We start from the raw sequence: 121,896 nt of genomic DNA, 5'->3' as shown, positions 1-121,896 counted from the left end.
AATGCTGAACTGAACAAAACTCGCATATTTTGCTGATTATTGCTGCTGAAAATAGTCAATTATTGTCATGTTTTGTGCTGTAATAATTGGTAACAAATCAAGCAGAAGAGTGCAAAAAACCTTTTGAGGAACAAAAGGCGTTGACACATTTGTGTTTGTTCTTTGTTATCATTTCCAGTCAGGTAGGTGAAATATTAGGCTAATATCTTAATTATTACTTAATTATTATAATCGTTACCATCAATTAACTTTAGCATGTCAAAATATAAGCCCTTTCTTGCTTACTAAGTCCTTCTCTATATGATTTAGCAGCTTCCACACGTTTTCCATGGTTTAAACCGCATAAATTAGCAGAACAACGAATTCAGTAGTACATTAGTCGTGCAATCCATGCTGTTGTTTACATCCGAGTATGACAATAAGGCCGCGCGCATCCGGGTATCTGACCAAATCATCTATTCAGAAATGCTTCTTATTTTTTATTTATTTTATATGAATCGTGAGTTTTTTGTAACACTGTTACCAAATTTTGGGACATGCAAAATACAGTTTAAGATTATGTGATTATGTTCTAAGAATAAACATTAAACATAAGGATTAAATAGACAACATTTATTAAATAAGAGACATGCTAGGTTAATTTTACGTTAGATAATGTTTTTTCTAACATAACGTCTCATAAAAATAATAAATAAATAAACATACCAGCTTTGTTTTTTCCCCTCACAATCAAGCTTCAGCTTTTCTAGCACTGTTGTCTTTTTGGAAAGACGATTAAATATAATATTGACTTGAATAATCACAATATTACAGTAATTACGGTAGTCTGTCAGCTTGAGACCGTTAATTTGTCTTAAGTATTTAGTTTGATAGACATGGACAAGGCATACATTTTCTTTGCATGACCATATCTCTTTAAGGAAAAAACGGTTTTACCGTTAGAGAAACTTTGTGAACGCAATCGCTTTTATTTTGAAATATATGGCTGGGTAGTGGATTACTATGATCAAGGTTGTTTAAATATTCTTATTTCAAGCCTTCGCCATTGGAAGGGAAGAACGTAACGTCCGCCTTTTAAAATTAATATTCATGACAACGACTTTGCTATTGGATAGTTAAGGAAGAACTTTAGCACGGCCTACTTAATATTCATAAGCCCCGCCTTTACCGTAGTAGGGAAGAGATGCGCTATCACATGATTATAAACACATGATCACATGACAGAGAATCTGTTCCATTTCAAAATGGCTTTAGGTTGTAATAGGTTTCTGAAATATTCTGCTGGTCTAGTAATAGTTTTGGCGTGTGTTTTATTTACGCCATGTGATGCTCGCTACAGGAGATCCCACAGATATGGAGCGCAGCTGAAGTCTGATGTGGAGGAGCAGTGGTTCATCCAGAAACTCGATCACTTCAACGGGGCCGATACTCGAGTCTGGAAACAGGTACTTCACTGCAGGATTAATTTACTTGACAAAAACTACTGCTGGAAATGGTATAAGCGTGCACAATGACATTTAAACATCACTCCAAAGTACTTCAAAGAATACTATGGTATCACTCTCTCTTTCTCTTTCTCTCCCTCTCTAACTAAAACCTGTTGAAATAAAATAAACTTCAACTAAATAAAATAAAATGTTTAAAAAACCCTTACATTTATTTTATTTTAGATATATGCTAACAATTCTCATTTTTATTTAGGTTATCTTGAACTGAACTAAAACTGAAATAAAATAAATAGAATGAAAAGAAATTTCATTTTATTTATAAAAATAGATCTAAAGAAAATGACAAAAACACATTACAAGATTGCTAAAACTCATACTTAACTAAAATTAAAATTAAAAAATATTTTTTTTACAAAAAATAAAAAATATAAATATTAAAATCTAAAAAACACAGAAACTTAAATAAAATAAAACAAAATCCAGAAAATATAAAAATAATTTAGAATATTAATAAAAATCATTATATTATCTTATTGCTAAAATAATCCTTTATATATAGTTCTGATCAAAAGTTTGGAATAATAATACTTATTATTTATTTATTTATTTTTTTAAGATGCTCACTTATGCACCAAGGATGCACCATTTATTTGATCAAAAATTAAATGAAATAAAAAACAGTAATATTTTGATTATATTATTAGACTTTAAATCTTATGTGCACCACCTATCAAAAGTTTTGGACAGTAAGATTTTTAATATGTGGTTTTTGTTTGTGGTTTTGTTTTTTTGTTTGTTAATAAGTCTCTTCTGCTCACCAAACCTGCATTTATTTGATCCAAAGTACAGCGAAAACAATACAAGTTTGACTTGTATACATGACCCTTCAGAAATCATTCTAATATTCTGATTTGCTGCTCAAAAAACATGTAGCATTATTATTATGTTGAAAACAACTGAGTAGAATTTTTGTCCGGTTTCTTTGATGAACAGAAAGTTCAGAAGAACAGCGTTTTCATGAAATGAAAGTCTTTTATTATCACTTTTGAAAAATATAAAGCATCCTTGCTAAATAAAAGTATTCATTTCTATAATTTCTTTCCCAAAATAAATGAAGAAATAAATAAATAAATGTTCTTTGAACAGCAAATCACCATATTAGAATGATTTCTGAAGGATCATGTGACCCCTTAAGACTGGAGTAATGATGCTGAAAATGTATCTTTGATCACAGGAATAAATTAAATTTTAAAATATATTCTGATAGAAAGAAGTTATTTTAAATAATAAAAATATTTCACAATATTACTGCTTTTGTTGTATTTTGAATCAATTAAATGCAGGCTTGGTGAGCAGAAGAGACTTTTTTAAAAAACATTAAAAATCTTATGTCAAAAAACCTTTGACCGGTAGTGAATGTTTCTTAATATATTATAAAATGTATTTCATCTGATGTCAAACCTAGTTTTTCACATATATATATATTAGTATTACTATGGTACACGTCCAAAGAATGTCCAAAAATGTCATTACTTACTCTGATGTGTTTGTGCATATACATATTTCAAAGTTCACATGACACTAAAGGTTCAACAACCTTTTCCTCCTTTAGAGGTATTTTGTAAATGACACCTTCTATAGACCTGGTGGTCCGGTCTTCCTCATGATTGGAGGAGAAGGTCCAGCAAACCCCGCCTGGATGCAATATGGAACCTGGCAGCTTTATGCACAGAAACTGGGCGCCTTGTGCTTGTTGCTGGAGCACCGATTTTATGGGAAGAGTCACCCGACTGAGTGAGTAAAAGAGCGAAAGAGCACTTAACACGGTGATTCAGATTTATGAACACAAGATGGCACTACAAGACAGTCACTACACAGCTGTTGTTCTGTTATTGATTGTTCTGTTTTATGTTATCAGGGATCTGAGCACTGCGAATCTGCGTTTCCTCAGCAGTCGTCAGGCATTGGCTGATCTCGCTCACTTCCGTACAGTTACTGCAGAGTCTCGAGGCCTGACCAATAGCAAGTGGGTTGCGTTTGGGGGCTCCTACCCAGGATCCCTTGCTGCCTGGTTCCGTCTGAAGTACCCGCAGCTGGTGCACGCCTCTGTAGCGACCAGTGCGCCCGTTCACGCCACAGTCAACTTCCCAGGTGCGTCTCTCATATGCATTATGAGCAGTGTTCGAATTGTGTCAAAGCTCTCGGGGGGTCCCCCTAACCAGACCACCCCCCCACCCAAATTCTATAAATAGGATTCATATTTTTGTCTAGTCCTTGTTATCATTTAGAAAACCCAATTCTAAGATAAAAGCTTATTTTACGATGATCAGTGAATTAGGTGTACCAAACAATCACTAAGCAAAGAACAATTAAATATCTAGCCGAGTAAATTAATATTTTCAAACAAGTTTAAAGTGATTTTTACCTTTTGAGGGCATTTTTTAAAGCCATTCTTTTGTTCTGAAAGTGTGCATTATCTTTTCCGTCAAATTCTTATATTTAATCAATAAAGTCACTTAGAATAATAAGACATTTTAGGCTGTTATCACACAAATAAAGTCATTATCAACAAAATTCATCTTTTCAATATAGAGAAAACAAAAGCTGCATCTAAATTGGCATTTAGATGTATTTATCCACTGTTTAATGCAGGACGTGAATGCATTTAATCTACAGTTACAAATACATGAAATATGTTTTAATATTTTAATCCTAAAACATTGAATGCTGAACTTATTTTAAAAAATGAAAAGGTACTTTAAACGTGGAATTACAACCGTCAGTAGGTGTCAGTAAGTCACAGTTAATAAGTGAGTCATTGCGATTGAACCGAATCATTTAAACGGTTGATTCATTCAGGAACGAAACACCGTCATGTTGTTTAGAGATGCAAAAAAGTGCTTGGAATGATTTTTGTTGCCGAAATAGGTCAAAAATAGGCAATATGGTGTTTTTTAATGTAAGCCTCTTAATAATATCTTCTGGTTTATTGAACTGTTGTATAAAATCAATATTTATGAACATTTGTGATTTTTGCAAAAAAACAAACAAACAAAAAAAAGCACTCTTCGTGTGATATTAACTATATGAAATGATATAAATATACATTTTCTGCCGCCATATCCTGAATTTTGGGAAAATGCATTTTATTAGACTGAATTACGCAGTGAAAGAACGACTCTAAGTGAGCACAGTCAGTCTAGCTAATGTTTAAGCACTCATAACTCCTCTTATAATCAATGAAGCTGTCCATACACTGTATGATAAATAAATCTCTTACTTACATTGTTTGTACAGCTGCACTTTGTTGCTTATGATGAGGGAATTCACGAGCTCAATCTAAAAAAAAAAACTCCAGGTTTCAGCAATGACTGTTCTAAACGCATCTGATTGGCCTGCATTCTAAACTCAACAGAGTCGTGTGTGATTGGTTATAATGCTCAACGCTGTAAAAAAAAAAACCTCAATTCGAACACTGATTATGAGGATAAAGCAGTGAGTTATAGTCTTTTAACATGGTTGAAATCAACATGAAATCATAATTGACTCGATTTACTTTCTGAATTTATGCTTATGCAAGATACATTTAAAACTAAGTTTTATTTTTATTTTTTTATCTTACTTCACTTTCTGAATCTTTTCAACCATCTGTTATCTAAAGATACTTTTCAGCATTCAGTCAGTTCTTAAGTACAGCAATAGGCAAAATGCATTGTATGGGTCAAAATTATTGATTTTTCTTTTATGTCAAAAATCATTAGGATATTAAATAAAGATCATGTTCCATGAAGATATTTTGTACATTTCCAAACGACAATATATCAAAACTTAAGTTTTAATTAGTAATATGCATTGCTAAAAACTTCATTTGGACAACTTTAAAGATGATTTTCTCAATATTTAGATTTTTTTTTGCACTCTCAGATTCCAGATTTTCAAATAGTTGCATCTTGGCCAAATATTGTCCTATCCTAACAAATCATACATCAATGGAAAGCTTATTTATTTCAGATTATGTAAAATGACCCTTATGACTGGTTTTGTGGTCCAGGGTCACAGTTGAGAAAACAACTTCTAAATTCCGTCTCAACAATTTTGTTTCTTGACAATTTCGGTTTTAGGCTTTTAACTATGAAGAATCACTGCAACATGCTGCCTTGATTTATATTATGGCAGAAATATAAAATTATTTACACTACTGTTAAATAAGACTTTTTAAATGTTTCTAAAAGAAGTCTATATTTATTTTAATATATTTTAAACTGTAATTTATTCCTTTGATTTAAAGCTGAATTATTTCAGCATCATTACTCCAGACTTCAGTTTCACATGATTGTTCAGAAATCATTCTAATATGCTGATTTGCTGCTCAAGAAATATTTATGAATATTATCAATGTTGAAAACAGTTGTGCCACTTTATATTTTCATATTTTCATATTTTATTTTTATTTTTTTTTGACGAATAGAATTTTTAAAAGAACAGCATTTATTAAAAATAGAAACCTGTTGTAATATTAGAAATGTCGCTTTTGGTCAAATTAATGCAAAATCATTGCTAGTTTTAAAAAAAATCTAGACTTAGTTACAACTACTTTTTACTAAATAAACACATTTAAAATCATAATTACTTGAAGGTACCAATATAACAGCATGAAATATAAAAAATATGACCATTATTCAAAAAGTGCAATCTTCCTATGAAAAGTTTTGTTTTTGTAGATTATTGCAACAACAAAGAAACATACTAGAATAAGAAGTGGCAGTTCAAAAGAACTGAATTTACTCCGAAATAGAAATAATTTCTAACGTTTTAAATGTCTTCACTGTCACTTTTGATCAATTTAATGCATCCTTATTGAATAAAAGCATTCATTCCTTTCTTACTGACCCCAGACTCGTAATGTACACTACCAGTCAAAAGTTTTTGAACAGTACGATTTTTAGTTTTTGTTGTTTTTTTTTTTATAAAGAAGTCTCTTCTGCTCACCAAACCTGCATTTATTTAATCTAAAATACAGCAAAAATAGTAATATTGTGAAATATTTTTACTATTTAAAATAACTGCTTTCTAAATCTAAATTATACTGTTTTTGCTTTATTTGCTGTAAACGACTGCTTTAAAAAAAACAATAAAAATCCAACTGTCCAAAAACTTTTGACTGGTAGTGTAAATATTACAAAAAAGATGAATTAGTGTGCTGTAGTCTTGTCATCGTCGTTCTAGTCTGCTGCTCTTGTCTTGTTTGCTCTTTCCCTCTGTTCCTCAACCCCCCGTCTCATTCCTCTATGTTTCCAACAGCTGGATGTCACCATGACATCCGAACAGCTTTTTAGCAAGACCTTTCATTGACCTGCAGCTACACACACACATTATTCAGCAGTCATCATGACCGCGGTCTGCCGAGGGTGTTTATTATGTCTTGTTGGGTCATATTTAAAGCAACGCCTCCGTACAGTCGTTAAAATTAAAAATAAATCGAGGGTTAATTATGGCGATGAGCAACTGTCTCTGCAGTGGAGACACGAGATGCATGCGTTTGGCCTGTAAGAAGAATCCCGTCTCTCTCCGTCTGTGTGGTTAGATGACAGCGTATGACTGCATGTCTGTCAGCGCAGACGTCAAACTCTGTGATTGTGGTCTTGTCCTGCAGTGATGTCTTGAAGCATCGCTCCTCAGGATAGTGATGTCGCACTGGCCGCTTTCACAGAGCTTTTCATTGTGAGCGGCTCTTAGATCATTGCAGCGCTAGAACAATAGCTTCTCATATTGTGTCCTCTCGTCTCACATTGTTTAGCATGTGCTTTTTGTCCAGTCTGTTGCCTGAAACGATGCTTTTTGGTTTGCGTTGGTCATTTCTGAGAGACGTGCGTGATTATGTTTTATCATTTATCATGCAATTATACACTTGTTTACCAATAGTAGCGAATGGGTGCCGTCAGAATGAGAGTCCAGACAGCTGATAAAAACATCACAATAATTCAAGTAATCTACACCACTCCAGTACATCAATTAACAGCTTGCAATAAACAAGTCTATCATTAAGACGTTTTACATTTCTGTTTGGACTCTCATTCTGACGGCACCCATTCACAGCAGTGGTGAGCAAGTGATGCAATGCTTAATTTCTCAGAATTTGATGAAGAAACAAACTCATCTACATCTTGGATTGCTTAAGAATGAGTAAATTTAAAGCATTTAGGAGCAAGTCAACTAGATATAAAGTCCATATGAAACAGTTGACAACATAATCATGCTTTTTGATGAATGCTTTTGTTTCTCTTTTGTAAGTCGCTTTTTACCAGAAAATTGTTTGGTGAATGCAGAAGTGTAATTTTATTGTGTAATTGGTGTTGTGTCATTTTATTCTGTGGTTGTAGAATATTTAGAGGTTGTGTGGCGATCGCTGGCGGCGGAAAACCCAGAGTGCCCTCTGTTGGTGAAGAAAGCATCGGACACGTTGGTAGAGCGACTCAAGGACCCGAAAACCTATGATAACATCACAAAGGACTTTAGGTAACTCATGCACATACTGGTTTTAAGAAATGAATACATTTATTCAGTAAGGATGCATTAAATGAATCAAAAGTGACAGCAAAGACATTTATAATTCTATTGCTTTCCAACATTGATATAATCAGAAATGTTTTTGAACAGCAAATCAGCGCATTAGAATGATTTCTGAAAGACCATGTGACACTGAAGACTGAAAATTCAGCTTTGCCGAACAGGAATAGATTTTACATTTTACAGTATATTTACATAGAATACACTTATTTCAGTAGTTTTACTTATTTTTAATCATATAAATGCAGTCAGCACAAGAGGCTTCTCTCAGAAACATTAAAAAATCTTACCAACCCCAGTAGTTTATAGTGTGAGAACTTAATTGCATTTATTTGAGATTTATTTAACTTATTTCCAAGTGAAACAGAATACTCAGCTATTTGCAGGACTTGATTTCATCTATATGGATTTAATTGGAAATGAGCTGTTATTGTTTAATGATTCCTCCCTGAGGTTGAGAATTATTCACAAAGTTAGATTTTAATGTCATTTTGGTTTATAAGGGCAATAAAGAGTGAATTTTTAATTGCAGAGTTCATACAGGGAACTTGAAGTACTTAAATATGACTTTTTGAAATTTAACGCTTGGAAAACCCTTAAAACTAGCAATAGAAAGTGAAAAGTGAAGTGAAAGTGACAACGTACTGTCAACTATGGTGACCCATAGTCGAAATTGGTCCTCTGCATTTAACCCATCACGAGTGCACACACACAGCAGTGAGAAGTGAACACACACGCGCACACACACACACTGTGAACACATACCCGGAGCAGTGGGCAGCCATTGCTCCAGCGCCCGGGGAGCAATTGGGGGTTCAGTGCCTTGCTCAAGGGCACTTCAGTCATGGTATTGAAGGCGGAAAGAGCGCTGTTTATTCACAATCCCCACCTTCAATTACTGCTGGTGCGGGAATCGTTTGGTTCATTTTTTTTTTTTGTTAAACAGTAGACAACAACAAACCATTAAGGCAGTGCAGTTATAAAAAAAAAAACAAAGAAAGAAAGTATACACAAATGCAAATCCCTCAAGAAAATTAACCATGGTTTTACTACAGTAAAAGCGTAGTAACCATGTTTCTTTATATAACCAGTTTTACTTTATGACAAATACCATATTTAAACAGTGGTTAGTGTAGAAAAACCATGATTAATTTGTGGTTACCATGATTTAACTATAGTAACCATGTGTGTGTTTTTTCTGTCTCAAAAGGGTGACAAAAATAGCAAGTCTGTTCATTGTCTGCCTTGTAGGCCTATTATAATTACATCCATAGTTTTTTTGTGAAATTTAGATGAACTCATTAATCTGTTGTTTGACCTCTTCATATTTAACTAGAGAACTACAGTTTCCAACGTGTTATGATTTTCAATAATTCATACTTTGCATGTGCCATTTTGTTTTATTAGTATATTTTTATTTACCTATTTATCTTTTTTTTTTTTTTAGAATTGCTTGGTAAGTGAGATTCATTTTATTTCATTTGTATGAACTCATGTTAATTCGTGTTGACTTAAAATCACTTTTGCAAGGGTGTATTATTTTAAATTACCTGAAGTGGGGATTGTATAGGTTTTTCGTGGCATAGGAACATGAGACAATGTATAATACATGTGTTTTGCAAGGACTGAAAAGGCCTTTCTGTTGCAGTTGAAGCCGCTGGACTGTGACTATCCTGGTTTTTGGTGTCCCGACTTAGTTCCGTTCGACTTAGGCTGTGTGTGTATGTGTGTATATGTGTGTGTGAGTCTGAGATCCTGGAATGCCGTCTGTGCTCCGTAGCTCAGATATGAACCAGGGTCAGTCGTCTCAGCACGACCCACAGAAAGAAAACACTCAATCTAAAACATCCCTCATCTTTCTTTTCCTTCCGGCCCACAGACTTTCTGCTGTCATGCCTCTAAACTGTGTTAGGAGGGGAGTACAAGTGAACCACATACAGTACTATTCTGTACATTAGTATGGTACAAACAAGCAAAAAAATCTGAATTTTTATAATGCAAAGTCTGTTTTAGAGCAAGTTTACTGAATATTTTTATGCATTATTTTTCAGAACATGTTTTTAATTAGAATTAAGCATGTTTTCCCCCCAAAATAGTAATTTTTATCATTGTGAAATGGAAAAAAAAATACACAAAACCATAGGACAATATTTGGTCGAGATACAACTATTTGAAAATCTGAAATCTGAGGGTGCAAAAAATAAAAATATTGAGAACATCGCTTTTAAAGTTGTTAAAATGAATATCTTAGCAATGCATATTACTTATCAAAAATTAAGTACTGATATATTTATGGTAGGAAATTTACAAAATGTCTTAATGGAACATGAAATTGATCATTTTGGCCCATACAATGATTTTTGGCTATAGCTACAAATATAGCCGTGCTACCTAAGACTGGTTTTGTATATATATATACTATATATATACTATATTACAATATTTTATCATGTACTTTTTTGGGATGCTTTTTATTATAATTGAGCATGATTTACCCCTAAAGTCAAATTTACATCACTGTAATTTGGTTTTTACAAAAGTCTGGAATAAAAAATGTAAAATATCTAAAATATATAAATAGTAGCATTTAATCAAACTAAATATAAATATAGTAATATTGATATTATTTAAGATATCATGGTAGAATTTGTTAGAATGAACATAATTTAAATAAAATTATTTATATTAAAGTATAGTGGATCTGGATGCATAACGATAATGAGAATTCTGGGGAAAAAAGGTCATTGGTTGTCCTGAAATGCCAATGCCACGATGCAAAACCACTTCATAGTCCTAAAATAAGCTTCATTTTCTTTATTTCGGGGTTGAAATGTGAGCCGAACGCGTTTTCCTGTGATTCACCCACACAGTGACCTTATGCTTTCCCAAATATACAAACTGTTCCCTGTTCTGCTCAGTTGTGCGGGATGCCAGATTTAATGATGTCTTTGAGTGTGGGCGGAGCCTCGTGGTTGAGTGTTTCAAGAGTGTGTTCCTCCACAAATTATTTGGTGTCCAAATGACGCATTTGTGTTTGAATAGTCTGGATAAGCCTTGAAGTAATTTCTCTGTCTCTCAGGTTGTGCTCCAAGCCCCAGATCCAATCCGAGACGGATTCTGCGTATCTTTTGGAGTCCTTGGCTGAGAATTTCATGGATGTAGTGCAATACAACGAGGACAACCGGGCGTTTGAGGTGTGTGAGGTGATTGTGCGTGTTACAGACGCACGTTTTGACCACAAGCACGAAAATGACATGATCAAGTGAATTCAAGTCGAAGAGTCAGGAAAGCTCAAGTCAGAAACCAGTTTAGTCATTTGTTGAGTGTGTGTGTATGAGAGAGATAAGAGGCTGTATATTGTCAGGAGCTCTTGAGTCAGATTACCAATAAACCACTGCGCTTCAGAACAGCAGGAGCTTTTAGAGCTGCAGGATTGAGTTACAGAGAGAGAGGAACCGAGTGAATGAGAGGATGAAAGACGGGAAAACATTTCTGAAGACAACCGACATTTATAATAGGACATTTTTGGATTGGCCATGTATTTTAATTCTTAGTTTTGACTCGTAAAGCATAAAATTAGCTAAATTTAGTTTATTATAAAAATACTGCATTTGCATAATTCTACTCCTGATATGGGGAAGTATATACTTTCAAGGGTGTAGTAAGACAGTAGGCCAATAATGTGACATACAAACACAGACTTCAAAAAATTACTTTTTTTTTTTTTTTTTTTAATGTTTACTTAAATAAGATATTAAAGGAGAAGTCCACTTCCAAAACAAAAATTGACAGATAATGTACTCACCCCCTTGTCATCCAAGATGTTCATGTCTTTCTTTCATCAGCTGTAAAGAAATAGTTTTTTGAGGGAAACATTTCAGCATTTTTCTTCATATAATGGACTGATATGGTGCCCCGAGTTTGAACTTCCAAAATGCAGTTTAAATGCGCCTTCAAACGATCCCAAATGTGGTTGTAAACTATTTTCCCAGCCGAGGATGTCAGTCAGCACCATATTAGTCCGTTATAGGGAGAAAAATCCTGAAATGTTTCCCTTAAAAAACATAATTTCTTTATGACTGAAGAAAGAAAGACATGAACATCTTGGATGACAAGATGATACATTTTTGTTCTGGAAGTGAACAACTCCTTTAAAATCTGCCAAAGACAAAATATATTTATATTCACAAAAAGTTCAATGAAAATAAATCCCAAAAATGAAAATCTGCTGAAAAAGTACTCACCCTCAGGTCATTCAAGACATAGATGAGTTTGTTTCTTCATCATCAGATTTGGACAATTGTAGCATTCCATCATATGTTCACCAGTGGATGTGAATGGGTGCCGTCGGAATGAAAGTCCAAACAGCTGATCTTAACATTACAATAATCCACAAGTAACCCACACCACTCCAGTCCATCAGTCAACATCTTGAGAAACCAAAATCTGTGTGTTTGTAAGAAACGAATCCATCATTAAGACATTTTTAGAATCAGTCCGTTGCTTCCAGGCCCATAATCCATAATAACACTTTCTCCAGTGGAAAAGTCTGTTGTCCTATTGTCTCTCACATCAAAATCCAACCACATATTTGTTTAGAGCACTTTTGGACTGTTTTGGCTTGTAAATGGTGCATGATCTGTTCAGATTTCTCTCCTGATTCAGACAAGATGACTTTGTCACTGGAGGAAGTGTTATTATGGATTACAAACTCATATTTTGGCCAGACACAACACTTAAAAGTTAAAAACGTCTTAATGATGGGTTTGTTTCTTACAAACACACAGCTTTTGGCTTCTCAGGACGTTATCTGATGTACTGGTGTGGTGTGGATTACTTATGGATTATTGTTTTTATCAGCTGTTTGGACTCTCATTCTGACGGCACCCATTCACTGCAGAGGATCCATTGGTGAGCAAGTGATGCAATGCTGCATTTCTCCAAATTTGATGAAGAAACAAACTCACCTACATCTCGGATGACCTGAGGATGAGTACATTTTGAGCAAAATTAAATTTTTAGGTGAGTTACTGCTTTAAAGCAGATGTGGTTTGTGAACACAAGCCAAGGAGCTCTCTCCATCTCACACACACACACACAGATTCCCTGGCGTCATCCATGCAGTGATTGAGTGTTTAAGTGGAATTTGGATTAAGAGGTGTGTCTCTGTAATCAGAGTCCAATCTCGGAATGTTCTCGCAATTTTGGTTCTAGTTCTGATAGATTACGACTCACATCCTGATTACGTGAGGCTCTGAGACTTTTGTCCTGAAATGCCTTTTCTGAATGTGTAGGGCTTTTTAAATAAAATTCTGACAAAAGTCTTTCAGTGAGGACAAAAAGTCTTTATGGACGAAAATGATTTCAAGGATGAGTTCAATTCCAGAATAATAATTTCCTGACAATTTACTCACCCCCACGTCATCCAAGATGTTCCTGTCTGTCTTTTTTTCAGTCAAAAAATAAATAACATTTTTTGAGTTTCTTTCTCCGTATAGAAAAGAGTTTTATTTTTTCCCTTTTTCCATTTTAATTTTTATTAACTCCTTTTTAATGGTTAAATTACATTTTATTCATCAAAGAGCATGTCTAATTAATTAAAATCATGAAACTCATACAATTTCACAGCAATTTAATAAAGGTTTAACAAAAATGACATGTTTAGGGCCTTATGAAATGTTTTATTTTTTCTCACCATATGTTTTGTTGTTATCAGATTCTGTGTTTGAGCATGTCTAATTATTTAAATGCATACTTAATTTATTCAAATTTATTCTTAAAATAGCCTTATGAAGACTGAAAAAATGAAGATTGTTTGACTATATGAGACCCTTATTTCTCAGCTGGGATGGCATAGAGCCCTTTGAAGCTGCACTGAAACTGCAATTTAGACCTTCAATCCATTGATCCCCATTGAAGTCTACTATATGGAGAAAAATCCTGAAATGTTTTCCTCATAAACTTTACTTTTTGGTTTCAACTATAGAAAGAAAGACATGAACATCTAAATTATCAGGATGATTTTTTCTGTAAGTGAACTAATCCTGTATTTTTAAGATTTATTTATTTATTTATATTTTGTAATTTACAAAAAAATGTTTTTAATGGTTTTATTAAAGTGTAACAATAAGAAAACAAACATCAACAGCAAAACAAAACAAAAAAATGCAAAACAACAATAGATACAAATACAGAATGTATTTTAAATTTTCAAAAAATTAAACATAAATACATTTAAAATAAATAAAGATAACTACACTAATAAATAAAAAAAAATCAGAGTAGAAGCACATTGATTACTCACCCTTACAAATTAAAAAAAATAATAAATGTGTTTATTTCAGTGGAAAAAAAAAACTAACATTTTAATGGCACAATATATAAGATTTTTTTTTATTAAAATATCCAAAAACACTAAAACAGTCTCATTCTAAATATTATATCTAAATATTTCGAAGAATGTTTAAATCCAGAGAAAAAAACAGTTTTAACAAATGAAACGGATCGTGTCCTTGCGTTGCCTGCCAATGACATCATACACCCTCAATTTTCCGGTTTTATTTTGTAGAAAACATGGAAACCCCAAAGACACTTTTATATGTTATGCATTTTATTAGACAGGTGACGAACGCACAGTGTAGCATTATAACAGAACTTTCAACACACTCAAATGTATCTAGTATGATAAAACCGCTCTGTTTTACCTCACGTGTATCACACTCGTCCTTTATTAACGATTGGTTCACTGAACGCCTTTGATTCTCTGTTTGTTTTGAATATGCACCCTCTAGTGGCGACAACTTACACATCGTGCCTTTAATCAGTCTTAAAAACAAACAAACACAAAAAAACACACAAATCTTGCCCGTTTCATTACCTAATGCAAAATGTTTTCTAGTAGGTTTGGTTTAGTCATTGACATTTGTTTTAGATTTTAGAAAAAAATATGGTCTGTCCTCATTTCTAGCTAAGTAAATGTGTGTGTGTGTTTTTTCAGGGCGCTGTAGGAACTAACATCACCATAAAGGTGTTGTGCAGCGTGATGCTGGACTCTTCGTTAGGCGAGCCGTACGATCGATACGCCGCTGTGGTTCGATTGATGCTGAACACATTCTCTCAGCCGTGCCTGAACACCCAGTACAAGAGCTACATCCAGGACATGAGCAACACCAGCTGGAGCGGCCCTGAGGCCGGAGGAGGTGCGTGTGTGTTTGTGTGCTCTTACATGTTGATTTGTGTGTGCTGCGTTTAAGTCACACTGATGAGTGTGTTTACATGTGTATGTAATGTCCTTAGTTGTTTTCCAGCTTGCTGCTTTATATTACAGGATGTGCGGTCTGGGCCTCTCATTTGTCCTTTTTTTTTTATCCTTGAATGAGAACCAGTGCCTTTATATGTGATTTCAACAAGAAATGTCCAAGAAAATAGATTTAGCATGAAGATAATGAAGCCTAATAGTATATTTTGTTTATTTGGTACTATTGCTGTGCAAAGAAGCGATTTCACGTTTTTAGAAATCAATTTGGCACATTTTATTTGATTACAATCTTGAATTCAAAATTTGTATGCAATATTAAATAATTTGATGTTTTTTTTCTTGATGTCCAAATTATTGTCTATAGCATGAAAAAAGTCTAATGAATTTATTTTAGGTTTATTTGTTTTGAATTTATTTCATTTATTTAGTTATATATTTTGTAATTTAAATTTATTTAGATATTTCATTTTATTTTATTTATTGATTCATATTATTGACTTAGTTCATTTGTTTCATTAAATTTATGATTTAATATATTTTTTGAGAAGCAATATATTTTAATTTAATTTATGAAGAAATTTGAAATTGTTTATTGATTTTTGTTTTATTTTTTTATTTAATTTTATATTGTTTGGGATGCAATATCTTGTAATTATTTTGTATTTATTTAGTATTTGGTTCTATTTTATAATTTTATTTTGATTTATTTAGAAATGTGGTTTTATTTATTGCTTATTTATTCATTATTTGTTTTGTGTTTTAGTTTTTGTTTTACATTTTTAAATTATTTTATTTAGAAATTTGAATTTATTTATTGATTTTTAGTTTTATTTGTTTATTTATTTATTTATTTAATTTTGCATTTTGGGATGCAATATCTTATTTTATTTAATTGTTTTGTATTTATTTAGTTTTTTGTTTTTAGTTTATTTTGAGTTATTTAAAAATCTGGTTTTATTTATTTGCTTTGTATTTCAGTTTTTTGTTTTATATTTTAATTTAATTTATTTAGAAATTTGAATATATTTATTGATTTTATTTTAGATTTTTTTGGATGCAATATCTTATTTATATTTAATTGTTTTGTGTTTATTTATGTGGTTTTATTTATTGATTTTTATTTATTTGTTTAGTATTTTTAGTTTTATATTTTAATTTAATTTTTAGATTTTTTAATGTATTGATTTTTTTGGGGGGGATGGTGCAGTATCTTATTTTGTTTAATTGTTTTGTATTTATTTACTTTTTGTTTATATATATATATATATATATATATATATTATATTTAATTTTATTTTTGAGGGGATGAAATATTTAATTTATTTGCTTTGCACTTATTTTATTTATATTTTTTTTAATGAAATTTGAGAAAATTCGCAAGATTTACCCCACATCTTCTGATTCATCAAATAAGTCATTATTCCATTATGAAGCTGAAAATGAAGCTGAATTTGTGTGTTTAGGGCGGCAGTGGGTATATCAGACCTGCACTGAATTTGGTTTTTATCAGAGCACCGATTCACCAAACCAGCCCTTCAGTGGATTTCCCTTACCGTGAGTGTTTTAAAGTGATTTTAGTGTCCATCTATCGTCGGTATGTTTGTTTGGAGTTGCATTAAGGGTTTAGGGTTTTTCTTTGCATGCATAAAAACAAACATATTGAACTTTTTTTCTGACCAGCTTTCTTCTGTTTTGCTCTGTCTTCCTTCAGTTATTACCTGAAGCAGTGCGCTGACATATATAATCTCAGCACCTCACTGGACGAAGTTGTTCAGCAGACCAATGAGGAATACGGAGGATATGACATCAAGAGCACTCGCATCGTCTTCCCTAACGGTTCCATTGACCCATGGCACGCCCTCGGAGTGACCCAGGACATCACAAGCGACCTTCCGGCTGTCTTCATCAAAGGTCTGTCCCGTCGTCTTTAGTTTTCATTTATCCATTTTGCGTTGAATCTAACTGGCTCTGTTCTCTGTCAGGTACGGCCCACTGCGCTAACATGTACCCGGCCCGAGCGGAAGACCTTCCTCAGCTAGGTTTGGCATGGGATCACATCTTCATCCTGCTTCAGAAGTGGCTGGCTGAGTGATTGACAGCAGCAGCAGCCAATCAGGTGCACAGACAGGCGTAATGGCCAATCACAATGTTTAATGGTACTACAATGCAAAGAAGGAATTTTCTTTCTTTAGAAATTGATTTTGACTGTGTTTTTATAACTTGATTTCAAAGTCTTGATTTCAAAATTTGTTTTTGTATGCAATACGTTTATGTAAGTTTGAATGAATGTCTTTTTTCTTGATGTAAATCACTTGTGTATATTTTGCAGCAGAGGTTTCTGAATAAAATCTGAAATTTTATAATGTCGCAAACCTTTTTGATTGATTTCATGTTGAGTTTGGATGTGTGTTTGAGTGGCAATTGTGTGTTCTTGCTGGAAAATTAAACAAAAAATCTATTTTAAAAAAGGTAATTGCGACTTGCAACGTTTTATTAACAATTTTGACCTATCTCACAATTCAAAGCTTAAATCTCTCACTTCTGAATTTATATCTCGCAATTCTACTGTTGTTTTTTCCCCTCTGAATTACGGCATATAAACTGTGTTTATATTGTGAATTGTGAGATAAACTTTTTTTTTTTTTATAGTTTACATATCACAATTGTTTTTTTTCCCACCATGGAATAAAAAATAAAAGACAAAACACATTTTAAAAAATAAATTAAAAAAAAGAATTGTTTATATCTTGCAATTCTGAATTTATATCTTGAAATTCTAACTTTTTTCTCAAAATTGCTGAAAAAACAAACAAAAAAACCCCAAACAAACTCAGAACTGCAAGATAAACTCACAGTTCTGGCTTATTTTCTGCAATTTTGAGTTTACATCTCACAATTCTGTTTTTTTTCCTGCCATATTTAACTATTCTGAATTATTTTCTTGCAATTTTGAGTTAATATCTAGCAATTCTGAGTTTATATCTTGAAGTTATCACTTTTTCTCACAACTATGAGCTTATATCTCACAATTCTGACTTTTCTTCTTAGAATTGTTTATACTTCGCAATTTATATCCCAAATCTGAATTTATATATTGCAATTCTAACTTCTTTTCTCAGAATTGCTGAAAGAAAAATCAGAATAGCGAGATATAAACTCACAATTTTGAGTTTACATCTCACAATTCTGTTTTTTTCCAACACAAAATAAAAAAAAAAAAAAGTGAGTTTATATTTTACATTTCTAAGTTTATATTTTGCAGTTATAACTTTTTCTCATAACTATAAGTTCATACATCACAATTCTGACTTTGCTTCTCAGAATTGTTTATATCTTGCAATTCTGTTTATATCCCGATTCTAAGTTTATATCTTGCAATTCTAACTTCTTTTCTCAGAATTGCAAGATATAAATTCACAATTCTGTCTTCTGAGTCAAACTCAATTTTGAGTTTACATCTCGCAAATCAGTTTTTTTCCCAGTCATGAAAAAAAAAGGTAATTACAACTTTTTATCTAACCTTTTTGACTTATTTTCTTGCAATTTTAAGTTAATATCTAGCAATTTAGAATTTATATTTTGCATTTCTGAGTTTATATCTTGCAGTTGTGACTTGTTTTCATCTCCGAGTTTATGTCTCACAATTCAGATTTTTTTTTTTTCTGAATTGTTTATATCTTGCAATTCTGAATTTAAATCTTGCAATTCTAACTTATTTTTTTTCAGAATTGGCAGGAAAAAAACTCAAAATTGCGAGATATAAACTGAGAATTGTAAGACAAACTTACAATTCTCAGTTTACAAACTTACAATTCTGACTTATTTTCTTGCAATTGTGATGTAATATCTAACAATTCTGAGTTTATATTTTGCATTTCTGAGTTTATATCTCACAATTCTGACTTTTTTCCTGAATTGTTTATATCTTGCAATTCTGGGTTTACATTGCAATTTTGAATTTATGTCTTGCAATTTTAACTTTTTTTTTTTTTTTTTCTTTTTTTTTTTCAGAATTGGTGGGAAGAAAACTCAAAATTGCAAGATATAAACTGAGAACTGTGAGACAAACTTACAATTCTGACTTATTTTCTTGCAATTTTGAGTTAATATCTAACAATTCTGAGTTTATATTTTGCATTTCTGACTCTTTTTTTTTTTAATTGCTTATGTCTTGCAATTCTGGGTTTATATCGCAATTTTGAAATTATATCTTGCTATTCTAACTTTTTTTTGCAGGGAAAAAAGAATTGCGAGATATAAACTCAGAATTGTGATATAATCATACATTTATGACTTATTTTCTTGCAATTTTGAGTTTACATCTCACAATTCAGTTTTTCTTCCCGTCACGAAATAAAACAGGCAATTGCAACTTTTTATCTAACCTTTCTGACTTATTTTCTTGCAATTTTAAGTTAATATCTAGCAATTCTGAGTTTATATTTTGCATTTCTGAGTTTATATCTTGCAATTGTGACTTTTTTCCTGAATTGTTTATATCTTGCAATTCTGAGTTTATATCGCAATTTTGAAATTATATCTTGCAATTCTAACTTACTTTTTTCAGAATTGGTGGGAAAAAACTCAGAATTGTGAGATATAAACTGAGAATTATGAGACAAACTTACAATTCTTACTTATTTTCTTGCAATTTTGAGTTTACGTCTTACAATTCCGTTTTTTTCTCCGTCATGAAATAAAAGAGATAACTGCAACTTTTTATCTGACCTTTTTGACTTATTTTCTTGCAATTTTAAGTTAATATCTAGCAATTTTGAGTTTATATTTTGCATTTCTGAGTTTATATCTCACAATTCTGAGAGTTTCTATCACAATTGTGAATTTTTTTCTTGCAAATCTAGACTTTTCTCAGAATTGTGAGGAAAAAAATAGATATAAACTTGCAATTCTGCAATTTTGAGTTTACTTCTCACAATATATATATATATTTGCTACAAAATAAAAAATTTAAAGAATAATTGTAGCTTTTTATCTATTCCAACTATTTTTTCTTGCAATTCTGAGTTTATATCTTGCAATTCCAACTTTTTTCCCTCACAACTGAGTTTATGTCTCACAGAATTGTGAGAAAATAAGCCAGAATTGCAAGTTAAAAAGTTAGAATTACTTTGTTTCCACTATGGTATAAAAAAAGAAAAAAAAAAGCAACCATCCCATACCTATATACAGGTATACTGAATAATTGCCATATTCAAATTTTATGCTATAGTCCTGTGCATTAGTATTGGTATATGGTATTACCAATATACAGTGTAAAAAACCCTCTAAAATAATCCATACTCATTTACCACTGCACCCAAGAATACTACCAAGGTAATGATAGCGTAATACTGTGGTACAAGTGCAAAACATTGCATTACCACAGTAATTTTTGTTAGTCACGTGCTCAGATTCCAGTTGCACAACAGTTAATGGCCATGTTTCATTGTTTTGTCCCAGCATGTAATTATCCGCCTCACTAATCATCCTATTCTTCCGCGTGTGTCATCATTTCCTGTTTACATGCATAAGTGTTTAATCAAAATTTCGCTGAAGGGTTTTTTGCGCCCCTTCCCCGAATTCTACAAAGGCGAGGTTCGGCTCATGAATATTAATTACGTAACAGAACGTTCGGCGACCGTTGGTATAGCGTGGTTGGACGTCAACCAAATGACGTCAGGGCTACCTGATTAATATTTAAAAAGTCTTTAACGGCGTAGCGTTTGTATTTATAAAAAGGCGGAGTCCGGCGCTCAGGACAGAAAGAAATAAACGGAGGCGCGGCAGCGTGAGGAGGAACACGGACAGTCACGGAAGACACGCGCTCTTTACCTGCGTATCTGAAGAATTAGAGGTTCTTGTCCAGCTCAGTGGTGCGTATTGCATCTTATTTTTCACCTCATAGACTGTACAGGTTGTTTTGAGCCTGAATCAGGCGTTAGTCACAGTTGTTTCAATTCCCAGTTGTTTGTCATCGGGGTTTTTATTGATCTAACGTGTGAGGGATGTGAAGGATGATTTGTTTTTGAGTTGTTGACTTTCAGTTCCGGACCCCCGCTTCTATTTGTGCTCTCAGACTGAGTTTTTAAGCCTATAATTAAACACAGTTGCTGAAGCTGCTATAAAAAGTTGACTGCGGTCATCGGAAGACAACGCTTCACTCATGCAGCTCGCAGAAAACTCTGTTTAGCTGACATAACTAACATCACTGTCATTAGCAGACCAGATCAGATAAGTTAAACCGTCTTAAGACCAACATCAAAATAGACAAGGAGGGGCAGGTTGCATAAACCTAGGCTTTATGTTAAAACTAGTTGCAGCTAGCAGTTAAACAAGTGGTAATCAGTCTGTTTTTCTGGATACAATTTAAACCAATCTATCTTTTTATGCAACTGACTTTACAAAGTTATGGCCAGTCTTGATGGCTAAGTATAAGCAGTTCAAATTGCACCTGTTTAACGGTCTAATATTGGACGTTCTCTCAAAGTTATATTAACGTTAATAGAATGTTTGTTTAAAGTACTGGTCTTTAATAATGTTCTCAAAACACTAGCAGAAAATCATTATTTATACTTCGTTCATAGAACTTTGGAACATGTAACATTTTTTTTTAAAATGTTTTGGAATGTTTAGGTAACATTTAAAAGTAACATTCCAGTAATGTTTGAAAATGATAAAATGGAATGTTCGTGTAACTACACACAACACTAAAAAAGCTTTGAAATGATTTAATGTTTTCATAACGTAATGAGAATGTTAGTAAATCATTCTTAAATTCGTTTTGTAATCTTTTAAAACAAACATCAGTCTACATCAGTCTACATCAGTTTTGTTTTGAAGGTTTATGAGGGATTGATTGTTTAAAATGTTTTAACGGTGGTAATATCTGTCAGGAATGATAGCTGTTCCAAGCACTCATAGCTGTGAAATGAACTAATGAATGATTTATCACAACAGTCTGTTGACACAATGTGTCAGTTGAGTAATATTACAGAGTAATTTTAAACAATTTTAAGCACTCACATTTTCTGTTCCTTTCTTAATTGCACAGGAGATATTTTCTGCAGATGACTGTCCTGATTGTTCAAACACATGTACTTAGCTGTCTAAATGAGGGCGTTGCATGGATTTCTGTTGTTTAAAAAAGTCATAATTATGAGATAAAATGTTGCAATTTAATTTAATTTTTATTTCATGGCAGAGGCAAAAAAATGTGGTATATATATATATATATATATGTGTGTGTGTGTGTGTGTGTGTGTGTATATAATTACATATGAGAGACAGAGAGAGATGTTTTTTTTTATTATTATTTTTTATATACATATATTTCCCCAAAAGAAGGTTCTGAGAGGTTTTATGAGCATTTTGTACTTCTGGGTACAAATTTGTCCCCAAAATATGGCTAAGTAGGCACGCTCTCTCTCTCTCTCTCTCTCTCTCTCACACACACACACACACAAACACACACACACTCACTATCCTTAATCAAATAAATTCCTGAGCCGCAGGGCTGTGTGACGGGAAACAGAATAGCTTAGGAGTGTGTAAGTGTGTGTGCACAGATCCAAGAGACCCAAGGGTTGTGGAAATGTGTGTTGCTTGGAGCCGTTCTTTACTCAAGAAATGCTTGTGCAAAGAGAGAGAGAGAGAAAAGAGCATGTCCCGGAAAATCAGTGTGCTTTGGAGAATACTGATTAGATTGAGATCTCCGAGAAACTCTGAGATGTCAGAGAGAAGCAAGTATTTGTGTTGTGCTTTGTGTAAGTCAGTGTCAGACGTCTGGACAGGTTTAAACGTGGAATTACCTTGAGTCATTTTACTATGATTCCCATTAAAGGATTCATTTGTTTTGAAGATGTTGTATTGTCTCTCATAAAGGTGCTATTTATGCAACACTAGCGGCACCAAATAGATCTGCAACAATAGTATACAGTTTCCAATGATTTGGAAATCCATTTGTTGTAAAAGCTATAAGCCGGTTGGTTAAAGTGTTTTTATAATGTTGTTTTTTGGATCAGTGCTAAACTCACTTAATGGTAAAGTGAGACTATATGTGTGTTGATTGTCATTTGAAGTGTGCATTTTAAAATTGTTTTTATTTTTCTAAAGTGAAATCTAGAGTGAAATCAAATATTCAGTTCAAAGTCAAAAATATAGATATATAAAATTTTATAAATTATAAAAATCTACTTAGAATTGTATATTTTACTTTTTAAAGTAAATCATAGAATTCACAAGTTTAAATCATAAGTTTTTATAAAAAAACAATAAAAAAAATATTTTATTTATTATATATATATATATTATTTTATAAATATAATTTTTAAAAAAAAAAACAACCTTTTTTATATTTATCTCCCTATTTATAGATTTTTATCATTTATAGTATTTATAAAAACAAATTCTGAACTCTTATGTATAAAAGTAATTTCAAAGGTGCAGCACAGTATTTAATTTATTTTTATTCTTTTTTTGTTGTAAAATATTAGGGCAAAGCATTTTTTTCCCTTTGGAATAACATGCTCTGTTGAATCATCAACAATAAAAATTTATATTTTACCTTGTAAATAATAATTGTAAAATTTCATGTTATAGATTTTATTTAAATTATAAAAATGTAAAATGATAAAAAATGTATAAATTAAAAAAAAATATTATAAAAATCTGCTTAAATGTATATTTTACCTTGTAAATATTAAAAACTTTTTTTTACAAAAATAATTTATAAGAATGATCTGTCCATATTTGTAGATTTTTATCATTTATAATATTTATAAAAATTAAAGTAAATGTAAACAATTTAATCTAGACACTTTTATATATAAAATTCATTTCAAAGGTGCAGAACAATATTTGATTTATTTATTTATTTTTTTGTTAAAAAATATTAGGGCAAAACATTTTTCTTTGGAGTAACAGGCCCTGTTGAATTGTCAACAAAAAGATTGTCAACAATAATTATTAAAATGTGTTCAAAAAGTAAATGCACCATTCTGATTTTGTTTTGCTTTCAGTTTTATCATCAAGCAGTTTAAGGACTTTTGTTTGTAATCCATAAGCAACGAAATGTATAAAAATACTGAAACATGTATTGATAAAGAGAATAAAATCAGTTGTTATGAGGATTAGTTTTACTTCATCACCCTCTCTCTGTTCTTCAGGTGAGCTGCCTGTGTGTTCCTCACGATGTTTGTGGTGTTGCAAGCGTGTTTGTTGGTGGTGGTTTGTTCTTTGAGCATTTCTGCCTCTCAGTCCTCGTCTTACGGAGAGCGAGGCTCTGATCTCGGCCTGCAGGTGTTTTTGCGTGTGGTCCAGGACAAACCGCAGGAGAATGTGGTCATGTCGCCTCACGGCGTGGCCTCCATCCTGGGCATGCTGCTCCCAGGGGCCCACGGGGACACTCGCCGACAGCTGCTCACGGGCCTCAAATACAAGAAGACGGGTGTGTGTTTGCTCTGGTTTCATATGCGTTGATAATAATGCATGATAATTTAGTTTGCAATTCAGATATGAATGTTGTCTCAAACCCAACAGCATGTTGACACAACTCATTTTGTGTTGATTCTGCTCTCAGGTCCATATAAGATGCTACGAAAGTTGCATAAGGCCCTGACGACCAAATCCAACGCTGATATTGTGACGATCGCCAATGCGCTGTTCCCCAATAAGGGCTTCAGCATGAAGGAAGACTTCCTGACAGCCAACAGGGAGAACTTCATGTGCGAGAGTCAAACTGTTGACTACAGCGATCCAGACAAGGCTGCAGAAACCATTAATGAATGGGTGAAGAACAGCACCAAAGGTAAACCTTGCTTTAACCTCGCTTTTATTTTGAGGAAGTAGTTTACCACTGACAAACAAACATAAATAAACAAAAAAAGACCAAAAACAAAACAAAACAAACTATATATATATATATATATATATATATATATATATATTTATTTATTTATTTATATATATATATATATATATATATATATATATATATATATATATATATATAGTTTGTTTTGTTTTGTTTTTGGTCTTTTTTTGTTTATTTATGAATTACTTTTTAATTCTTAACTATTATATATAATAACTATAATTATTAATGACTTTTATTGTTTTATTGTTGTTTTATTAATATACTTTTTTTTGTTACTGATAAACTTACTAATCTCAAAAGTATTTCCATTTCTATTTTTATTTATATAAGTAGAAGTTTATCAATAAATAAAAAACAACATTGGGTCCGGTATACAAAAGGTATTTGTTTATATGTTTAATTATCTATGAATTAATTAATTTTTAATTCATTAAAGTTAATAACTTAAAATTATTATTCTTAATAATATTTTCCAAGTGATATAAGATAAATTATACAAAAAATGATTTTGAAACTAACGTATTTATTTACTTTTAATTTATTTCAAAGCCACACAAGTCAATTTTAAGCTTTATTTAAATAATAATCTTAAAACTGTTTTCCAAGTTATATAAGAGTAATTATTGGAAGTTTGTCAATAATTGAAAACCAGTTTATTTATTATATATATTTTTTAAAACCACACAAATCAGGATTTTAAGCTTTATTTACATGTCCCAAAAATAGCACATATAATGGACACAAATAGAAAATAGCTCATATAATATTTTTAATCTTTTTTACTGACAGCTTGTTGGAAAAGAAGAAGAAAAAAACTTTATTATAGCCCTATTTAGCACTGAATTTGTGTGAAGTGGCAATTAATTATAATATTTATTCTGCTCTGTTTATTTCTTCATCAGGCCATATTCCCAGTCTTGTCAATGCAGATATGTTTGATCCAGCTATGACTCGATTGGTGGCTGTAAATTCCATTTACTTCAAAGGCCTTTGGAAGTCCCGTTTCCAAGCCCAGAACACCAAACCCAGGAACTTTAATGCAGGAGACGGAAAGACGTACAAAGTTCCCATGATGTCCCAACTCTCTGTCTTTAACATAGGTGAGATTTGACTTTCTCGCAGATTGCATCAGATATTACTCTCACATGCATTCAGAACGGTTGAGTAATAAAAGATTTTCCCACCACGTGATTTAAGCAATTGTCTGGCTATGCGTGAAGATGTTTTCCAGAGACGGTGGTGCAATAAAAACGTGGCTACTTTTTAAATCGCTGGGAACGCTGGAGTGTTTTAACTTTACAATTTCTCATAACGCAACAGATGGGAATGAAAATGGTGTAAAATGTGAATTAATTGAATTCTTATGCAAATGCCAAGAGCGTGTGGCCATTGACAGAAGGATTTAATCCATGAGAACACCAATAAACTTTTGCTAGTTTTGATATAAGCACTTTACAAGCAGAATAAAGTGTTTTATAGACCGTACGAGAGGACTGCTTTATAACGTTCACAAGGGTGACTGGGATATGAGCCATACATGGGTTGGATATTGGTTTTTGAGGAACATTCATATACATTTAATAGTTAAGTGTGTCGTTCGACTCTGTCTAGCAGCATGAATCTATTTATTTGTTTTCGTTCTCTCTGCAGGTCAAGCAAGCACTCCAGAAGGTTTGAAGTATACAGTGATCGAGCTGCCGTATCACGGCAACAGCATGAGCATGTTTATTGCATTGCCGTCAGAAGAGGCCACGCCCCTCTCATCCGTCTTGCCACACATCTCTACAGCGACTGTACAAAGCTGGACCAAACAGCTGGTTCAGAGGAGGATGCGCCTCCTGATGCCAAAGTGAGTTTTTCCTTTTATGCCAAAAATGATTAGGATATTAAGTAAAGATGTTCCATGAAGATATTTTGTGAACTTCCCAACGTAAATATATCAAAACTTAATTTTTGATTAGTAATATTCATTGCTGAGTACTTCATTGGGACAACTTTTTTTTTTTTTTGCACCCTCAGATTCCAGATTTTTTAAATAGTTGCATCTCGGCCAAATATTGTCCTAACAAACCATACATCAATGGAAAGCTTATTTATTCAGCTTTCAGAAGATGCAGAAGTCTCATGACTGGTTTTGTGTTCCAGGGTCCATAAAGAGATAATTAATATAGAATTTCAAAACTGTTGTGGTATTTATTAATATTTAGTCAATAATAAATATGAATATTTACTAATACTAATATTTATATGACTATACTTTTCATTGAATATTAAAAGTCAAGTTGAAAGTTGAAATAAAGTAGATATTATGAGATGCTTGGTCATAATAAGATTAAAAAATAATCACTTTTTTTGGTTATAATTATGACTTTTTATCAAATCTTTATCTCGTTTTTGACATCAATTTTGACTAATTATAGTTATGGCTTAGTTTGTCACTATTTTGACTTTGTCATAATTGTGACTTTTTTTGTGACATTTAGTTTAGTATGTCAAAATTAACAAATTATTGTCAAAATTAAAACTTTATAGCATAATTATGAATTAGTACATCCTCATTTTGACTTTTTATATTATATTTTATATATTATATATTTTATATTACTTTTTATATTATTATTTATATGGCTTTTGTATCTCATAATTATGACTCAGTAGGTCATAATTATGACCGTTTTACCTCATATTTATAACTTAGTATGTCAACATTTTGACTTTGTCATAATTGTGACTTTATCTCATAATTGATTTATATCATAATTATACCTTTTCTATCTCAGAATTATGACTTTGTTATAATTATGAGAATCTCATAATGACTTTTGTATCTCATAATTATTACTTAGTATCTCATTTTTTTATATTGTTGTCATAATTATGAGATTATCTCAGAATTATGACTCAGTATTTCATAACTGACTTTTTATCTCAGAATTATGACACTTATCTCATAATTTAGATTTTTTGTCATAATGATGAGAATCTTATAATTATGACTCAGTATATCATAATCATGAGTTTTATCTCAGAATAATGACTTATCTCATAATTTGAACTTTTTGTTATAATTATGAGAATTTTATATAATTATAGAATTATTATATAATTATGAGAATTATTATATAATTATGAGAATGTCATAATTATAACTTGAATATATCATCGACTTTCTGTCATAATGGCTTTTGTATCTCATAATTATGACTTAGTATGTCATGATCATGACTTTTTATCTCAGAATTATGACTTAAAAATATATTAATGACATAATATCTCATAATTATGACTTGTCTCATAATTTAGATAGTTATAGCTTGAATGTATCATCATTTCGACTTTTTTTGTCAATACATTTTTGCATCTCAGTTATGACTTAGTTTCTCCTCATTTTGAATCATTGTCATAATTATGAGATTATGACTCAGTATGTCACAATCATGGCCTTTTATTTCAGAATTATGACTTATCTCAGAATTTAGATTTTTTTTTTTTGTCATAATTATGAGAATCTTATAATTATAACTCGGTATGTTATAATCGTGACTTTATCTCAGAATTATGACTTATAAAAATTATAATAATGACATACTATCTCAGAATTATGACTTATCATAATTTTTAATTTTTTTTTATAATTATGAGAATCTTGTAATTATAACTCAGTATGTAATTATAACTTGAATATATCATCATTTTGACTTTGGCATGACTTTTGTATCTCATAATTATGACTTAGTATCTCATAATTTTAAATTGTTGTCATAATTATGAGATTATCTCATTATGACTCAGTATGTCACAATCATGGCTTTTTGTCTCAGAATTATGACTTAGAAAAATTATAATTATGACATTTGTATCTCAGAATTATGACTTATCTCAATTTATTTTTTTGTTATAATTATGAGAATCTCGTAATTATAACTCAGTATGTCATAATTTTAACTTGAATATATCATCATTTTGACTTTGTCGTAATGACTTTTGTATCTTATAATTATGACTGTAATTCAAAATTATGAGATACTAAGCCATAATTATGAGACTCTTATAATTATGACTTAGTATGTCATAATTACAACTTTTCTATCTCGTAATTTTGACTTTTTGTTCAAATTGAGATATTGTAATTGTAACTCAGTATTTCATTATTATAACTTGAATATATCATCATTTTGACTTTTCATCATAATGACTTTTCTCATATCTCATAATTATGAAATGATCTTATAATTGTGACTCAGTATGTCATAATTTTGACTTTTTAATTACATTATTATGACTTTTTATCAATTATTTATATTCTGTTTAATTTTCGCTGTATTTCAGTTACCAAAAATGATTTTTAATCATTTCAGTTTTATTTAACAATGACAATTAATAAACTTCTGTGGACTTTGCCGATCACCGTCATTATCATTTCCAAGCGCAACTCATGGTTTCTGTCCGTCTCCTCTTCTTCGAATAGATTCACAGCCGAGGAAGAGGTGGATTTGGAGGCTCCTCTCACAGCGATGGGAATCAAAGACATCTTCAGTCAGACCAAAGCTGACTTCAGACACCTGAGTGAGTGACGGCTCTCAGTCACGCGCAGCATTTTCTTCATAAGTTCATTTTGCTTATGTTTGTGTTTGACTGAATGATATCGTTGGCTGTTGACTGTGAACTTCAGCCGCATGAATCACGTCTCTCAATGGAGTGTGAAAATGAGTCAGAGTGACTCTGTTATTGCTCCGGTCACCATCCAGAGACGCTCCCAGCGCCGCACGGCTCCAGGCGATCTCTAAAGAGATAATACGCCTCAAAGCCTGTGCTTTATTACCATAATTCATGCTGTTAAACCACCAACTTTAACCTGAATTGCAGTGTGCAGTGATTCACTGTGACTTTTCACTCTAAACTGTAAAGAAATGTCATTGTTCATCCACAAATGAAATCTATCATCATTTACGCAACCACATGTTGTTATCTTTTCGGTGAAACACAAAAGGAGAATTTTTTTCCATACAAAAACTGTCTGTCAGGCTGCAGACAGGATCAAAAAGTATCATAAAAGCTCTATTTCGAGCTTGACAGACATGTTCAGTATGAATTGTCATTAGATAGAGAACGGAAGAGAGTCATAGGGGTTTGGAATTAAAGGAAATGATGACAGAATGTTTGTTTTTTGGTGAATGATCACTTTTACAGGATTTAAAGCCCTTCACATTCTTCCACCTTGACTTTTGGTCTTTAGAAAAGCTGAATTCGTTTAACAAAGGCACAAATTGGGTGTTACGGAAGCCTATGCCGCCACATAAGAAAAAATTATGGTTTGATAAATCATAATTATGACATTAAAAATCAACATTATGAGATACAAAGTCAAAATTATGTATTGTAAATATTAATTTCTGACATAATGACAATTTTGACTTTTATAATTATGACTCATGTCATTATTTTAACTTTATATATCATAATTATGGCTTTTTATTAATTGTATCATTATAAATATGACAGTATCATAGTCTTGCCTGTATCATAATTGAACTTCAAAATTTTGACTTTTTATGTCCTAATTAGTTTTATCACATAATTATGACATTCTCGTAATTATAAATTAGTATGTAATCTTTGTAACTTGTCATAATTATGACTTTATCTCATTAGTATGACCTAGTATGATGTAAATTAGACTTTTTATCTCATATTTATGACTTAGTAATTCATAATTTTGACTTTTTGACATAATTGTGATGTTTTATCTCATAATTATGACTCCATTTTATCTCATAATTTTAGTATGTCATTATTTTGACTTTTTATGTCAAAAGTATGACTTTATCTCATAATTATGACTTAGTATGTCATCATTTTGACTTATGTTATTTTTAAACCTCATAACTAGGACTGCCATATTGTAATATTGACTATCTCATAATTATAATAATCATAATTATATATTATTGGCTGTTCAAAAAAAAGAACAAAGGTTTGATAAATCATAATTACAACATGAGATGCAAAGTCATAATTATGTATTATAAATATACATTTTTGACATAATTATGACAATTTTGACTTATCTCACTGTCATTATTTTAAGTTTATATGTCATAGTTGACTTTTTATTACTGATACTTATTATTATTATTATAAATATGACTTAGTATCATAGTCTTGCCTTTATCATAATTTATTTACTTCATAATTTTGACTTTTTATGCCATAATTAGTTTGATCTCATAATTGACTTTTGTCTCATAATTATGAATTAGCATGTCATCATTTTGACTTGATTATTTGACTTTTTATCCCATATTTATGACTTAATATTTCGTAATTTAATCAAAATCAGAACTAGTTTAAGTTCGTCATTTTAATTGTCATCATTTTGACTTTTTATGTCAAAAGTGTGAGTTTTAACTCATAATTATGACTTAATATTACATTTTAATTATGACTTTGTGTGCCATCATTTTGACTTATTTTTAAACCTCATAACTAGGACTTATATTGTATATTGTCTCATAATTATTATTTTCATTTTTATCTTATAATTATGATTTAGTAGGACATAATTGTGATTGCCATAAATGTGACTTTAGATATTGTAATTATGATTTATCAAAACGTGATTTATGGGCTTCCATACAGTGTTGCATGAATCAACGTGGAAAATCGGAAAGTGCCAAAAGGATGACCATCTGTGGAAAAATGTTAGAAATCAATGAAACGGGCAAATATGAGGACATAGAGTTTAGAGAGAAAATCTACACTATAAATGAAGATTCAGATCAGCTAAAGAAGGAAGGAAGAGGTTTTGCAAGCAATGTAGACCATAGTGTGAGAAATACTACCACAAAGCTGCGGCTCTGGCAGTCTGAAGTGTTTTGTTCTGTTGCCCTCATGTGGCAGTCTGATGTAATGACATGCATTTAGTGTATGAATGAAGTCCGCTTTGCGTACTTCTGTGTGCTAAAGCAATGTGCTGTACGTAAAGACCTCTGTGTTTGTGTGGGTTAACAGGTTCAGAGTCTGTCTATGTGTCCAAAGCACTTCAGAAAGCCAAGATAGAAGTCAATGAGGATGGAACTAAAGCCTCTGCAGCCACCAGTAAGTTACTGTCACTCAATATGCTCTATTTTTAAGTTAGTAATTCAAAATCTCAATCTGTGATCCTAATATGCATGTACTCTCTTATTTTAGCTGCAATCTTGCACGCCCGATCTTCTCCTCCATGGGTGACTGTGGACAGACCGTTCCTGTTTCTCATCAGACACAATCCTACAGGTACACACACATCCAGTGTATAGGCTTTTTATTTGTTCATGAAACTGCAATATTAAAATGTTCCTGATGTGAAATGCATCTCAAATCTGATCTCGTTTTCTTCTCAGGAACTATTTTGTTTGCTGGCCAGATCAACAAACCTTGAGCCAGAGATGAGAGGAGATTCAACACACACACACACACAAACAAGCAAACACACACACACACAGATGAATATATTAAACTTTTGTCTTGGACTGCGTGTTCTTTATTCACTCCATTTCTCAAGTGTCTTTTTACCCTAATTTTGACTTTGTCTTTGTATTAAGTCTCTGTTATCTTTATATTCTCGAGGAGCCTTTTATAAGATTTTATACACCGTTTATAATTTGTCTAATGCCAACTTTATCACAGAATGTGTGCAACTTTTTGTTTGACTTTACCGGAGATAACTCTTTTGTCCTTAATGTCAGTTTATTTTCCTGCATTGAGTCTTATTTTATTAAATAAGGTACTTAAACTCGTTTACCTGTTTATTTGTTTTGTTTTGTTATTTTCAAACTATTTAATAAAATATATTCAAGTTAGTTGCTTTGGCAGTTTTGTTTTTAATCTTGATTTTATTACTATAAGACCAATACGACAAGAATAATTTATTTCTTTTGACTTTTTATGTCATAATTAGTTTTATGTCATATTTATTATGTCATTATTTTAACTTTATATGCCAAAATTTTGACTTTTTATTAATTATATTATAAATATGACTTAGTATCATAGTCTTGCCTTTATCATAACGGATTTACCCCATAATTTTGACTTTGCCATAATTGGTTTTATCTCATAATCGACTTGTAATCTCATATTTAAAATAAAATATTAATTAAATAGTTATTATAAAAATAAAAACAGATAAAAATACTAGTACTAGATACTGCTAATGGTAATTCAAAATGGAAATGATTTTTAAAAAACTGATAAAAAGATATATATATATATATATATAAAGAAAAATACACAGTACATATACATATATAAAGAAAAACTTTATTTTGGATGCGATTAATCATGATTAATCGTTGCCCAGTACTATATCTATATCTATCTATCTATCTATCTGTAGATTACAATTTATATTTAGGTTAATTATATTCATAATTATATGTAATTATCTAAGAATTATTTAAATGTAAATGTAACTTGTATTACATTTGTACTATATGTTATATTTATACTAATGCTAGGTTATTTTATATTTACAAGTATGTATAATTATGTAAGAATAATGTGAATGTAAATAATTGAACTTAAAATAATAATTTAACCTGGATGTAATGCACAATGTTGATAAATTATTAACCAAATATGTAGTAGTCATTGATACTTACAGTATTGTTATGAATACTTATTACTCTTAGAGGCGAAGTCTATTTAAAAAAATTAAATAAATAATTTAAAAAAGTATTTTTATATAATAATATAGGATGTAAAAGACGTTTATAGCAACTAAACATTATATTTATGTTTTATTTGTATTAAAATATTTTACATAAATGTATAATATACTAATGTTAGCCTAAATGTATTTACAATTACGTATAATTATAAGAATAATATAAATGTATATCATTTAATTTAAAATAATTTAATTCACAATAGCGATTAACTTTGATATATTATTACGAATACTTATTAATAATTATTATATGCAAGTTATACATTAAAATATTCATATATAATACTCTAGAAAGTATTAAACATTTATTTTACACAATATTAAAATTATACAGCGTGGTTTGGTAGCAAAAGTGAACCGTGGCCTTTATGCAGTGTTTATGTTTTTTTACGTTTGCGTTTTCACGCGATGACAGAATGTTTATTTTTTGGTGAATGATCACTTTTACACGATTTAAAGCCCTTCACATTCTTAAACCTTGACTTTTGGTCTTTAGAAAAGCTGAATTCGTTTAACAAAGGCACAAATTGGGTGTTACGGAAGCCTATGCCGCCACATAAGAAAAAATTATGGTTTGATAAATCATAATTATGACATTAAAAATCAACATTATGAGATACAAAGTCATAATTATGTATTGTAAATATTAATTTCTGACATAATGACTATTTTGACTTTTATAATTATGACTCATGTCATTATTTTAACTTTATATATCATAATTATGACTTTTTATTAATTGTATTATTATAAATATGACAGTATCATAGTCTTGCCTGTATTATAATTGATTTACTTCAAAATTTTGACTTTTTATGTCCTAATTAGTTTTATCACATAATTATGACATTCTCGTAATTATAAATTAGTATGTAATCTTTGTAACTTGTCATAATTATGACTTTATCTCATTAGTATGACCTAGTTTGATGTAAATTAGACTTTTTATCTCATAATTTTAGTATGTCATTATTTTGACTTTTTATGTCAAAAGAATGACTTTATCTCATAATTATGACTTAGTATGTCATCATTTTGACTTATGTTATTTTTAAACCTCATAACTAGGACTGCCATATTGTAATATTGACTTTATCTCATAATTATAATAATCATAATTATATATATATATATATATATATATAACTACCGTTCAAAAGTTTCGGGTCAGTACATTTTTATTGTTTTTTTTCTTTTTTTTTTTTTTTTTTTTTTTTTTTAAGAAATTAACACTTTTATTCACCAAGGATGTATTAAGTTAATAATTAAAAGTTTATTAAAAGTTAATAATAAATAATTTACATTGTTATAAAATATTTATATTTTGAATAAACACTGTACTTTTTAAACTTGTTATTCATGAAAGAATCCTGAAAAAAAAAAAAAAAATCACAGGTTCCAAAAAATATTTGGCAGCACAACTGTTGATATTATCCAACATTGATCATTGTAATAATAAATCCGCATATTAGAATGATTTCTGAAGGATCATGTGACACTTAAGACTGGAGTAACAGCTGATAAAAATTCAGCTTTTCATCACAGGAATAAATTCTATTTTAAAATATGTTAAAATAAAAAAAAACATTATTTTATATTGTAAAAACATTTTGCAATATTACTGTTTTTTTTGTATATTTTTAATCAAATAAATGCAGCCTTGATGAGCATAAGAGACTACTTTAAAGACTATTACAAGTCTTACGGACCCCAAACTTTTGAACGGTAGTGTATATACTTTGATATATTATTACGAATACTTATTAATAATTATTATATGCAAGTTATACATTAAAATATTCATATATAATACTCTAGAAAGTATTAAACATTTATTTTACACAATATTAAAATTATACAGCGTGGTTTGGTAGCAAAAATGAACCGCGGCCTTTATGCAGTTTATGTTTTTTTACGTTCGCGTTTTCACGGAGCGTTACGGTATTCGGCGCTGTTGTGGTTGAAGTTCCTGAGCGCTCAGCTGACACGAGAGGAGGAATCATCGCACAAGGAATCAAGGGGAAACAGCCATGGCGGCGGAGATCCATTCGAGGCCTCAGAGCTCCAGACCCGTCTTGCTGAACAAAATCGAGGGCCACAGCGACGGCGTGAACGCTGCTGTGCTCATCCCGAAGGAGGATGGAGTCATTACGGTCAGCGAGGACAGGTACACCCGCGCCGGACAGTCACTGGACACATAAACATACCATGACAATTAACGCGCTCTGAACACTCAAATCAACAATTAGCTGATTAATTAATTCAGCTGTTTATTATTTAAGGAACCTACGTGTTTATTCTCTCGCAAAAAGTACAATGGCGATACCGCGCTTCATGGTAATACCACAATACTGTGATATACCATAGTACTTAAGGATTACCATGTTTACATAGGCTGCTGTTTGTTTTTTAGTGTTTTGGACGGAAGCACTTGAACTTGACACACTTACTGTTGCTTAAAAACTATGTTTTGGTTTCAGATTTGAACTATTGAAATGAATTATTATGAATTACCATGGTAATCATAGTTTCCAGTCAAGTAGAAAACCACATGCAGTTATCGTTATTACAGTAAAATTGTGGTTTGTGTTGGGCACAGATGTCAGAATGTGACCACAAATCAAAATCGGACTGATTTGTAAAACTTTCCAGTGTTTGAATGAGATCTGGTGTTAATTCCTTTAGATTTGACACCAACAGTATCTACAGTGACTATGGTGTTTTGTCACAAACTCGGACTGTGATATCAGTTTACAGGCCAGAATGTTATACGTTTATTTATTACTACTAGGGATTATTATAGTTGTGTTGTTTTAGCTTGATATTAACCAAGTTATCATCAAAAATAAACTTAAAATTATTTAGTTACTTATATTTGCTTACACTAATTGGAGGAGCTCACAATAACTCATTCACATTTGTTAAAAACTGGTATTTTTTTGGCCTAAAATGTGGTATCACACTAAATTAGACTTGTTTTACAACTGTATGTTTTTATTTCCGTGGAGCACAGAATGAGATGTTTAGCGGAATGTTCACGTTGCTCTTTTTCCCATACATATTTTTGAATATGATACCAAGGCTGAATTTTTTAGATCAAAAATACAGAAAAAATGTTAAATATTTTTACAATTTAGATTAAACATTTTTTATTTAAATGTACCCTGAAATAAATTTTATTCCAGTGATGTAAAGCTGAATTTTCAGCATCATTACTCCAGTTTTCAGTGTCACATGATCCTTCAGAAATCACTCTAATATGCTGATTTGCTGTTTAAGAAACATTTCTAAATTATCAGTTTTGAAAACAATTGTGCTGCTGGATATTTTACTTGTTTTACATAAACATTGTGTCTTTTTTGAATAATATTTGTAGCGTTTCTCTGTTGTTCATGTGGTTTTTATGTGGAAAGTCTGCTTAGGAATGTAACTTAAATGGTAACTTAAGTGGTTTTGGGCATTCATCAGCTTAAAAAGTTCAGTAAAGCACCTTTCAGCAGGGATGTTGGTTAAGTTCCTCTCAGGATGAAGACATAAGTGTTTTGTTTGTTTCTTCAAGGCTTGAAATCACATCTGATGTCGTCACGCATTTTAACGGACTCGTCTTTATGCTTCAAAAGACATGATTTAAACATCTTTTAAAATGCTAAACGGGAGAAACGAACTCGGGCAGCTTGTGTTTTTTTCAGTCAGCCATTAAGTGCAGCTTAAAGATTAGACAAGTAGATCTAAAATAGATGGTTTTGTCCAGAACAGAGTTTCTTTTCAGAGCATCTTATTTATGCTATCAGATTCAATCTTATAGTTGGAGGGAGTGTCTGTAAATGAACAGGCTTTGCTTCTAGGGACAGCATTTTTTTTGGTATCTAAATGTTGTTTACATTTGAAACATTCTGGTTTTGGCAAGACTGTTGAAAACGGCTCTGAGCAAGGCAAAACCGTGTTATTGGAGATGCGTATGTGGTCGTGTGCTAATTGCCTGCATGTTTGACACATGAGAGCAGATACACAAAATATAAAACTTTGCAAAATATGATACGCTTGAGATTTTTAGGTGGAACTGAAACTGAAGGAACAGAGATTTCAGTTGCTTTTAGAACACGTGTGTTTCTGTGCATGACCGTCACACTGCAGAGGGTTATTTATGTTCTTTTTTTTTTAAATATTGTATTATTATTTTTATTTTTTTCATTCTTTTTTATTCATTTATAATAGGAAAACATTTTCTTGTTTTAATATATTATATTATATTATATTATATATTGTTAATATACATAAAACATCTCTGGGGGCAATAATATATAAAAATATATATATTGTGTTATTATTTTTTATTTATTTAATTTATTTTAAATAATTTATCATATTACCAGTTGTTTTAATATTATATTTATATGTATTATATGTATTTATTATATGTATTCTATTACATAATATTATGTACATTATAAATTGATATCTATTAATTGTTTTGTGCGTATTATATATATATTTTATATATATTGTTAATATACATAAAACATCTCTGGGGACAGTTGTGTGTTTCTGTGCATGACCATCACACTTCAGAGGGTTATTTTTGGTCATTTTGTTTTTTAAAAATATTGTATTATTATTATTTATTTATTTCATTATATATATTTTTTAATTAATTTATTTTTTTTCTTGTTTATATATATATTTTATATTTGTTCTATTATATAATATTACATACATTGTAAATTTATATTTAATTTTTTATGTGTGCATATTATATATATTTAATATATATTTAATATACATAAATAATATAATTAATATACATAAAACATCTTATTTGTGTGTTTCTGTGCATGACCATAATTTTAACATTTTTGTCATATTTATGTTTTAATAAGTTATATAAAATTCAATTTAATAATTATGATATAGTAGTTATAATAAATTCAAATAATTTAAACTATTAATTTTATGATGCATATTTTATAATACAATACATATATATTTGTATTTCTTGTTTTTGTTTCTTTTAGGACGATTCGAGTTTGGCTGAAGCGGGACAGTGGACAGTACTGGCCCAGCATCTACCACACTGTGTCCTGTGAGTATCATTTGACCCTTTTACATCTCAAATATAATGAGAGCAGGTTGAATGATGCTTTGAATGTCATCAGCTGCAGGTAAATGAACCAAAGTAAAAATAATTCATTCTTACTACATAGTGTTCACATGCAGTGGTATCAGTAACTCTGTTACCATAGTGACCATATCACCTCTTCGTATCTCACATATATTCCCCAGTGTCATCAGTAGGTGTGTAAATTTTTAATACACCATTGCTCTTTGTTTGAGCAGCTTGTCATGTCATATTCCAGTTGGAGCTGTGTTTGAGAGAAATACATTGAAAAAATGTTATGTGTGTTGGAGGAAAAATTGTTCGAAAACTGTTATTTATATAATACAGTATTATTTATTAGTTTTTTGAATGTGCTTTTATTTTTATATTTTCAGTTATTTAAATTTTAGTTTAAGATTTCATGTGCTTTTAACATTTTTATTAGTTATTCATTTTTATATTTATATTTTTTTTAATTTAGTTTTAATTAATTATTATTATAATTATTTTTTTGTTTGTTTTAGTGATTTAGTAGAATTTCAACTTTATTATTTTAGATAGTTGTTCAGGCAACATTTCTGATTTTAAAATTAATTTAATTAATAAGTTAGTTTCGTGCTTTTTTTATGTATATTTCTGTTTAGTTTTAGTTAATTAATTACTTAATTATTATTATTATTATTTTTTTTTTTTAGTAATTTTAGAATTTCAGCTTATTTATTTTAGTCAGTTGTCCAGGCAGCATTTCAAATTTTCTCTTAAGTTTTTTTTTAATGTAATATTTGTTATTTTATATATTAGCTTTATTTTTTTTTTAAGTTTTAAAATGTATTTTTAGTTATTTGGTTTTTGTTTCTAGTTTATAAAACAAAAAAAAAATCAACATTTCTAGTTTTCATTTTTAATTTTTAGTTAAGTTTAGGTTTTCATCTAATATTTATTTTATTTTAGTTTTATTTATTAGTTTTTAGTGTTTATTAGTTTTTAGGCAACATTTTCATTATTTTAATTTATTTTAAGTTTTTGTTTTGTGTTTTTGTCATTTTAAGTAGTGTTTTATATATATATATATATATATATATATATATATATATATATATACATTTCTGTTTAGTTTAATTTTTTTAGTTTTAGTAATTGTAGAATTTTAACTTATTTACTTCAGTTAGTTGTGCAGGCAACATTTCTAATTATAAGTTTGTTTTTCCTTCTAATATTTATTTAATATATTAGCTTTAATTAATAAAAAAAAATCATTTTATATTAAAAAAGTTTTCTTTTTTGATTTTTAGTTACATTTAGGTTTTCGTCTAATGTTTATTTTATTTTAGTTTTACTTACTAGTTTTTAGTATTTGAAAGTAAAAAGGCAACATTTTCATTACATTTTTGTCTAATATTTATTTTATTTTAGCTTTTATTCAAATTTCAATTTGTTAATAATTTGTTTTAGTTTTATTTTAACAGTAACAACATTAGGCGGACACAGATGTTATTTTTGGTGCCGTTAATAGAACAGATTGACACACTTCACCTTAAAGCAGCAGAAATGTGTGATGAAGTAGGTCAAGTCTTTCTGTTTTCGTCCAGCTCCATGCTCCAGTGTGTCCTATCACCATGAGAGCAGGCGGATCTTCATAGGCCAGGACAATGGAGCTATTGTGGTGAGTATCACTATATCGCCCCCCCTGAGGTCCAAAGTGTTCAAATCTTACATTTTTTGTCTCTATCTAGTCTCTTCATATGCTCATAGCCAGGTCAGCTGTGCATATGTGTATTAAAGCAATAGTTAAAAAAATGTAACTGACTTGCCCTCACGTTGTTCTCCAACTGTATGTTTTTATTTCTGTGGAGCACAAAATGAGATGTTTAGGAGAATGTTCATGCTGCTCTTTTTCCATGTATGTTTTTAAAATACACATTTGTTAAAAATTTGTTAAAAATACAGTAAAATTGTGAAATATTATTACAATTTAAAATACCTGTTTTCTATTTGAATATATTGTAAAGTGTAATTTATTTTTGTGATCAAATCTGAATTTTCACCATCATTACTCTAGTCTTCAATGTCACATGATCATTCAGAAATCATTCTAATATGCTGATCTGCTTCTCAAGAAACATTTCTGATTATTATATATACGTTAACAGTTGTCCTGCTTAATATTTTTGTGGAAACTGTCATGTATTTTATTTTTGAGGATTCTTTGATGAATAGAAAGTTCAGAATTTGCTTGAAATGGAAGTCTTTTGTCACTTTATAAATATCTTTACTTTCACTTTTGATTAATTTAATGCATCCCTGCTGAATAAAAATATGAATTTATTTTTAAAACATCATACCGACTCTTATATAGGAACTATAGAGGGTGAAAAATTGTACTTTTTTGTTAGGAAAGAGTACTGTGAATGCTATGTCTCATTTTGTGTTTCATAAAGGATGAAAGTCTGAGTTTGTGGCCACGTGAGTGTGAGTAAGTGGATCAACTAAGCCATTGTGTCATTTTTCTGTAATGTTCTTTGTTTGTGTCTTTCAGGAGTTCCTCATCTCAGAAGACTTCAACAAAATGAACCATGTCAAAACATACCCAGGTAAAACCAGAGCCTTCTGCAAAGTGAATCAGGCTTCATTTCCATTAGCGTAATGGCACACTTTAGACGACAGCTTGGATTTCTTTCCAGCAGAGCTGAAGTGTGTTTGTACGACACATGTGCTCTATGTCCCCTGGGCGTGTGTGTGTGTGTACGTGTTTATTTCCTTGAGAGAGAAACACACACACGCTACTCTACTTACTTAGGCCACACCCGATCACTTGAGGAGCATTTGTTCTTTCCCAGCATGCCCTGGGGCTCAGAGTCCCATGTGAGCTTTGACTGGACACACTCACACACAAGATGATTACAAGTGGATGAGTCAGAGCAGCTCTGGAAAGTGTGTCTGGAGAAAACCAGACAATGCCAGGAAAGTGTGTGTGTGTGAGACAGACCGTATTCTGACCTATGAATACTGAAAAACATTGCAGTTTGCTTCATGTGTATGAATTATTAATCTAAATTGCATGTAGCATTGTTTCTTTCCGGATATAATACGGTTATATGGTTAGTTGCCCTATTAGGACACACAGTGACTCATCATCAGATCATCATGACATCATCCCACAAATATCTCAATGCTCAAAACTCTGCCTAGAGGACATGAAGCAAATCACAAAAGTGTGTGTTTGTGTGGTGAATCGTAATGATCCACATAATGTGCAGTACAACAGAGCGTGCTCATGTAATACGGTACCCCACAATGCAATGTGCTTGAATGGATATTCTATTTCAGTGTAGCAAATGAACCAGAGGAAAGAATTAAAAATAAATAAATAAATAAATAAATAAATAAATAGACTTCAATAGGTTCGGATGTTTCACGCAAGTGGATCAAAAAAAAGTGCTGTCAAACAATTAATCACACACAAAATAAAAGTTTTTGTTTACATAAAATGTGTGTGTGTACTGTGTATATTTATTATGTGTATATATAAATACACACACATGTATGGATATATTTAAGAAGAATGTTATGTTTATATATTAAATATATATTTATATATAATATTAGTTATATGATTAAAAATATATACTGTATGTGTGTGTGTATGTATATATACATAATAAATGTACACAGTACAAATATATTATGTAAACAAAAACTTGTGATCAATTGTGATTAATTGTTTGACAGTACTAATTAAAATGAATGAAAATTAATTAAAATGCTTAATAACAATGTATTTTTTAATGAAGCGTGCATGCAAATACTATTTTGTTACTTTTTATTAATATTTCAAAATAGATTTTATTTTTAGATTTTAAAGTTTGTTTTCAGTTTTTGCTACATTTTGGCATTTTTTTATTTTGTTTTGTGCTGTTTTTTTAATAACACTTTGGAATAAGTTTACATTAAAGCTATGTTAGTTAACGCAAACATAAACTAAATACTTAATACTTATAAAGTATTCATTTTAGTTTCTATTAATTTTAACATTTACTACTTAAAATCAAAAGCTGTTTCTGATAATATTATATGAAATAAAAAAACAATGAACAGTTGTATTTTTTTTTATTAACAAATACAAATGAGGATTAATAAATACTGTAACTGATGTTTTGTTAGTTAATGTTAGTTAATTCTCTGACTGATGTTAATTAATGGGACCTGATTGTAAATTGTTACTATTTTTGTATATTTCAGTTTTAGTTTAATTTACATTTTGTGTAATTTGAATTTAATTTTATGTAATTTTAGTTTGTAATGTAATGTAATGTAACTAATGTAATTATTTTTTTTTAATAGATAATATTTTATTTGATATCAGCTCCATATTAATTATCAAAAATTATATTTTATGTAATTTAATTTTAGGTAATTTTAGTTTGTAACATAATGAAATAATGTAATTAATTTGTTTCAGTTAGTTGCCAAGCCTTTTTTGAAATAATTATATGTAATTTGATATCAGCTTCATATCAATTATCAAAACTGTTTTAATAGTTTTAGTTCATGATAATAATCCCCGATACAAAGAAGGTCATGTGGCAACAATGTAGCACGCTACTTTTTATCATACATATTGCATAAAGATTCACATACTTTTTAAAAGAAAACCAAGTATGCAGTGTATGCTTTTTTTTATACTTATGAACCTTGATCTTCATTATCTGTGTGTGTGCAGCTCATCAGAACCGTGTGTCGGAGCTCATCTTCTCTCTGGAGAGTCAGTGGGTGATCAGTACGGGTCATGATAAAAGCATCAGCTGGATGAGCACTCAGAGCGGCTCTATGCTGGGACGCCACAGCTTCGGCTCATGGGCTTCCTGTTTACAGTATCCTTCACTTCAGTGTCTCTCAGAAACTTTAAATGCATTTTTTACATTTTATGTATGCTTATATTGCTTTCTGTGCATCTCAGTGGTGTGTGCAGCATGTATTTGATCAAAAATACAGTGAAAACAGTAATATTGTAAAATAATATTATTATTTAAAATAACTGTTTCTGTCTAAAAATACTGTAAAATGTAACTTCCTGTGATCAAATCTGAATTGTACTCCAGTCTTCAGTGTTACATGATCCTTCAGAAATCATTCTAATATGCTGATTTGCTGCTCAAGGAACATGTTTGTAATATTATAAATGTCTTTAATTTTTGATTAGTTTAACATATCTTTTTGCGGAAGAGAAGTATTATTTCTTTCAAACCTTTGAAAGGTAGTGTAACTCTGGAAAATAAATTTTAAAATGTACAGTTCTGCTCATAAATGTCTAGTTAACAAATCCCAGAATGCCTTTCAAAGATTTGATACCAGTAGCCCTGCAAAATTGGATTAAATGCATTTGTTGTAAACTTTAATGGACTGGCAGATGATTTAGTGTTTTAAACTGTCTTAAGGTTTTTGTTATTAGGATTATTTCCTATTTTCTGTGTTGTTTTCTTGACTGCACATGTAGATATGACAACGATACCCAGCATGCCTTTGTGGGAGATTATTCAGGGCAGATCACTCTACTGAAACTGGATGAACAGACGTGTTCTGTCATTACCACGCTAAAGGGACATGAAGGTAACACAGCTACAAATACACACATTTACCATGCTATTCTGAGCTATGCTGATCATATTGCACTTCCATGCCAGTGAAATATATTAAAATTGCTGTTGTGACACCATCACTGTACGCTCCAGTGAATCCAGTGGTGTCCAGTGGTGTCACGATAGCCATTCTGATATCATGTTTTACTGGATATCATAGGTATGATATAAACATGATATCAGAATGGTTGTCATGACACCATCACTGCACACTCCAGTGATTCAGTGGTGCACAAGAGCTATTCTGACATCACATTTCACGTCATCACTGCATTTCAATGGATCACTGCATTTAACTGGATACCTCTGGATTCACTGGAGTGTACAGTGATGGTGTCACAATAGCCGTTCTATTTCCCTGGATATCATAGGTAAGATATACACATTATCTAAGAATGTCTATTTCGACACAATCACTGCACAGTCCAGTGAAATGCAGTGACCAAGTGAAATGTATTATCAGAATAGCTGCTGTGACATCCTCATTGCATTTCACTGGATATCACTGGTGATGTAGTGAATTATGATTAGCATAGCTCTTCTGACACCATCACTGCATTTCACTGGATTCACTGGAGTGTGTAGTGGTGGTATCCCAATGGCCTTTCCAATATTACATTTTACATAGGTAAAATATATACATTGACAAATGGCTTTTGTGACACTATAACTGCACATTCCAGTGATTCCAGTGAAATCCAGTGAATTGCAGTGATGAAGTGCAGTATAACCAGCTCTTGTGACACCATCACTGCACACTTAAATGCAGTGATGGTGTCACAAGAGCTATACTGATCATATTTTACTACATCACTGCATTTCACTGGATAACACTGGAGTGTACAGTGGTGGTGTCATGACAGCAATACTGATATCATATATTTCACTGGAGGTCATAGATAGGATATAAACATGACATCGGAATGGCTTTTGTGACACCCTCACTGCACACTGCAGTGAATCCAATGGGATGCAGTGATGCAGTGAACCGTGAATTAGAATGGCTTTTGTGACACTATCACTGCACACTCCAGTGAATCCAGTGGTATCCAGTGAATGTCACAACAGCTAATCTGATAACACATTTCACTTCCTTGTGCATTTCACTGGATACCACTGGCATCACTGGAGTGTACAGTGGTGGTGTTATGACAGCAATACTGATATCATATATTTCACTGGATGTCATAGGTAGGATATAAACATGACATCAGAATGGCTATTGTGACACCACTGCACACTGCAGTGAATCCAGTGGTATCCAGTGAAATGCAGTGAGGATGTCACAGCAGCTATTCTGATAACACATTTCACTTCCTCACTGCATTCACTGGATACCACTGGCATCACTGGTGTGTGCAGTGGTGGTGTCAAAGCAGCCATTTCAAAATTACATTTCACTGGATATCATAGATAAGATATAAACATGTTAAATAAACAAAAGTTTTTAAATTTGAAGATTAGGGTAAATTTAACTTTTGTCATCTGGGAAACATGTAAGTATCTGCAGCCTCTGAAGGGCAGTACTAAATGAAAAACTATGATATTTAGGCAAAATAAGAAAAATGTACACATCTCCATTCTGTTCAAAAGTTTTCACCCCCTCTTAATGCATGTTTTTTTTTTTTTTCCCCCTTCTGAAGAACCTTCTGTAATAGTTGCATATGAGTCCCTCAGTTGTCCTCATTGTGAAAATATGGATCTCTTTTTCTCTCTGTGTGTAGGTAGTGTTGGTGCGTTATATTGGGATCCGGTTCAGAGGTGGCTGTTTTCCGGAGCGTCTGATCACAGTGTGATCATGTGGGACATTGGTGGCAGACAGGGACGCACTTTACTACTGCAGGGACACCAGTGAGAAAATACACACGCGCACACACACACAAACACATGCTCGCAAGTAATGACCTGGTGAAGCACTGCCACATGCGCTGCAAGGCTTTAAATGGCATAGAAACCAAGAATGAGAACTATTTGTCTATTTTCAGTGATGTCAGATTTTCGTGATGTTCGTTTCATTATTGGTCGTTGAGATTATTAATGTAATAGATAGAACACACTCAGACTTCTTTCAAAACTTCTTACATAAAATCTTATGACCCCAAACTTTTGCCTATATATAGGAAGTCAGTTGTCTGGGATAGTCAGTCAGAAACTCTTTGTTTCTCTCTCTCTGTCTGACTCAGTGAGAAGGTCCAGGCTTTGCGGTATCTGCCGCTGACCCATCAGCTGGTGTCCTGCTCTGCTGATGGAGGAATAACAGTGTGGAACATGGAGACAACACGAGAAGAGGTGCTTAATGATTATAAATTTTCTATAAATACTGATATAGTACAAGCTCAGATACACTCACTGGTCAAAAGGGAAGTTTTCACACACACCCCAATATTAGAACGTATGATTGAACGAGTCAATGGACAAATTGTCTCATCATGAAGCAGTGACGAAGTTTCTTGCCGTCGCCATGGCAACCTCTGCGTCAGTCATCAAAGTCACATCCATCTCTATGGTGACCAGAAAGCGACTCATACTCAAAATGTCATGGAGACTTACGTTATCTCTCTCTTTGTAACTCTTTCAGGCTCCTCAGTGGCAGGACAGCGATTCCTGTCAGAAATGTGGACAGCCGTTTTTTTGGAATATAAAGCAGATGTGGGACACTAAGACCTTGGGGCTTAGACAGGTACTGAGCACAACAGGAGGGTTAAAAATATAAACATCCGATTCTGTTTCTCCCCCTCTGACATCATATTGCTCTTTTGGTCTTATTAGGTTGGCTTGAGAAATCTGCTTTTTTTATTTAATGATTTAGTGTGCCTTATCTTTTCTAACTGATCAGACTTACAGTTTTCCTAAAAATGGCAAATAAAACTTGGAAAAATCCCATAGACTTACACTGACGAAATGTTAAATGAGCCAAGGTTATTCAAACTCCAACTTTCAAAATTTAAACTCCCAGAACCCTGGTGAAAAATCCAGCATATGCTGGTTAGGTAGGTTTTGATGCTGGTTTATGCTGGTCCTTGACCAGCAACATGACCAGCAAAAACCAGCAAAGGACCATCTTAAACCAGCATCAAAATATACCTACCAGCATATGCTGGATTTTTCACCAGGGAATCCCTTGAGACAGTCAAACTTCCCTTATACGTTCTATTTCTATCTAGAATCATGCTAGTAACTTGTTAATCATGCTAACAGCATGCTAGTAACACGTTAGTCATGCTAGAATCATGCTAGTAACTTGCTAATCATGCTGAAAACATGCTAGCAACATGCTAGTAACATCCTAATCATGTTAGAAAAATCAGAGTAACTTGTTAATCATGGTAACAACATGCTAGAAACACATTCATGATAGAATCATGTTAGTAACTTGCTAATATTGCTAAAAACATGCCAGTAACTCGCTAATCATGCTGTAAACATGCTAGTAGTCTCGCGTAGCCAGACCTTCAGACTGACGGCTGAAGGTCTGGAATTCATAGCAGCTTTCTTTGGCCAAGGCCCGCCCATAAGGCCGTTTGACCGACATGTCAAAAAACCAATCACAGTTCGTTTCGTTCAGCGTTACGTTTCGGGGCGTGGAAATGTCCCCACAACAACAGACCGGCGTGCAACAAGTCAGTCAGCATAGAAAATCAAAGAAGGAGAAGAAAACAAGCAGTAAGTCATTGATCTGTTCGTGCACGTATAACACAGTCTATGCCATGAAGCTCGCATACTTTTGAGAATCCTACGTTTCGCTGATCTTGATAAATGCTCATTGTCACTCATGTAAACACGACAGTTTTTCTTCTGCAATCACACGTCTGCGCTTTGTTTCCCGGCGGACCGAAAATAAACGCGACACTCGCGTCCCCCTGGAAATCCGATAAAATTCAACCAATCAGATGACGACTTCGACATTCCTGAAGTGTTTCCAGTTAAGTGTACCATATGCATCAGACGTTTAGCCAACGTTCCATGGGCGTGACGTCTGAGGCTGAGACTAACATGCTAGCAACATGCTAATTATGCTAACAACATGCTAGTAACACAATCATGTTAAAAGCATGCTAATAACTTGTTAATGTTAACCACATGACAGTAATTTGCCAGTCATGCTAGTAACTTCCTAATCATGCTAACAACATGTTAGTAACATGTTAATCATGCTAGAAACATGCTAGCGACTTGCTAATCATGCTAACAACATGCTAGTAACACATAATCATGCTGGAATCATGCTAGTAACGTCCTAACCATGCTAACAACATGTTAGTAACATGCTAATCATGTTAGAAACATGCTAGTAAAATGCTAAACATGCTAGTAACTTAATCTTGCTAACAACATGCTAGTAACACATAATCATGCTAGAATCATGTTAGTAACACAGAATCATGCTAGAATAATGCTAGTAACTAGCTAAACATATTAACAACATGCGCGGAACATGCTAGTATCTTGTTAATCATGCCAACAACACGTTAGTAACATGCTTATCATGCTAGCAACATACTAGTAACTTGCTAATCATACTAACAACATGCTAGTAACACATAATCATGCTAGAATCATGCTAGTAACGTCCTAACCATGCTAACAACATGTTAGTAACATGCTAATCATGTTAGAAACATGCTAGTAAAATGCTAAACATGCTAGTAACTTAATCTTGCTAACAACATGCTAGTAACACATAATCATGCTAGAATCATGTTAGTAACAGAATCATGCTAGAATAATGCTAGTAACTAGCTAAACATATTAACAACATGCGCGGAACATGCTAGTATCTTGTTAATCATGCCAACAACACGTTAGTAACATGCTTATCATGCTAGCAACATACTAGTAACTTGCTAATCATACTAACAACATGCTAACAACATGCTAATCATGCTAGCAACATGCTAACTACATGTTAATATCTAGCAACATATAGCAAGATGCTAACTACATGTTAATCATGTTAACATGTTATAAACATGCTAACTACGTTAATTATGATAGCAACATGTTAATCATTTAATCTATCGACCTACATTTTCAAACTTTTATAAAGGTTTTATAACTGCTTTAAACTTTTTAAGCTAGGCTTTCTCAAGTCAACCTAAAGTTTGTCTTGACAAACTTTTTTTTTTAAATCTAGTTTAAGTCTGTTATGTGTCTTTTAAGTTCTAAAGGTATAGTTCCCTCAAAAATGAAGATTGGCTAGAAATTGTTCATCCTCAGGCCATTCAAGATGTAGATGAGTTTGTTTCTTCCTCAGATTTGGAGACATTTAGAATTTCATCACTTGCTCACAAATGGATCCTCTGCAGTGAATGGGTGCCGTCAGTATGAGAGCCCAAACAGGTGATTAAAAACATCACAATAATCCACAAGTAATCCACACCACTCCAGTGCATCAGTTAACATCTTGAGAAGCCAAAAGCTGCGTGTTTGTAAGAAACAAACGCATTATTAAGACATTTTAATATTAAACCTTAACTTAGAGTTAAGAAGGTTAGAGATATTGTATTGTAGTCTTTATAATGAATGTATTTCTTACAAACAAGATGTTAACTGATGGACTGGAGTGGTGTGGATTATTTTGATGTTTTTATCAGCTGTTTGGACTCTCATTCTGACGGCACCCATTCACTCCATTGGTAAGTAAGTAATATAACGCTACATTTCTCCAAATCTGATAAAGAAACCAACTCATCTACATCTTGGATGGTCTGCGGTTGAGCACATTCCCAGCAAAGTTTCAATTTTGGGGTGAACTATCATCTCAGTGCTTCATGATGTAACGCCCGTGTCATTTCCTGTCCCCAGCATCACTGCAGGAAGTGTGGTAAGGCGATTTGTGGGAAGTGTAGTTCTAAACGCTCCACGTACCCCATCATGGGCTTTGAGTTCCAGGTGCGCATGTGTGACGACTGCTACGACACAATCAAAGAGGAAGAGTGAGTAATTTTGTCGGTTTTGTTTTTCTGTTTGATTCTGATAATACGTCAGATGAATTTTCTTATTCTTGTGTATTTGCGTGTCGCAGTCGGACTCCTCTGGCAACGTTTCATGAAGGGAAACACAACATCGCTTACATGGACATGGACCCGAGCCGAGGGCTGATGGTCACGTGTGGGAGTGATCGAGTTGTTAAGGTCACACACTCATCTCTTTCGTTCTAGTGTTTTAGTGATTATATTTGGAGTAGCATACTATTGTACAACTTGTGTTATTTCTGTAGTATACAGTATCTATACTTACAGAGTTTGTGCAAATTTATATGCATAGACTGTCCAAATGATCTGTATATAAACTAGTATATGACCAGTATATAAACAGATCATTCAACGTTTAATTTTCCACTGTGACAAATGACACAAAAATAATATCAACCATATATATATATATATATATATATATATATATGTATGTGTGTGTGTGTGTGTGTATGTATATATATATACATACACACACACACACACACATACATATATATATATATATATATATATATATGTGTTAACCATAAATTATTGAACCATTTTAATAATACAATTATTACTTTAATAATAATTATTTGATGATTTTATTTTGTTATTTAATATTGTATTATTTTAGTATTTAAAATTTAATTTAGTTTTTAACATTTCATTTTTACTGTGACAAATGACACAGAAATAATATCAGCCATGATTTGTAGCATCTTATTCCTGACCTTTTGATTGAACACCCGTTTTAGTCAATTTGACAAAAAAAAAAAAAATATATATATATATATATATATTAATAATAATAATAACATGTAGAATATTCTACAGAATATTTCAAACAATTAAAATAATTAAAATGACAAAAGCACATAACAAAATTACTAAAAGTTTAACTAAAATTGAAGCTGGAAATATAAATTAAAAAGCTAATTTAAAATTAGTTATTAATAAACACAATAGTATATAAATAATACCAAAATAGCACTGCTAGTAAGTCATTATAGTCAAATAAAATATTACTGTTATACAAAATGCTTAAAAAAAAAAAAAAAACAAAAACAAAAATGAGAAATGTTGACTTGGCAACTAGCTGAAATAACTGTTTAAAAAGTACTATAATTACTAAAACTAAGATTTAAAACTTCATTAATGCTATACAGAAATGAAAAACAGCTGATGTAAATATGAACTAAAATTAAAACTTACAATGAATAAAATTTAAAGCTAATTTAAAAAATTAGCAAGTACTAAAATTAGTAAATATATACTATGCAATATATAATAGGTGATTTATATGACCTTATTCATGAAACATGCAGAACAAATTTCTTCTGCAGATTTGTTCTGATTGGTCTAGAAGTCTTCTCCCTGCTGATGTTCTGATTGGTCTGTGCGCAGATCTGGGACATGACGCAGGTGGTGGGCAGCAGTGTAGCGGCTGGATTCTCTCCTCGCTGATTGGCTGTTTCTGAAGGCACCGCCCACACTCCGCTAACAGATATCATGAAAACGCTCACCTACCTGTCTAACTCTCTCGTCCTTCAGCTGTGGAGTCTGCGCAAAACGGACACTTCAACACGGTCTATGTGAATATGTGTGTCGTTGGGATGCTCCTTGATTTTATGAACCAGGCGTTCATGTCTCTTATGAGGTGTGATGACCTGGATCTGAGTGAACATGAACTCAAGGTACTTCTGAAAGCACAATATTTGCGCTCTTTCTGTGTGTGTGCGCGTGGCTTTGTCACAGGCTGAAGGTTTCTGGTATTTTGTACTTATCGTTTTCCCTCTATCCAGAAGTACCACTCAAACACAGGAAGTATTTCTTCATCACATCCTGTTTCTTCTTCATCCATCTTTCTTGGTTATCTTTTCTCCCGTTTTTAAATTTGAATGTTACTACTGGTCATAGTAACCAGCACTCCAGTGTTACCATGGAGATTAGTGTTCCATAGTAACCATGGAACATTCCAATACTAACTTGTCACTGCAAACCTGATATTAAAGTAAAGGTAGAGTTTAAACTGAGAGACAGATGGGTTCAAGTCAGGTAGGTGAGGATTATTAAATGTAGCATAAAATCCATGGAGCATTTTATGATTAAACACATTAAGTTAGTACAGTAGTGTTCAACTGTAAAACACTATTTATAGCACTAATCATCCTTCTCTGTAATTTAGGGATAAATTAAAAAATGGTTGCTTGTTTCTGTCGTGGGATAAAAAAAGAAATTAAAAAGTAATCACAACTTTTTATCTTACAATTTTGCTTTTTTCTTGCAGTTGTGAGTTTATATCTCACAATTCTGACCTTTTTCTTCTCAGATTTTTACGTTTACGTTTCAGAATTCTCTTCTTTTTTTTTTTTTTTATCTCCCCCAAAATTAAAAAATTGCACAAATCTGGCTTTTTTTCTTGCAATTGCGAGTTTATATCTTACAATTTTGACTTTTTTTTTTGCCTCAGATTTGAGTTTACATCTCGGAATTCAGTTTTTTTCTGCCCCAAATAATGAAATGATTAATTATTATAACGTTTTATCTCACAATTCTGCCTTTTTTCTTACAATCTCAAGTTTATATCTCAGAAATCTAAGGGGAAAAAAAGTCAGAATTTTGCGATTGCAAGTAAAAAGGAGGAATTGTAAGATAATATATTTTTTTATCATTATTATTATTTTGGGGCAAAAAAAAAAAAAAAAAATGAAATCCAAGATGTAAACTTAGAAATCTGAGGAAAAAAAGTCAGAATATTATGTTATGTTTAGGAATTCAGGTTTTTTTTCTGCTCCTCAAAAATCATTATTATATATATATATATATATTTATATATCACAATTCTGACTTTGTTTCCCTCAGATTTTTAGGTTTCATCTTGGAATTCAGTTTTTCAGTTTTTTTCTTCCCCAAAATAAAAAAAAAATCATTATTATACCATTTTATCTCACAATTCTGCCTTGTCTCACAATTCTGCTATGTCTTACAATTCTGACTTTTTTTCCCTCAGATTTCTGAGTTCACATTTACCAATTTAGCTTTTTTTTTATACCCCAAAATAAAAAAAAATAATTATAACTTTTTTTTTCTCTGAATTTCGCCTTTTTTCTTGCAATTGCGAGTTTGTTACAATTCTGACTTTTTTTCCCCCTCAGATTCAGTTTTTTTTCTGACCCAATTAAAAAAAACATTATATCTCACAATTCAGATTTTTTCCCCACAATTGTAAGTTATAAACTTTTATAACTTTTATGACTTTTATCCCAGAATTGTTTACATCTCACAATTCTGTTTTTTTTTCCCCCGCCATGGAATAAAAATGGCAATTACGACTTTTTATCTCACAATTCTGACTTTTCCCTCAGAATTGCAAGAAAAAAGTCAGAATTGTGAGATATAAATTCTGAATTGTGAGGGGAAAAGTCCAAATTGAGAAATATAAACACAGAATTGAGATAAAACATCGCTATTACCTTTTTTTTTTATCCCGCAGTTGAAACAAACTTTAATATTAAAGTGATGTTTATTCCCCAAATTGTCAGCATTTACAACATTTACTCATGTCTTTCCCAAGCTATATCAATTTCTTTCCTCTGTGGAACAGAAAATGAGATGTTTAGCAGGCTTTGCACTATATTACAACTCTTCTAAATCCATATAATAGCTTCAAAAACCAAAAATGAATAATAAAAGTAGTCTATTAGACCTATGCGTGATATTAATAATGCTATATTCCAACACAATTAAGTTGTTTCGTATAATATAACTCGCCAGTTTGCAGTTGTTTACGCGACAAACGTTGATGTTATTCACTGAGGTCAAACCTTAGTCAAGCTAGTGCCATATTTAATTTGAATTTTTAACAGGAATGAAACAACATACCAACTGTTCAGCTGAAGAAAGGTTTTTGAAGAAAGGAAAAAAAAAACTTTCTGAAGAGAAAACTCTATAAAGTTGTGAAAATTACGATTTAGTGGGTAAGTCTATCCATCACAGCCTTGTGGCGCCAATATGGCGGTATATGCAAATGAGATTCGAGAGATGCGTTGGATGGCGTGAGTTTTAGCATTTCGGTTTGTTCCTGACACAAAGCTATGGTATGGCTTAACAAGACTTATATAGTAACTTTATATGTTCAACAGGTTGGCACGACGTGAGTAAATGATGACAGAATTGTCGTTTTGGGTGCACTGCTTCTTTAAATGGTTATATTTCTTTCAAAAAGGCTGATTCAAGCTGTGGCGCGTAAAGCTGAAGCTAGAAGTTTTAAACTGACGCACAGCTCACAACTAACGTCACATTGGCCAATGAGAAGAGAGAATTCTAACCTGTTTACAAACGTTATAACTGACCAGCGCTGTTTATGTTTTACTTCAGTACTTTGTTTTCTCTCGGCCGTTCTCCCTCGTTCATTGTCTCTCTGTTCCTTGCACTGAATTGCACAGTCTGTGTGTGTTCATGATCTGACGGTACAAACGGCGTCTATGCGAGTGTTTGCATTAAGTGGCTGATTTGTGCCTGTGTAAAGCGCTTGCTAGTTTTGATATGCGTCTCATTCCGCGCTTTGTAAATAATGTCATTCCCCATTCATAATTTCTTTTTAGCTGATTTGCCTCATTTAATGTAAAAATCAAACAGGATGTGAATGTAAAAGCTGTTGAATGCGGTGATGTCACGGAAAGCAGGTTTTGTATGACATCGTTGTGTCACTGAATTGGAAAGATGCTGACGACGATTGTAATTTCTCATCAGGGAACTGAGGGAGTTTTTTTCTTTCCCTTGTAAATTCATTTTCCTCCATTTACCATAAAGAGTTGCTGCAAGTCAAGGTTAAATCCCGCGAAAAGTGTCAAGAATATGTCGTCTGTTCATCCCGGAAAGATTCAGTGTCATTTTTGCTTGGAGTTATTCCTCTTATGTGTCTTTAACATCTATTTTACTGAATCTGGCACTTCAGGGAGTCACACCGGTTCATTTTTAACCACCATTTCTTTATCTTCAGACGTTGAAAACATTGTAAAGTTCAACACGCTTCTGATGATCAAACTCTAAAACTGTACATAACTCTAAATGACTTTGAGATCTGTTTTTCTATGTGCTCTTTTGTAAAACTTACTTTACTTCAGTAGTTCAGTAATGAAGTATTATTCTCTCTATATATACAAAGTTGAGCTCAAACATCTGTATTTTTCATACAAGAATCTTCTGCCGCTAATATGAAAACTGACGTAAGTCTTAATGCTGACTGGTAGTTTCAGCCCAGAGGTTGAACGAAATATTACAATAAAGATCTAAGCAGTATCTCATGGAAGAGAGATAGTTCTTCTGGTCATTTAAATTGCATGTTTAAGTTGTTTCTGGTTTATCTTTCAGTGCTTATGGTGAATTCTAAAGGAGATGGTGATGGGAAAATTGTAAGATGGAAGGAAAAAGTTATTTTGGAAATCTTTTGCATGAGCAAAACTGGTAAATATTATGAAATGAAAGGATACAAATATATTTTAATGCTTTTTTGAGTAAATACAAAGTTTCTTGGAGGAACATAAGTTTTGCAAACCAATGCAAAAGCATGCAATAGCATTTTATGCTAAGAATTAAAATCTTAGTAACTTGTCATAAAAATATTACTTTTTTAGGATCATCGAGCTACTATTATAGTTTCTTTTAATATTCTTTCATAATTTTTAAAAAATATTTTTTATTTGATTTCTTTTTTTGTTAAGGTTTATATGAATAATATCTGTCAATATTTTTTTTTAATTATGTTTTTAATTATTTTAATTGTTGTTAAAGTTTAAATAATTTACTTATGTTTTTGCCATTTTTATAAATGTTTTAATGTCATTTTTTAAATGTTTTATTTTTATTTCATTTTCACTTTCAGTTGTTTTAGTGCATCATGCTAAACTAAGTTAAAATAAGAAATGCTGTCTAAAAAACATGGAAAAAAATACTTTTATTTTATTTCAGTTAACTTTTATTGTATTTCAAGTAACGATTTTTTAAGAGTTTAGTTAAATATAATAACCCTGACATACACCAACACACGTTCAAAAACATTTATTAATGTTCGACAAAGACGTGTCAACGTACAGTCATAGTTAATAATTAATAACCCAGTTTATATATGCAAAATTGTAATCAAATGTTATTGTCAAATCAAATATTAAAAAAAAAAAAAATAAACACTACACATCAATTCCTCACTCTCTGGAACATCAGGTGCCACTATCAAACCAAAGAAACGTTCCAATCACAGGCCTCCAAAAGCAGGGAATGTCCTTTTCGGTCAGTTTCCTGTGCCGCACCAGGTGATTGGCTGTGAGTGAGTGATTGACAGCTGGGGTGACTCCGGTCAGAACGGGTTCCCACCTGATTGACCTGATTCGTTGGAGTCACCGGCACAGTGAGAGCGAGGACGCACTGTGATTGGCCGAGATTGATCACGTGGTGTCGCAAAAGAACGATTCCTGCGTTTGATGTGACCAATGATGGGAGAAAACTGAAATGTACAAGGAAGTAGGACAGGACGAAACAGGAAGTAGTCGTTGAGGTACAAGACTTGAACATATTTAAGCATTTATTGAGCAGAACAGTCGTTCACACCTTCAAACTTTCAGAGTTCTGGAGGACATTTAATCTACAGCTAAAAGTCTTTTGTGAGACACTGTGAGTACATTCACACGGCTTTTACGGGTGAGGCTAATGTGTCCAAACTGTTAAAATATTTTGTGTATTAGTTAGTTGTTTGACATCTATTTCTGATGCAACTGTGTTTCTTTAGTGAGGCTGGAAGCTTTTGGCCAGATCCTCCATGACGCTCATGAATTTCTGATCTTCCAGCTGTGAACTGTGCGTCCAGGCCAAGGGAAGATGAGCCGACACCATCTGCCGATCTAATGCATGTAAAACACAAAGATCAAAGGATATTTAACACATGCTATGTGTTCAAATTCATCTGGAGAAATAGTTAAATAATTCCTATTTTCTGAAGAATCCATATATATGACCCTGGACCACGAAACCAGCCATAAGGGTTTGTTTTTTAAAATAACAATAAATAAGCGTTTCATTGATGTATGGTTCGTTAGGATAGGACAATATTTGGCAATCTGGAATCTGATGGTGCAAAAAAATCAAAATAGTGAGAAAATCGCCTTTGAAGTTGTCCAAATGAAGTTCTTAGCAATGCATATTACTAATCAAAAATTATGTTTTGATATTTATGGTAGGAAATTTACAAAATATCTTTGTGATTTTTGGCGTTAAATGAAGAAAAATTAATAATTTTGTCCCATACAAGGTATTTTTGGCAAATTAAGATTGGTTTTGTGTTCCAGGGTCCCATATATGTATATAGAGAGACCAGGTTTGTAAATGATGAATTATGCTTCTGTAGAAGCCATATTGTCTGATTTCCACCACATTCCAGTTGAAGAACTGCACTACCCATAATCCTCAAGCAAGAAGCACCAATCAGAGAAGTCACCGTTACCATGGAAACGAGTATCAAGGCCACAAGTGAGTGCTTCCAGTCGCTAAGTAACTATCATGGTTGCATATCATATAAAAATGCACAAGAAATATGAACTGTACTGGTGCAAAAATAGAGGTTTTGCAATGGTTCATTCTTAAATTTAGTCCTATCTTTAGTCAAATCTAATTTTTAGTGCTTTAGTCCTGAATATGTGGCTACATATGTGGATAATATATATATATATATAAAATAAATAAAATTTAAACTATATATAAAATTTATTTAAAATCATATATATGTAGTTTATTTAAATTACTTTTCTATATAGTTTAGTTTGTATATACATACATGTATATTTTTTTAAATGTAGACATTTATTATATATAGTTAAATATATCATTAAAAAAAATATATATATATATATATATATATAATATAAACTATATAAAAAATATTTCTATATAATATATATTTTTATTATACTTTATCTGTTTACTACTATATCTAAGTGAATTGAGGCCATTTTCTTAAAAAGAGTTTTTTTTTTTTCTCCACTTAAGTATTATTTACACCAAAATATAACATTTTATTCCTATCTATTTTCTGGAGATTTTTACAGAGGTATTTGTTCAAAATGTACTTTTTCCAGCCATTGCTAGTATTTCAATCAATAATCAAGATTTATGGAGTGATAAAAATGGACAAACAAAATCCCATCTGTAGGATATGGAAGCCCATTTCCGCTACTGAATAAAAAAAGGTTATTACGACTTTTTATCTCATAATTCTGACTTTTTATTCTCAGAATTGCATGATATAAATTCACAACTGAGAGAAAAAAAGTCCGAATTTAGATGTTTAGAGTTTATATTAGAGTTTACATTTTGCAATTTTGACTTTTTTCTTGCAATTCTGACTTTTTTTCTGGGAATTGTGAGATATAAACTCACAATTGCATGTTATAAAGTCAGAGTTCCAACAAAATCAAGTCAATTCTAAAAAAAATTCTGACTTTCTAACTTATAGTAGTGAGTTTATGTCAATACCTTTTTTATTTTTTATTCAGTGGTGGAAATTGGCTTCCATAGTAGGAACCTCTAATATGAAGGGGGGGGAAAAAAAAAACAAGAAACAATAATTATAAACCTGGCTTAATCCAATTTCAGATTTCTCTTCTGGAAATGAGTGCATATTTAATTAGCTAATGCCTCATTAGCATATTTAAATGTAAGGAAAAAAAACGTGCTGTGCTTAATCATCTTCTGAGATATGGTGATATCTGTTTCACCATTAGTAGTGACTGTATGGTCTGTTTGGTTTTCCCAGTCCCAAAGGTCATAAGGTCGCTGAGTTCACTCCGGCCGTGTCTGGTACAGGAGCTCCGCCCACTACAGCTGCACTGGAGCTCCGCCAGCTCTCTTTTCCCTTTCTTGATCTTTCTCGCTCTTTCCTTCTCCTTTCATCCTCTTTTTGCTATGCTCCGTTTTTCTCCTTCGCTTTCATTGTCCAGTCTTTCTTTGTACGCTCATTGTATTCTCCTCATCTTCTCTCTACTGCTCATGCTTTTCTCGCTTTCATCAGTGTCTTTCATCCATTCTTTGTCTTGTGAAAGGCTCACTTGTTTCATATGGAAACAGATGGATGCCTTATTGGAGGAGATGGAGAGAAAGACAGCAGCTTGGTTCCAAAATCTAGAGCGTTGCCTCATTGCCCACTGCCTATATAAGCAGCTGACTTCTAAGGGAGCATCCTAACTGACACAGAGCCTCATAAGGGACTGATTTGGAACGCTCTACACAGGCAGCACTAGCAAAGGAAAATTTCTGCATGCTGCTGTGCTCATGCAAAAACTATGGAAGCTTATTTCTGCCACGAATAAAAATATAAAAAAGATGACTTTTTATCTCATAATTTACTTTTTTTTCTTAAAATTGCAAATTTATATCTCACAATTCAGACTTTTTTCTCAAAATTGAGTTTTTTTCCTCATAATTCTTTTTACATCTCAGAATTCTGAGAAAAAAGTTTGAAAGTTTATGTCTCACAATTTTCACCCTTTTCCTCAGAATTGTTTAAATCTTGCAATTATGCAGTTTTTTTTCTCAGAATTCTGATCACATCTCGCAATTCTCACTTTTTCCCTCAGAATTCTTTTTACATCTCAGAATTTTGAGAAAAATGTTGTCATAAAAAAAGAATTGTTTAAATCTTGCAATTCTGACTTTTTCTTCTCAAAATTCTAAGATTACATTTTGCAGTTATGATGTTTTTCTCAGAATTCTGTTTACATTTCACAATTCTCACTTTTTTTTCCTCAGAAATCTCACAATCAACTTTTTTCTTCAGAATTCTGTTTACAGAATTCTGAAAAAATGTTAAAATTGTGAAATGTAAACTTAGAATTCTGAGAAAAAAGTCAAAGCTGCAAGTTTGCATCTCGCAATTCTGACCTTTTTTCTTTAGAATTCTGATTAAATCTTGCATTTGTCTTTTTCTTCTCAAAATTCTAAGATTACATCTTGCAATTCTGATGTTTTTCTCAGAATTCTGTTTACATTTTGCAATTCTTTTTTTTTCTCAGAATTCTGAATTCACATCTCAAAATCGACTTTTTTCCTCAGAATTCTGTTTACATCGCAGAATTCTGAAAAAATGTTAAAATTGTGAAATGTAAACTTAGAATTCTGAGAAAAATGTCAAAATTGCACGTTTGCATCTCGCAATTTTGACTGTTTTTCCTTAGAATTTTTAAAATCTTGTAATTATGACCTTTATTATCAAAATTCTAAGTTTATATTTTGCAATTAGGACGTTTTTTCTCAGAATTCCAAGTTGACATTTCGCAATTCTGACTTTTTTCCTCTTTTTACATCTCAGAGTTCTGAGAAAAATGTTAAAATTGCAAAATGTAAATTTAGAATTCTGACTTTTTTCTTTAGAATTCTGATTAAATCTTGCAATTATGAATTTTTCTTAAAATTATGTTTACATCGTGCAGTTCTGATGTTTGTTCTCAGAATTCTTTTTACATCTCAAAATTCCGAGAAAACTTTTAAAATCGTAAAATGCAAACAGAAATCGGAGAAAAAAGTAAAAATTGAAAGTTCACATCTTGCAGTTCTGACTTTTTTTTCCTCAAAATGATTTGTTTACATAATGCAATTTAAACATTTAAAATTGAACTCACAATTCTGACTTTTTTCCTCCGATTTGTTTTTTTTACATCTTAGAATTCTGAGAAAAATGTTACAATTGTGAAATGTAAACTTAGAATTATGAGAAAAGAAGGCAAAATTGCAAGTTTACATCTTGCAATTCTGACTCTTAAGGTCATGTACATCAAGTACATTTATGCATTTTAAAGCATTACTTTAGCAACATGTTAATGCAACTGTTGCAATCAATTGTGGCTTCTGTGTGCTTCAGCATGAGTAATGCCATTTGTGTGGCACATGGAGTTGCTGTACAAGATATCATTTGCTGCCTATGTGGACAGCAAGGCGGCTCACTAGGTTTTGGAGCACAGCCAGTGTGTGTGTGTGTCTGTGGGTGTGTGTTTGCTCACCCTGGTAAAAACGCCCACTGGGATTCTTAACAGCCGCTTCAGACACAGCGAGCCACACGACCGTATCGGCCCCTTGCTCCGGTGTCCGCAAACGCTCCTTCATAGAGCTGTGGAAATCAGGCATCGCATTCGCAATGGCTAAAAAACGAGAGGCGAGAATAAATCCATCAGTAGATTCAGATAATGCTAAATAAATATATGCATTCATGCATTTAGCAGATTCTTTTATCCAATGCATTTAAGGTAAATAACACTGGACAAATCAACAACATCAAGGCAGAAATGGCATGTTTTAGATCATGCAACTACTTCTTTATCAATTTTAGTCACATTCTTGCAGTTTAAACTATTTTTAAAAGTAAAAATATTCCATGTAGCCTTTTGAAAATGCATTTATATTCATACATGCATGGTTTAAGTTTTTTATTATCATGTGTGTATGCAATTACTCGGCGTGTCGACCCATCCGGGGTGCATCACAGAGAAATGGATGTTGGGATGAGCTTTAGCAAACTGCTCCGTCATCACCACCTGCTGCCTCTGAAACACAAAGAAAAAAGTACATAGATGTCACTTTTGATATCACAAGAAACACTAAAGTAATAAACAGCTACTGAAGTCAACGAGACAGAATAGTCATGTATATTTTTTACAGTGATTTTACAATACCATTGGGATCAGTTTGGGACAGAAATGAATATTTTTAATCATCAAGGATGCAATAAATGAATCAAAAGTGGCAGAAAAGACATTTATAATGTCATTGTTTATTTCAAATAAATGTTATTTTTATTAAAGAAACCTTTTAAAAAATGTATTTAAAATTATTGAGTTTTTCAACATTGATAATAATCAGAAATGTTTCTTGAGCAGCAAATCTGAGAAAAAAAAAATTAAATTGTGAAATGTAAAAAAGGCAACATTGCAAGTTTTACATCTTGCAATTCTGACTTTTTTCTTTAGAATTCTGAATTCTTTAGAATTTGGACTTTTTTCCTCTGAATTTGAAGTTTTTTTAAAAAAAAAAGTCAAAATTACAAGTTTATATCTCGCAATTCTGACTTTAAATTTGCAAAATGTAAACTTAAAATTTACATCTTGCAATTCTGATGTTTTTTCTCAGAATTCTGATTTAGATCTCGTAATTTTGACTTCTTTTTTCCTCAGAAATCTTTTTACATGTCACAATTCTAAGAAAAATGTTACAGTTGCAAAATGTAATCTTAAAATTCTGAAAAAAGTCAAAATTACAAGTTTACATTTCGCAATTTTTTTCCTTAGAATTCTTATTAAATCTTGCTATTTTTACTTTTTTCCTCTAAACTGATTAAATCTTGTCATTATGACCTTTTTTCTCAAAATTCTAAGTTTACATCTTGCAATTCTGATGTTTTTTTTTTTAGAATTCTGTTTACATTTCACAATTCCCTACCTTTTTTCACATCTGAGTTCACATCTTGCAATTCAGCATATTATAATAATTTCTGAAGGATCATGTGACACTGAAGAGTAATGATGCTGAAAATTCAGCTTTGATCGCAGGAATAAATTAAATCTGAATATATATTCACATAGAAAACAGCTATTTTAAATCCTAAAAATATCTCACAATTTTACTGTTTTTACTGTATTTTTAAGCAAATAAATGCAGCCTTGGTGAGCAGAAGACACTTCTTTATAAATCATTACTGGACTAAACTGCAGCATTTCAAGTAATCAAACAATGAGCTCCATAACAAAAATGATTATAGTATCAAGTGGCATCATAAATAGCACTTCTGTATGCGTACACAATCTCCTTTTGACTCTCTATGTGTATATACGTACTTTGTTCTGTGCGAACACCATAGTGCCGTCATATCTGCCCCTCTGAGACTGCAGGTTTCCTGTTCGCAGTTTCTGCACCAGCATCCCACCGGATGATACTGTAATCTGAAAGACAGGAGAGAGAGGTGACCCGTCTGACCTATCTGTCTGTCGCTCTCAGTCTCTGGTTTACTCACCACTCTGGGGTCAGGGCTCTTCTCCAGCAGAGGAATGAGGCTCTTGATGAGGATGTACACGGCTGAACAACACAACAGAGGTGAAACAGAGGTTTTCACATCAGGTGAAAACAGTCTGCTAAGGCATTAAAGATGTTATTTATTATGAAGTTAGCAGGAAAGACTTTTAGCCCTGAGGCGATATCGGGCTGGTTTTGTTTGTTTGTTTGCTCACTTACCCAGAGAGTTGCTTGCAAAGCTTTTTTCCAAACCCTCACCGTTCACCTCCCTCTTAGTCATCAGACAGCCGGCGTTATTGATCTGTCACAGTCAAATCAATCAATGATCATTACTTTCACTGGCTGGTATTGTCATTCAAATTATCGTTCATTATTGTTACTGTTCAGGTTTTGGGTCAGTAAAGAGTTTTGCATGTTTTTAAAAGAATTTACTTATACTCATCAAGACTGCATTTACTTGATTAAAAATACAATGAAAATTGTGAAATATTATTACAATTTAAAATTTGTGTTTTCTATGTAAATATATGTTAAAATGTAATTTATTTCTGCAATCAAAGCTGAATTTCAACATCATTACTCCAGTCTTCAATGTCACATGATCCTTCAGAAATCATTTTAATATGCTGATTTGCTGCTCAAAAACACATCTTCTTATTATCAATGTTGAAAATGTTCATATTTTTGTGGAAACCGTGATAGATTTAATTTTTATCCGATTTGTTAATGAATAATAAAGTTCAAAAGAACAGCATTTATTTGAAATACAAATGTTTTGTAACATTTTACTGTCACTTTTGCTCACTTTAATGAGTTCTCTTTGAATAAAAGCATCAAATTCTTAAAAAAAAAATAAATGAAATAAAATACTGACCCCAAACTTTTGAACTTTGGAAAATTGCATAGTGTATATGCAATTTTAAAGCCTCACCAGGACGTTCAGGGTTTTGTACTTTTTCTTAAAAGACTCCGCAAACTCCCACACCTTCTTGGTCTCGGACAGATCCAAAATATGCACATATATTTCCTGCAGCCAGACAGAGGCCAAAGGTCACGTATTTTAAGACCATCTTGCATTATAAACAGATGCAGATGTAAATCTGTTTACAGACAGTGTGTAGATAAATATATGGGTCACTGAGTTTTGCACAAATGGTAAATCATTTGCAAACTACTACATTATTGTTAATTAAGCAGATGCTTTCTCATTTTTACTGCAGGTTCAGTGAGGTTAACTGACTTGCTCAAAGGCACAATAGATGACGCTTCTACAACCATCTGTTTTACCATCAGCTTCTGTAACTACTAAATTGCAGGCCAACAATCCTAATGGTGCAAATATTAACTCATACTTTGTTTCCAGACTCCTTGACGATTTCCGCTCTGGCTTCTTCCGCCTTGTCCTTGTTCCTGCAGACCATGTGGATTGTACCACCTTGAAGAAGAGGGTCAACAGGTTACAAAAAGTGGCTGAAAACTTAAATAACACTTGCAGATAAATGCAGATAAATGCATGCATTTTGATAAATGCAGAGCAGAAGTAAAGCAACAATAAGGAAAAGGTCTGGGATAATTTGTTTGCAGATTCTGTTTTTTGTTATCTAATGCAATGACATTTAAATATTCTTTTTTATGTAACCAAAGTATCTAAATAATTTTTAGGGTCACTCTATTCATATAAACTTATGGAAAGCATTTGAAGATCAAAGGTTAGTTTTTATTTTCTAATAATTCAGACACCAGAGTATACTTTCTCATTTTAGTTATCAACAACTGCTGATTTTCCCCAACAAGCACCTTTCTTGGCGATGGCCATGGCGGTAGCTTTCCCAATCCCGCTGTTCGCTCCAGTGATCATGAAGGATCGGCCCGCCACTGACGTCTCCAGGTCCTTCTCAACAAAGTTTTTAGACGCTGACAGAAATGCCCCCCTGAGACACACACATTTAATTAGTCTTGAAATGTCATCGGGTTACCTTTGCATTACTTCTCAAAAACTCCACTAGATAGTAGTTCAGTTAACTAATTGGTTCACTTTTTGCATCCTTTGAACTGTTTGACATCAGAGAAATTCTATTTCTGAATGGCTAAAATGTCCAGTTTTTAAAATGTTTAAGATATTTTTTTCTTGAGAACATTCTATTAGTCTGCAAACATGAGAATGTTACTTTTGAATGTTCTCTGAACATTCTGAAACAAGCAGCAACATTTCAAAAGTGTAAGTTCTAATAGCATTCCATTAAGTGGAACATTCCTTTTTATCATCTCGCAAATGTTATTTTTGAATGTTCTGTGAACATTCTAAACAAGCAGCAACATAAAATGTTTCTAAAAGACATTGCATGAACAATGTACAGATGATGTTTTTGTGTTAACATTTTGAGAATATTAATAAAGACCAGATAACTTTAAACAAATCTTCCATTAATGTTACTGAATGAACATTTGTTTACACAGAGGTCAAAAGTTTACATACACCTTGCAGAATCTGCAAAATGTTAATTATTTGACCAAAATAAGAGGGATCATTCAAAATGCATGTTATTTTTTAATTAGTACTGACCTGAATAAGATATTTCACATAAAAGACGTATACATATAGCTCAAAAGAGAAAAATACTGTGTTGTTTCCTGAATGATCCACAACTGTGTTTTTTGTTTAGTGATAGTTGTTCATGAGTTTGTCCTGAACAGTTAAACTGCCTGCTGTTCTTCGGAAAAATCCTTCAGGTCTCACAAATTATTTGGTTTTTCAGCACTTTTGTGTATTTAAACCATTTCCAAAAACGACTGTATGATTTTGAGATCCATCTTTTCACACTGAGGACAACCGAGGGACTCATATGCAACTATTACAGAAGGTTCAAAGCTAACTGATGCTCCTGAAGAAAAAAAAAAAAAAAGATACATCAAGGGCCGGGGGTGAAAACTTTTGAACAGAATGAAGATGTGTAAATTTTTCTTATTTTGTCTAAATATAATTTTTGTTTTTCATTTAGTACTGCCCTTCAAAAGCTAAGGAAGATACTTGCATGTTTTCCAGAAGACAAATTTAAGTGAAATTTTAAGTTTTCAATGCATCGTTATTCCTTCCGGAGCATCAGTGAGCATTTGAACCTTCTGTAATAGTTGCATGTGAGTCCCTCAGTTGTCTTCAGTGGATCTCAAAATCATACAGTCATTGTTGGAAAGGGTTCAAATACACAAAAATGCTGAAAAACCAAAAAATTTGTGCCTATCACTAAACAAAAACATAAACACAGCTGTGGATCATTCAGGTAACAACACAGTATTAAGAATCAAGTGTATGTAAACTTTTGAACAATGTCATTTTTATAAATTCAGCTATTATTTGTTCACATCTTTTATGTGAAATATGTTATTTAGGTCAGTACTATATAAAAAATAACATGCATTTTGTATGATCCCTCTTATTTTGGTAAAATAATTAACACTTTACAGATTCTGCAAGGTGTGTGTAAACTTTTGATCTCAACTGTAACTTTGAGAGAACGGTAGGCATTTCTGAGAACATTGTTAACATTATTTTTGAATGTTCTTTGAACATTCTGAAACAAGTAGCAACTTTTTCAAAATGTTACCAGGGTACTTTGGTCGAACATTCTATTAAAGTTAGAAGAATGTTTGTTCATAACTTTAAGAGAACCTTGCCAGAACGCTAGGGAAGTTCTGAAAACATTCCCTGTTAGCTGTGAATGTGCTTCTGTGCTGATTTCTGTATGATGCAAAATTTAGGTTCTGTATCCGCGGAGCGAAACCACTCGAGAAGCCCTGTTCTAATGTGCCGCCTTGCGTCATCGCTTAGCTAATGAGAGCCAACTATCAGTGCATCCTCTGATAGCACCGCTCCTGGTATCGGCGGCGCTCGTGCCCTTGACCCGATCTCAAAGACTGGCTTTGTCCACGCGTACCAGGCCAGGCGGAGGGATGAAGAGGAGCGAGGAGGTGCCGGGGGGGAATCGAGCTTTTCTCGGTAAATGCGTGCACTGTTAAGGGTGATGTGTGTCCTATTATGGGACGTGAGAGGTTGACCCGGGTGACAATGTATTAGGAGGAAAAAACAGAGATAAACAACAGTGGTGAGATGAGATGAGTTTGTTTTTCTGGCTCCAAAGAATTTATAATCATTTTTGCTAAATTGGATTTCATGGAAAACAAAAAGCCACAAGTGTTAGTGTGTTGACCCTGAGCACGGAAAAAAAAAAATCTAAAAAATATAATTTTGCAGATGTTAGAAACAGACTTTTAAAGCATGAGTGATCACCTTTGACCCTTACTGTAATTTATGACGTGCAACACTTTTTTTTTTAAGAAAAACATATAATTATGTCCCCCTGTTTTTGAGTAACAAATATATTTTTTCCTTTATAATTTAATAATTCTTCTAACAATTCAGGGTTATTTACTACATTTAAATAATTATACATGGGAGTAAAAATCCAAGCAGGCCTGCAGAAAAATGTTAGATGTCCAAATATTTTGATTTAATGTAATAACTGTTTGTTATTCATTTTTCAGCCCCTGTTATACAAGATATTTATCAAACTCCTATTGTTAAGGACAAAATCATAAAATACATAATAATCAAATATACCAAAAATGCATTAGATAAATTCAATAAAATAAGAGAAACGGATGTTTTAAAATAACTGAAATCTGACCCACTACCTTTACAATTATAGATGTTAATAGATGTTAAATATTGTATGAGCCTTTATGCAATATATATTATTTAAAATTATATTACATATTTGGATGTCTATTAATTAAGCATTATGTTTGTTAATGCTGTAATAAGGTTTTGTGATATTTCCGAAGCAGTGCAGCTCTTACTTGGTGAATTCGGTGAGTCCTTTGAGGAACCATGCTGAGTTCCGGTACAGAGACATTCTCACACCCGCGCTGTCGCTCAGGTCGCCCGCTGTTCTCTCGGATGCTCGCCGGTGCTTTTAACCGGCACCGGGGTCACATGAGTGCACGTAGATCCACGCCACTCACCGGTGGTCAACACTGTCTGCCCTCTACCGGTAATAGAACGACAACACTTCTCAGACTGTCAGATCTGTGCTGTTTCAAAGCAATTAGTTTGTGTCCTCTGTAGCTGACGATTTGATAATAATAGCAAATATATATACACTGTGTGCAGAATTATTAGGCATGTTGATATTCTGGTCATATTTTTTTTCCAAACACATTTTACCAATTCCAAACCACATCAGTCTTAATAACTACTGTCAATTTTGTATTTAATCATTTATATGTGATATATAATTGTCCGTGAAGGCTGGAAGTGAAAAACTCCTTATATTCAGGTGTGCAGAATTATTAGGCATGTTTTCTTTTACAGATAAAATGAGCCAAAAAAGATATTTAACCCAGACTGAAAAGTCCAAATTATTAAATGCCCATGAGAAGAATGCAATACTAATGCATTACAAGAATTTGCAAAGTTAAGGCTTGACCATTGGACAGCGAAATGCTTGTTGAGTCTGCATGGTCAGAAAAAACAGGTGGAGAAGAAAAGATGCATGTTAACTGCAAAAGAATTAGGAATTAAGGTGAAGAATTAGGTGTGACACCATCAGGAACCGTTTCCAGTTCTCCAGCGCCACCATTTTCCAGAACTGCAACCTACCTGGAGTCTTCAGAAGTGCAATGTGTCAGGTTCTCAGAGACTTTGCTTGGTAAAAAATCCTAAAAAATGCTCCTGACTTAATAAGAATAACAAGCTGACGTGTTGTTAAATACATGAAGACATTTTTTCTTTTTTTTTTTTTTTTATAGGCTTTATAGACAGATGAGTTGAGAGTGACTCTTGAAGGACAAGCATCACATCCTCTTGTACCTCTGATTCAAGAATTTATCTTCCAAAATCTGGCAGTAATTTTTGGGAGTTCATGTTTAGTCTCCTATCCTGAAAAGTCTGACTTGCAGAGATGGACTAAAATGAACTCCCAAAAATTACTGCCAGATTTTGGAAGATAAATTCTTGAATCAGAGGTACAAGAGGATGTGATGCTTGTCCTTCAAGAGTCACTCTCAACTCATCTGTCTATAAAGCCTATAAAAAAAAAAAAAAAAGAAAAAATGTCTTCATGTATTTAACAACACGTCAGCTTGTTATTCTTATTAAGTCAGGAGCATTTTTTAGGATTTTTTACCAAGCAAAGTCTCTGAGAACCTGACACATTGCACTTCTGAAGACTCCAGGTAGGTTGCAGTTCTGGAAAATGGTGGCGCTGGAGAACTGGAAACGGTTCCTGATGGTGTCACACCTAATTCTTCACCTTAATTCCTAATTCTTTTGCAGTTAACATGCATCTTTTCTTCTCCACCTGTTTTTTCTGACCATGCAGACTCAACAAGCATTTCGCTGTCCAATGGTCAAGCCTTAACTTTGCAAATTCTTGTAATGCATTAGTATTGCATTCTTCTCATGGGCATTTAATAATTTGGACTTTTCAGTCTGGGTTAAATATCTTTTTTGGCTCATTTTATCTGTAAAAGAAAACATGCCTAATAATTATGCACACCTAAATATAAGGAGTTTTTCACTTCCAGCCTTCACGGACAATTATATATCACATATAAATGATTAAATACAAAATTGACAGTAGTTATTAAGACTGATATGGTTTGGAATTGGTAAAATGTGTTTGGAAAAAAAAATATGACCAGAATATCAACATGCCTAATAATTCTGCACACAGTGTATATATATATATATATATATATATATATATATATATATAAGTTTAACAGAGTTCGTACAAGGTGGTTCCTTGAAGCAGGTAGTGCTTTAAGTACTTGAATTTGACTGTTTGACATTTAAGGTCTGGAAAACCCCTGAAAATACCAATATTCCTCAAGAGGTACATGAAAAGTGCTTCAGTTATTCTTCAAAAAGCACATATAGTTTCACACAAAATAAAAAAAATAAAAAAACATAATAATTTTTTCCTCTTATTTCAGTTAATGTCATAAAACTAGTGAGCTAAGCCAGTAGTAGCATTTACACTTTAGTGTAAACATGGTTGAAAACGCGAAAAGAGGAACAGATGAACCGAATCAATTGAGTGAGTCATTTACGCTGGAATTGCTCCGATTGATTCAAACCCGTGACTTCTTGATTATTCGTTTCAAGGGATTCACTAGCAAAAACCAGACCAAATAAAACAAGCCTTTGATTTTTGAATTTCGACATCGCTTGTAATGATTTTAAAAGCTTGTATTGTGATGAAACAGAGCTCTTCGAAACTCCGAAATCAGTTAAACCTTTGCGTCGCAAAATGATTCACTGTTTCGAAGCGCTCCAATCGTAACGCGCATCGCGAATCATTTGATTCAGATCAGGACTTCGGAGCGGGTTCGCGAATCATTTGATTTATATCGGAAATCGCGTATCGAGAATCATTTGATTCAGACCAGGAATTCAGAGAGGGTTTGCGAATCATTTGACTTTTTTGAAACGTTGTGTATCGCAAATAATTTGATTCAGATCGGGATTTCAGAGCGCGTATCGCGAATCATTTGATTTAGGTCGGAGCTTCGGAAAGGGTTCATGAATCATTTGATTTAGATCGGAAATCGCGTATCGAGAATCATTTGATTTGGACGAGGAATTCGGAGTTTGCGAATCATTTGACTTTTTTGGAACGTTGTGTATCGCAAATCATTTGGTTTAGATCAAAACTTCGCGAATAATTTGATTCAGATCGGGATTTCAGAGCGCGTATCGCGAATCATTTGATTTAGGTCGGAGCTTCGGAAAGGGTTCATGAATCATTTCGCGAATGAATGATTCGCGATTCACGATGCAAGTCCTAATCTGAAATGATTTGCGGATCATCATTCAGATCGGGACTTCGGAGCGCGGATCACGAATCATTTGATTCAGATCGGAACTTCGCAGCGGGTTCGCGAATCTGTTGATTTAGTCAATAATCAAATGAAATATGGCATCTTTTCAGGCTTTTGCGCATGTGTTAAAACATACAATTAGCCTACAAACCTGTAACCTAAATCATTTAAAACAGACCAGAACAGTTTCAGCTAATCTACCATAAGAATATTTATTATTTTATAGCTTTATAACTGTTATAACCCCACCTATTGCCCCATCCCCATCAAAGCTTGCATGTACCTTACGTTTGTTTAAAATCATGTCGAAATTTACTTTTTGTTAGTTAATCATTGATCTTGGGAGTCCAGAGATTTGTACTTTTTTGTCAAGTTTTTTTTTAATAGTAATAATCTCAAATAATTTAAAAAACTATTTGATTGACAGCAGTGTCTTTTGAAGTTGATCAAAGTAAGATCTCATTTGAAATGTGTGAAACGTCGCATGATATACAATTGATTTTTTTCTGTGGGATACACTTAAAAGGAGGCAATTAAACACATTTTACATTACAGCATTTTTAGTGCTCGTAATATAATTAGATGCTATTGTTTTTGTTGGCTGGGTCACAAGGGTGTCAGTCATACCGAATTAATAATTATCAAATTGTATTTAAAAAATATCTCAGGAGAATCTACTGGAGCGGAAAGAATGTTCTCGCTACACCTGACCAGGTAAAGCCTGCAGGTGTGAAGCACGTACAGACGCGCGCAGATCTCGGCCCCACCCCCGCTATCCGATCGCGCCTGTGATTGGTTCACACCTGTGCACGAGCAGAAACACAACAACACCGGGGCGAGGTAAGACTGTCCCGGCTGAGCTGCTGGGACGCGCCCTTATCAACTGGACATGAACCCGTGCGCCGGTCCACGCAGGCTCGTTTAGGATCTGTGGGAGTCCGGGAGTCTCAGGATGGTGAGGTCACAACTGTGCACCTGCTTCTCCTCATGTATTCTCTTCTCGTTAATGTTGCTGTCGTTTTCTTGCGTTCAAATCTCAGACAGGTCAAAACTATTAAGACACGAATCCGAGTGTCAGACGGAGGTCAGATAGAGCTTTGTTTTTTGTGTTTTCTCTTCTGTAGAGCTGTTTGTCTGAGATCTGTCCTTATATTTGACCCTTTGTTGTGTTTTACTGCACACACACATACACACACACTGTTCTGTTGCTGATAAGAGGGACATTTGTATTTCCTCGTGTCAAAAAGACAAAGGTGCATTTGTTGCTTTTATCTCTTTTCTTGGTTAAAAATACCCATTTGCATTTTCAGGTTCGCATTTCAAATAAGAAACACACGAATGTATCTATGTAAACTGTATTTCATTTTAAGAGGTTGTTAAGGGAAAATTGATCAGTGCAGTAATTTTTATTCTAAAAAACAGTTTTATTTAGTTATGCTAAATTTAGCATGCATTTAATAGATGCATTCAGGATAAACGTTTTTGCAAAATGTGAGGTCCCTGAGAATTGAACCCAAGACCTTGGCATGCATAAGTTTTTTTTTGTTTTGTTTTATTTTTTACCTGCTTTTTATATATTATCCAGAATTTAGGATTTAAAAATGCATATGAATATTATTTATATTATTTATATTATAATTGTATTTAAAATATAACTGATCTCTGTTTAAGTGTGTGCGATAAATATATAAATTACTAATATATACTCTTAAAAATTCTATTGATTAATTGTGTTATAGTGTGTGTGTGTGTGTGTGGGTAAAAGTTTGCCTAATATGTGACCCTGGACCACAAAACCAGTCATAAGTGTCAATTTTTCGAAATTGAGCTTTATACATCATCTGAAAGCTGAATAAATAAGCTTTCCATCGATGTATGGTTTGTTAGGATAGAAAACAATATTTGGTCGAGATACAACTATTTCAGTATATGGAATCTGAGGGTGCAAAAAAATCAAAATATTGAGAAAATTGCCTTTAAAGTTTCCCAAATTAAGTTCTTTGCAATGCATATTACTAATCAAAAATTACATTTTGATATATTTACAGTAGGAAATTTACAAAATATCTTCATGGAACATGAACTTTACTTAATTTCCTAATGATTTTTGGCATAAAAGAAAAATCGGTAATTTTGACCCATACAATGTATTGTTGGCTATTGCTACAAATATACCCCAGGGACTTAAGACTGGTTTTGTGGTCCAGGGTCACATATATGTGTGTGTACTGTGTAATTATGTATATATAAATACAAATCAGTGTATAATTAAGAGAAATATATTATTAATGTTCAAAATAATTTTATTTATATATAATATAAATTCTATAAAAATGATAATAAATACATATTCTTGTAAATGTTTCCTACATATGTACATTAATGTGTTTATATATACATAATAATTACACACAGTACACACACATATATTAGGCAAACTCAAACTTTTATTTTGCGTGCGATTGATCACAATTAATCGTGAGCCCTAATATATATATGTGACCCTGCACCACAAAGCCAGTGATAAGGGTAAATTTTTTGAAATTGAGATTTATAAATAAGCTTTCTATTGATGCATTGATTGTTAGGATCGGACAATATTTTGTCAGAAAAACAACTGTTTGAAAATGTGGAATCTGAGGGTGCAAAAAAATCAAAATGTTGAGAAAAATGCCTTTAAAGTTGTCCAGATGAAGTTCTTAGCAATGCATATTACTAATCAAAAATTAAGTTTTGATATATTATATATCTTTATGGAACATACATACTTAATATCCTGATTTTTGGCAAAAAAACATTTTTATAAATAAAAATCAATTATTTTGACCCATACAATGTACAAATATACCCATGCTACTTAAGACTGGTTTGGCGGTCCAGGGTCACATATGATTTACTAAGTAATATAAGTAATTGCAATAATGGTCTAAGGTATGTTTTTATTTAACCATGTTCAATGTGTGTGTGTGTGTGTGTGTGTGTTTGGTGGTAACAGTGAGGCAGGCTCTTGGCAACAGGCCTAAAATGTCAAACACAGATTCCCACTGGGATCTCGGTGAGGAGTCTTATGTTCACCGCGGACTCTCTGTGTTTTAAGTGTATCTGTAAAACACTGACAGTTTGTGCTACTGGAAAAGTGTGTGTGTGTGTCAGCACACATTTTCCCCTTATTATTACTCTTAGTTAAACTTTAACTGCGATAGTCCTGCGTTGATTGACATTCTGACCATGACAAAGCATGTAGTATTTTATCTGTATGTGTTTTGTGCTGTATTCACATTCCCAAAAGCACTTTAATGAAGCTTTCAGACATTTTCAGGAATGCAAATGAATTTATGTCTCCGCTGTAGATGCGTTTCCTGCTGCTGTTCAGTCGTCAGGGGAAACTGCGGCTGCAGAAATGGTTCACGGCTCTCAGCGATCGCGAGAAGAAGAAGATCATAAGAGACGTCACGCAAATGGTGCTGGTGCGACCGCCCAAGGCCTGCAACTTCCTGCAGTGGAGGGATCTGAAGATCGTGTACAGGAGGTCAGAGGTCACCTTCTTATCGCATGTGCTTTCTGTAACTTTCCGACGCTGCCGCTTTCTCCCATAGAATAATTACCTCGACCTTTGACCCAAGTTAATGATCAGCCATTGAGCCTTAAAGCATTACAGTGCATTTACAGTCTGTCTGCATGCACCTTTCTAGATCTGTGCACTTTAAGTTATCATAATTTGACTTAGTCAAACACTGTATTTTGAACATGATGCATTAGTGTTATTGTATTTTTGTCCTAAATTTAAAGGAAGTTTGCATAGTGGCAATACACACTGGTTGCAAAACTTAATTCGATTCCATAGGACAACTTTTACTTGAAAAGTTTCCTTTAAAAACTCTATTCAGACAAATGTGGTTCTTGATTGCTTAAAAGAAGCAGTGAAAATGTGTATTTTTAAGCTTGTACTGATCCTGGACCAGCCTATGATTGTGTGTGTTGTATGTAAAAACATTTAGTCACTCAAAGCAGCTCATAACCCAGTGACATTGACCTCTGACCTCTGTCCTTCAGGTATGCGAGTCTGTATTTCTGTTGTGGTTTGGAACAAGACGACAATGAGTTGCTCACACTGGAACTTCTGCACAGATACGTCGAGCTGCTGGATCAGTACTTTGGCAACGTAAGTTTGCAAAACGATAGAGTTTATTTTGAGTTTTTAAAGAAATTCATACTTTTATTCAGTAAGGATGCATTCAAATGATTAAAAGTAAAAAAAAGACAAAAAAAAACGTTTTTGACATTGATAATAATCAAAAATGTTTCTTGAGCAGCAAATCAGCATGTTAGAATGATTTCTGAAGGATCCTGTGACACTGAAGACTGGAGTAAAGATGCTGAAAATCAAAGTTTGATCACAGGAATAAATTACATTTTACCATATATTCACATAGAAAACTATTCTTCTAAATTATAATATTTTCTTGCAATTTTACTGTTTTTACTGTATTTTTGATCAAATAAATGCAGCCTTAATGTTAAAAGACACTTTCAAAAGCTTTAACAAATCTTCCCGACCTTGATCTTTTGAATGGTGTGGTGTATATAGTTCAGCGTAATATTACTCATCTTCTTAGTAAGATTTTTATGTCATTAAGAGCATGTTAATGTGTTCTCTGAATCTCATGAGTCATGTTTTTGCCATCTGTATCTGTTTGCGTGTGTTCCAGGTGTGTGAATTAGACATTATTTTTAACTTTGAGAAGGCTTACTTTATCTTCGATGAGTTTGTTATTGGTGGAGAAGTGCAGGAAACATCTAAAGTGTCGGTGGCCAAATCGATGGAGGAAGCAGATTCTCTTCAGGAGGTGACACACAAACACACACACACACACACACACAAGCTTGTTGAGGTGGTGATTCATCATGTTTTCACAGATGTGTTTGTACAATATGTACACAGCCTGATCCTGTCTGCTCGGCTGTTTGTATTTCAAATAAATTACATGAATGTTAAAACCTCATGAATATATGTATTTAATACTTGCACTACTCAAATATAACAGATCAGACATTGTGTTTTGTCTTTATCTTTTGACAGACGATGGAGGAGTATATAAGCAAACCCACATACTAAAAGGAACATCTTCAAGCCATCACTTCAGTCCTCAAAGACACAATAACAAGAACTTCATATGCTGAATTTATTTAATTGAGCTTCCATACAAAGTCACAACACTGGATTGGCAACACAACTAAGAATTTCAGTTTGAGTGAGAGTACTATTATTAAATTATTGGATTTTAATGTCAAATGTAACACATTTGGTTTTAGACAATCAGGGAGGGATACACTAATGGAGTCAGTATATATATGTAAACCTGGACCACAAAACCAGTCTTAAGTAGCATGGGTATATTTGTAGCAATAGCCAAAAATACATTTGTATGGGTCAAAATGATCAGTTTTTCTTTTATGCCAAAAATCATTAGGATATTAAGAAAAGATCATGTTCCATGAAGATATTTTGTAAATTTCCTAACATAAATATATCAAAACTTAACTGTTGATTAGTAATATGCATTGCTAAAAACTTCATTTGGACAACTTTAAATTTGATTTTTTTTTGCACCCTCAGATTTGAGATTTCCAAATAGTTGTATCTCGGCCAAAATTTTATCCTATACCAACAAACCATACATCAATGAAAACTTAATTATTCAGCTTTTAGATGAAGTATAAATCTCAGTTTCAAAAAATTGACCCTTATGACCAGTTTTTGTGGGCCAGGATCACATATATATTTTAAAGAAATGTATACTTTTATTAATCAAGGATGCATTCAATTGATCAGAAGTGACAGTAAAGACATTTCTAATGATAAAAAAGATTTATATTTCAAATAAATGCAGTTCTTGATTTCAAGGATCATGTGACAATGAAGACTGGAGTTTTGATGCTGAAAATTCAGCTTTGCTTCACAGAAATAAATTACATTTTAAAATATATTCAAATAGAAAACAGTTATTTTAAATTGTAATAATATGTCACAGTATAATTGTTTTTACTGCATTTTTGATCAGATAAATGCAGCCTTGGTAAGTATTGTGTGACAACACTGTGAAATTAGTCATTTGGTTTCTGTTCATTGTGCACAATGAAGTAAATTTTATTCTGATTTTTCTCTGTGTGCAGACAATCAGTCAGTAACTCCCAGACAAATATTAGATTTAACTGAAACTGACAAAAAATATTTAAAATCTGAAGTGTGTTGCAAGGACTGGCAAAGCTGGAATACCCAAATCTGGAATGTTTTTTATTGTTTTTTTAATTAAATAATAAAATGCATTTTATTAACAGTTGAGACTTTTTTCTGAGAATGTTTGTAATAGCATAAATACAGCTTATTCTATACATGCATTTTAATATGTATTTATAAATGTAAATGCATTTCGGGTTGCACGTTACAGAAACCAGTCACCGAAAACCAAAACAAAACAAGATTTTATGTTATGCAAAGGCTGCAGAGGTTACTCGGCAGTGAGAGAAACACTACACAGAGGACCATGGTGTGAACAAATGCTTTATTTACCTCTGCCACGTCACACATGACCTCATCACACGCACAAGATACTGACTGACTGAAAACATAACTGGCGTCGATAAGAAGGAGAAAATCTGTGTGTGTTCATATGTTAAAGAGGTAAAGCCGGCGACTATTTACATAGTTCTGTTCACTAACTAATAAACAAATTCATCGGTTTTACTAAAATACTCTTTTTATTTTCACTATACAGAACAAGAAATGAGAAAAGCTGGAGCACTACATTGACTAAACGCAATTAGGGGATATATTTGTTTCAAAATACTTTATTATATGACAAACTTCAAACAATTAATATAATCGTTATCTACACATCTACATTTCAGGGACAGTTTTCCCCTCAGAGTCTGTTTCGTCAACATCGTCGCTCTCCGGATCCAAATACCGCAGGATTTGCAGCATTGTGTTGTTGTCTAATCCCGCCGCTGCGGTCTCGTGTTTCGCGGGTCTTTTTTCTGGCGCGCTTTTTTCGAAGTAGTCAGGCTGATCCTCCTCACGTGCACGTCTCTGTCCATGCGCGAACATTTCCGACGCTAGGTAATTAGCAAGTTCGTCTTCCTCGCCGGCGGTATCGTCATAATCATCCCTGCTGGCTTCCCTCTCGTAGTAACTTGATGTTTTCGGTCGCGCTTGTCGGTTTTGTTGCACTGCGTTTACCAGCTCAAGGATGTTCATTATGTCCTGGGCAACTGATGTCTCAAGTGGCTGTCGGTGAGGTGCTGCGGCGAAGGTCTTGCGAGCGTTTACGTACGGAGTACGTGACTTCATTGGGATTCCGAATAAATCCTTCTGTTTCTCGTTTTGGAGAAGCTCAAGAACTTCCTCGGGTGGGATTCCTAGCTTCTGTGAGATTTTAATTATCTGGGAAAATGTATTGTGCATGGGCTTAATTTCCCTCTCTTCTTTCTCATCCTCCTCTTCATCCTCGTCTTCATCCACATCTTTTTTCTCCACCTCTCGGTCGCTTTCTTGCTCGCTCTTACTAGCCTCTTGTCGTTTCTGCTGCTCCTGCTCTTGCTTTTCTAGGATTTGCAGAAGATAGTAGTCCATGAGCTTTGCGATGTCCTCAGGCTCCTCCTCTTTTCCTCTCCGGAACCAAACAGGTTGGTTGGATCTTTTGACCTCATCTTCTTCCTCGTCCTCCTCTTGCTCATCATCCGCAAGGTTGCGATTAAACCCATGCCTCTCTCTTTGTTCTTCATCAGTCTCTGTTTGTTCCTCCAGTGGTGCCCATTCATCAGTTCCCATGATGTCCTCCAGGACCATCTTCCTCTGTCTGTACAAGTCGTTATCATTATCATCATCTTCTTCACCATCCTCCCGTTTGCTGTTGGCCTTAGTTGAGATTCCACTCAGTTCCTCAAACACAGACTGAAGAGTCGCCAACTTCTGAGGTGTGTACTGTTCTTCTGCATTCTCGTTGGTACGTTTGAGAGGCTGCTCCTGATCTTCTTCGTCCTCATACATAAGTGGGAACTTTCGTTGCCGCCTCCGGCTCTCCGGATTGCTCCATGAGGTCGTTCCGTAATTCTCAACCGAAGGTTCCACTTCTAGTTTTTCCTTTGCTCTTGTAAAGGGGTGGATGGTGTAACGAGGTTGAGATGGTGTGAAGACCTTCTGGGAGGTCTTTTGAGGCACCATATGCTCCTCAGTCTGCTGTAGCGTGGTAAGCACCGCTTGCAGCAACTCTTGAGTTTTATCTTTCTCTTCCTTGCTTTCTTCCATTCGGGGAGGAGCTGACAGTTGTAGCATGGAGCGAACGCTCTCCATGTCGTCTGAAGTGTCTTGCTGGCCCTCGTCATCAGGTGGGGTTCTCTGGCTGAGGCTTTGGATGTAGCGGAGAGCTCTGAGCATCTCGGCACTCGGAGGAGGACGCATTTGAGACGCGGGTCCGTAAGACACGGGTTCACTTCCGCTCAGGCGATGCTCTCTTAGTGTGGCCCCTCGAACTCCACAAACGAGAGAAAGAAATAGGGGCAGAAGAAGAAGCGAGGGGAGGACGAACACCCCTGTTGCGCAGCATCTAGATGATGACGACATGTTTTACCTGAGAGAGGGAGGGAGAGAGAGATGGTGAGTCAGAGACAATTTTTCATGAAAAAGGTACAAACGGTTTCACTGGGGTGGTACCCTTTCAAAATAGGTATTAAATGTACCATTTTGGTACTATAATGTACATTTTAGGTACTAAAATATACCTTTAAAGTACTGGGGCAAATTTAGTACCATTTAGAGGTACAAAGATGTACCTTTTAAAAATGGAATAACCTTAGAGATAGCTTTTGTACATTTTGCAACACATGCACACACACATATACAACTAACAGTCGTCGTTCCAAACCTGTTTACCACTAAAAATAAAGGTTCCAAAAGGGTGTTTTTAAAGTGATGCCAAAGAAGCATTTTTGGTTCCCCAAAGTTCTTAAAAGAGCCATTTTGAAGAACATTTTAAAAATCTAAAGAACCTTTTTCGACTACAAAGAACCTTTTCTACATTTAAAAGGTTCCATGGATGTTGAAGGTTCTTTATGGAACAATCGATGCCAATAAAGAACCTTTATTTTTAATAGTGTCCTTTATTGGCAACTTTTATTGGAAACTTTCAAATGCAGAAAAGGTTCTTTGAAAAAGGTTCAGCTATAAAGGTCGTTATGACTATAGATGAATATGTGATCCTGGACCACAAAATCAGTCTTAAGTAGCATATTTGTAGCAATAGCCAAAAATACATTGTATTGGTCAAAATTATTGATTTTTCTTTTATGCCAAAAATCATTACGATATTAAGTTTTTCTCTATATTTTGATTTTTTTGCACCCTCAGATTCCACATTTTCAAATAGTTGTAGCTTAGTTATTCAGCTTTTAGATCTTGTATACATCTCAATTTCATTAAATTGACCTTTATGACTAGTTTTGTGGTCCAGGGTCAAAAATTGGCATGGTTATGTACTTTTAAAAAGATTTTTTATCCATGCAATAAAAGTCAGTGTGGTCCAGTGATGTTTTGGACCCCATTGACTTTCAATATATAGGCAAAAAAGTTGTTCAAAATACCTTCTACTGAATTCCACAGAAGAAAGAAAGCCATACAGGTTTGGAATTACTTGCATGATTAAATGTTGACAGAATAGTTATTTTCACATTACCTACTCCTTTATCTTCCCACAAAGACCTACCCTTGATCACTTATTGCTGTCTTGTTTACAATGCTTAATTGACCACCGCAGGTCTCGCTCTGTTTGCATCTCTCTCTCTTTCTGACATCTGTTGAAAGCCTGTTGATGAGTGTTTGCGGAGCACTCAGAGAGCCTGCGCTGAAAATCTCATTAGTTTCTAAATTGCTGCCGCGACTAAATGAGTCATACCCCGTTGCTACGGGAGACCGTGCGAGGATCCGCACTGCTGTTGAACCGCAAAGTGCCGTCAAACGTAGAGGAGGAGAAAGCCCCGGAGCACGACATCCTGCTTACTTCAATCTGTTAGATGCTTATACTTATTTTTAAGTGGGAATGTAGTAGGTAGAACTTCAACTTGGACATTTTCCATTAGATTTTTATTGTTTGCTTTTAGCGTTCTTAATTAACGATTTGAACCATTCTTAAATAAACACAGATGCGCTTTAAAAATACCAGTTGTGCGAGAAACTAAAAAAAGGTTTTCATATTAAAAGCGGTCGAACTTTTATTAATCAGGTTTTTTCAGCTGTTTATGGACGTTGCGCGCAGCAGGTTGCTGATATATAAAACAAAGAGTACGCGTTTCTAAAGAGACAATCAGATTTAAGTGATGCATTCCGCCCTAAAGAGTGCACAAATGAGTGTTTCAAAGCAAAAACCATCTTACCTTTGCTCTCGGTCTGTTTTAACAAGGAGTCGTGAGTGCGTTGCGCATCGCTCTCGGTATGTTTATGGCTGGGTTGCACCGTGAGCACAAACGCGGAGTCTCTCTCTCGTCAGCACCGCGGACAGCTCCGCCCGTTATAAGAGACGCCACCTGATTCGTGCGTCACTGAAACAACATACGCAAAACCGGCCACACATGCACACACACACATACACATGCACTCCAGGCAATTCAAGGTTATTTATTTGGCATCCAAACTCAAAACGAATGATTTCATGCATGCATGAACCTAGAATTCGTCTTATTATGCACCTGTTTTTATCATTAGATTAGATTTACAATGGTAAGTGCAATGAACTTTTCACTATGGCTTCAGTTTGATTAGTTGAAGTTGGAATTTTGTAGTATATTTTGGTGGTTACCATAGTAATTTCTTTGTAAGGAAGCACAAGAGAGCCTGATTAGAGGTTTCAGTGCCAAAGGCCTCTGGTGAAGACAAAACCCACTCATTATGAGCTTCTCTTTTCATGTAAAGTGCAGCTCTTGAGTTTAATTGTGATATTATGATAGTAGTTGATCGCTAAAGAGCGATGGTACTTTGCTTTTGATTCATGCGCCCAGTTACCTCGTTTTTTATATAAAGTCGGTGCCGTTGCCAAAAAAGCAATTTAATCCTTTAAGCATATTGAAAATGAGGTAGGGTAAGCTGAAAGCACATGCACACATGCTTCTCTTATGGCTGGCTGCGAGTTTCTTGTTGATTTGACTTCATCTGTAAAGCGTCTGGCGAGCGATGAGTCACCAGTGGAGAGCCGCAGAGGAGGGAGAGACGTGTGAGACAGGGACTGATGGAGAGGAAGACAGGAATGGAGTTGGTGTTTTGATGGGAAGTGACATGGCGTGTGTCTGGGATGGGGCTGGCCGCTGTTGGCTCTGGTTCTGGGCGGCTGGCGGCTGGTTTTCTGAAGTGAGCGCGTGTTTGGCAGTGTGTCAGGAGCCGGTAGGAGGGAGATCTCGTTCATTCAGAAATGCACTCTGCTGCTGTGGGTGGCCGACTAGCATTCACAGTCTCATTCAAAACCTCTCTGAGTATAGAAACACACACACAGAGTTCAGCGTGATGATGCTCTTTGTGTCACAGCTACAATCAAGCATTTATTCTCCTCTCATCTCACCTTTTTAATCACATCAAGTCTCGCCTGACTTGACTCTTCTCATTTTTCTTCCTCTCTTCTTTTCTCCTCTTGTGTCTTTGTTTGTTCTCTATTCTTTCTTCTCCTGTCAGCTCTTCTCTTCTTTCCTATTGTTTTCGTGTTTTCTCCTCTCTTATTTGTTCTTTTCTCTTTTCTAATTTCATATCGGCTGTTTATCTTCTCATCTCATCGCTTATTTTGTTTGCTTTTTATTTAATCTTTGCTCGTCTTCACTTTTACCTTCTTATGTCTTCTCTTCTCTTCTCATATTTTCTGTTCTCTTTTCTCATCTCTTCTCTTATCTTTTCATTTCTTCTTTTCTCATTTCATCTTTTCTTGCCTTTCGTTTATCTTCTCATCTCATCTCCTATCTTCTTTTCTCTTCTTGTTTTTTCTCATCTCATGTAATCTATTCTTGTCTTATCTCATGTAATCGCTTTTCATCTTGTCTAATCTCTTCTTGTGTTCTTTTCTTTTCTTGTGTTCTTTTCACATCTCATGCCATCACTTGCTTCCCCTTCTTGTCTCATATTATATTCATTGGTTTTCTTCTTCTTCTTCTTCTTCCCCAATTAGAGTCAATGGCAACCCTATGAACAGTAAGTAGGAAAATGATGAAATTTGGCACACTTGTAGTGATGGTAATGAACAGTGACCTGACCAAATTTGGGGTCTCTAGGACCAACTCTATAGTGCCACCACCAGTTCAAAAATTCACTTTTGAAAAATTAAAAACTTAAACTTACTACATCTGATTACTCTCCACATGGTGATCACATTAAATATCTAACATTAGGACTCCAGTAGTGGCTATTTTGTTTTTTCGATACTCCGCCTTCAAAATTGGTCCAATTCTTACAAAAAGTGGCTCAGATGATCTTTTGACTGAGACAGATTTTTGATATTTATCTTTGTTCTGACATCACAAACTTGTGAAAGCTGACCTATAATTGGTTAAGAGGCTGTACCTCAGCCAAACTTTGATCAATTGAAATGAAATTTGGTTCACTTCATCAATACCACAAGCTGAGGGTTTATGCCAAAGTTGGGAACAGTGCCAACTACGGGTCATGAAATACCAAAAATGGAATTTTTTCCTTATAACGTTTGAACAGTTAGTCATAATCTTGGTGTCTATTGATTCCTTGGGTCATGTCGAATCTGTGGAAATGTGTTTCGTCAGGATTGGTTGAACCATGTGTCTGCCATTTTGAAATTTGTCATAAATTGCAATATCTGCACAAAAATTGGTATGGAATCATCAACTGTATGTATATTTTTCTTTTATGCCAAAAATCATTAGGATACTAAGTAAAGATCACGTTCCATGAAGATATTTTGTACATTTCCTACTGTAAATATATCAAAACCCCATTTTTGATTAGTAATATGCATTGCTAAGAACTTAATTTGGACAACTTTAAAGGCGATTTTCTTAATATTTAGATTTTTTTTGCACCCTCAGATTCCAAATTTTCAAACTGTTGTATCTTGACTAAATATTGTCCTAACAAACCATACATCAATGGAAAGCTTATTTATTAAGATTTCAGATGATGTATAAGTCTCAATTTGAAAAACTGATCTTTATGACTGGTTTTGTGGTCCAGGGTCACAAATGTTGTCCGATTTTGTCTGAACAGATGAATGGAAATGACTGAATTTAAGTACGAGTTAACTTGATTCCTGATAAATTGATTCTCAGTTGAACTTCCCCATTAATGGAAAATAAAAACCTATAGAACAATTCAAAACTTTAAAAGCCATAGTATTTTTATCTACTTTTTGAAGTCGTGGAACCCTTGTCTTCTCTTTTCTCATATCATCTGTTCTCTTCTTGTCGCTTCTTCTTCTCTCCTCTTTTTGTTTTTTCTGATCTCTTCTCATCTCATTTCATTTAATCTCTTTTAGTCTTTTATCTTCTCATCTCTTCTGTTTTCTCTTCTCATCATTGCTCTGACATCAGTGTATGTGCCTAAAAGCTCGATCCTGTTCAAACACGTGTATGTATGTGAGCAGGTGCACCATTGTTGTTACTGCACCTTTATTTTCATCTGTGTCCTGCACATTACAGCTTCAGTAAACAATTCATGTAGACATCCTGTGTTAATGTGCTCCATTTACCTCTTTTGTTATGTAAGTGTGTTTATAGGCTAAAAACAGCTTGTTCTCCGGCTGATTCTGAATACAGCATGACGGATGCATTGAATATTTCAGAGGACAAATCATATTGACAGAGGATGGAAGACACACACACACACACCGATCAGAGGGGATGAGCCGTGTGTGACGTGCATACGTGCAGTACAAGACGGCCTCAAGCTGGAGTGCTGCTTTATATTCAGCTGCTTCGTGGATGGTGGAAGTTCAGATGACATGAACAGCACAGTGTCTAAATTGCCTACATATTTCAGTCTTGCGAGACAAATTATTAATTTTTTGATAAATGCTGCTCTCATAACATTTTATTGTGCCCCACCAAAATGTTACATAGTTTCACAGGAGTGCATAAAGCCTTGATTATCTTGAGATGTTTTCAAGTGTTTAAAGAATGCATTACATCAGTTTGTATGAATTTAACAGGTTAACATACATAATGCAACATGCACATTAGCAGAAACAAATGCTTGATATGTGATACATTAAAAAAAATGTTTTCATTTTAAGAATGCACAGCAGGTTAAATTGCCCACTGAAATATTCTGATGGTGCACAGAAAAATGAAAATGAATTTTCAGAGATGTAAAGTACATTAAAAGATTGAAGCATCCAGTTGATTTCTACTGATTACCACAGAAAATTTGTGTCAACTCAAACGAAATTGCATTTAATGGATATTAATGGAGCAAAGCATTGTTCTAAAATAACTACACAATGGTTTGAGAGCCATAAGAGTGATAACAAGTCATTGTAAGTGCATTACTGTCAATGAGTTGAAATTATATCAATGAGTGTTTCACTTTCTTTAAAGTATATATGTGACCCTGGAGCACAAAACCAGTCATAAGTAGCACAGGCATATTTGTAGCCAACAATGGGTCAAAAATCATTAGGATATTAAGTTAAGATCATGTTCCATCAAGATATTTTGTACATTTCCTACTATAAATATATCAAAACGTAATTTTTGCTTAGTAATATGCATCGCTAAGAACTTAATTAGAACAACTTTAAAGGTGATTTTTGTCAGTGTTTGTCAGTGATTCCAAATGTTCAAATAGTTGCACCTTGGCCAAATCTTGTCCTATCTTAACAAACTATACATCAATGGAAAGCTTATTTATTCAGATGATGCATGAAGTTTCAAAACAACTGACCCTTATGACTGGTTTTGTGCTCCAGGGTCAAATATTATTCCCTTTCGTTTATGCTTTGTTCCACATGTCCCAGCCACCTACACACAGATCCAAACTCACACTCACTGTCTGTTGTTGTTTAATCCTGTCATTTGTTTTCTCTGAATGCTTCTTCGCAGGAGATCACACACTTGTGCATGTGCAACCTTTCAGCATCGACACATCTCAGCGTGACACGTCTTGTTGTGTTTATTTCCCTCTGCGGTGTAGGAAAATAAACTTGTTTAAATAGACGAACACAAAAGATCACAGGAACATCCTACAATTAATGTTAGGTTTGGGTTCTCATGAAACAATGTGAGGCATCATTCATATCAGTACAGTATCAAACAGAGAGATTGAGAACATGATACACTGGTGAGATTTTTTGTTTTTCTGTATATTTGAGAGAGATTATGTTTGTTTATCTGTCAAACATCACTCCTTTCTGGCTGTCTGTTTTCCCATGGCCCCCAGCACCGAATGTTCTCCTCATTTTTACTGAATCCTCAGTTGTATCTGGGCATCAAACCGTGCCTCCCACACTGAGACACACGCAAAACATTTCCGGTCTATCAGAGCGAACAGTGTTGTGTGCCTCTGAATGCAAGTAGAGATGCCAAAGTAGTTCTCTCGGGTACATTTTTGTGTATTCACAGTTGTGCTCATAAGTTTATTTATTTGTAAATTGCATTTTATTATCTTAGTACGATCCTGATTATGCATTTACATTTAATCACATTACAGCCTTGACTGTTTGAATTCCTGTCAGAGTTGTGGTGTTTGCAGATACCACAGAACTGAGTAAGTAGTACCGTAAACGGTATCCTACCTGATACAAATTTGTCAGTGACTTAAAAGATTATTTGATAGGCGGTAGGTTTAACAAAATGTTTATTTTCCTGTTTTCCTACAAAAGCGCCTTTCCTATATTGACATCTATCAAAATAGGCCTCTGGCCTTCTTTCCTGAGGTACACATGGTTACGCTGTTTTTGCTAACCTTGCTTACCTTCAAGCGGCTTGTGTATTAGCCGCTTAATACAAACTGAAATAATAATGGCGCTATTTTCATGTAATAATTTAATGCAATCTCTAGTTTCATACAAATGCAACGTGGACCATCTTGCGTTCGCACATAGCGATTACCTCAGAAATAAGTATATGACAGTAATTTAGCTGTAGTGTTTGTCTTGTGGCTACACCGATTATTTCATACAATGTAATGGACTTTAGATTGCTTTAGATTATTGAGTAATGGACTTTTATGCTCTATGGTCACATACAGATATAATTTTGACTTGATTTCACATCCACATTTGTTTATTCAGCAAATAAACATTTAATTATTGTGACAGATTGTTGTTTTTTTGTGATAATGTGCAGTTCACTATCTATTATGCAGCTTCTTTTGAATATTTATGAGCATTATTAGTTTTTATTTATAAGATTTAATCTCTTATTTATTATTTTTAAACTGCTAAAATTGGACAAGGAATAAAAACATATGAGACAATAGAGGTTATATAACCTCAAGTAATTGTGAGTCAGCAGTCACCTACTCTAGACAGTTAATTTTCTGTTCTTATTACTTCCTCCTGTTTCTCTCTTCTTTTCCCCCTCTACCATCTTGTTTAGCGTTTTAGTATGTGTGTGGATTAAGGTTGTTGGTTTCGGTATCTTGAGAAAAGTCCAGCAGTTTGCTGAGGGACTCTAAACAGATCAACACACATTACAATTTAATTACTTCCCCTCCACAACGCACACACAACAGCAGATCATCACTTTGATCTGAGCCAACGAGTCCTGTGTGTGTCTCTATTTTTTTTCTCCTTCCTCTTCATCTCAATTATTGATCAGTTTTTCCATCGGTTTCATTGTTGAAATGGACTCGATATCCCATGATGCCTCCTACGCGGTCATTAAAAGCAGAGTAGCTTCCTGTTTGAGATTATGGAGGTTTAATCAGTTCAAATGCTATCAGGAAAATACTACATCATGACAAAAGAAAAAGTAAATTTGCTGCATTTTAAGGGATAACAATCTAAATCTAACACCATTCATTTGGTTATACTTCTTGTCCATTTCTGTCCATTGCTAGATAAATAGTTAACCTAAAATGCAAAAGAAGAAAAATGGCAATCAAACTGTGATCAGTTCATTTAAATCAATGTAAAATCTGATGCAATGTGTCTTAACATATTTTAATGTAGATGAACATAAATTTGAGAGCTGCAGTAGTGTTTAATTAAGTTTGTGTTTTTTTTGTTCAGCATCCTCTTTTGTTGCATGGAAAAGATTGGTCAGGACACTTCTGCAAAATATCAGCTTTTGTCTTCCACAGAAGAACTAAACTCACAGACTTGTAAGGACATGAGGTGAGTAAATGGTTTTTATTGGTGGCTGAACCGTTCCTTTATTTGTTTATGCAATTTGATTTGAAGGAGAAGGTGAATTGAAAGTCACGTTTGCTTTGAGCCACTTGCAACTTAATGGCATCAAGTGTACAACCTGGAGGAAAACACTATTAAGGCATCATGCGTTGGAGATCATTCAGATAGGTTCTCTTTGTTGCCTCTCATAACAAGGTCACTTTTCTTTATCGCACCTCGCAGACAAGAAAAGAGAAAAGAAGCGAGGCTCTGAGAGAGATAAGCAGTTGTAAGAAGACCATGTGTGGCTTCAGGGAAGCCTGTGGGGATCAGAAATGGAAAGGAAACCACTCAACAAAATGCAAAAGAGAAGAAGAGCCGTAAAACTGAGCTGCGACTAAAATATCCATTGAACGCAAACACGGCGGTCACTGGTGACGCACTTCTGACCTCTGAAGACCCTGTGATTGACAGGTAATCTCAGAACGCTGGGAGGAGCTCACAGGGAGCAGAAACAAGAGAGAACGTCAGTCTGACGGAGAGAGAGAGAGAGAAAGAGAGGATGGAAGGATAGAAGAGTGTTTTGCAGTGCTGCCAGCAATGACTCATAGGTCAGATGTGTGTGTGTGTGGCTGAATCTAAATAAGCTTTAATGAGGAAAAAAGAGAAAATGAAAAGACAAAGGGTGATAGAGGAAGAGTGCAACACAAGTGTGAAGGGACAATGACGAACCAAATTAGATTATTGAGTAATGTTTGACCGAGCAAACTAGAGGGTTGTAGATTGTTGCCAGGGTGATGCTGTGCTGTTGCTAGGATGGTTTGCGTTGTTGTTAAGAGCATTGCTAGGTAGTTGGTACAGTGTTTTGATATTTTAATGCATTGCTAAAATACACATACATTATATAAAAAAAATAATGTACGATTTTCCGAACGCATCGCGATTCTCTCTGGAATCGATTCTGAGCTTAGTTTTTAACAGCAGATGGCGCTCTAATCTAGTTTTTAACTGCACACTCAAATGCTCACGAAGAAGAGCGCTTTTTGTGACATGAGATTAATGTAAACACAGTCAAAGACTATAGAATACCTAAGACCTGTCACTCATATAGTTTTGAATGGGGAAAGATGCAACGCTCATTATGGCCGGAGAGCTCCGCCTTCTTAATGAAAGAGCCAATTGTTGATTAGTAAAGTCAGCGCGTCACTACAGCTGTCGTTAGAATTCCCGTTTGCTATATATTTATGAGGCAGTTCTTGTCAGATTTCATTGGTAATTTCAAATATGAAATTTAATCTTGGTGAACAGTTTAGGAGAATTTGTTGTTTCTCCATTCAAAGAGATAGGAGCTGCACTTGCCTGCAAGCGTTTCAAAGATGGCCGCCGAGTGAAATGACTTGCCTTAAAGAGACTTTGACACAGCCCACTGTGAACACCCTTGCAATTCGCTTCAACCTTTTCGACCTTTATGAATGATTATTTTATATGAACGCCTATTTCCGCCACTCTGTAAAAAATAAAAAAGGTTATTGTGACTTTTAATCTCACAAATCTGACTGTTTTCTAAGAATTGATACAAACTTGCAATTCTGAATTTTGTTCTCAGAATTGAGATATAAACTCACAATTCCAAATTATAAAACCTACTTATAAAAGACTTATATGTTTATGACTTACAAGTTTATTCCTCGCAATTCTGACTTAATAACTCGCAGTTGCAAGTTATAAAGTCAGAATTGCAAAATAGAAACTCAGTTCTGAAAAAAAAAAGTCAGAATTGTGAGTTTATATCTTGGAATTCTGACTTGTTTCCCTTGCAATTCTGTTTTTGTTTCTTAGAATCGTGAGATATAAACTTGCAATTGCAAGTGATAAAGTCCAGTTTTGAGGGGGAAAAAGACTGATGTTCTCCAAATTGTGAGTTTATATCACAATTCTGATTGAATAAGTTGTAATTGCATGCTAGAAAGTCAGAATTGCAAAATATAAACTCGCAATTCTGAGAAAAAAAGTCAGAATTGTGAGCTTATATCTCGCAGTTCTAATTTTTTTTCTTAGATTTACTAGTTTAATTCTTAGAATTGTGTTTATGTTTCGCAGTTCTCATTTTATAACTCGCACTTGCAAGTTTATATTTCTCAATTCTGACTTTTTTCTTGCAATTGCGAGCTTACATCTTGCAATTCAGACTTTTTTTTCTTAGAATTGCAAGTTTATATCACACAATTCTGAGAAAAAAAGTCTGAATTGCAAGAAAAAAAGTCAGAAAAATTTTTTTTATTTGCTTTTTATTCAGTGGCGGAAACAGGCTTCCATACTTTAAGGTTCAAGTGCGTGTAAGGAATTGGAAGCAAGCAGAGTACGGCTGTTTCAAAAGCACGCAGTGCCATCTGCTGTTAAAAACTAAGCTCAGAACTGATTCGAGAGAGAATAGTGATGCATTCAGAAAATCTCAGAATTGATGCAGAATCATTTATCGATTCGTGATGCATCAATTTATTTTCTTGATGATTAAGCTTCAAACGGCTTTATTGAACTTAAACTTTAAACTTCATTGAATAAAAATGAGAGCTGCATGTTTCAAAATCACACCGTGTCTACAGTTGTCTAAATTCTGAACTCAGAAAAAACAATTTTGAGATAGAATTTTCTCCTAATTTTCTCATACTTGGATGGCTGGTGAGGAAGTTTTATCAATATATGTTTGTTTCCATAACCAGATTGTAATTGCTCAGTCCATAACTCATGATTATTTTTCTTAGTTTACAGTCTTTCACCATACTCAGGTATCCAACTCTTGTATAACCTCCATTTAGGGCCAAATAACATTCAAGTTTACTTTGTTTTTGTGTCGTTTCATTCCAACAAGTTAATTGTCTCGCCAGGCTTTGACAAATTTGTTAGATCGAATTGTGACTGTTGTCGTTGTCTCTCTCTAAGGTTGAAATAGGATGGTGTTAAAGAGATAATTTCCCCAAGGGTTTTATTCACATCAAAGAGCCGAGGAACCACACACAGACACACACATACAGAGACAAACAGCTTTAATAACTCAGTAGGTGTGTATTGATTAAACACGCACCACATATCATAGAGAAACTTCCTTGTTTTGATTCAAAATCAATAACTAACACACATTCAAAACACAGTTTGCACTGTTCATGTGGTTATAGTGACAAAGGTGGGCGGTAACCTCAGCGAGGGGTCACAGGTGTCAGTCAGCCAAAGCCCCTAGCAACACCAGCTGTCAACATCTGTATCCATAACAACCGTGCTTGTTCTGTGCCTGGCAACAGCATTTCAGCAACAAATTCCAATCAATGACAGCAACTAATTAGTTTTCATCTGAGCTGAATTTTCTCATGGACAAAATGAATGTGAGCATGCGTTTGCAAAAGGTCAACTTTATTTTATTGCAACTTTATCTATCTATCTATCTATCTATCTATCTATCTATCTATCAGCGTTTGTTATTGTTTGTGTAAGTGCATTTGTTCATGTATGCTGAGAGAGAAAGCAAGTGATTAGATTTTTTTTTTCTGTATACTCTGGTTAAAAGCTCTTTCTTTGTGTGTCTGTGTGAGTGTGTGTGTGTGTGTTTGTGCGTTGATGCTATAAATACTCCCAACTGGTGAGTCATCGACCATTGCACCAATCGGTCTTTTCAACCGTGTCCATTCTGGCACTATCTATGCCCACATACACACTCACACATATTAAGCTTTGTCATTTAAATCCAGCTTAACATAATTCCGCTCATATATTTAGAAAGCTTTCGGCACAAAGCAAATATGGAATTAATTAGAAAAGACGTTACATGAATCACAACAGACACTAGAAAGTTTGGGGTTGTTTACAAGCCCCTGACCTCTAAACTGTATCTCTCATCTCTCTGCCAGCTCCATCAAGATGATTTCAGCACAGCGTCTGATCCGCACAGCGGTGTGTCACTGCAAGACAATCTGTGCAGCTGAAAATCAGCCTCCCATGTTCAGAACTTGACACACTTTACCCTGCGTCCTAATCAGCGATGTGACGTTTGCAGCAAAAGTTTCCAGTGAGAGGTAATTTATCTATGCATAAATTGAAAATCCTAAGAACGAACAGTTGAAGTCAAAAGTTTACATACACCTTGCAGAATCTGCAAAATGTTAATTATTTTAGCAAAATAAGAGGGATCATACAAAATGCATGTTATTTTTTTTTATTTAGTACTGACCTGAATGAGATATTTCACATACAGTTGATTCTTAATACTGTGTTATTACCTGAATGATCCACAGCTGTTTTTTTTTGTTTAGTGATAGTTGTTTGTGAGTCCCTCGTTTGTCCTGAACAGTTAAATTGCCTGCTGTTCTTCAGGAAAATCCTTCAGGTTCCACAAATTATTTGTTTTTTCAGCATTTTTGTGTATTTGAACCCTTTCCAACAATGACTGTATGATTTTGAGATCCATCTTTTCACACTGAAGACAACTGAGAGACTCGTATGCAAGTATTACAGAAGGTTCAAACACTCACTGATGCTCCAGAAGGAAACAAAATACATAAAGAGATGGGGGTGAAAACTTTTGAACGGAATGAGAAGGTGTACATTTTTTCTTATTTTGCCTAAATATCTTTTTTTTTCCCCTTTAAAATTGCCTTTTAGAAGCTACAGAAGATAGTTGCATGTTCCCCAGAAGACAAAATAAGTTAAATTTACCCTGATCTTCAAATTCAAAAAGTTTTCACTCCCCAGCTCTTAATGTATCGTGTTTCCTTCTGGAGCATCAGTGGGTGTTTGAACTGTCTGTAATAATCTGACATGGTAGCCTATAAGTCCCCAGAATGTGTCTGTGACATTCAGCTCAAAATACCCCACAGATCATTTATTGTATCATTTTGAAAATGCCTATTTTTAGTGGAAGCAGAAATGCGCTGTTTTCGTCTTTTTAAATGCAAATGAGTTGCTGCTCCCCACCCCTTTTCCATAATATAGCTGTGCCTTCACAGCTCCTAACTCAGATACTCTGCCAAAAAACATCAGTTTGGTTTTGATTATCATATCTATCTCTCTGAAATCATGCGCATATATGGTTTCCTGAGCACACACATCCGAAGCACGTGCACAGAAAGCGGCTGTCATACGGCATGCACTAAACTAAGTTCTCTTTCATGTCTTATTGCACTTAAACTGTCAAATACACACAATTTTATGTTAAAAACACACAGGAGTTACAAAAAAGTCAGTTATGTCTGTGAAGGTAAACAGCTGGGAAAGAAATAATAATAATTAATAAATAATAATAATAATAATAATAAATAATAATAATTAATAATAATTAATTAATAATTTTCAACTCTAAATAGTGTTCTGTGCTCATCTGTGCAGCCGATGACAGAACATTTAGTATGCTTTGCTTAAATTTTGCCAGCATGGGTGGAAACGTGCAGAGCAAGGGGCGGTAATAGTATAATAAGGTCCTGTTTTTATGTCACGGGGAGCAGAATCTGAGCGGCTCGCTTTTTCACATGCTTGCAGTTACAAGCCGAGCTTGTAACCGAAAGTCCGGGTCCGGGGGGAGTGAATAACCAATGCCCCCTTCCCCCTTAATACCATGACTAAAGTGAGTCCCTTGAGTAAGGCACCGAACCCCCAACTGCTCCCCAGGCGCCGCAGCGATAGCAATATGTGTGTTCATGGTGTGTGTGTGTTCACTACTGTGTGTGGGCACTTGGGTGGGTTAAATGCAGAGCACAAACTCTGAGTATGAGTCACCATACTTGGCCACACGTCACGTCCTTTCTTTTCCTTCCTTTCCAAAACAATGTTACTGGGTTGTTGTTTTTTCACATTTTCTGGATGGAATGAGGAAAGGACAGAAAAAACACGGAAAAAGTCTGATTTTCATGATATGTCCCCTTTAAAATTGAACCTTTTTGTAGTGTTACCAACTCTTTGCACAAAGTTTTGCGAACACACGACGAAATCATAAAACATTTTATTTGTGCTTTAGTGGATTTATTTGTAGAATCAAAAACGATGTGTAGAAGCACTCAAACATGTTTCTATCAAAGCACCTACCAATTAACCTTAAATGTGTTTGATTACATTGCTTTTTCTTTCATGTGTAACTTGAGGTAGTAAAATGTGGTAGTTAGCCGTTATTCCCTGCTGGGATTAAAGCAGATGAGATCTAATCATCTGCAAGATTTTAATGCAAGTTCTGTTTTTTTTTTATGGCACCAGGTCAATGCAAAGTTGAAAGCAGGATCAAAGATTCCCCAGCACACACGCATTCACAAAACTCACAAAGTTTACAGAGACAGCAGCTCTAACAAGCATCTTGTTATTATGTTCATTAGATTTGGTTGCAGAGGGAAAGTGTTGCTTGTTATATTGGGATTTACATCACACACACACACACACAAGTTTTAGGATTTTCAAAGAGCTACTTATTTATTTTGAGCATAATATCATCATCTTTTATGTTTAGCTGCTTTACTCTCATGCATTATGTTTTCCAGCAGTCGTGTTTCTGCACGTATTCGTGCTCCAGGAAATGAAGAGCTTTGGGAAAATCAGCTGGGGGTCTCTTACTAGCCTCCCGAAATCATGAAGCTTATCTTGTTTTGTTATATTATGTCAAGTTCATCTAATCAGTGAGTTCAAACCAGCGTCCGCCTTAGACCACCAGAATGAGACACTTAAACTGAGATCTGATACCAAAATTAAGATCAAAATATAGGTTCTTTAGTGGTTCTTTGTGGATTATTAACCATAGTTGTGTAATTTTGTATGTGAAAATACTTTCTTTAGTCTCAATTTTAAGCCAGCATAGTTAGTTTGATGTCCTGAAGAGTGAAATCTCTGATGCATTCAAAACCTTGATCTGTTTATTTGAACGAGCCAATGTGAGTCAACCAATGACGCAGGTTTGAGGAAACAATTATATGTAAGCCTTTCATAGGTTGACTTCTTGACACAGGGTTCGTACAAGGTACTTAAAGCTTAAAGGTGCTTGAAGTACTTGAGTTTGATGTTTTGAAATTTAAGGCCTGGAAAACCCTTGAAAATAGCAATATTCATGAAGAGGTACTTGAAAAGTGCTTGGATTATTGAAAGACAATGTATCTATGTAATAAGTGTTCAATTTTGTCAATAAGCACAAATCCTGTCATGGATAATTCATGCATTTCAAAAATGTTTTTTTTTTTGCTTATTTCAGTTAACGTCAGAAAACCAGCAAGCTAAGCAAGTAGTAGTACTGACAGTGTTGTGTAAACATGGCTGAAGATGCAAAAAGATGAACAGATGAACCGAATTAACAGAGTCACACAGTCCTGATATTAAAAAAAATGATTTGTGATACACAAAAGTTTCAATCTAATAAATCCAAAAATCTCCTCCATAAATTTTTGCATGTTTAAAAATAAATATGACCTTACATTGTGTAAATCATGTTTACACACTGCTTCAGAAACTTTAATCTGTCTTAAAAAAATGTGGATCGAATTTACTGCGTTTTTCACATACGTAGCAAGCATTTTGAGGTGTTTTGACAACCTCTTTTCCACCGTGACATGGTGAATTTTGATGAATACGGAAATTTTGGACTCGTGCAAGGACCTTAAGTCAAATGATTAGTAATCCGTGCTCCGAGTCCTGATCTGAAATAATGGTTTGCAAATTATTCAGATTGGGACTTCAGAGCGTGGATTGCAAATCATTTGATTCAAATCTTTTTTTCTGCTTTTATTTTCTTAAACCGCAGAAAACATTAAACCGTTAATACAGTACATTTATAAAAACAAAACAAAAAGAAAAAAGAAAGTATACACAAATACAAATCCCTTAAGAAAATTAACTGTGGTTTTACTAAGTAAAAGCAAAGTATATTTTGTAATACTTGTAGTAAATGTGCTTTACTTTTTTGCCATTTTAATTAGTATATTTTTATTGATCTATTTCTCTTTTTTTGTAGAACTTAAAAGGAAGACATTGTTCGATGAGCGAGATCTGTGATTGAAGTATTAAAAATAATAAAGTAGTGCTTGAAAAGTCCTTGAAAGTCCTAGAATTTCATTTTGCAGTATCTGTACGAACCCTGTTGACATCATCCTGACCAGCCCAGCATTTACTGTGAATTTATATGAGACAATCTGTTTGTCCAATTTGACGTTAGTAGTGCAGACATTACTTCAACTTTATTATATCAGTTATATCTACTAGACAGCAATAAGATTAACTGGAAAGGAACTCGAGGCTTTTGAATAAAAAGTTTCAGATGCTTTTTTTTTTTTCAGAGAAATTGACCCTATGTGTCTTGAAAGTTTTAGAAGAGATCTCCAGAATGCTATCAAAAGTTCTAATCTTAAATGAAAGTATTTCTCACTGAATACCAAGACCGAATGATCATCCGAGCTACTTTATCAACATTAGATGAATTCTGACTAAGCATTGACTAATTTGTGTCCATTTTATCTTTTTAGGAGAAACATCCGAAGTACTGAAGCATAACGTAGAACTCCATTAAGTCTGTGAAGCATCCATGAAAGAGCCTCTGAGAATTACTTTTTCCTCTGGGTAGGTTCAAAGAAACTTCTTATCGACAACCGTTTTTGGCTGTTTAGGTTTCTTGAGTTGCTCTTTGTGTCTTAAGTTCATATAATTTTTGAGGGTTTTAAGCAATGGGCACAGATGGTTTTCTGAAGAACTATAATGAGAGAAGTACTTTATGTAACTTCAATGGCATACATCCTTTTGTATTTTTAATTGGAGCTGTGAGCATTAGTCTTTAACAGCAGAAGGCTGGAGTTTGCTCTTCAAATTCTTTCAATATTCTGGGAGAGTTTGATCTTCGTCACTGTACCATTTAATGCAATATACGTTAATATGCAGTTTTTTAACTTTATGTGCTTGCATGCACTACTGCTTTTTCAAGAGCACCCATCCACCCACTCGCGCATCAACACGGCCCTCACGCGGATGTCCTTACGCCATCCGGATATCTGACTGCCACATGTAAATTAAGCACTCCCTTTGGAACCTGTTGCCATAGAAACTCTCATTAAGAGCCAAGAGACATGAAACATTTGCGTGTGTTCAGACTCCTCTGAGGATGCTTCGGGTCAGCGTGTGCGCCTTATCAATACGTTCAGTATTACTGCTACTCTTGATCTTCCTAATTACATCTGACTATTCAGATTGTTACTGAATATTTCAATATGAATCAGTCATGGCGAGTCTCATACATGTTCTATTAAACGGAGAGTCATAAAGGTCAGATGAGAGAGAGAAATTAAATAAGGGGGGTAAAGAGAATGGATTTCATTTGTTTTTCTGTGTTAGGGATTTACATGGTAAATGTTAGTCGCAAAATGTCAGCGTGACTAAATCACTGAGCAAAGAGAAAGGGCTTGTTTTATTTATTCATTTTGAGCACAAGTGCACTGCCAAAACACGTCTATGGAAGAATGTGAAATAACCCAGCTATTAAACCCAAAAAAGTTAAATTATTTGCTTGTGCTTGTTCATGGAAGAAAAAAATGTTTAGATTTTATACAATGACAGTAAATGGGAACATTTTCTGTCTTCAATTCATTATAGAAATATAGAAAATTAAAATTATTTACCTTATCCTTCAACACAGAAAATAAGCTTATGGGTGAGAATTCTGGTTCATTAGCTGCTACAGGGAAATAACAAAGAATAACAATGCACAAAAAATTAAGATAATACATTAAAATAACACGGTAAGATGCACCAATTTGCAATTTCAAAAGTAGAACTCAAACGCCTAAAACGAACGGGTGCAGTCTTTCTTTTGTGGACAACTCGAAAGACTTTTCCTTGTCATTATTTCACAGTAAATAGTTTCTAAGAGATTTTAACCACATTTAACACAGACGTAAAACTCTCAAAGATTCAGAGGTGGATAGCTGCTGGTTAAAAAAAGGTACAAGTGCAATGCTTGGTCTTACGTTTTTGCTGAAAACTGAAGAAAAACTTTTATATTTCAAGTGATAGTTGTTTCTTTATACAGAGAAAGGTGGCTGTCTCTTTCTCTTTTCATATATTCCTCCATGTTGTTGAATTAGAGCATGTGTTGTTGTGTCAGTTGTACGGAAAGAGTAGGGGAGATCGGGGTAAGTTGAGCCAGTGGGTAAGTTGACCCACCCCCTGTATCTTGCCAACTGTACACTTTTACTGTCATGTGACCATGTGTTTTGGAATCACATATCATTTCTGCCAGACTGTGAAAAGGAGAGACCCATGAGAGGAGTGGAAGGCACCCATTTACTCTAAAAACTATTTTTGGCATGTCAAAGTAAAATTTTTAGCATAACAGATGTAATGCATGTTGCATCAAAGCAAATTAATCCAAGTCTAAAAATACTGTTGATGCACATAGATGATTTAGCAACATGCAAATCATTTAGCTAAATATTAGCCTGAATTGGTAAGCTAGCTAGTTTTTTTTTCTCTCAAAATGCCAGCTATGGGGCAAAGTGAGCCAAAAGCTGTGAAGTAGGCTGAGCCAACACTTTAACTTACCCCACCATAAGGCACTGAAGTTAAGTTAAATCTCTGAAGTATAAACTGGTATTTTAATATGATATTACACAACTGGTTTAGTTTGTCATGTATTTTATTTGTAGTTTATTTGATAGGGACAGTGTGCAAGTGCACCGGATCCTTCTCTGAGAACCAGAAAATACTTTTCATCACATTATAATCAAATACGTCTTTCCACCTGTAGTCCCTAATGGCCGGTTCAACATTGCAGAAAAAGTGCCACGTCAAGAATCTTTTGACTAAAATATTTATTAGTTTCAGTGACATTTATTCATTCATTCTAATTTAGTTTTTATTTAGTTTTACTCAACAAACTCTGTTTAGTCTGTTTTTGGGAAGGTTAAAACTTTGCTGTTCAACACATTGTTTCAGAAATGCAAACAATTAAAGATGGAAAACTGAACTTCATTTGACTGGTTTTAGTGTAAGTTAGCTTTAAGAAAATAATTTTATTGAGTTCGTTTTTTAAAAGAAGTAAATTATCTATTAAACTTCACAAGGCTTTAAATCAGATTTAGTCAGATGGTCAGTTTTCGCCCAGATGGTGCATCTTACCCCTTGACTCAGGTCAACTTACCCCTAAACTGGGGCAAATTGAGCCACAGGAACACATTTGTTATAAGAACCCATGTTTTTAGAACCCTTTGTCATAGATACATTCTAATTAATTTATAAGGATAGAAAACATTCTAAAATTACTTTAGATACTTTCATTGTAATTCTGCCTCATTTTCCCTTTTCTTGAGGATCACATACGTTTAAAAAAAAGGCTCATCTTACCCCACTCTCCACTAATGACCAAAACTTAGGAATTTGCGAATGTGAAAATCCAACAATCCTGAAGCGCTAGTGTTCACAATGTACGTTACAGCAAACAAAGCTCAGATCACCTCTGAAGACTGTCACATTTAGGTCCGCTTGTCTGAGATCATTTGTACAATTGTAGGGTTCACATATGGGCTGAACACCCGTGTTCAAGTCCCTTAAACGAACCAGGTTTGCACAATAACATGCACGATACTGTAGGATTCGCACACTTTCAAGTGTTCTGAAATTAGACTGTAGCTTTAGGAGCACTTATGACTCTTTACTTAATTGACATGTTAGATTAATTCATCAGATATCACTTGCATTGTAGCTGAAAGTGCGAGATTTAAGTTTTAACAACTATGCTTTTGTGAACGTTAAGTCTCAAAAATATGAGTTCGGAGTACAGTGCTAATGAAACACTTTCAATGCCTTTTTATTCCCTTTCACTGCATGCAAAAAAACCAGAGCATGTTAGCAAAAACACTGGATGATAGTGAAATGCATCATAAAAGAGCTTTTCCTGGGTCAGTTACAGCTGTCCTGTTAACAATACAACAGTTACTGTAGTGCAGAAATAATAAAACTGATTCTAAACGCTCCATTCGTGTCATAGATGTTACAGAGCCACAGAAGAGATGCATATAGAGGGAGGATGTGCCTTTCATTTCCTCTGTAGGGAGTATGAGTCACACTAACCTCTTATCTGACTCCCTCGTTTTGTCTTTCACACAGTCGCAATCATTTAATCAAAATTAATCTATCTGGGAGCATAAGGTTGGGGCATAAACAGAGACAGCTGGATGTGGCTGCACATATAAGCGTGTTTGCATTTTGTTTTCAGTCAGATACAATCTGATTTTTTTCCACAACGTGGTTTATAATTCATGATCTTTGATAAGGCAAAAATGATTCATTAAATTATTCACATGCAGGGTTTTGTTCGGAAGTTTTATTTATTATGCATCATTGGCTGTTATGTAACTGTAAAAACAAAATGAAATGTTTTTCAAGTTCACCACAGCAACAGTTGGGTTTCGCTTTTTACAGCAAGGCAGGAAGACCATCAGGTCATCTCTCTTTTGAGGTGACATCGGTGTCAAAAGCTGAATATTTTACTTCAAAAACTTTCCTAGTACTGCGTCCAACTCGAAGAACTGAGGAAATTTTTATTGGAGAAGAGCCACTCAGACGGAACATGCGAGAACTTTCCACTGCACTCCCTGGGGCGGAAGACGGGTCAGTGACACTTGTGCATGTGATGTCATTTCATTAGGACAACAAAGACCGCAAGGATGATGATTATGAAGGATTCTGGTTATAATCATGCAGATCTGTGTAGGAGCTCAAATTCACGAAATGTCGAAAAACCCCTTTGTCCCAGAATGAATATGTGGCCTATATTCTCAAGGGGAATAATAGGAAGAAAAATGTTTCAGGAGTGGACGCTTGAAAGATCTTTATCTCAACGATGACGCCAAAAGCCTCACACAATCTTTTCTCATCTGCAAAGGGGTTCTGAATGTCTAACTGCATCTAAAAAAAGTTGCGTTTTTGTCCCTTATGGTGAGTGGAGAATATATTTAATTACATTTCTGAATGCTATCATTTCATACATAGGTATCTATCATACATGGGTCCAGAAGACTCCCTGGAGAAGCCTCAAAGGTCTTTGACTCCCCCAAGTGGCAATAATCAGTAAGTGCAAACATAAACAGGCACAAAACCTTCACATTCTGAAGGAACATTTTATTTAGTTTACACACAAAACAAGGTAAAATTTAAATAGACATATCCATGCCTGTAGAACAATATATACATATAATTTACATATTAATTTTACATTTTGTAAATCATTTTACACGTCTGCGTGAATGACGATATAGGCCTTTATTGAGTAAAATGATATTAAAAAAGTTTTTCAAGTGACTTCCAGGTTTATCGCAATGTTTAGCATCGCGTTTAAGGCCTGAAACATACTTCACACATAAGTATGCGAGGAAATACACTTCTAGTAACACAAGCTGAATTTCGTGCGTCATTGTATTCCAAGATGTGTCAAATCCAATTTATATCGCAAGTGTAAAAGTGTGTTTCTGGCGTAAGAGTTCATATTTTCCATCATGGCACTTCGGTACGTTGACCACAGTTCCCGCCAAGTTTAAACGGTTTTTTACAACCGTAAAACCTCAATAAATTAACACAGGATTTTCTTGAAACAGTACAAGAAGCGTTCAGAAACTTTCTTTAATTCATTTTTATTACAACTGTGGCTAATACCAACTTAAAACAGTTTTATTTATGCGGTAAGATTAACTGTGGTAGTCAGTGCTTTTCGGCGGGAACTACGGTTGCCATAGTAACGGCTTGCAGCGCTACCTCAGAGTACTTCTCTGAAGTTTTCTCAGGACGATCCGTCACTGTTGCTTGTTTTCTGTGAATCCTCTTGTCCGCCGCTGTCCGACTCCTCTTCGATGGCGAAGCGCACATCCGCGACGGAGCTGAGGGAGCTCACGCTGCTCTGCTCCACCGAGCACAGCGCGCACGCCAGAGGCGCGAGAACCCTCCCGCCTTCCAGGGCACGGCCGGTGGTCAGCATAAACGGCACCGGCGTGGAGCGAAGGGCGGGAAACGCGGGGAGGCTGAAACTGTGCTTCTTCTGGCTCGCGCCCCACTCGCGCTGCTCCTCCTCGTGCAGAAGCCGCGTAAATAAGTTCGTGCGCCTCTTTTCGCGCCGTTTGGTGCGCAGGTAACCGAGCATGATCCCAATGAGGAAGACTCCGTAGAAAGACACTACGATGACGATGTATAAATACGCGTTACTGTCGCCTCCACCGGGGATTCGGTTGGTCTGCTGCGACGAAAACGCAGAGGCGTTGCGCGTCAACTCCATTACGACAGGAACAGGAACAGAGTTATCTGTAAAATTACACAGAGAAAGTACGTTAGTCATTTCAATGATATACAAGCAGTAGTAGTAGTAATAATCATATTAATACTATATATATAATATAATAAAAATCTGCATAGTTAATAAAGCTAAAACAAAGACTAAAAGATTCTTTAACAAACAATTTTGGAGACTGCATCACGAAGTATATTAAAATCAGTTTAAACTGACATCAGACTTTAAAAAAATACTTTATAGTAACTTTATAAACATTAATACAATATTTAGACATGATTTAAAAGACGTATTTATGTTTGAAAGTACACATTTTAAGCATTGTTTTTACGCCCGTTCATGACTTTCTGTAAAAGTTGTAGTTACTTACCGGGTTGTTTCACCCTGGAGCGCGTCGGCCCGTTTCTCGCTTTTACTCGAGTCTCTCTGGCTTGTAACGGGGTTGTCAGCTGAATCCGGTTTAAATAGCCGGTCCCATGCGTGGCCACGCGCCAGGAGGATCTGTGACAGAGGTTGAGGGAGTCGAGATCCTCACGTCCTTCCTCACAGGATTTGATTCCCTGCCAGAGACGCTTGAGCTCACAGCCACATTCTTATGACGTTTAATGGAGTCCAAGTGCGCGGTGCTGCCAAATGTGCTTATTAATCATAACATAACCAGACAGGCTTACTTTAGGAAAGCCTCGTATTCAGCAGGACAGCTTTTTTTGTCTTTAGAAAAACCAAAGGAATGGCTTGCACGAATTACGCAGATTTTCTTTTTAGGTTGAACAATTCGTTTATAATTCACTCACCCACATATTCCAAAACATAAACATTATTTTTATTATTTGCCTGTCTAGTTAAAACAAACAAACAAAAAAACATTACAAAAAGTATATTTGAAATAGCTCATATGAGCTATCCACTTTATTTTTAACATAATTGTGGGTGCGGCCATTTGTAAATTTAAATGTGCGAGACTTCCGGTCTCATTTGCGTCCAGTTATTTTACCTCTAAAAAAAGGTTATGCTACTGTTATGCTATTTGATATTGGTATTTGTGACTATATTATTTTATAATATATATACATACTGGTTTGTAGTGCATTTACTAGGGATGCAGGCTAATGATATCAACATCTCTCGATACAATAATATCCCGATTTCAAGGTCACGATACAATATTGCAATATTTAAAAAAAATACAAATTTGAAATTTTGGAAATTTTAAAGTTAAATTGATCTATCTAATGCACTTTAAGAGTTCAAAATTAGGAGCATCAACCCATGTTCTTAACTATGAAAATAACATAATAATAATAACAACGACAGTTCTAGCCACAACAATTGCACTGCAAAGTAAATGAAAATTAGTGTTTCATATTATTTTTGCTTTACACTACAGTAGGGAAATTACAATACTTATTTCCTAATTTCTACACTTGAAAGAGATATTTTGAGTTTGGGCCTCAATAACGTTACCCATTTAAACCGTTAGCTGTAAGCAATTCATACTGCACGCTTTTATTTTGACAGAAATGACAGTTGAGCTTTTATTTTGAAGGAGAACTTCAGTGTGAGTGAAAACAGGCTTACAAAATTGTGTCCTACTACAAATCTAGTGAAATACTGTAATCATCTACCACGAAAATAAAGCATAACTGGTGGCCACTGCGTTCCCAAACGTACGCTAAAACACAGCGCATGCGATAAACGAGTTCACTGCCTTCATTTACTGTAAATGGATATGTTCTGAGGCACGGGAAATGCCGGATCATGAGTTGATTGCCTTAATAATTTGTGCACTTCACTTTGAAACAAGCAGCAAAAACAGAATTGATGAAGGGATTAAGGGATTAAGCCATATTGCTCTTTCGGTTTCAGTTTGACAGATACTGTGTCAAAGCACAATGGCCCAAAGCTCAACTTTTAAAGGGGTCATCGGATGCTAAGTTCACTTTTACTTGCTGTTTGAACATTATTGTGTCTTGGCAGTGTATATACAAATCTACCCTGTAATGGTAAAAATCCATGCAGTGGTTTTTAATTAATCTGTATAAATAATATCCCCTTTTTCAAATCGAGCCGTTCTCAGATGCCTGTCGTTGTGGCGTCACACCCACAGAGGCCGCTCCCACGATAGTTGATTGACATGAGCGTCTTCCCTCCGATCAGTTGTAACAGTCCAACCTCCAGGTTTTGATGTCGAAGCAAGGATGTAAGTTGAGCGATTGAGGTGTTGTGTTGCTGGTTGTAATAATGAACATAGTGGTCGTCATTTACTCCTGACATCTGAGCTGCTGAAGATGCAGTTGATTGTTTGTTTGTGAAGGGAATGCGGCTGCCAATCTAAATATATCCGTCTATGTTCGCGCAAATCATTCATGATCCAGCTTCACTTACAGCAGAAGTGAGTATAAGGTTTTTTTTTAATGAATTTTTGCAATCGCCTTTCCTAATAATGTGCTACTTAGAAAGTTTAGCAGCTAAATTAAACCGGCTCGTCACTCCGCAGAGAGAAGAGAGAGGCGGAGCGAGCAGAGCTCATTTGCATTTAAAGCAGCCTCGACCAGAATGAGATGATTTTTGCAGAGCTGATTTTGGTAAGGTGAAAAGTGTGTTGTTTTACACAACCATTGAGAATTTTTAATCAAAGTATATTATAGACTTTTCATTAAGACCCTAAAGAATCATATCAACTTGTGGAAAATGGGCATCCGATGACCCCTTTAAAGACCTTTCATGTTAGAATAAGTTTAAATATATTTTAAAAACTGCACTTTTTGACCAGAAGGCCTATCGTTTCATATCATCATGTGACCATGATAATATTGAGATTATTGTAATATTGTTACATTTCTAGCATTTACCTTTTACTGCTTTTTGTTTTTCTTCTAGTAATTTTAACTATAGCTGCTAATGGAAGTCTTGCACATATAAAGAAAATAGAATCTAAGTGAGTAATAATTTATTTGCAAAAACAATAAAACAACATGAAGTAAATTATTTGTGAAATTATAAAAACTGGAAATGTTTGAAATTCAAGCTAACATTATTAATCAAATGCATGGTGGGATGAATGCCATGCCATGCACATGAATAAGCAAGATTAAGATGTACTTTACAACCCCACTGACGTAGTTTTCAAGGGTCTCCTGGTCTGGTTTACGTCAGCATGAGCATGTTAGAATCTGTGCCAACCTCATCTGTCTGGTAGTGATACATGATGGGTAGGAGTGGGATGGCTGCAGAAAACTTGAGACAGAATGTGCGAAGCAATCCCTGACCACACCTGTCAATTAGTGTTGAGTAACAGAGAACTGACGCAAAGCGCATGAAAATCTGATCAAATCAGCATCTCTGGGGCAGTTCCCTGTCTGATACCACATTACAGATACAACAGCATTGTGGAGCGAATCGGAGGAAAACCATCAGCATTATTACACTCAACTCATTCAGCTACAAGGACTTTTTACAATCACTATGAAGACTGTTGTACTCTGTTATGGAAGTATTTCTATAAAAGGGTACGACAGACTTTCAGACATATGCTCTGGTCAAGATCACTTCAGCTTTATTCATTATAATATTTACACAAAGAAGAAAAAGTTAGTCATTGCTCAGTGAAGGACTGAGGTCTTTTTTTAAACGTTAATCCTTTTTTAATCTGTAGTTCGTTTTGTATGTTTTAGAGTGACTAATTCTTCAAATCCATTGCTAATGTTGCTGACGTTTGTGCTGCTGTTTGCCAAACAAAATGTCCTTGAGAAAACTGGATTTTGTTTGTTAAAGAGATTTCACAAAAGACTACTAGAATAAGGAGCAGAAAATAATATATAATTTCCACAAGTGAACATGCAATATTTTGATTAGTAAGAGAAAAAAAAAATGAAACGGTGAACAAAAACATCCACTCAAACCAAAAGATTTAATAACTTACTCTATGTTCACAATAGTGATCTTTAAAAACATAAGGCATATATACTGTCTGGGACAGTTACCCACAAACCAAAATTTAGTTGGGTGTTGCACAGGAAAGCCCTTTATTCCATTACGTCAATTTCACAGAATCAATTTCAAGGCAAGTGAGAAATAAATGAATACCGTATGTTCTGAAATATCAATGTCTGATGTCATTTTAGTTCAAAACGGGTTATTGTCAGAGGCACCAAACAGCGTAGGACCAAAAGGACAAAGTAATAATGTTGAGAGGAGAGAGAGCGTGAGAGAAATAAACAAGGAGAACAGAGAGTTTACGACTGCCGCTTCCACAGGGATCACAGTGAGTTCATTTAACAAGCAGAGATGAAAAAGGAGGCAAGGAGCTTTTACTGATTGAAAATCCGCTATGAATAATAAAACCATTATCATGACCCAAGGAAGTCTAATTCAACTTCATCTATATTCAAATCTATTTTTACTTCATGTATACTTCTGAAGCACATTGAGCCAGTCAGCTCAGCCATAAATGTCATGTGACTGGTCACTATATTAGCACTCTCTGCAGCAGAGAGAGAAAAATAGACCTTTTTTGCTCCATTGTTAACAGCCTGCCAAAAAGGTAAAACATCTAATAGAATACAGTGAATTTTTGGTAGTATTTCCATTGTTTATTTCAGAATACACAGATGTTTTTATTGATGGAAGCCTGTTGGTGCCACGGTATAAAAAATAAAGAAGGTGATGATGACTTTTCTCACAATTCTGTCTTTTCTTGTAGTTGACTCTTCAAAAACCTTTACTTGACACTGTAAAACATACATCATGGAGCAAAGAGGAAACTGACAATGTGCTAACATATAAGACAGAGCAGGTTACTTTAAGTATGAAACAAAGTCTTAGCTTTAAATTTTTGTAATTTTGTAAGAAGTTCAAACAAATACTATTTGGTGGCTCTTTAAGGTGTTGTGACAGATCGCTGTGGTGCCTCAGTTGAAGTGGCACATGAACCGATCATCTCTTCCTCTCTACTAGTTATAGCGCAAAATAAACACAAATGAACATCAGAAGGTATCTTGTTTCAAACATGGAAAGATCAATACACATAATTTTTTAAGTTCAAGCCTACCAATATTAATCTCATGTCTGGTTTGTTTGTTGGACAAAATGGCAGAATCAGTGTTATGATTGGTCAGATCGCCCTGCGAAGGGTCAATTGTGTGTTTATACCTCCCAATTCTGTCTCTTTTTCTCAGAATTGCATGATTAAAAACTCACAGTTCTGTCAATTGTGTGATATTTATACCAGTATTTTGTGATTCCCAGTTCTGACTTTCTGGCTCTTTTTTTTTCTCAGAATTGCATGATTAAAAACTCACAGTTCTGACCTTCTCAGAATTGTGTGATATAAATTCAGTTCTGACTTTTTTCTCAGTATTTTGTGATTAAAAACTCACAGTTCTGACTTCTCAGAATTACGTGATAAACTCACTTCTGACTTTTTTTTTCTCAGAATTGCATAATGTAAACTCAGTTCTGACTTTCTTTTCCTCAGAATTGCTTTATATAAACTCACTTCTGACTTTTTTCTTAAAATTGCATTATTAAAAACTCACAGTTCTGACGTTTTTCTAAGAATTGTATGATAAAAAAATCAGTTCTGCCTTTTTTCTCAGAATTGCATAATAAAAACTCACAGTTCTGACTTTTTTTTCCCCAGAATTGCTTGATTTAAAAACTCACAGTTCTGACGTTTGTGATTTTTTTTAAAAACTCTCAATTGTGTTATAAAGTCAACTGTGAGATATATAAACTCACAAGTTTTATAAACTCATACAGAAGTTTTTTTCCACTTTAGAATTGAGTTTATGTCTCAATTCTGAGAAAAGAAGTCAGAATTAAGAGTTTATATCTCGCTGTTCTGAGAAAAAAAGTCAGAATTTGCGAGTTTGTCACACAATGTGCAATTGCAAGAAAAAAAGTCAGAACTGTGAAATAAAAAGTTGTAGTTACCTAATTTTTTATATTTAGTGGCAAAAATGGGCTTCAATGGAGAAACAAAATTTAGCCTATTTTGACCAAAAACATGAACTAGTTAATTAAGCTAACCAGCCAAACCTTGATCCCCTTAAGAATTTAACACCTCCTTTGCATCAAGTCTTATCTGGTGAAACAGTTTTCTCAAACAATTTGAGCACATGCCAGTTTGTCTTCAAAGACAAACAATGGAAAATCTCCCTGAAATGAGTTCATTCAAGCCAAAATGTGTAATGGACCTGGCTGAATGGTTTATATTAGTAGAATTATACTAGATCTGTTATCCTGTCCAGCAGGATATACATATATAGGAACATCAATCAGAATCATCCATTGAGCAGAAATGCTTTAGGGATTTCATACTTTCCTATAAGCTATAATGTCCTTTAATTATTCTTATATTTAAATAAAGATAATTATTGCAACAATAATTTAAATTAAGCTTAAACATATTTGATTTTTCTAGATCATTGGTCTCCGGACAGTATTAAATGAAGGGTATGGAAAATAAGCAAATAATGGCTTTCAAATTCCTGACGTGTTTGCACAGAAAATTGCTTATGTAAACTGATGTTGGAAGAGTTTCATTAAGATATCTACAAGTTGTATTTGTTTGAAACTGACGGTTTCAATGAGAACGTGAGCTTAGAAAAACATACCCCATGATGCATTGTTTGTGTAGGGGGCTGAACTGGGACAGTTTTAGTGTGAGACTGACCTACTGTGAAACTGGCTTCTGTAATCTGAGAGTCTTTGATTTAGTTTGTCCAGTAACATTTTGTCCATCATGGGAAATATTTTAAACCATGATAAAGCTTTTTTGTGGAATAGCATGCATAACAAGTCCTGAGAAATCACGTTTTAGGTATGTTTACATATTAGCGTTATTTTCGTCAACTGGTTTGAATCCAGTCCAGCACTTTATCCTAAGATACTGCAAGTGGTTTTTGCCTTGATTTCTAAAACAAAAACTGACATGTACACTACCAGTCAAAGGTTTTTTGTTTTTCAAAAGATTTTTGTTTTAAAGAATTTTCTTATGCTCACCAATTTATTTGTGTGATCAAAGCTACATTTTCAGCATCATTACTCCAGTCTTCAGTGTCGCATGATCCTTCAGAAATCATTCTAATATGTTGATTTGCTGCTCAAGAAAAATTTCTAATTATTAATAATAATATTATTATTATCATCAAAATTTAGGATTCTTTGATGAACAGAAAGATCCAAAGATCAGCATTTATATGAAATAAAAAGCTTTTGTAATATTATACACTACACCGTTCAAAAGCTTTGAGTTGGTATAATTTTATTATTATTATTTTTTTTTTTTAGGAAAAGAAATTTATAGAAATTAATACTTTTATTTAGCAAGGATGCTTTAAATTGGTCAAAAGTGATGATAAAGACATTTATAATGTTACAAATATTTCTATTTAAGATAAATGCTGTTCTTCTGAACTTTCTGTTCATCAAAGAAACCTGAAAAAAAATCTACTCGGCTGTTTTTAGCATAATAAAAATAAATGTTTTTGAGCAGCAAATCTGAATGGTAGAATGATTTCTAAATGATCATGTGACTGGAATATATTGTTACAGGAATAAATTACATTTTAAATAAAATAGAAATTTTTAAAATAGAAAATAGTTATTTTAAAAAGTAAAAATATTTAAAAATGTTACTTTTTAAAATAATATTAATTATTAATATTAATATTATAATATTTTAACAAATGAAAGCAGGCCTAGTATACTTAAAAAAAAAACAAACAAAAAAAACATTAAAAATCTTACTGTACAAAATTTTTTGACTGGTAGTGTATGTAAGAAGTTTTTTTTTTAGCAAATACTGTATTTAATAAATATTCAGACCAGTTCATTTAATGTGAGATGTAAATGAACAAACACATTTGTATGACGTTGTTTTTGAGTTTGTATGACAAGCTATTTTTTTGCATCCGATAAGCTTAATTTTTTCCAATCTGACTGAAATGTCATGCGAACCAAGCTCAGTCGGCTCAATCAAGGTGTTTACATGAAGTCTTCTCAGTCTGATTGAGCCATTATTATTGAATTAATTGGATGCATCTATCTATTTAGAGCACTGAACCTTTTTTCTTGTCAATTATTTTACATGTTCTGATTTATTGACATATCTTTGGGAGGTTTTGGAGAGCATGCAGGGATGGAAAGATCCCTAATTTAGCAGCTAAGTCTGGCAGACATTAGCAAGGCTAACATCACTTTTGGCACCTTTAAGTATTGCTGGTTGTGAGTGTTTATCATCACATTACATGAAAGTGTCTGTAAGATCCATTGGAAATCTCCATCCTGATTGGAGTGAAAAGTTACTTTTTCTTGCCTGTCCAGTGGTTTTGTCTGGAATCAACAATAGTTCAGCTCTATTTGGCACCGTACATCCTCTCAATGTCGTTCTGGTAGTGAGTTTTGAGCTCCTTTCGTTTGAGTTTAAAAGCGTCTGTAACCAGGCCGGTCTCTGGGGTCCAGGGCTCAACGCTGAGCCGGATCTTCCGTGGGATCTCGAATCTTTCTAACTGGGCTGTTAAATACACAGGAAAAGGAAATGAATCAACTAAACTCGACAGTGGTAAAACAGGAAGCACAACAAATGTGCATGATATAAACGTTCTTCTATATTGTGTATATAACATTCTAGCCAATATGATATTATTGCTACATTAGAAGAGAAATGTGACTTGCATTAAGTGAAATTTAAGACTTATTTAAGTAAAAAAATAATAATAACCAAACCAAAGGGAACACCGTATGTCAATATGTTCTCTAAATGTTCATGTCTAGGGAGCAACAAGTTAGCAACACTTCAATGTTTTAAAATACAACTTCCAACAGATCACCACTTTTTAATTAATTTTACAAAAACAGCTCAAGGCTTGAATATCTCTGCTCCCAAACACTAAATCATGAAAATTACTTTTAGAGTACTTCTGATCACAATGCAAAAGTGCTTGTCTAAACATTTGTTAAAACAACAGAAAACAAAATGACATAAGATAGGAAGTCTTGTTTTCTAAAAAACTGACTGAAATGAAGTGCGTTTATGATTAAGAAGAAAAAACAAGTTTTCTTAGCCCACTGACAGATATTTGTTGTTGTTTCAAATAAGCTCACTTCATTTTGTTCAATTTTTCCAAAAGCTACACTTCATATCTTCATTTTGCATCTTAAGTAAATGCATCTTAGATATTTGTATTGTAAAACGAGATAAAAATTCTGAGGCAGATATTCAATTTTTTGCAAAGGCTTTATGACTTTATGAATTTAAGACTTTCTCTTCCACTTTAAAGGGGTCATCGGATGCCCATTTTTTCACAAGTTGATGTGATTCTTTAGGCTCGTAATGAAAAGTCTATAATATACTTTGGTTAAAAATTCTCAGTGGTTGTGTAAAACAACACCCCTTTCACCTTGTCAGAATCAGCTCTGCAAACATCATCCCATTCTGAGAGTTTGTTTCTTTAAATGCAAATGAGCTCTGCTCACCCCGCCCCTCTCTTCTCTTTGTGGAGTGATGAGCCTGTTTACTTTAGCCTCATTTAGCCACGTTTAGCCGCTAAACTTGCTAACTAGCATGTTATTAGGAAAGGCGATCGCAAAGATTCATAAAAAAACCCCTTATACTCACTTCTGCTGTAAGTGAAGCTGGATCATGAATGATTTGCACGAACATAGATGGATATATGTAGATCGGGAGGCGCATTCCCTTCACAAACAAACGTAATCCACTGCATCTTCAGCAGCTCAGATGTCGGGAGTAAATGACGACCACTACATTCATTATTAAATCTAGCAACACAACACCTCAATCGCTCAATTCTTGTCTAACTTACATCCCTGCTCCGGCATCAAAACATGGAGGTTGGACTGTTACTGATCTGTAACTGATCTGAGGTAAGACGCTCATGTCAATCAACTATCGTGGGAGCGGCCTCTGTGGGTGTGACGCCACAACGACAGGCAGCTGAGAATGGCTCGATTTGAAAAAGGGGATATTATTTTTACAGATTAATTAAAAACCACTGCATGGATTTTTATCATTATAGGGAAGATTTGTACATACACTGCCAACACGCATTAATGTTCAAACAACATGTTAAAGTGAACTTAGCATCCGATGACCCCTTTAAGACATTCTGAGGCCTTAATTTGTGGAAGGGTGAATTAAGATGTTTCAAGACCCTCAGAAATTCTGTAGATACTGCAGTAATAGTATGAGTAGTATGCGTTTCACCTGTCAGTGCGGTTTCTGTGATGATTTTAAGCACCTCCTCCTCGATGATGGGGTTGTTACAGAGCTCCTCCCACAAACCTCTGACACACTTCCTCTCAGCCAACGCCAGCAGCTGTTTCTGATTGGGCACCACAAAGCCAATCACGTAAGACTCGTCACTGGAAAACAGGAAGGAGAGGGACTAAAATTATTTGTGGGTGTATTCAGCAGTGTTGACGATAAATGTGTTGTGTTAGGGGTGGGGGATATGTCCAGATTTTTATTTCATGACGTGAATTTTATTTCACAATAACAATATAAATCATGACATGTTTTGATAGCACTTTACAATAAGGTGTCATTTGTTAACATTAGTTACATGAACAAAGTATTTATTACACTGTTCATTAATCTTTGTTAATGTTAGTTCAACAAAAATGCAGTTGTTCATTGTTTATTCATGTTAATTCACAGTGCATTAACTAATGTTAACAAACAACTTGTGACTTCAATAATGCATAAGTAAATGCTGAAATTAACTAAGATTAATAAATGCTGTAAAAGTACTGTTCATTCTTAGTTCATGTTAACTAAGGTAGTTAACTAATGAACCTTATTGTAAAGTGTTATTAAAAAATACGAAACAATTTACAATATATGAAAGACAAATAAAGTTAACAGTGCTTTAAGTTTTTCAGGTACAGGTCTATTTAAAAGTAGCAATAATTCAAACACTGAAAATCAAATGTACAAATATAATAATAATACACTACATAGTCTTTAATGTATTAAATAAATATACACTGATTCTTATTAAGTCTACAAAAATTATTCAGTTAAGACCAGTGATTGATTTTCTCTATTTCTGTTTGCAATAAATGTGACCCTGGACCACAAAACCAGTCGTAACAGTTAATTTTTTGAACTGAGATGCATACATCATCTTCCATCACTGATTGATACAAGTATTTGAAGATCTGGAAACTGAGGGTGCAAAAAAAAATAAATAAATAAAAAAAAAAAATCTAAATATTGAGAAAATCACCTTTAAAGTTGTCTAAATTAAGTTCTTAGTAATGCATATTACTAACCAAACATTAAGTTTTGATATATTTATGGTAGGACATTTACAAAATATCTTTATGGAAAATGATCTTACTTAATATCCTAATGATTTTTGGCATAAAAGAAAAATCAATAATTTTGACCCAAACAATGTATTTTTGGCGACCCATGCTACTTAAGACTTGTGGTCCAGGGTGACATATTTTATTTAAAATGATTTTTTTTAAATCATCATTTTTAGGTACTTTTTAAAAATGATTTTGAGTGGTTTAGAATTTATTATAAATATATATAAAAAAATTTAAATGTTTAAAATTTAATTTTTAACTACATATTTTTAAAACTATAACAATGAAAATTTTTATATTTAAAAATTAGTGTTTATTTTATTATGTCATATTTTAAAAACAATAGCAATATGTTTTATATTTCAGTGTTTTTAGAAAGATTTTTAAAAGATTTTAATAAAAATAATTGAATTCTTATATGAAAATTCTGTTTACACATGTCGATATAGTAAAGTCTCTATTGATAGACTCACTGATGTCCAGTCACTAGATCACAGGAGATATTTGTTTACAATTTTCTATCCTAATTGAAACTCGGTTGCACATTAAGTATAGAAGTTAGATGGGTAATGGATTTCGGTAACCTCTAATGCTGTCGGATTTGGCGACCTTGCTGTTCACATCCGAACAAAATGCATTCTGGGATAGGAAATAAAGATCTTTAGATATCATGACATAACATTAAAGCCATTCTGTGTGAAATACAGAAGGGAGTTTAATACCATTTTTCATTTGTGAGTACAGTATCACATGTAGAGGGTGTTTTTGTTAGTGCGGTACAGGTTGTGCTTTGTGTCGGCACCTGTTGGCATAGGCGCAGATGTTGTCGACGAGTGGGCAGTTTTTCAAAACGGCCTCCACTTTTCCCAGAGACACGTATTCTCCCGCTTGAAGCTTCACTAGGTCCTTCTTGCGGTCTAATATGCAAACACACACACATATTCAAATATTAATCATATTTCATCAGATGTGTACGTGGGTTGTGCTACAGGAAGTTTCTCTTTCTCTCCCTTTTGGATTGTATCCTGCTTTCTTTGAGTTCTTATCGCTGTCCTTACGGGAATAACTTGACAGCAAGATGTGTCATTTACAAGAAGTACAGGACTAACGCGTTTTATCATGAAGTCGAGGGGACTTCCATTCGCACGCTCCTGCCAAAACGTGTTGTCTTTACGATGTTCTGGCTAATGTCTCTCACCGATAATTTTCAGACAGCCGTCTCCGTGAAACTCTCCGATGTCTCCGGTGCAGAACCATCGCTGGCCTTTTTTATCCACGAAGAAGTCCTCACCGCTCTTGTCTTTGTTCTTGTAGTAACCCATGGTTACGTTGGGCCCACCGACCAGAATCTCCCCTCGCGGACAGGGCCGGTCCGTGCTGCGATATCCACCTGGATAACCACAGAATGCATTATGACGAAAAGAGAGATAAGAAACGGAAATAAAAATATCTTTCAAAACAGACAGACCTACCATGAGCTCAGAGGTTATTAAGCCATAAGTCAGTGTTATTTTAGTCTTGTATAGTCGAACCTTTGACACAATGACATATGATTTGCTCCACATTGGAGCTTCTGTCCAAGAACTGCTTGTTTACACAGGAAGAGACCATCTGATTAATATGTAAAGGAACCAATCATAGTTTTGGGGTGTTTTTCATAAACAGTTGGCAGAAAATGCGTATAGACTATTGTATGCAAGCTTGTGAAGAAGTGTGTTTAATTGTACTGAATGTGCACTTGTAGTGTACTTTAAATCTTGATAGTATATTTTTTCATATATTTTCGTTTATATTGCAGAGACAATATAATTATGTAATTACATATGAATATGTACTGAAGTCCTACTCAAGTGGGTAAAAACTCAAAGGTTCTGCTAATTGTTTTACACAGCATGTACATTTAAACAGATATAAATTTTTTATAATACATTAACATTTAGCAGACACTTTTATCCAAAGTGACTTACAAATAAGGGCAATAGAAGCAGTTAAAACAAAAGATTTCTTTATAATAAATGAAAAGTCGAAAGAATAGAATATAGAAAAGAGAACACTAGTGTTAAAATTTGTATTACTATTTTTAAACAAAAAGAAGTCGAAGAATACAAAAAGAGTAGAGAACGCTATAGTTAGAGAGTCAATTTTTTAAAAGTAAAAAGAAAAGGAAAAAAAATAGAAAAAGAATAGAGAATGCTAGAGTTAGAGGATCAGTTTTTTTAAATAAATAAAAAGAAAACAAAAAAAGGGAAAAAATAGAGAACGCTAGAGTTAGAGGGTCAAATTTGTATTTTTTAAATTGTCTTTTTAAAAACTAAAAAGAAAGCAAGTCTAAAGAAAAATAGAAAAAGAATAGAGAACGTTAGAGTTAGAGGGTCAGTTTTTTATAATAAATAAAAAGAAAAGTCGAAAGAATAGAAAATATAAAGAGAACACTAGTGTTGGTCAAAAATGTTTTTTTAATAAATAAAAAGAAAGTCCAAAAATAGAAAAAGCATAGAGAAAGCTAGAGTTAGAGGATCAATTTTTTAAAAAATAAATAAAAAGAAAACAATTTGAAGAAATGGAAAAAGAATAGAGAACACTAGAGATAGACAGTCACATTTTTATACATTTTTAAAAAATAAAAAGAAAGCAAGTCTAAAGAATAGAAAAAGAATGGAGAACGCTAGAGTTAGAGGGTCAATTTTTATAATAAATAAAAAGAAAAGTCAAAAGAATAGAAAAAGACTAAAGAAATCTCTTTCAAATATTTGAACACACTACTCAATGTATGACAAACTTTAAAAGCTAAATGATCAGATGATGCCTAGTTATCATAGATATGAGTAACACAGTCATCTACAAAGCATTATTGTAAGCAGGATACGGTTGACTAATATTTGCTAGCTACCAAAGCCTTAGTGTTAAAGCACAAAAGTTTAATCTAATCCCTGTGACTCATGGCCTCATATTATTATGGTTTTAATAATGATGCCATTATATAATGTTTTGGCTTTTTCTTTGTAATGAGAGCTGTAGACATTAATTTTAAGCGTTTTTAAGTAGACATTCAGTTACTGTGTTTAAAGCTGATCTGATCTGTCTAGAAATAGCAGCTCAAAGTGTCTTCCTTACAAGGTCGTAAACGACCTTTAATACTTTTTCCACTTCCTTCTCTTTTGTCGTTATATTGCTCATCCTTTCCGCGTAGCAAACCTCCAGACATATCGCCTGATGGATAGGTAAACGTCCATGACAGTGTTTTCATAAGAGCAGATATATGCGTGTGTATCTCACTCACCCTCCATCCAGTCCTTCAGCTGAATTTCACAGCAAACCAGCGGAGCCCCGACTCGTCCTGTACTGTAATCCCAAACTACACACACACACACAGACAATAAGATATATGGGATGTAAGGGCACAGTTATGTAATAACTTCTATTGCAGAAAAAATATGTTTCTAAGATTATATAAAAAAAGAAAAAAAAAGAAAAGCAAAATAAAGATATTTCAGGAGTCACCATCTGTGTGGACTGTTCCACAACTGATTCCTCTGAGAACACAAACCTCAATCATTTTACAAGGGAACTGTCCTCCACAAAAATAATGTTTTTTTCTGTGGCTTTTGAGGATCAGGACATTGAGTTGGTGACCTAGTTTCATTTGGCTGTCTCATTTGTACACAATACACAGTTATTTTGAATATGTACAATCTGTTTACATATTTAAACTGGTCATATCATGACTTGTTTGGACTCTCAGGTACTTTTATTATGTCAGATATGTTTTTTTTATTTTTTTATTTCCACCCGGCTTTATTGATTAGAAAAGGACAATGTATTTTTGCTTGCTTGCATTGTATAATGTGCATTACCAATGGTAAATGGTAAACCTATTTGTTTATTTATTTATTTATTTATGAATTGTTTTACTACTCTGGCATAACATTTAATTATTGTATAACATATTTAAATAAAAATAAATAAAAAACATTTTAATTAAAAAAAATATTAATATTATATATTTAGTAAAAATGAATGAATAAATGAATACATTTATTTATAATATACAGGGCCCTATGAATTTTGTTTTATTTATTTATTTATGCTTTAATTTTTCTTGACATTGTTTTAATGGTTAAAAAATATTTAGTAATCAAGCATGTCTAATTAATTGAAATCATGAACTTGATGAGAACAAGAAAACTAATAATTTATTCAAACTTTAACAAAAATCAAAATTTTAGGCCCTATGAAATGTTTTATTTTTACTAAATTTTGTTTTTTTTTCTGTTTAAATTTTTCCCTTTTAATGGATTAATAGAATTGTAATTAAAATTAAGGCAATTTTCAATAATTGTAATAATACAATTTTAGATAATTTTACTAATAATAATTTAATCTAATCTAAATTATTATTAAATATATATATATATATTTTTAATTATTAGCAAAAACTAATGTTGTTTATGTGACCGTTTTCTATTCGGTTTTATTAATTAGAACAGGACTGTCATTTTGCTTTCTTGCATTGCAAAATGTGAAAAAATTTCCATGCGTATGAATTTGTATGAATTTAATATCCATGATTGTGTGCCTGTAACACTAGTAATATTTACAAACTGTTCATACAGTGAAAATGGACCAAAAACACAATTTTTGCAAAATAAACTTTTATGAAGCAACATAAAATAGATTACATTACTTTTCCACTGTTTGGAAAAAAGATAACGGTCTATATCAAATAATTATAAAAACTTATCAGATGTTTGGGGGCAGATTTGGGAAGCCGTTTCTGCTCATCAAAGCTGCATTTATTTGATCAAAAATACAGTAAAAACAGTAAAATTGTGAAATATTTTTACAATTTAAAATATCTGTTGTCAGTGTAAATTTATTGCAAAATGTAATTTATTTCTGTGATCAAAGCTACATTTTCAGCATAATTACTGTAGTTTGTGTCACATGATCCTTCAGAAATCATTCTAATATGTTGATTGTTGCTTCCTCATATTTATGTGGAAGCTGTGATACTTTTTATTTTTCAGGATTCTTTGATGAATATAAAGTCCAAAAGAACAGCATTTCTTTGAAACAGAAATCATTTGTAATATTATAAATGTTTCACCATCACTTTTGATCAGTTAATGCATCCTTGCTGAATTAAACTACTAATTTCTGCTTACTGACCCCAAATTTTTAGAAGCTAGTGTAGGTTATGAAAGTGTGTATAATAGTGTTTGAAATGTAGAATGATAGTGTAAATCTCACGTTGGCTGATTGTCCCAGCGCCGCAGGTCTCCGTGAGGCCGTAGCCTTGACCTACGGGACAGCAGAAGCAGATGTTCATGAACCGCTGGGTCGCCGCAGACAGAGGTGCGCCGCCTGACAATAACACTCGCAAACGTCCGCCTAACAACGCCCGAACTTTCCGGAATACCAGTCTAGAGAGAGAAAGAATTGGCTTTTTGTAAGCATGACTGTGAGAACCAGTCTTGAGGGGTAACTAAAATTATCAATGCTATTTGCTGATAATTCAATAATCAAATGTCTTCTTTTTTTCCAAGTTGCATTTAGAAGACTAAGTCATTTTGGCAGATTGTTTCTGGATATTTCACTGAACCAGTTCAAAAATTGGACTCATGTTCTAAAAACAGAGAAATAAATATTTAGCTAAATACTGCTGATTATCAGTGATTTAGTTATACAAGTTACATGATATTAGGCTTATATAAATCTAAATACATGTGTTCTGAGTTTAAAACAATAACTTTACTGTAGTCTAACTACTTTAAATTATGAGAAGACTATTGTTAGCCAAAGAAGCTTCTCCAACACTGGGGATGGAGTGTGTATGTGTGTATTCATGTGTGTGTGTGTGTGTGAGACACACTTGTCACACAGCGGGGTGCTGTATCCCATCGCAAGCTGCTCCATCTTGTAGTTGTAGGCCAGCAGGAAGAGAGTCCTCTGAAAAACACTCATTTCCTCTACTTTCAGCATCACATTCTTGTAGATGCGATCCATTATCTCCTACACACAGACACAGAGAGAAATTCCCCAGACATGACTGATGACATCACTGAAACACGAGTGGGACTTTTTTTTTTGTCTCTTTGACATGACATGAATTTTTTGTTTCCAGACAAATGAATTTCTTTTTAAAACATTAAAAATGCATCTCATACTTATGACGTGAATGAACCTTTTTAAATGACGACCACGTTCAAATTTCTGCATGAAAATCTCTAGTTTCCGGACAGAAACAAGTCTCATTAAAAGGCTGAAATTGTGTGGCATAATATTTTGTTATTATTTCTTAAAATATTTAAGAAATGAAAAATGTGAATTAAAATATCACATTCTTATTCTTATTCATTCTTATAATATCACATAGACTTATACATTTATTAAACATACACACACAGACACACACATATATGATTATGTGTGTGTGTTCTGTTAATTATCAGCCTTTTACACACACACACACACACGTAATTATATATATAGCATATATAGTAATTATATACAGTATATATATATATATATATAGTAATTATGTAATAAATGTATACAGTATATCAAAAATGTGTTGACAAATTGTGATTATACTACATTATTATTAAATTATTATTATTAATATAAAATCATACAAAGATTTTAATTCAATAATTTAATATTAATAAATAAATAATATTATTAATAAATAATTAATATGAAAATAACCTTTTGTGTATGTATATATATATATATATATATAAAATATATAAAATGTAATAAATCTATACAATATATCAAGAAAGCGAGAAATTGTGATTATACAAAATTATTATTAAATATTATTATTATTATTAATATAAAAAACTATAAAGATTTCAATTAAATAATTTATTATTAAATACTTACATGAACATGAAATTTAATAAAAAAAAAAAAATAAAAATAAAAAAAAAAATCCCAATTTTAAGGCCCTATGAAATGTGTTTTATTTTCTCAAATTATGTTTTATTTTTACTTTCTGGATGCCATTTTAATGGTTTAATTAAATTTTAATAGTTAAATTTTTGATCATTTTTAATAGTGATCTAATTTTATTTTAAATTCTCTTATTGTTACATCCACGCCAGGCTCCACCTTCACTCCCTCACTACGATCACAATCACCAGAATACTGAGCACCTGCGACAACCACCTGACATTCATCTGGACCTCATCAATGCACACATAAAACCACACACCACTTCACACTCCGCGTCCGAGCTCGTTCTTGAGAAGAGGACTTCTAGATTTCTACAAACGATCTCTAGCGAATACTTACCTTTCTCCTTTTACCTTATAGATTCCTTCGTGTCTCCTATTCCTCAGGATCCCCTCTGTGTCCGCCTGGATTGTGGTGTGTGGTTGTGGTTGTCGTCGTCTCCCTGTTGTCTTCATCGTGGAACTTCCTCCCCTCCTACATACAAGATCACGTCAGCTACCTCCTACAGTCATTCAATCTAT

General features: G+C 33.6%; 8 protein-coding genes across 12 annotated transcripts in view; 4 read left to right on the top strand and 4 right to left on the bottom strand.

Moving 5' to 3' along the window:
* Nucleotides 1-1,199: 1,199 nt before the first annotated feature.
* On the top strand, nucleotides 1,200-17,649 carry prss16 (serine protease 16). The gene is made up of 9 exons (XM_051130112.1): nucleotides 1,200-1,445; nucleotides 3,061-3,242; nucleotides 3,367-3,599; nucleotides 7,829-7,964; nucleotides 11,095-11,209; nucleotides 15,013-15,214; nucleotides 16,737-16,827; nucleotides 16,985-17,184; nucleotides 17,256-17,649. Exons 1-9 carry the CDS (start codon nucleotides 1,218-1,220, stop codon nucleotides 17,363-17,365), a joined length of 1,497 nt encoding a protein of 498 aa, XP_050986069.1. The 5' UTR covers nucleotides 1,200-1,217; the 3' UTR covers nucleotides 17,366-17,649.
* A 3,330-nt stretch (nucleotides 17,650-20,979) lies between these two features.
* Nucleotides 20,980-32,988, top strand: serpine2 (serpin peptidase inhibitor, clade E (nexin, plasminogen activator inhibitor type 1), member 2). The gene is made up of 9 exons (XM_051130114.1): nucleotides 20,980-21,146; nucleotides 24,438-24,718; nucleotides 24,851-25,078; nucleotides 26,050-26,247; nucleotides 26,798-26,996; nucleotides 29,616-29,713; nucleotides 32,159-32,245; nucleotides 32,339-32,422; nucleotides 32,530-32,988. Exons 2-9 carry the CDS (start codon nucleotides 24,463-24,465, stop codon nucleotides 32,565-32,567), a joined length of 1,188 nt encoding a protein of 395 aa, XP_050986071.1. The 5' UTR covers nucleotides 20,980-21,146; nucleotides 24,438-24,462; the 3' UTR covers nucleotides 32,568-32,988.
* A 2,845-nt stretch (nucleotides 32,989-35,833) lies between these two features.
* On the top strand, nucleotides 35,834-55,862 carry wdfy1 (WD repeat and FYVE domain containing 1). Its single transcript, XM_051130113.1, has 12 exons — nucleotides 35,834-36,024; nucleotides 38,870-38,937; nucleotides 40,542-40,615; nucleotides 41,489-41,543; nucleotides 43,673-43,823; nucleotides 44,447-44,559; nucleotides 46,313-46,439; nucleotides 46,772-46,877; nucleotides 47,167-47,268; nucleotides 50,394-50,524; nucleotides 50,614-50,722; nucleotides 51,956-55,862. The coding sequence occupies exons 1-12, from the start codon at nucleotides 35,888-35,890 to the stop codon at nucleotides 52,013-52,015; spliced, it is 1,233 nt and encodes a 410-aa protein (XP_050986070.1). The 5' UTR covers nucleotides 35,834-35,887; the 3' UTR covers nucleotides 52,016-55,862.
* A 734-nt stretch (nucleotides 55,863-56,596) lies between these two features.
* Nucleotides 56,597-68,575, bottom strand: dhrs12la (dehydrogenase/reductase 12-like a). The gene is made up of 10 exons (XM_051130115.1): nucleotides 68,450-68,575; nucleotides 65,393-65,526; nucleotides 64,948-65,030; nucleotides 64,527-64,622; nucleotides 63,815-63,896; nucleotides 63,597-63,658; nucleotides 63,421-63,525; nucleotides 62,043-62,133; nucleotides 61,594-61,731; nucleotides 56,597-57,447 (listed from the first exon to the last, which is right to left on the bottom strand). The coding sequence occupies exons 1-10, from the start codon at nucleotides 68,503-68,505 to the stop codon at nucleotides 57,332-57,334; spliced, it is 963 nt and encodes a 320-aa protein (XP_050986072.1). The 5' UTR covers nucleotides 68,506-68,575; the 3' UTR covers nucleotides 56,597-57,331.
* Nucleotides 68,576-72,304: 3,729 nt separating this feature from the next.
* Nucleotides 72,305-78,023, top strand: ap1s3a (adaptor related protein complex 1 subunit sigma 3a). 2 transcript variants are annotated; one of them, XM_051129631.1, is made up of 5 exons: nucleotides 72,305-72,431; nucleotides 74,827-75,005; nucleotides 75,605-75,638; nucleotides 76,186-76,323; nucleotides 76,557-78,023. In XM_051129631.1, exons 1-5 carry the CDS (start codon nucleotides 72,429-72,431, stop codon nucleotides 76,590-76,592), a joined length of 390 nt encoding a protein of 129 aa, XP_050985588.1. In that variant the 5' UTR covers nucleotides 72,305-72,428; the 3' UTR covers nucleotides 76,593-78,023. The 2 variants fall into 2 exon arrangements, with proteins under 2 accessions (XP_050985588.1, XP_050985587.1); XM_051129630.1 differs by having other exon boundaries at nucleotides 75,530-75,638.
* scg2a (secretogranin II a) lies at nucleotides 78,021-82,027 on the bottom strand. The gene is made up of 2 exons (XM_051129629.1): nucleotides 81,905-82,027; nucleotides 78,021-80,106 (listed from the first exon to the last, which is right to left on the bottom strand). Exon 2 carries the CDS (start codon nucleotides 80,097-80,099, stop codon nucleotides 78,375-78,377), a length of 1,725 nt encoding a protein of 574 aa, XP_050985586.1. The 5' UTR covers nucleotides 80,100-80,106; nucleotides 81,905-82,027; the 3' UTR covers nucleotides 78,021-78,374.
* Nucleotides 82,028-101,898: 19,871 nt separating this feature from the next.
* kcne4 (potassium voltage-gated channel, Isk-related family, member 4) lies at nucleotides 101,899-103,600 on the bottom strand. The gene is made up of 2 exons (XM_051128548.1): nucleotides 103,446-103,600; nucleotides 101,899-103,089 (listed from the first exon to the last, which is right to left on the bottom strand). Exon 2 carries the CDS (start codon nucleotides 103,061-103,063, stop codon nucleotides 102,575-102,577), a length of 489 nt encoding a protein of 162 aa, XP_050984505.1. The 5' UTR covers nucleotides 103,064-103,089; nucleotides 103,446-103,600; the 3' UTR covers nucleotides 101,899-102,574.
* A 5,621-nt stretch (nucleotides 103,601-109,221) lies between these two features.
* acsl3a (acyl-CoA synthetase long chain family member 3a) overlaps nucleotides 109,222-121,896 on the bottom strand; it is a 44,891-nt gene continuing 32,216 nt past the window's right edge. For all 4 annotated transcript variants that reach the window (XM_051129916.1, XM_051129915.1, XM_051129917.1 and 1 more), the window contains exons 9-15: nucleotides 120,288-120,427; nucleotides 119,666-119,838; nucleotides 117,696-117,770; nucleotides 115,614-115,805; nucleotides 115,218-115,332; nucleotides 113,304-113,461; nucleotides 109,222-111,593 (exon numbers count right to left, since the gene is read on the bottom strand). In XM_051129916.1, the coding sequence (XP_050985873.1) occupies nucleotides 111,436-111,593; nucleotides 113,304-113,461; nucleotides 115,218-115,332; nucleotides 115,614-115,805; nucleotides 117,696-117,770; nucleotides 119,666-119,838; nucleotides 120,288-120,427 (1,011 nt within the window). In that variant the 3' untranslated portion in view covers nucleotides 109,222-111,435. The remainder of the gene's footprint in view (nucleotides 111,594-113,303; nucleotides 113,462-115,217; nucleotides 115,333-115,613; nucleotides 115,806-117,695; nucleotides 117,771-119,665; nucleotides 119,839-120,287; nucleotides 120,428-121,896) is intronic.

The sequence above is a fragment of the Labeo rohita genome, chromosome 15 (genome assembly GCF_022985175.1).
Source record: "Labeo rohita strain BAU-BD-2019 chromosome 15, IGBB_LRoh.1.0, whole genome shotgun sequence".
In the NCBI taxonomy this organism is placed as follows: Eukaryota; Metazoa; Chordata; class Actinopteri; order Cypriniformes; family Cyprinidae; genus Labeo; species Labeo rohita.
Note: the sequence above shows the minus strand (reverse complement) of the source record. Positions and strands in the feature narration are given on the sequence as shown.

Bases quoted from the DNA above. Each gene is read 5' to 3' on its own strand.
- dhrs12la (XM_051130115.1), bottom strand. From the start codon at position 68,505: ATGTCTCTGTACCGGAACTCAGCATGGTTCCTCAAAGGACTCACCGAA. The intron at 65,031-65,392 runs GTGCTTGTTGGG...CTCTTCTTCAAG, and splicing joins CATGGCCATCGCCAAGAAAG to GTGGTACAATCCACATGGTC. The intron at 63,526-63,596 runs GTGAGTAAACCA...CCTGTCTTTCAG, and splicing joins AGAGCCCTGACCCCAGAGTG to ATTACAGTATCATCCGGTGG.
- serpine2 (XM_051130114.1), top strand. From the start codon at position 24,463: ATGTTTGTGGTGTTGCAAGCGTGTTTGTTGGTGGTGGTTTGTTCTTTG. The intron at 24,719-24,850 runs GTGTGTGTTTGC...TTCTGCTCTCAG, and splicing joins CCTCAAATACAAGAAGACGG to GTCCATATAAGATGCTACGA. The intron at 32,423-32,529 runs GTACACACACAT...TTTTCTTCTCAG, and splicing joins CATCAGACACAATCCTACAG to GAACTATTTTGTTTGCTGGC.
- scg2a (XM_051129629.1), bottom strand. From the start codon at position 80,099: ATGTCGTCATCATCTAGATGCTGCGCAACAGGGGTGTTCGTCCTCCCC.
- kcne4 (XM_051128548.1), bottom strand. From the start codon at position 103,063: ATGGAGTTGACGCGCAACGCCTCTGCGTTTTCGTCGCAGCAGACCAAC.
- prss16 (XM_051130112.1), top strand. From the start codon at position 1,218: ATGACAGAGAATCTGTTCCATTTCAAAATGGCTTTAGGTTGTAATAGG. The intron at 7,965-11,094 runs GTAACTCATGCA...TCTGTCTCTCAG, and splicing joins AACATCACAAAGGACTTTAG to GTTGTGCTCCAAGCCCCAGA. The intron at 11,210-15,012 runs GTGTGTGAGGTG...GTGTTTTTTCAG, and splicing joins AGGACAACCGGGCGTTTGAG to GGCGCTGTAGGAACTAACAT.
- ap1s3a (XM_051129630.1), top strand. The intron at 75,639-76,185 runs GTAAGTTTGCAA...CGTGTGTTCCAG, and splicing joins TGGATCAGTACTTTGGCAAC to GTGTGTGAATTAGACATTAT. The intron at 76,324-76,556 runs GTGACACACAAA...ATCTTTTGACAG, and splicing joins AAGCAGATTCTCTTCAGGAG to ACGATGGAGGAGTATATAAG.
- wdfy1 (XM_051130113.1), top strand. From the start codon at position 35,888: ATGGCGGCGGAGATCCATTCGAGGCCTCAGAGCTCCAGACCCGTCTTG. The intron at 44,560-46,312 runs GTAACACAGCTA...CTCTGTGTGTAG, and splicing joins CACGCTAAAGGGACATGAAG to GTAGTGTTGGTGCGTTATAT. The intron at 50,525-50,613 runs GTGAGTAATTTT...TGCGTGTCGCAG, and splicing joins GACACAATCAAAGAGGAAGA to TCGGACTCCTCTGGCAACGT.